General features: G+C 42.9%; 1 protein-coding gene, 1 long non-coding RNA gene and 7 pseudogenes across 3 annotated transcripts in view; all 9 read left to right on the forward strand.

Annotated features, from left to right (window-relative positions):
• The first annotated feature begins 4710 nt into the window (after nucleotides 1-4710).
• LOC101387410 (leukocyte immunoglobulin-like receptor subfamily A member 6) lies at nucleotides 4711-22362 on the forward strand (annotated as a pseudogene).
• Nucleotides 15010-21582, forward strand: LOC147912729 (leukocyte immunoglobulin-like receptor subfamily A member 5 pseudogene; annotated as a pseudogene).
• Nucleotides 22363-34018: 11656 nt separating the features above from the next.
• On the forward strand, nucleotides 34019-37324 carry LOC101387674 (leukocyte immunoglobulin-like receptor subfamily A member 6; annotated as a pseudogene).
• Nucleotides 37325-42090: 4766 nt separating this feature from the next.
• Nucleotides 42091-45179, forward strand: LOC147912730 (leukocyte immunoglobulin-like receptor subfamily A member 6; annotated as a pseudogene).
• A 28351-nt stretch (nucleotides 45180-73530) lies between these two features.
• Nucleotides 73531-76159, forward strand: LOC147912731 (leukocyte immunoglobulin-like receptor subfamily A member 6; annotated as a pseudogene).
• An 18785-nt stretch (nucleotides 76160-94944) lies between these two features.
• LOC147912732 (putative killer cell immunoglobulin-like receptor-like protein KIR3DX1) lies at nucleotides 94945-102309 on the forward strand (annotated as a pseudogene).
• Nucleotides 102310-110252: 7943 nt separating this feature from the next.
• On the forward strand, nucleotides 110253-121817 carry LOC147912733 (killer cell immunoglobulin-like receptor 3DL3). Its single transcript, XM_087421178.1, has 6 exons — nucleotides 110253-110286; nucleotides 110527-110562; nucleotides 117608-117892; nucleotides 119125-119424; nucleotides 120786-121085; nucleotides 121689-121817. Exons 1-6 carry the CDS (start codon nucleotides 110253-110255, stop codon nucleotides 121745-121747), a joined length of 1014 nt encoding a protein of 337 aa, XP_087277304.1. The 3' UTR covers nucleotides 121748-121817.
• Nucleotides 121818-135624: 13807 nt separating this feature from the next.
• Nucleotides 135625-139360, forward strand: LOC147912734 (uncharacterized). The gene is made up of 3 exons (XR_015549423.1): nucleotides 135625-135829; nucleotides 135972-136007; nucleotides 139289-139360. It is a non-coding gene; the product is annotated as an uncharacterized LOC147912734 (long non-coding RNA).
• Nucleotides 139361-139703: 343 nt separating this feature from the next.
• LOC101405363 (leukocyte immunoglobulin-like receptor subfamily B member 4) overlaps nucleotides 139704-144179 on the forward strand; it is a 6215-nt pseudogene continuing 1739 nt past the window's right edge. The window contains exons 1-7 of the transcript XR_015549634.1: nucleotides 139704-140036; nucleotides 140190-140530; nucleotides 142544-142613; nucleotides 142695-142732; nucleotides 142975-143027; nucleotides 143813-143977; nucleotides 144057-144179. The exon at nucleotides 144057-144179 is cut by the window's right edge and continues 1739 nt beyond it. The product of XR_015549634.1 is annotated as a leukocyte immunoglobulin-like receptor subfamily B member 4 (transcript). The remainder of the gene's footprint in view (nucleotides 140037-140189; nucleotides 140531-142543; nucleotides 142614-142694; nucleotides 142733-142974; nucleotides 143028-143812; nucleotides 143978-144056) is intronic.

Below are 144179 nucleotides of genomic sequence, written 5' to 3' on the forward strand. Positions count from 1 at the left end.
CCCACCCACGGACACTGCAGCTGGTATGGAAGTTCCTCAGAAAACTGAAAATAGAACTACCATATGATCCAGCAATGCCACACTGGGAATACATCCAAGGGAAATGAAATCAGGATCTCAAAGAGATGTCTGCACCCCATGTTCATTGCAGCTTTATTCATAGTAGCCAAGATAAGGGAATAACATGAATGTCCATCAACAGATGAATGGATAAAAAAATGTGTTGTATACATTTATATATGCAATGAGATATTATTCAGCCTTAAAAAAGAAGAAAATCCTGCCATTTGTGACAACATGGGTGAACCTGGGGGACATTACGTTAAGTGAAATAAGCCAGACACAGAAAGACAAATACTGATGATTTCACTTACATAAAGGAAAAGAGAAGGCTGAGCTAGTAGTAACAAAGAGTAGAATGGTGGCTACCAGAGGCTGGGGGATGGGGAAAAAGAAGAGATACTGACCAAACATTACAAACTGTCAGTCACAGGATGAATAAGTTCTGGAGTCCTAATGTACAGTGTGGTGACTATAGTTAATAATAATGTGTTATCTACTTAAAATATACTAAGAGGTCTCAAGTGTTCTTACCACACACACCCAAATTTTAAATATTTGGAGGGATGGATGTGTGAATTAGCTTGAGCATGGTGATATTTTCAAAATGCACACACACATCAAAGCATCAACATGCACACCTAAAATATATACAATTCCTGTTGGTCAATTATACACCAATAAAGCTAGGAGAAAAGAAAGAAAGCTTCCAGTTAACTGCTTTCTTCTTTTTACAGAAGCAAAGAATTTGCTGCTAGTATGAGGCTCAAAAAATAATAGTCACAGGTATATTGGATATTCCTCCTGCAAAGAGCTTTGTAATATTAAAATTTATATATTAGCTGGAGAAGGGAATATTGCATGTCGTAAATAGAATAACTATGACTTACAAGATGCAGCACGATCTTCAAAATTTTTACAGGATTGTAGAGTTTAGGAAAACTAAATGTGATACTTTAGACATAAGGTGTGTTCAGTGATGTGGCTCAATTCAGACCCTCAGCACTCACCACCCTTAGGCTGAGAAGAAGCTGATCATCTTCAGGTGTGACAGGCACCTTGTAGACTGTACAAACTGTGGTGTGGGGACCCAGTCCACCACATCCTATGAATTTGTCAGCTTTGCTCAGCATCTGCCTCCTGTCAAACAGAAACAGCACCATGTCTCCCAAATTCTTTATCCTCCTGGGCCTTGGTGAGTCCTATAAGGGAAGAGAGAAGAGCATCATGGTGGAAATCTGGGCTTCTCATGGCACATGCCCAAGTTCTATGGATGGGGGGCATCAAATCCTGGAATCCATTGGGGATGAATCATCTCTAATGTGGTTTCCTTCCAGGATTCTATCCAAGCCAGAGGATCTGGGCACAAGTGGTTGAGTCCCCCCCATTCCCTCATTACTGTGTGGACCCAAAACAGTATGTTTTACCCAGGGAGGGGGAGCAGAGGAGTTGAAGCTGATGCAAGTGATGCTGGAGGACCTATAATGAGACTCCTGGAAATACAAGGCGAGCGGCATGCCCTGTGGATCCTAGGGTCTTGTTTTGTCATGGAGACTCTGTCTACACACTCCCCGGAGGCTAACTCAGCTCTGTATTCACCTGACGGAGGCTGTGAATTTCGGAAACTTGGGTTGGGGCAGATAAGTGTCATCTCTATAATGAGAGGGGGACAAAATACTGGACCCACAGAGCCCTCCTGGGACCAGGACCCCACACGCCTTCTCCACGTGTCCTTGAAGTTAGGATCTGCAGGGCCTCCCGCTAGGCTTACCTCAGGGGAAGGGACTGGTCATTAGTCAAGGCTACCTGCACCTCAGGACACACTCTGATGTAGGAGAGCTTAACAAAAGATCAGGGTTCATATTTCACCTAATTTTCGTCAACTAGAACTTGCTCCTCTCTTCCGTGTATAATTGCTGCTGTTATTTAAAATTGCGTTTTAAGAGAAACTCTTCTTCAAGATTTTATCAACACTCTTGCACAAGTAACAAAATCAAGAATAAACAAGTGGATATACACTAGAATATTATTCAGCCATAAAAAATAAGGAAATCCTGCCATTCATGATAACATGGATGGACCCTGTGGGCATTATGCTAAGTGACATGTCAGACAGAAAGACAAATACTGTATGATTTTGCTTATATGTGGAATCTAAAAGAAAAAAAATGAACTCATAGAGAAAGAGATTAGATTTGTGTTAACCAGAGGCAGAGTTTGTGGGGAGGGAAAATTGAATGAAGGGGACCAAAAGGCACAAACCTCAAGTTCTAAGATAAGTGAGTACTGGGGATGGAATGTACAATGTGATGGCTATAGTTTGCACTGCTGTTTGTGTCTCTGAAAGTTGTTAAGTGAGCAGAATCTAAGAGTTCTCAGGACAGGGAAAAATGTTCTCTTTTTTTTGGTATCTATACAGGATGATGGACGTTAATTAAACTTACTGTGGTGATCATTTCACAAGATATGTAAGTCAAGTCATTATGCTGTACACCATAAACTTATACAGTGCTGTATGTCAATTATATCTCTACAAAACTTGATGTATAGGTCGGAAGATTGATTAATTTATTGATTGATTAATGAGTAAGTCAGTAAATACATATGTACATACACACATACATAAAACTTGTAGCACTACCGCTTCCTGAATGGGTTGATGATCTTTAGCAGGCTACTTTCCCTCTTGTTCATGTATATATATATATCACTGTCTTCAAACAGGAGCTCTGATGAGGACCATTCTTGTGAGTTCTGAACAGTCTCCACAGTTTGAAGTGGAGAGCGACACCCAGCATCAAAGTGTTCTCTGAAGAGACAGAGATGACTCAAATGGTTCACCCCAAGGTGACAGAGAGAGAGGTCCTGCTTCTCACAGAAACTAGCATGTCAGTCAGGGGGCTATTTGTGAGAAGTGAAACCCACAATCCACGTCCAAGAGAAAGAGCTGTGCTTTCCTGGGGGAGCAGAAGCGTGTTGTACCAAACTCCCCAAACCCCTCAGTACCCACGACCACTTGGTTCACCATGTCTCTGAGGGCACCACTGAAGTCTCCAATCAACCAAGGCAGGGAGGGAAGGTCGCCCTCACTTCCTCGTATCTGAGACCTACTAGCCAATCACCCAGTAAAAACCATTCAGCCTCCAGAATCCCCCTGACCCCTGCTGTCCAGCCCACAGCCCACACCTGGACACTTGTGGCCTGTGTAATCACATCCACCGCTTTCCTGGTTTCTGAGCTCCAGGCCCACACTCCCGTCTCCAGTTCACCCTCCACATGTCAGTCTTTCTAGCATCCATTTCATAGTCTGTCCCTTCCCTGCCCCAAATCCTTCCATGGTCCTCACTGTCTTCAGGGTAAATCCAAACTCTTCTCTCTGAACTCAAGGCTGTTCATGATCTGTCCAGATGTGACCCTCCACCCTCACCTCTCAGTTCTCCTTCCCCACAAACCAGACAGTGCAGTCACACCAGAAATACACACACACACAGTGAGACAATGGGCCATTTAACACTTCTCTGCTTTCCTGTATCAGCTCTCCTGTAGAGCTTGGACCCAACAAATTTCCTCCCAACTCCCAGTCAAAAATAGACACAAAGGTAAACCATGTATCATTTCTATCCTCTGTTAATCTGTTTATGTCTCATTAAGGGGTGTGTGAGTTTCATATGAGAAATCCACATAAATCATTTACAATACTGGTTGACATATCAGTATTGGAGTAATTGGATTTCAACTATCGTTCTTTCTTTCTTTTTGTTCATTTACTATGTAGGAGGAAATATGACCTTCATAAAAATTTCTTATCATCAGTCCTTTGCTCTATATTCCATTTTTCTTTAAAATAGAATCTAATGTCCTCACATGGTGGACAGCACCCTGCATTACCAACCACCACCTTCCCCCCTCTTCTTCCCTTTCAGACATTCTCATGTCTCTAGGGTTCTCAAGAATGTCATTTCATCTCTGGAGAGTTCTCACAGGTGTCCCAACCCATAGGTCTCGCCCTCCTCAAACAGCTGTTCCCTCAACCATTGACCAGCCATGGTCTCCAGTTGTTCTCATATTTCTCCATATTTCTCCTTCGTAAATAAATTAAGTGCAATATTAGCCTTTGAATGTCCATATTCTGTTAATCTGTACTCTCACAATATGCAAATGCATTTACTTGGATCACTAATGTATTTCTGGTATCTGGCACCAATACTTTGTACATAGAATGTGCTCAATAATATTTGTTTATGGACTGACCAAAGGCAGAAAGCAAATTCCACTCGTGGAGGCGCTGGGGAAATAAGTAGTGTGTCCCCTTTAGAGCCAGCCTGTCAGAGGCTGGCTCAGGACAGGAACCTGGGCCCCTACCCTCCCTGAGCGGGATTCAGCCCAGGCAGAAAGAGTGCTGGGAACGAGATCGGACCTCAGCTCCGGGCTGAGATGTCTCCAGTGGACGTGGAGCCCTCCTGAGCCCCTGCCCTGGAGAAAAGCAGAGCCAGGCCCAGAGAAGGGCGGTCCCCTGCCTGTGAGTCCACAACTGTGGGAACCTGAATGGGTGGCAGCAGCCCATGACTTACCACATCCTGTGCTTCGCTCTGTCCCTCGGGCCCCGTGGTCTCCTCCATCTGCCCAGCGTGAGCGCTCAGAGCAGGCACCATGGTTTCCGTCCTCTCTGCTCTTCTCTGCCTTGGTCAGTTGTGGAGAGTGGGAAGGGGACAGCAGCAGGGGATGGGGAGGCTCCACACCCCCTTGTTCATGGGGAACCTCAGGGCTCAGGCAGCTTGAGTGGACGGGGACCCTGACGTGATGACAATCGGCTCAGACATCCAGGTGCAGCTCTCTCACAGGGACTCTCTTCCAGGGCTGAATCTGGGCCCGAGGACCCAAGTGCAGATGGGTGAGTCCTCCCCAGGCTGCCATGACCCCACCTCTTACTTCAGCCCCTGAGCCCTCAGGAGTGAGCTCAGTGATTCTGGGATGATGGGGATAAAACCAAGAGGGGCTGTGGGCTGAGCTGCAGAATGAGGTGGGGGTAAGGTATTGGGAGCCAGCCTCTGATTTCCTTCCAGGGACCCTCCCCAAACCCACCATCTGGGCCGAGCCAGGCTCTGTGGTCCCCTGGGGGAGGCCTGTGACCAGCTCGTGTCAGGGGACCCTGGAGGCCCAAGAAGACTGTCTGGATAAAGAGGGAAGCCCAGAGTACTAGGGCAGAGACAACCCACTGGGGCCTGAGGACAAGGCCAGGTTCTCCATCCCACATACGAGAGACATCCACGCAGGGAGATACCGCTGTTACTATCGAAGATCCACCTATTGGTCAGAGCGCAGTGACCCCCTGAATCTGGTGGTGACCGATGAGAGGACACTCAGGGGTCCCAGCATCAGGTCTGCCCTCAAGAAGGGGCTCTGCTCTCAGGGGTGTGTCTCGTCTCACAGCCCAGCCCTGGGGGATATGAGGGAGGTGTAAGCCCCATTTAACACGCTGCCCCCTCCTCTCCTAGGATTCTACAACAAAACCACACTCTCAGCCCTGCTGAGCCCTGTGGTGACCTCAGGAGGGAATGTGACCCTCCCTTGTGGCTCATGGCTGGGATTCGGCAGGTTCATTCTGACTAAGGAAGGAGAACACAAGCTCTCCTGGACCCTGGAGTCACAGCGACACCTCAACGGACATTTTCAGGCCCTGTTCTCTGTGGGCTCCTGACCCCCAGCCAAAGATGGACATTCAGATGCTACGGCTGTTACGGGAACAAACCCCAGGAGTGGTCAGACCCCAGTGACTCCCTCAAGATCTTCGTCTCTGGTGAGGAAGTCCCATCCTTGCTTCATATATATTTTGAGGAACCAGACAGGTTATTGGGGAGTTTGCTCTCAGGGAAGGCCCAGGGAGAGGATGGGGTGAGGGGAGCAGGGGCTTCCTGGGCCAGAGACACAGAGGGTGAGAGACAGTGAGACCTGGGGTCCAGGATGGAGAAGGAGGATTATGGGAGGAATCAGCCCATGCAATCCACTGGTGATTTTTCTCCCAGGTGTGTCTGGGAAGCCCTCCCTCCTGACCCAGCACAGCCACATTGTGGCCTATGGACAGAACCTGACCCTCCAGTGTCGCTCTGATGTCGGCTATGACAAATTCGCTCTCTCCAAAGAGGGGGGACGTGACCTCCCCGAGGGCCTTCCCCAGCAGCCCCAGCCTCAGGTCTCTCAGGTCAACTTCCCCCTGGGCCCTGTAAGACCCTCCCATGGGGGTCGGTACAGATGCTATGGTGGACACAACCTCTCCTCCAAGTGGTCAGCACCCAGTGACCCCCTGGACATCCTGGTGGCAGATGAGGAGCTGGGGGTCAGTCAGTGACCTAAACACCACATAGGCCCAGCAGGGGGATCCCCAGGTGGTGATGCTGGGACAAGGGGTTGGGGTCCCCAGGGAGGGAGAGAGAAAGCGGATGGGTGGGGAGAGACTCAGAGAAAACAAGACAGACAGAGAGGAGGGTCCTCAGTGTGAGGCCTGGGGACTCTCAGTTCAGAACAAGGTGGGCAGCAGCCCCTCACCCACCCCTCCTCTCTCTAGGACAGCTCCCTGACACAGCCTCCCTCTCGGTGCAGCCAGGCCCCGCGGTGGCATCAGGAGAGAATGTGACCTGCTGTGCCAGTCATGGAGCATGAAGGACACTTTCCTTCTTTCCAAGGAGGGGGCAGCTGATCCTCCCCTGCGTCTTAAATCAAAGTACGGAGCTCAGGAGAACCAGGTCCAATTCTCCATGAGTCCTGTGACCTCAGCCCACAGGGGGACCTACAGGTGCGACAGCTCACACAGCACCTCCCCCTACCTGTTGTCACACCCTAGTGACCCCCTGGAGCTCGTGGTCTCAGGTGAGGGCCCCTGACCCTGTCCTTTCTGAGTCAGTCAGCTCAGGGCTCTGTCCTCAGGAAATCTGAGACAGGAATAAACTAGAGTGAGGCTCCAGAGTGGAAGATTTGCCCCTCAGAGCCCCTCCCACCCCTGCCCACACCTTCTGTCACACTGGAGTCTGGAAGATGCAGTTGAGGGTCTTGCGGGGCCACAGGGCAGATGTAGGAGAAGGTTTGAGTGAGGTGGGGACTTCAGGGTCAGCCAAGCCCCTCACCCACAGGTCTCGTCTCAACACCTGGTGAGTCACTGAAGCCCATTTTCTCACAGGGAGCACAGACCACCCAGGGCAGGTCTGAGAGTCTCTCAGAGGATCTAATGCCCCTCAGATACCCAGGGACAGGCTCGTCTCCCGTGGGAGCTGGGAGTTGGGCAGAGATGCCAGGGAGACCTCGGGGCTCCGGGTCTCTGAGGCTGGGTGGACTTAGGGTGAGGTGGTCATGGCAGAGGGAGATGTTGGGGCCCTGCCTTGGGGAGGGGCAGCCGAGTGGAAGTGGGGAGAAGCAGCCCCCCTCACCTCCAGTCCTGATCCCCCGGGAGCCTCTGAGGATCGACTCCCCCCTACAGAGTCAGGTGTGTGGAGGGGTAATTGAGGGTCTCTGTTGGGGCGTGGTGGATGAGTTCTTGGAGGGCGGGGACTGAGTTATGTCATTGGGAGACCCTGACTTGGACTCACCTTCCCCATCTGGGCCTCAGTTTCTCCAAGTGTAAAGCAGAGAATCATGGCACAGAGCTTAGATTTCCTTTCAGTTCTGACTATGGCTCTGACCTCCTGGGAGAGGAGGCCTCACAGGGAAGGCCCCCAGGATGTGATTTTATGGGATCCTGTCCCCTCTGCAGCAGCGATGGTGACATTGTACCGGGGAGGGAGGGGCAGGACAAGGGTCAATGGGGTTCAGACCCTTTCCCTGCAGCTCAGGGCACTCAGCTAGAATGTTAAGATCAAAAAGGCAGTCAGACCCCCGGGTTCAGTTCCCAGTTTGGATGCTTCCAGGCTGGGCATCCTGGGGCGCACGATTTACCTCTCTGAGCCTCATTTTCCTTGTCTGTGCAATGGGTAGGTGGGCGGTGGTTATCTCACATTGCAGGATTGTTGTGAGGGTTACAGGAGACGAGTGCATAGGCCCCAACACATGCCTGGCACACAGTAGGTGCTCAATTAAATAGCATCATTGGATCATTCATGACGTCTCTTGTGCCAAAGGTCTCAAATGGTACCTGAGCGCTGTGATCAGGGTCTCCGTGGCCTTCATCCTGCTTCTCTCCCTCCTTTTCCTCCGACAGCTGCACCAGAGCAAATGCAGGACTTCAGGTGAGTAGGGAACGGCGTGATGGGGGTGATATTACGTGCAGGGAACTAGCAAGTTGTGCTAAGAGCACCACAAACGTGAGGAGGGTCCAGGTTTGACGAAATGTCCAGAATTTAGCAATCTGAATATCTAGCCAGAGCTTCCTGTTGATATTCACAGAGCTATCTCCTTCTTGTTTTCAGGTTTCAGCTCCTCTGTCACCTCCCCAAAACTTTCCATTGTTGCCTCAAGGTAAACCTGTCCTTTCCTCCACTGACTCTCTCTTGTGTCACTGTTGCATTTCCTTCCTTATACTTAATTATGTTGTTTCTTAACTTCAAGTCTGTCCCCTCTGTCTTCTGGTGACTGTGAGCTCCATGGGGCAGGAACATTCTTTTTTCCTTTGCCATGTCTGGCCCTTACTAAGCTTTACAATGAGTGTTTGTTCACTAAGCAAATGAATCAGTGCCCTGTGATCCCCAGCTCTGCATTCATTTACTTCATCACTCAGCCCTACAGTTGACACCTGCTCATCCAGGGGCTGCTATGTGCCTGGATCTATTTTGGTGTTAGAGGTATTACAATCTCTGTTCTCAGTGACCCCACTTTCCCGCCTGGGAGACAAGGATGACATAGACACAGACACATGTACACAGAATCAGACACTGCCAAGTGCTGTGAATGAATAATAAAGTAAGTAAGGGATGGAGTGTGTTGGTGAGAGCAGGATGGTTCAACAGAACAGTCAAGACAGGATTCTCTGAGAAGGTAACACTTGACCAGAGACTTAACTGTAGTGTGGAGAAAATGGTATATAAATATTGAACAGAACAGCATTCTTGATGGAGGGAACAGTGGGTGTAAAGGCTCAGAGGTGAGAACATGCTTCCTTTGTTCCAGAAAGAGCATGATGTCCAGTGTGGATGGAGATGGAAGGACAGGAGGAAAAGTGTTGGCCATGAGAGTGGAGAGCTTGGTGGGGACTTGATCATGCAGGTCCCTAAGGCTGTGACAGAGCTGGTGAGAGCCCCTGGAAGGCTCTATTCAGAAAGTGATATGATCAGATTGAGAGTTTACAGTGGACACTCTGGTTTTGATGTGGGAAATGTAATGATGTATGCAAGAGTGGAATCAACCTGCCCTCACTGTGTCTCTCCAGCAGACCCCTGACGATGACAATCCCCAGGGTGTGACATATCCCCAAAGGAACCACTCAAGACTCAGACAGGGCGTATCTACCCCTCCTTCCCCCCTGTCAGTGGTATTGCTGGACGTGAAGAACAGAGAAGCGGAAGAGGAGAGACAGATGGACAGTCAGGTGGGTGCCGTCCTCTCCTGGCCCCAGGCTTCCCCCACCCCAACCACATACCTTCTCCCACTCTCTCCCTGCTCCAGGCTGCTGCATCTGAAGCCCCCCAGGATGTGACCTACGCCCACCTGAACCGATTGAAGCTCAGACAGAAGACCACACCTCCTCCCTCCAAATCAGGGGACCCCCCAGCTGAGCCCAGTGTGCATGCTGCTCTGGCCATCCACCATCTCAGGAAGGACCCAAATCTCACACTCCAGGGACTGGAACTTCAGGGACCTCACAAGGGACAGGAGCTGCCCCCACGGACACTCAACTAATGACCCCCAGCCAGCCTGGCGACCTGACACGGACCGCCAGGGGCTTCTGGCACATTTGGAAAAGACCTGATTCTGCAAAGATAATTAATACTAGCATATTTGGCATATTTATCAGATTATTTCTAAACAAGCGATAGATTAAAGAAGATCACAAAGTGAGAAGATGTTTTGAGCTGTAAGAAAACATAAAAATTACACCTCAAATTGATGAAGTACAAGAAAAACTATACTCATAGAAGAACTGAGAGCCTTAAATACAAGTATTAAATCAGAAAAGAGTCTGAAAAATCAATAATATTAACTTCTGTCACTAAAAGTGATACAAAGAAGAGCAAATTAATTCATGAGAAAGGCAGAAAGAAAGGAACAGCAATTTAAGAACCAATAGGAAATTGGAGAAAAATTGTAAAAAAAAAAAAATAAATCCACAAGATGTGTCCTTAAAAAGTCTAATTAAATTTATGAAACCCTAGAAACAGTGATCAAGAAAACGACAACATCCATGAAAAATAGAAAAGGGAACATTTTCCAACTTACTTGCTGAGTACAAAATAATGACATTTAGACCCAGACATTACCACATATTATATGATAGAAAATTGACAGGATAAGATATCATGAGAATTTAGAAAGAGAAAATCTGGACTAAAGAGGAGGATGTAAAACCCACTGACATATAAAAGGGATAATACACCATGAAAAATTTCAGCTTATTTCAGGAATTGAATGTTGGTTTAATAATTTTTAAAAATCAATCAATGCATTTAACAGAATAGAAGGGGAAATATGTTCATCTGAATACATGCAGAAAAAAATATTTGGAAAGGGCCAATGGGTGTTCATACTTTTTAAACGGAATTATTTTCCATTTGTCTTTTAAAGGAATTTATAAAGAACCTAAAAAAACATCATACTCACAATGGAAAAATTGACCTACTGGTCGTTGCAATTACGAAGGAAATGAAGACATTTACCGTCACCAGTTCTATTAACCATTGTGCTTGAGGGCCTAACAAGTGCCTCCAATCTAAATAAAGATGATGATGATTGATTATAATAATAAAAATAAAAGTTATAAGCATTGAGAAGAATTTTATAAATGAAACATTATTCTCAGATGGCTAAATCGTGTACATAGAAAAAACACAGTAAACTATTAGATTAAAAACAGTAAATTTATCAATGTCACTGGATGGAAAAGCAAAACATACAATCCAAGTCATTTCTTTGTACCAGCAAAAGCAAGTAGAAATGAAACAACAAACAAACCAACAGATAAACTACTTTTTAGGTTGTCTAACCCAAAAAATCTTGAGATGGGGATTCAAGGAAAAGCAGTTTATTTAGGGAATGATTCTGGGATGAGGAGAGAGGGCTTGTGCAAAAGTAGGGAGATGGGAGAAGAGAGAGAAGGAAGCCAAAAGAGGTGTGATATCAGCAAATTGCAAAGGAGGTGATTCCAGCAAAATCTCTCAGGTGAACTCTGAAAACAGGTCACTCCTCAGAGCCACCCCCAAGGGTGAAAGGGAGTTAGATTATACGTCTTCACCCATCAGCCTGGAGTTGTAAACTGACCCCAGTGGGACATGGATCCCCAGGTATTTCTGGTTCTCCATATGTGTAGAAACAGTGGGTCCTGGCGGCCTGGGGGCAGCGCTCCATCAGGAGATGCAGGCACTGGCTGTGGGGAGTGAAGGAACACTAGGAGGTGCTGTTCACTAAATGGGAAAGGGTTTCCATCAAACACGGGCAGAGCAGTTTCAACATCTGCTACAACCTCCCCCCTTGTACCACTTAGAACATTTCGTGACTCTCATTCAGTTTACTGTGCGCATTTTTGAGGATGGTGGCTGTTCACAATTTGTACGGAAAAAGGCACACAAGATAAGAGTTACAAGAAAAGGCTACACAACTCTCCTGCTGCAACTGGTTTCATGGCCCTCATTATATTTATCATATCCCCCCCTGTATTAGTTACTCACTGCTGCTAGAACACACCCACAAACTTGCTGGCTTAAAACAACTCACATTTCTACTTACAGTTCTACAGGCAGAAGTCTGAAATCAAGTTGCCAGCAGGACCACACTCCCTCAGGGGACTCAGGATGAGAATCTGTTCCCTTGTCTTTTCCAGCACCTAGAGTTGCATTGCTTGCATTCATTGGCTCATGGCACCTTCCTCAATCTCCAATGTCTGCAGGGTAGCATCTTCAAATGTCTCTGTGTGTCCCTTGCCTCATCACTCTCTCTTCTTATGTGTAGCCAAATTTCCCTCTACCCCTTTCTTATAAGGACACTTGTGATGACACATTGGGAAAACTTGAAAATCCTGAATAATCTCTCCTTCTCAAGATCCTTAACTTCATCACTTCTGCAAAGTCCCCTTTGCAATAAAAGGTAATATTCACAGGTCCCAGGGATTAGAATCTGGATATCTATGGGGCCACTATCAGCCCAGCACATCACTCTCACAGCTTTTACGGATTTCCCTCATCCTCAGCAACACTTGCCTTGGCCTGATTGATTGGCCTGGTTGACCAACCCATGCTTTCATTACTAAGGGGTATTACCCCCTATTTTGCTGTTATTGTTTATTTGTTTAACCATGTTTATGTCAGGCTGCATTTGTTTTAATTCACCATTTATGATTAATCTTGACATTTGAGCACCAAGAGACACGCTCTCTGTGATTTCCAGTTACCTCCTCCCTGACACATTAGGTAATGACAGGATCACCTGATGAAGATGAGGGCCACTTACCATCTCCTTTCTATGGCTGCCATCTAACCAGCACAAGGAGCTGGAAATGATCAGGAGGCATCTATAGGTTCAAGCTCATTGTAATCCTTATTGTTTCCCATGGTTGAAGTGTCCCTTCTGAGAAACAGAACAACTAGACCAAGGAAACCTACAGTTGTGAGATAGGAAGCACGTAATTCCCAAGTGTGTCGCTGCAAGCAATGGTGAAAGGAGTCACTCTTAACTAAACCCTGGCTTCTCAGAACTATAGATGTTACCTATTGTGGACACAACAGCATATAATTGCCACAATTGGATGTAGAAATACCCAAAGCACTTCCCCACAAAGAATAGTGCTCCACCCCCTGCAGGGTATCATCTCCATTCTGGCATCTTGCCTGCACCACTAAGAGGCCATTGCAAATTGTATCACGTTGGCATGTCTTAGGTAATCACGTATATAGTAAGACTGGCAAATTCCTTGGCAGTATAAACTTTTGCCCATCTTCTTTGCTATAAATTGCCTACTCCAGTATGAGGCAATGGACCCAGAGATTGTGATTTTGGATGAGGCCATGCCAACAATAAAGACAAACATATACCTAGATCATGTGTCAATCTTGATCAACATAAACCACTGCCCAACCATGGAATGGGTCTTATGTCATCAACTTTCAATCAGTGGCTAGCTTGTCTCCTTCAGGGTTGTCACAATACAAAGGACTTTGAATCACTCTGCTGTTGCTAGTTTGGATCTTCAATAGCAGCAGATGGTAAGACATCCTTGGTGAGAAGACATTCATGCTGTTAGGCTCCACGCATAGACTGTATCTACCACCACGACTACTCAATAATGAGCCTCTTGTACAACTATTAGGTTGTACCCAAAAACATAATCTGACTGATATAAACAGATAAATGTAATAGATCAACAATTTTTTGTACATCATTTGCTATTTCTAAGCCCCAAATAAGCATTGTATCCATCCACTTTGAGCTTATGTGTGCCTTTAAAGCTGAAGTGAGTCTCTTCTAAGAAGAATATAGTTGTTTTCCTTTTTTAATCTATGCAGACATTCCATGCCTTTTGATTAGAGAATTCAGTCTGTTTACTTTTAGAGTAATTATTGATATATAATGATTTACTATTGCAATCTCATGAATTGATTTCTGGCATTGTTGTATTTTCATGCAAGTGGAAAATAACAGAAAGCAGGGGTAGCCATACTTATATCAGACATAATAGAATTTAAGTCAAAATAGGAATGAGAGACAAGGTCATTATATAATGATAAAGAGGTCAACTCGTCAAAAGATGCAACAGTTGTAAATATATATGCATGCAACTTCATAGCACCTAAATATATTTAGCAAATACTAACACAACTGAAGGGAGAAATAGACAACAATTCAATAACTGCCAGGAACTTCAATACCCTGCTTCCAGAAATGGACAGATCATCCATACAGAAAATCAACATGGGAACATTGGATTTGAACCACACTTTAGAACACGTGGACCTAATACACATGTACAGAATACTCCTTTCAACAGCAGCAGGCTACACATTTTTCTCAAGCACACAAGGAACATTCTCCAGGATAGATCATAAGATGGGACACAAAACAAGTCTTAGCAAATTTAAGAAGACTGGTATCATACCAAGTATCTTTTCCAATCACAACGGTATGAAACTAGAACTCAGCAATAAGGGGAAAATTTACAATCAGGTGGAAACTAAGCAACACCCTCCTGAAAAACCAGTGGGACAAAGAAGAAATCAAAAGGGAAATACAAAAGCATGTCTAAACAAATGAAAATGGACACACAACACTCCAAAACTTATGGGGTGCTGCAAAAGCAATACTGAGGGGGAAGTTTATAGCAATAAACGCATATATTAAGAAAATAGAAGTATCTCATATGAACAACCTAAATTCACGCCTCAAGAAACTGGGAAAAAAGGAAGAAATTATGTCCAAGGTTAGAGAAAGGATGGAAATAACAAAGATCAGAGCATAAATAAATGAAATAGACACCAGAAAAACAATAGAAAAGATCAACAACACTATAGGTTGATTTTTGGAAAAGATAAAGAAAATCGTCAAACCTACAGAGAGACTAACTAACACAAAAGAGAGAACACACCAATAAACAAAATCAGAAATAAAAGAGGAGATCTTACCACTGATACTCCAGAAATACATAGGATCATAAGAGGTTACTATGAACAATTATATGCCAAAAAATTGGGTGACTTAGAAGAAATGGATAAATTCCTAGAAACATACAATCTACCAAGATTGAATCAGGAAGAAATAGAAAATCTGAACAGACCAAAACAAAAAAGAATATTGAATCAGTCATCAAAAATCTCCCAACACAGACCGATGTCGGAGAGCGTACTGCCTATGTTTTCTTCTAGAAGTTTCATAGTTTCAGGTCTTACATTCAAGTCTTTAACCCATTTTGAGTTAATTTTTGTGTATGGTGTAAGGTAAGGGTCTACTTTCATTTTTTTGCACGTGGCTATCCAGTTTTCCCAACACCATTTGTTGAAGAGACTTTCTTTTCTCCGCTGTATGTTCTTGGCTCCTTTGTCAAAGATTAGCTGTCCATAGATGTGTGGGTTTATTTCTGGGCTTTCGATTCTATTCCATTGATCTGTGTATCTGTTTTTGTGCCAGTACCATGCTGTAAAGATACATGCACCCCTGTGTTCATTGCAGTGTTATTCACGATAGCCAAGACTTGGAAGCAACCTAAGTGCCCATCAAGGGACAAATGGATAAAGAAGCTGTGGTATATATACACAATGGAATACTCCTCAGCCACAAGAAACGATGAAATCCAGCCATTTGTGACAACATGGATGGACACTGAGGGTATTATGCAAAGTGAAATAAGTCAGAGGGAGAAGGTCAAATACTGTATGATTTCCTTCATTAAGTAGTAGATAATAACAACAATAAACAAACACATAGAGACAGAGATTGGATTGGTGGTTACCAGAGGGGAAGGGGGGTGGGAGGAGGGAGAAAGGGATAATTTGGCACATGTGTGTGGTGATGGGTTGTAATTGGTATTTGAGTGGTGAACATGATGTAATCTATGCCAAAATAGAAGTATAACGATGTACACCTGAAATTTATACAATGTTCTAAACCAGTGTTACTGCAATAAACAAAAATTAAAAAAAAAAATTCCCAACACAGAAAAGCTCAGGACCAGATGGCTTCACTGGTGAATTCTACCAAACATTTAAAGAAGAATTCATGCTAATCCTTCTAACACTCTTCCAAAATATTGAAGAGGATGAAACATTCCCAAATTCATTTCATGTGTACTCTGATACCAAAGCCAGATAAGGACACTACAAGAAAAGAAAATTACAGACCAATATCCCTGATGAATATAGGTGAAAAAAATTCTCAACAAGTATTAGCGAAATGAATTCAAGAACACATTAAAAGGATTATATATCATGATCAAGTGAGGTTGGAATACAAGGATGATTCAACATATGCAAATCAATAATTGTGATACACCTCATTAATAAAAATAAAGATATAAATTACGATCATCTTAATAGATGCAGAAAAAAGTATTTGACAAAATGCAACATGCTTTCATGCTAAAAACTCTCAACAAATTGGGTATAGAATGAACATGTGTCAACGAAATAAAGGCCATATAGGACAATCTCACAGCAAACATTGCATTCAACAGTGAAAAGCTGAACTTTTTTCTTCTAACATCAGGAACAAGCCATGGATGCTCACTCTCACAACTTCGACTCAACATAGTACTGGAGATCCTAGTCAGAGCAATCAGGCAAGAGAAAGAAATAAAAGTCATCCAAATAAGAAAAGAAGAAGTAAAATTGTCTCTGTTTGCAGATGATATAGTCCTATATATCGAAAATACTAAAGACTCCACCAAAAAATTGTTAGAACTAATAAACAAATTCAGTCAAGTTTCAGGATACCTAATCATCATACAGAAATCACTTCCATTTCTATATACTAACATGAAATATCTGAAAAAGAAATAAAACAATCCCATTTATAATAGCATCAAAAACAGTAAAATTGTTAGGAATTAATTTAAGCAAGGAGGTGAAAGGTCTGAAAACTATAAGATTTAGATGAAAGAAATTGAAGAAGCACAAATAAATGGAAAAGTATCCCATATTCATGGATTGGAAGAATTAATCTTGTTAAAATGTCCAAACTGTGCAATGCGAACAGATTTAATGCAATTCCTATCAAAATTCCAACAACATTTATCACCAAACTTAAAAAGCAATTCTAAAATTCATACGAAACCAAAAAACGCCCTGAATAGCCAAAGCAATCTTGAAAAGAAACAGAGCTGGAGGCATCACGCTGCCTGGTTTCAAAACATACTCCAGAGCTACAGTAGTTAAAACAGGATGGTAGTGGCCAAAAAAACAAAAACAAAAACAAACACAAAAAAGCAGACATATAGACCAATGGTACATAAATGAACGCCGAGAATTAAGCCCACAATTACACGGTCAACAAATATTTGACAAGGGAGCCAAGACTACACAATAGGGAAATGACAGTCTCTTTAACGAATGATGTTGAAAAAAGTGGCTATCCACATGCAACAGGATAAAATTGGACCCCTATTTTACCTCCATCACATCGTATAATGACCATTACTTTTTTGCTGTGACAATATTTAAGATTTACTCTCTTAACGACTTTCAAGTGTATTATACATTATTGTCAATTACAATCACAATGCTGTGCATTAGATCCCCAGAAATTATTCATCTGCTAACTGGAAGTTTGAGGCAACTGTAGTTTGTTCATTTTTCTGGCTGTACTATATTTTACAAATATACCAAAATTTACTTTAACCAACACGTTTTCAAAAAACCTTCAGTAGGTTTTCAATGTGTTGCTATTATAAATATTGCTACTACAAACATCTTTGTAATGTTTTCTTGTCTGTGTATGTAAGTTTTTCTAGGTTTATACATGAGAAGGAACTGCTGGGCAGCATAAACACATTTGAAAATGAACAGATAATGACACATTTCTCACTTCATTTACTGTCTTCATTTATATAAAGAAAAACACTGTGGAGTAATCCTGTTTCTCCCAGACTCTCACTAACACTTGTTATTGTCGGAATTTCAAAAGTATTTTGCCAACCTCACATCCAAGAAATTAAATTCATAATTTAAATTTTTCCCCCAAAGAAATCTCCAGGCCTAAATGGTTTTACTTGCCAATGATAGAAAATATGTAAAACCAATAACAATACCAGTTCTACAAAATCTGTTCTAGAAACTAGATGAGAAGTAAATGTTTTGTATTTATAACTCCAGAAAAACTCTAACACTAAGGCTAAATGAAGACAGAACAAAAAGACAAACAAAATAAATAACTGCAGGCCAGTATCCCTCATGAACAGAGACACAAACTTCTTCAACAAAATTTCAGCAAATCAGGGGCCAACAAGGCGGCGTAGCAGTTAAGTTCACTCGCTCCACTTTGGCGGCCCAGGGTTCTCAGGTTCAGATCCCGGGCACGGACCAATGCACCGCTTGTCAAGCCATGCTGTGGCAGCATCCCATATAAAGTAGAGGAAGATGGGAACAGATGTTAGCTCAGGGCCAGTCTTCCTCAGCAAAAAGAGGAGGATTGGCAATGAGTGTTACCTGAGGGCTAATCTTCCTCACATACACACACACACACACACACACACACACACACACACACACACACAAAATCAGCAAATCAAATTCAACAATGTATTTTTAAAATACAACACCACACCCAGTGGAGCTTATCCCACAAATGCGAGGCTGGTTTGATCTTCAAAAAATCAAACAAACATATTGATAGTGTAAAGAAGAAAAATCACATCATATCAATAGATATAGAAATTTTGCATTTGGTAAAATTCAACATTCATTCATGATTAAAAACACAACACAAAACTCTAGGCACATTAGAAAATGAAGGGAATGTCCTCAGTCTGATAAAGGACATCTACAAAAGCCTACAGTTAACATCATATTTAATGGTGAGAGGCTGCATGTAAGTGGAAAATATGGAGAAGGTAACTGGAGACAATGACCTGAAGCTCGGGAAAGGAGCCTTGTCTGGGGAATGCACTCGCCCTTGAAAGGCACTTTTCTTCCAGCATAGAGCCGTGTTCCCTGTGGTCAGGAGAGGGCACATAAGAGACAGAGTAGAATCTGTCCTTGGACTAAGACCCTGTTCAGAATGAGACTCATTCTAGGGCTTCTTCTTGAACAGGGGTATAGCTCACACAAATGAGTGCCCTGCCCTCAGGAAAAGCCACATAAGTCCAGGAGAGACTGTGCAGCCCATTGGGCCAGCAGAGGTTTTTAAAGACCCTTCATTAGGGCAGAGTCCTCACATCCTGTTTTCCCCCGAGATTCTTTGCTGGTTAAATGTATCTCCCACATAAACCGTTAGCTCCCATGGCTCTGCTGTCTCATAGCACGTGAGAATTCAAGGTGATACATTTGGGGGGAAAAAGCACTGGACTGGAGTTTGAACCATCTAGTTCTATCTAAGAGTATCCCATGTTGGCATGTTGAATGTGGACAAATCACATTTCCTTTCTTAGGCACAGTTTCTGCCTCTGTTAAAGAAAAAAAAAAGTAAATATTATCCCACAAAGTAGTTGTGAGGCTCACATGAGATGAGACATGGGTTACAGAACACGAAAGATAATTACTATTATTGAGTATTTGCATCTCTTGGGACAGTAGGCACAGAAGGCAAAGCTCAGCGGGATCAAGGAGCCTCAATGTACATCTATGCCTTAAATGTGGGTCCTCAAAGGGTTACACTTTCCCTGGAAGGTCAATTAGAAATAAATATGCCCCAACTGAGAGTGGAGGGAGGACACTGGGGCCCTGAAACTGACAGTTTGGAAATTCATCAGGAAAATCCTGCTGGGGATATGTGGAGGACGAAGACCAAAAATTTATAGCCAGAAGAAATCAAGGATGAAAAAATCTCTCTGGAGAAGGAAAAGCCAGAGAGGGTAAAAAAAACATTAGAGGACCCTTTAATCTAGGATTGAAACTTGTTTTTCACTGGAGAATCCACAGGGAGGAGAACGAGGAGCCAGTTTCAGAAGTCAAAACACAAGCCAGAGTCAGGCAGCCAGTGTTCCAGCGGCCCCAGGATGAGGGCAGTGCAGAGAGGCAGAGGGAAGCCAGGCAGGACCAGAGCAAGGAGAAGGAAGAGTTTCCACACGTGTTGCCTTCAGAGGCAGAAGTGTCCTTGAGGAGGAAAGAGGGCAGAAAACTACCTGAGAGAGAGACCCTTTACCCATAAGGACTGCGGAAGAGCCTTTGGAGAGAGCTCCCATCTTATTCTCCACCAGGTAACTCATGCCTGGAAGAAACCTCGGCTAGCTCCTTGGGGTAGTGGTCAATGTTTCAATGTTAATGGAGCAGAGTTTAACACTCATGTTCATGTATGGGCCTTCACCCAGGCCAGCATCTCATAGATACTAGAAGGTGGGTGAGAGTTCATGGACTATTCACTGCTGGAAATCCAGATCCACACAATCACTTTTGCTTGTATTGTTCCTTCATTCTCTTGTGTTCATTTTGTAGGGGTCTCCAATCAGATTTTGAGTTCAAATAGAGATGCAAATTCCAATCTTGAAATTTCACAGGAATCTCAGGAACTCTTCATTTCTACAACGCCGATTAAATTTTAATTCATTAGGAAATACTGTGTGTCAAGAATTCTTAACCTGCCAATCTTTCAAGATCCCACATGCCTTGAAGATTTGTGATTTGTCAAATGTAGAGCTTTAGTGAGCTACGAGGTGGGGAGCTTAGAAGGTCGCTCTGAGCAGTACTGAATTTAGAATGTCCTATCATCTTTCAGATCCTAGTGACCTTTGGAAATGACTCAAGCAGAGGAGGATGCATAAGATGGCAGAATCTTGAATCAAAGGGATTTTGACAGATCAGAACTGTGGACTGAAGTTCACAAGATGAAATATAAAATCATGTCCATTAGGTTAAGGAGTCTGAGTCTCTCAGATTCCATATCCTTGAACATCAGTCATGTCTAAAGCATCAGCCTTCTCTATTGTCTCCAGTCGCCAACAAGCTAAGGGCTGAGGTCATGGCTTAGAGCCCATACTCCACCATCTGGGCTGAGCCAGCCTCTGTGATCCCCTAGGGGAGGCCCATGACCTTCTGGTGCCAGGGGATACTGGAGGCCCAGGAGTACTGTCTGTATAGAGAGGGGAGCCCAGAGCTCTTGGGCCAACAGAACTCACTGGAGTGCATAAAAAAGGCCAAGTTCTCCATCCCTGAGAGAGCAATATGCAGGGAGATATCACTGTTACTATCTCATCCACACTGGCTGCTCAGAGCACAGTGATCTCCTGGAGCTGGTGGTGACAGATGAGAGGACACTCAGGGGTCCCAGCCTCAGACTCTGCCTTCAGGAAGAGGGTCTGCTTTCAGGGGTGTTTCCCCTCTCACAGCTAAGCCCTTAGGGATACGAGGGAGATGTGAGCCCCATTCAACACGCTGCCTCCTCCTCTCCTAGGAGTCTACAGCAAACCCCTCCCTTAGCCCTGCTGAGCCTGTGGTGACCTCATGAGGGAACATGACCCTCCAGTGTGGCTCATGGCTGGGATTTGGCAGGTTTATTCTGACCAAGGAAGAACACAAGCCCTCCTGGACCCTGGAATCACAGCGACTCCCCAGTGGGAAGTTCCAGGCCCTGTTTCCTGTGGGCCCCATGATCCCCAGCCACAGGTGGACGTTTGGATGCCATGGCTATGACTAGAATAACCTTCAGGTGTGGTCACACCGCAGCCACTCCCTGGGGCTCATAGTCTCAGGTGAGGGACCCCCTGACCCTGTCCTTTCTGAGTCAGTTGGCTCAGGGCTCTGTCCTTGGGAAATCTGAGACAGGAATAAATGAAGGGGTACAGGGGGACGCTCCACAGCAGAGGAATTAGGAGCCCCTGACTCCGACCCCCCTTCCGTGGACCCTGGATCCTCCACTGTTGAGTAATTGGGACTTGCAGTTGTAGAGGAATAAGATTATGGATTCTTGCATCTGAGACTGAGCAGAGGATGCACAGCACTCATTGTGTTGGGAAACCTAATTCTTAGTTCCCGAGGCTCAGCCAGACTGTTCCAGAGTGACTCAGAAGCAGGTTCTGAGTTCAAAGCACAGAGGGAGACTGAGTAAATCCAATGAGGAGACAAGAGGGAACCTGATGATAAGAGAGAAAGGGTCCATTAAGGGACCGTGTAGAACTTCTGATGTGGGAAAGTGGAGCCTACGAGAGCACAGAACCCAAAGAAAGGCTCCTGTTTCCCCCAAATCCTCACTCACCCCCTCATTTTATGATCCTCAGAAGCAGCTGATGCCATCAGCCCGTCACAAAACAAGTCAGACTCCAGAAGTGGTGAGCAGGAGAAATTCTCAGTTATGGGGCTGGCGCAGAGGGTAATGTCCGGTCAAGGGGAGGCAGGTGTCCCAGGTGTCCAGGGATCGTGGGGTGATTTTGCTCTTCCCTTACCTTTATGTCCACAATCCTTAGCCTCTCATCCCGAAGATTACACCGTGGAGAATCTCATCTGGATGGGCGTGGCTGCCTTCATCCTGGTGCTCCTTGGCATTGTGCTATTTCAGGTTTGGCACAGCCAGAGAAGGACCCAAGATCCAGCCAGGAGGTAAACGCAAGCGAGTACAATGCATTTTCAGAGCAGTAGAACCCCCTTGGAAATGCTTCTTATGTGCCAAGGAAATTCTAGAAGAAAATCTGCAGCATATGCTGGTTGAATTGTCTGCTGAGAATCTCAAGGGAGTAAACACGGTTTGGATGCAGGAAAATATCTGGGGTGACCCTGTGGGCAATTCTGCCTCTATTAAACTGTGGTGCTTTCTCTCTCTACCATTGTTGGATCTCCTTGACTGTCCCCCATATTTTCTCACTCCTGTGACATGGGGTACATCCCATACCTTTATACACCTTCATGTCCTGGTCCACTGTCTTCTAACACATTTTTCTTTTTTTTTTCTTTTTGAGGAAGATTGGCCCTGAGCTAACATCTGTTGCTAGTCTTCCTCCTTTTTTCCCTTTTTCTCTCCAAAGACCCAGTAGATAGTTGTATATCATAGGTGCACATCCTTCTGGTTGCTCTATGTGGGACACAGCCTCAGCGTGACCTGATGAGCGGTGAGTAGGTCCACGCCCAGGATCCGAACCAGTGAACCCTGGGCCACCAAAGCAGAGGATGCAAACTTAACTGCTACGCCAGCAGGCTGGCCCCAACACATTTTTCTTTATTTTTAATTTCCAAATTCACTGATGTGTGCTATTACCTCCATCCTTTCAGCCCAGAAACAAACTATGCTTTAAATAACTGAATAAATGAGTGAAAATCAAGTCCACTTTGGAAAAGAGACATCCAAAATCATTCTCAAAAGCTTTCTCTGGACCTTTCAAGCCCTTCTCTCCTCATCAGATGTTATCTGGTATAGTTTCTCCAGAAACACCAACAGTTTGAATGAATACACTGGTGTTTGAAGTGACAGCCTGATGATGTGCTAGTAAAACAGCTCTATGTAAAAATCGTTTTTCCAAAATCCCTGATTTGTGACATTGCCTATTCTTTAGTGTAAATACTCCCTTCATGGCCAACTTAAGATGTCAGTGTGAATGCACCGAATGCAGAGTTGGGAAGTAATGAACAGAATAGTCTTTTGCAGGTGGGTAGGAGCCAGAGGCAGCTCACCTCACCAATAGCCCCATGTGGACGTATGTTTCCTTCTATTTTAAACATCATGATAAGATCATCTTCTCTAGGGCCGGCTCTGTGGCTTGGCGGTTAAGTGCGCGCGCTCTGATGCTGGCGACCCGGGTTCGGATCCCGGGAGCGCCCCGAGGCACCACTTCTCCCTCCAACACGAGGCCGGGTCCCACGTACAGCAACTAGAAGGATGTGAACCTATGACATACAACTGTCTACTGGGGCTTTGGGGGGAAAAAACTGAATAAATAAAATCTTTAAAAAAAAAAAAAAAAAAAAAAAAAAAGATCATCTTCTCTTCAATTTTATGCCACAGTTTTAACGAAATTACGATTCCACAACCCTAGTACATCCGTTTAGAGACAAAAGAGAAAACCATGGCAACATCAATTGTGGGAGAAAACATTGAGTTTTAGTATCCCAATACATTACGGTAGGAGTACAGACTGCCTCAATCAGTTTGGGGAGTAGATAAAAATTATCAGTTAAAAGGAGGAGACACTCAGCTCTGGTCCATAACTATATTCCCTAGGGGAAAATGTGTACATATGCACAATGATACTTTTACAAGAACATTGACTCAGGTGTCATTCATTTTAGGAAGAAAACATAGAAATCAATCTGACAATGAATTAACATTTGAGGTGTATATATGCAATAGAATATTGTATAACAGTAAAAATACACAAACTGAAACTACATTCAGAATACAGATAAATTTTCAAACATGATGAGTGTAGGATTATTCCATTACATACATAACGTCCAAGTGGAGACATAACTAATTTTAACCCTGTAATAAAGGAAGGAAAAATTCCTATGTAATCCATTATCTGGTAACCTAGAAGATGATGTTGGAAGGTTCTGTAAAAGATGGAATTCACAGGGTCCTCTGCAACACTGACAAAGTTCTTCTTGACTTTCATCTGTTGACTCATAAGCCCACTTGTCGTTATTAATAAATAACACATTTCTGTTTACAACCTATGTTTATTTTATGTACAATTTATTGAGGTGGGATGGAAGTAGGGTGGAGAAAGTCATAGTTTGCACTAGGCACTGAATAAAGTGGCTCTTCGTTCAGGCAAACTACATTGCTCTTAATCTGTTGTATCAAATATGTCACATTTTGGCATTGTGTTTCTGTCAAAACATGATCGTCACCTGCCTGTCAGCCTCTCCTGAATCCAATCAGACAGTAAGCCTCTTCCTCTGTTTCTTGGTGAGAAACTGGGTCACCAGGCAAACACTTCCCCAATATCACAGAGCATGCAAATAAGAATTTGAAATGGGTTCATGTGAGTTTCTGAACACATCATGTCCCAGGAATCAAACATCTCGTCCTCGTAATTGATCATCCATGATGCCCAGACTAGTTATATTTTCTATAGTTATCTAATCTCCAATCTCCGAGGATTTATTCCACATAACACGTGTCATAGTGTATAATTCCGTATAGTTTAATTATTTGATGTCCACCGTGTCCCAAGACTAGTAGGGATTAAAGAACAAGATCCATGTGAGTTACACACGTATTTTAGTTTTCATGCTTGGTACATTGTGTGAAATATAGTCAATGTTTTTATATGAAGATTGAAAGAATGGATGAGTGAATGGATTCATTGTAAATGGAAAGACAGGAAGAAAAAGATTTATTTTTTCTCACACACACACACACGCACACACAATGCAATCTTCAGTAAATCAAGCCTCCCTCGTTACCTTCCCCTTTCATTTCTGTCAGTTTGGTCCCCCTCGCAGTTTTCTAGCCCAAGGATTCCCTGTTTTCCTCTCCATACAGCTGAGACATAACAATGAGGTAACAAATTAAAATGAGACAATCGAATACAACAGCCTAATCATAGAGGTGGGATTGGCTACGTAATTTGTGGGGCACGGTGCAAAAAGAAATGCAGGGCCCCATGTTCAAATGTCAACATAGTGACAGCAGGACATTAGCCCAGCTTAGAGCCCCATCTGATCACACAGCTCACCACCCATGGAGAAGGCTCTGCATAGAGCAATGGGCGACTTGGTTACTGCACACTGTGGAACAGACCAGCATTTTCTGAGAACATCCTGGGTGCCAGAACCTGGGATCGGTGCTACACGCACCCCATCACTGAGTCTTCACCGCATAACTACTAGGTGTGGCTCATCTCCTCTTTTGTAAAGATGATCTCAGGCTCATAAGTAATTTGCCTAAAACACACTGGATTAAGACAACCTTCTAAACTCCTTTAGGTTTGTCTCCAAGAATCTGTCCATTCCAGCTCACAGCATCCCAACTCAGGCCTACCCAAGCATCGTCCTGAGTAGCTGGCAGGACCCTCACTCCCAGCTTCACGGTCCTGGTCTACGTCTCAACCCCAGTCTCTGCTATTTCCAGGCAGGCAGTTGTGTGTAGGGGGTGCCAGGCTCTGGGGTCAGGGTGATCTTTATTCCATTCCCACATGGAAACTTACTGGAGAATTGACCTTGAAGAACAAACACAGTGACCCTAAGCCTTAGTGTCGTCTTGAAAGTAGAGATGATACTTGGGTCGTGGAGAGGTTCCAATAGAAGAAAAGCTCTAATGACAGGCCCTGAAATAATGATGACACACAAATAGTAGTTCCTTCCCTTATATCCCTTCCCTCAGGACAAGAGAAAAAAGTGGAGACCCTTGAAGAGAGGCATTTCTTCCATGGATCTCCATGCACCAAGAACTCAGACTTTCCAGCTTCCTTTCCAAAGCAATGAGCATGTGGCCATCGATGCCTGGAGAAGAGGGATGCTCTGAGCTCCAGGATAACCAGGCACATTGAGATTCCAGAACAACACAGCAGTCTCCAATCACTGCATGTGCACCATGACTGCAAGCTTTGCAAATGCCCCCAACAGAAAGTGCCCCTGAAGATGGTGATGAAAGGTCAGGAGCCTCCATATCCCACTCCCCTACTCCCTGCTTCTGTCCTCAGGATGGACACGGACCTGTGTCCCCACTTATAGCCCATCTATACTCCATCCCCATGTGGTGCTAGACCTGGGTCACAGTTCTACTGAGTCTCACAGTATCCCTATAGAAATACCTCTATAACAGTTCTTGATATCTTTCACATAATAAGGCAACATGCAGTTTTGCGAAGTTTTCAAGGTAATAAATAAGTTGATCCTCACATAAACCTCATAAAGATGTTAGTAATATCATCAACATTTAAGTATGTCATTTACTCTTATAAAATATTATTTTCATCCAATTAATCTATTTTATAAATGTTTATTTGAATCTCCAATTATGTATGTACTTAGGTTTTGTGTATTTCATGGACAGTTTTTAGAATAATGTTGTTTATGTGTGCTATACCTTCGAAGTGAATATATTGTTTTAAAAAGATTAAATAGTTTTTCCTTATAGAAATATTTTTGTCTTAATTTTAATTTTGTTGAATATTTATATAGCTATCACCTAATTTTATTAAAACAATAGCACTTCTTTTACTGATTTAAAATACTCAAAAGATTTTGTTTTAGATGAGATTCTATTGTTACATATATACCTGGTTTTTTTCTGGGAGGAATGATTTGATCCAATCCTTGAGTCAGCCAATTAATCTTTCAACGTTTTGTAAGAAATAAATAATTTCAAATTATTAGCACCATTTTATTTAAGTGTGGGTTCATTATGGGTTAAGATATCCTGCATTCACTTTCATTTTGAATTTCCAGACCACTTGGGGTTTGATCAAGATTAATTTTATTTCTTTTTGTAGTCTGTCACTCTATTTTAACTGTAATTACTTCCATGCATTCTGAGCTCTTTGAGCTTTTTTTCTTTCCCAGTAACTTTATTGAGATCATAATGGTTTATAACATTGTGTATCTTTGGGTGTACATTATCGTTTATCAATTTCTGAGTAGACTTCATCATGGTCACCACAAGTAGTCTAATTATTGTCCATCACTGCACATATACATCCCTTTACCCCTTTCACCTACCCCATCCCCCTTCCCCTCTGGTAACCCCTGATCTGTTCTCTTTATCAATGTATTTCTTGTATTCCACATATGAGTGAAATCATGTGGTTTTTGTCTTTCTCTGTATGGCTTATTTCACTTAACATCATACCCTCTAGGTCCATCCATGTTATTGCGTATGGGATGATTTTGTCTTTTTTATGGCTGAGTAGTATTCTGTTGTATATAAATATACCACATCTTCTTTATCCAATCATCAGTTGATGGGGCTTCAGTTGCTTCCACGTCTTGGCTGTTGTGAGTAATGCTGCAATGAACATAGGGTGCATAAATCTCTTTGGATTGTTAATTTCAAGTTCTTTGGATAAATGCTCAGTAGTGGGATAGCTGGATTGTATGGTATTTCTGTTTTTAACTTTTTGAGAAATCTCCATACGGTTTTCCATAGTGGCTTCACAAGTTTGCGTTCCCACCAGCAATGCATGCGTGTTCCCTTTTCTCCACATCCTCTCCAACATTTGTTGATTTTGTCCTGGTAATTATAGCCATTCTGACTGCTGTAAGGTGATATCTCATTGTTGTTTTGATTTGCATTTCCCTAATAATTAGTGATGTTGAACACCTTTTCGTGTGCCTGTTAGCCATCTGTGTATCTTCTTTGGAAAAAGGCCTGTTCATATCCTGTGCTCACTTTTTGATTGGCTTGTTTGTTTTTTTGTTGTTGAATTGTATGAGTTCTTTATATATTTTGAATATCAACTCTTTGTTGGATAAGTAATTTTCAAATATTTTCTCCCACTTGGTGGGTAGTCTTTTCATTTTTTTCATGGTTTTCTTTGCTTTGCAGAAGGTTTTTAGTCTGAAGTAGTCTCATTTGTTAACTTTTCTTTTGTATCCCTTGGTGTTTGAAAAGTGGCTGCTAAGATCAATTTCAAATAGTGTGCTGCCTATATTTTCTTCTGGGTGTTTTATAGTTCCATCTGATTAAGTGATTGTTTTAAATCTACTATTTTCTTGTTCACTTTTTGTCTGGATGATCTGCCCCTAGATGTAAGTGGGTTGGTAAGATCCCCTAATATTATTATGTTGCTGTTAATTTCTCCTTTTAGGTCTCTTAATAGATGCTTTATTTACTTTGGTGCCCCTATTGTAGGTGCATATGTATTAATAAGTGTTGTGTCCTCTTCTTGGAATGTCCTTCTTACCATTATATGCTGCCCCTCTTTGTCTCTCATTGTCTTTTTTACCTTGAAGTCTGCTTTGTCTGATATAAGTATGGCAACACCTGCTTTCTTTTATTTGCCACTAGCTTGGAGTATCGTCTTCCATCCTTTCATTCTGAGACTATGATTGCCCTTAGAGCTGAGATGTGTTTCCTGGAGGTAGCCTATTGTTGCATCTTGTTTTTTAATCCATCCAACTACTCTGTGTCTTTTGATTGGAAAATTCAATCCATTTACATTGAGTGATTATTGATATATAAGGGCTTAATACTGCCATTTTATCTCTTGTTTTCTGGTTGATCTATGTTTCCATTGTTTCTCTTCCTTTGTATTTCTGACTGCCATTTAGTTTTGGTGGTTTTCTGAGGACGTTTTCTCAGTTTTCTCTTTTTTTGTGAATTGTGGCTCTGCTCTGATTTTTTATTTAGTGGTTACCGTGAGGTTTGTATAAAAGATCTCATAGATGAAATAGTCCATTTTCTTATAGCCTTTTATCTCCAATAACCTAAGCAGGTTCCATCCTTTTCCTCTTCCTTTTCTGAGTGACTGTTGTTACAAATTATTCTGCCTTTAATGCTGTGAGTTTCTGACTAAGTTGAAGTGTTTATAGTTACTTTTGATGCTTTTCTTCCCTTTATCTTTAGGTTATAACTGAGTATTTGTTTATCTGTTCTGATACAGAGCTGCAGTTTTCTGATTTTGTCTGTCTAATTATCTCCTTGATCAAAGCTTTGTAGGCCTTTGTCTTTTTGTTTGTGGTATGAGTGTGTCTTTAATCATTTCTGGTAGGGGAGGTCTAGTGGCAATGAACTCCCTCAGCTTTTGTTTATCTTGGAAAGCTTTTGTTTCTCTATCACATGTGAGGGAAAATTTCACTGGATAGAGTATTCTTGGCTGAAAGTTTTTGTCTTTCAGCATTTTGAATATATCATTCCACTCTCTCCTGGCCTGTAGAATTTTTGCCAAGAGATCTGCTGAAAGCCTGATAGGGGTTCCTTTGTATGTTATTTTCTTTTGTCTATCTGTCCTTAACATTTTTTCTTTGTCATTGACTTTTGCCAGTTTTACTATTGTATGCCTTGGGGAAGATCTTTTAGCATTGACATAATTAGGCGTTCTATTAGCTTCATGTATTTGTAAAGCTGGTTCCCTCCCCAGGTTTGGGAAGTTATCAGCTATTATTTCTTTGAACAAGCTCTCTGCTCCTTTCTCTCTCTTCCTCTGGAATACCTATAATCCTTATGTTGCTTTTCCTAATTGAGTCAGATATTTCTCAAAGAATTCCTTCATTTTTTTAAAATCTTATGTCTCCTCCTCCACCTGTAGCATTTCTATATTTTTATCCTCTAAATCACTAATTCTTTCCTCCATAACTTCACCTCTATTCTTTAAGGATTCTAGATTATTTTTTATTTCATTGATTATATTTTTCATATACATCATTTCTGCTTGATTTTTTTTATAGTTTCAACCTCTTGGGTGAAGAGGTTCATTTTATTCCTGAGCTCACTGAACTGTTTTTTGTGTTCTCTTGTATCTCATTGAGTTTCTTTATGACAGCCATTTTGAATTCCCTGTCATTTAGACTGTAAATTTCTGGGCCTTCAGGGTTGGTTTCTGGAGAATTGTCGTGTTCCTTCTGGTCTGAACTGTTGCTATGGTTTCTCACGGTGTTTGATGGACTAATCTTTTGCTGGGGCATTTGTGGCAGTGTTAGCTCACAGATTCCACCTGCTACCGCTAGGGGGAGCAGGAGCAGAGTTTCTGGCCCCACCCCGTCTGCTGGAAGTCGTGTGGGTACTGCGGGAGCTTGCACCAGCCTGTGGAGCGTTCACGTACTCGGGGCTTCTCATGGGAACCCAGCCAGGGGCACTCCTTTTGGCCACAGGGGCATGATGGGCTCCCCAACCTGCCAGGAAAGCAATCAGGAGTGGGTTAAGGGCGGCCGCCACCGCTTCCAACAGTCGCCCCAGGGCCCACTTCCTCTTTCAAGGCTCAGCTGTGCTATGGGTGCTCGTGGGGACTGGCGTGTACTTGCCTCAGTGCACTTAGTTGTGCTGCAGACTCTGCCTGTAGTCCCGCCGCTGTGCTTGGTGGGCGGGGCTTCTCGTTTGGACTGGTCAGGGCTGGACTGCAGGAGCATGGTGGCTCCCCACCCCCGCCGCCGGGAAAGTGATCACCAGTGGGCGAAGGGCTGCCACTGCCTCTTCCTGCGGTGGCCCCGGGGCACGTTCCCACTTTCGGGTTGCTGGCAGCAGGCTGGACAGCGATCCTGCGTGCGCACAGGGCTGTGGGGAAGGGTAGGGAGTGCTCACCCATCTCCACCACTTCCCGGAGGGTCAGTCCATCCATCCTCAGACAACAGCTGTGTGTGTCTCTCAGGCGGGCTGTGGTGCTGTGTAGGCTTCGTCTCTGGTCAATGAATGTCCACTTAGTTGTAGTTCAAAAGGGGGAGAGACAAAGGGAACAGCTCACACCCCATGTTGCTGATGTCACCAAGATTTTTTTGTGTATAATTACATCAACCAGTTTGGAGATAATATATTGTATTTCTAACTTTAGGTAGTTATTCCCATTGTTCCTATTGGTATTTACATTTATAATTTTGGACAATTTTTTTATTTGTCCTCTCCTTCAGGAATGAAAAGGACATTTCACATTAGCCGAACTGTTAGTACTTATTTTCTTGCAAATCGCTCTCTCTCTTACACACACACACCCCCCAAATATTTTCTTTCAGCTTCCTTAAATATAAACTTATATGTGCCTGTATATAAAAACATAGTTTCCCAAATGTTTATTTGTTTTGCCATCTTTTTCTCACTTTTGCATCTCAGTTTCTCTATTTTGTGTAAATAGTCCTTTTGGTTTAATTACATACATTAGTTTTGTTTTAGTGAGCATGTAAATAGTAAAATGTCTAAAATTTTGTGTATGTTGAAATGCCTTATCTTCACTCTTTCTTTAATTAAGATACTTGAAAACATTATCTTAAGTAAAGGATAAGATCCAACTGCAAGAGGGGAAAATACATCTGATGGTCAAAGACCTGCCCCAAACACCCTCCTCATCCCTCATGAAGATGAAGCCTGACGTGGTGGGTTTAACATGTGAGACATGAGTCCAAACGCGTCAGATGTGCCCCAGGTCTCCTTGTACTTACATATTTCTCCCCTGCTGACCCTTTCACCTTTGCCCCTTAATAGTAATTTGAGTGAGTATAGAATTCTTCACTCATAATTAATTCGTTGAATTTACTTTTCCCATATCTTTTGCCATTGTTTGAAATGTCTTTTCTCCAACAATTTCCTTCACTTTGCCGTGAAATATCAAGACTCAGATCTCACTGATATATCCATGCTCCCAGCACTTATACGTTCCTTCTACATCTCTGTAAAATGCCCACCATTTGCCTCTAGGACTGCTGCAGACATCATTCTCACTGCTTCCTCCTGAAACTCACAGCATAGATGGTCCTTCTCTTTCTGTTCCCCATGCATCTTAATTTCCTCATTCCAATCTCTCTGTGCTGCAACCTAAAAATTTCATCACTATTACATTCTAGCTTCATGACTGGATCTTCAGCTGTACCATCTTCTTGATGAAAAGAATATTTTGAGTGTGTTAAATGAAATTTTTATGTTTTATCTCTAAGTATTTTCCTGTTTCATTTCTAAAGGTCTATATTCTTCTACAATACAACTTATGTTGGTTTTCAGGAATTCAATTTCCTCCTTTATTTTTTCAGGTATTTAAAGACACATTAAAATGAGTTTCATATACTCCAGTATTCTATTCCTTTGGATATGACAGCCCCCATTACCTGTACTGTAGACTGTCTTTCATAGCACTATTTATCACCGTTAGGGTTTCTCTTTGATGTCCATTCCTGATGGATGCTCACCTCCCACACACCTGATTTTCCATAGAAAGTTTCTCCCAGGGCTTTCCTAACCTTCAGGGCTGAAAGGGGTGGATTGTTGCAGCTGCCCCATGGCATCCTCTCTCCCAAACTTAGCATCTGTCTAGGGATGTGCCCACCAGGGACGGCTCCATCATGAGCCCCACATTCACACATGGTCAGATGCCCGGGTAATGCTACACAAATACTGGACATAGCTCAGAGCTGACCATAGTCCTGAGTCAGTGGACAGAGATATTCCAGTGCACATCTAAAATGTGGGGGAGGAGCACACAGCTTGCAAGTTTCAGCTTGAGCTCTGCTTCCCTCCCTGCATGTGAAGACATGGGAGTCCGTCTCCTGTCCACACAGAGGTGGAAACCTCCACTCTAAATGAACACTTGATGGTCCCAGGCACCTGTGGCCACTCTGTCTTGTCCTCTGTTATCTTTTAAGGTTCCGTCTCAATTTTGAAAACTTTTGTTTCTCTTTTTCCGCAGTCAACTCTGGCTACAGATTTCAGAAATATCATAAACAGCACTTCTCAGTGTTAGGAGCAGATGGGGGCTCCTGAGCGGGCACATCAATCATCCACCCTGACTATCGAGTCTGACACTTTGATTCTCTCATGTCTCAAACCCCACACATTTTTATCAGGTCTGGAAATTAACAATGGTTGATCCCTCCCACGTCCTGGGACCACTGATCCCACAACCACTCTGAGGAGTGGGGTTCCTGGCAGCATGCTGCAGATGAGGAAACCGAGGCTCAGAGATTGGATGTTAATGCTCAAGGTCACGTGGGCAGCAGATGATGGAGGAATATTTACATAAGAACCACCTCTGTCCCCCAAATCAGAGCACTAACCCATTGATTGTCCCCTATACCTAAGACATGACCCCAGCATGAGGAGGAGATCTCTTGCCGAGGAACAAGGGCACTGAGGAGGCAGGGACGACTTAGAAGGTTGTTCCCAGAGAGGTGGGAGTGGACGCTGTTGCAAGAAAAAGGAGAAGTTCATGTGGGGGGATATGATAGAAAGAAAACCCACACTCGGGGGCCAGGAGAAAAGGGGTGTCTCCTTCCCTTATTTCCCTGTATTTCTCCTTTGTGCTTATTGTCACAATGACCTCGACCTGAACTGTACAGTTAGATGTTGAGCGAATGTCTCTGCTAATCTGAGCTCTGCAGTGCAGCAGGAGCCTGCGTCTTCCCTGAAGCGTCTCCAGGGCCTGGATGACCACAGTCCATGGTGAGGACCCCACAGGGATATGCTGATGGATGGGCTGAGGATGGAGGAGACCCCATGGGGGAGGCTCTGAGGGCGAAGAACATGCCCTGGGTCACCCTCCCTTGGAAGTGGTGTCTCTGTGTATATTTGCTGCTTAGTTCTGGAAACAAGAGCCAGGACCTTGAGAAGAGGAAGTTCCCCTTTCTGTGCGTCTGCTGACGAGACAACCTCGTGATGAGGAGGACCAGTATCTAAGTGTGTACACCCTGCATGTCGGCCTATCCTGCCCGGCACCTTTGTCTACTCCACTCGCACAGCCAGGGCCAGAGGGAGAAGAGGCCATGACTCCCAACCTCATGGCCCTACTCTGCCTTAGTGAGATCTGGGGAGGGGAAGGGAAAGCCCTGTTCTAGAAGGGACCCTGCCCCAGGGCCAGGCCTTGGTCTGTCAGGAGACACCGGGAATCAGGAGTCTCATGGGGAGGAGGGTTCTAATCAGGCTTCAGAGGCAAATCTCTCACAGGGAACTTTCTTCCAGGGCTGAGTGTGGGCCCGAAGACCCCAGTGCAGGCAGGTGAGTCTGTCCCCAGGTTTCCAGGTCTCCTGACCTCACTGGGGACAAGGGGACCCACTCTGGCAGCTGGCGATAGAGAATAGCAGTTTTGGATTGAGGGATGGGGACCATCTGGGAGGGTCCTGGGCCTGAGAGCTGGGGAACTGGGTATGGGGAGTGTCTTGTGACCCAGTGTCTGATTTCCTTCCAGGGACCCTCCCCAAACCCACCATCTGGGCTGAGCCAGGCTCTGTGATCCCCAGGGGGAGGCCCGTGACCATCTGGTGTCAAGGGTCCCTGGAGGCCCTGGAGTACCATCTGGAAAAAGACCGAAGCTTAGGGTCCTGGGGTGTAGGGAATTTACTGAAGCTCGGGAGCAAGGCCAACTTCTCCATCCCACACATGGCAGAGAAAGATGCAGGGAGATATCACTGTTACTATTACAGCCCCACTGGCTGGTCAGAGCCCAGTGACCCCCTGGAGCTGGTGGTGACAGGTGAGGGGACACTCATGGGTCCCGGCCTCAGGCTCTGCCCCCAGGAAGTGGGTCTGCTCTCGGGGGTGTGTCCCCTCTCACAGCCCAGCCCTGGGGAATATGAGGGAGGTGTGAACCTTATTTAACATGCTGCCTCCTCCTCTCCTAGGAATCTACAGCAAACCCACCCTCTCAGCCCTCCCAAGCCCTGTGGTGACATCAGGAGGGAACGTGACCATCCAGTGTGACTCATGGCTGGGATTTGACAGGTTCATTCTGACTAAGGAAGGAGAACAGAAGTCCTCCTGGACCCGGTACTCACAGCAACACCTCAATGGGCAGCTCCCCGCTTTGTTCCCAGTGGGACCCGTGACTCCCAGCCACAGGTGGACATTCAGATGCTATGGCTGTTACAGAAACAAATCCCAGGAGTGGTCACACCCTAGTGACTCCCTGGAGCTCCTGGTCTCAGGTGAGGAAGTCTCATCCTAGCCCCATCCATGTTTTGAGGCACCAGCAAGTTATTTTGGTCTTTACTCCCAGGGTAGTCCCAGATGAGAGCATGGAGTGAGGGGAGCATGGGGCTCCTGGGCCAGAGACACAGACGGAGAGAGACAGTGGGACCTGGGGTCCAGGATGGAGAAGGGGGTTTGTGGAAAGACTCAGCCCCTGAAATCCACTGGTGGTCTTTCTCCCAGATGTGTCTGGGAAGCCCTCCCTCCTGACCCAGCAGGGCCCTGTCATGGCCTCTGAACAGAGTCTGACCCTCTAGTGTCTCTCTGTCGGTGACTATGACAGAAATACTCTGTCCAAGGAGGGGGAACATGACCTCCCACAGCACCTTTCCCAGCAGCCCCAGGCTGGGCTCTCTCAGGCTGACTTACCCCTGGATCCTTTGAGACCCTCCCACAGGGGCTGGTACAGATGCTACAGTGGACACAATCTGTCCTCTGAGTGGTCGGCCCCCAGTGAACGCTGGACATCATGGTGGCAGGTGAGGAGCCAGTGGGTCAGTCATGGACCCACACTCTGCACAAGCCCTGCTTGGGGATCCCCAGGTGGTGATGCCAGGAAGAGGGATGTGGGGTCCCGAGCGAGGGAGACAGACAGAGAGACAGGGGATGGGGGGTAGAGAATCAGAGAAAACAAGACAGACATGAGGGTCCTCAGAGAGAGGCCTAGGGACTCTCAGTTCACAACAAGGGGGGTGGGCAGCCCCTCACCCACCCTTCCTCTCTCTAGGACACCTCCCTGACACACCCTCCCTCTCGGTGCAGCCGGGCCCCACGGTGGCCTTGGGAGAGAATGTGACCCTGCTGTGTCAGTAATAGAGCCTGAGGGACACTTTCCTTCTGTCCAAGGAAGGGGCAGCTGATCCGCGTCCCCCCCACCCACCCCCGGCATCTTAGATCAAAGTACCAATCTCAGCATTACCAGGCCCAATTCTCCATGAGACCTGTCACCTCAGCCCAAGGGGGTACCTACAGGTGCTACAGCTCACTCAATACCAGCCCCTACCTGTTGTCACACCCCAGTGACCTCCTGGAGCTCATGGTCTCAGGTGAGGGGCCCTGACCCTGTCCTTTCTGAGTCAGTCAGCTCAGGGCTCTGTCCTCAGGAAATCTGAGACAGGAACAAATGAGGGCACAGGGGGAAGCTCCACAGAGGGGCATTAGGAGATCATGACTCCACCCCCTCACCCGTGGACCCTGAGTCCTTAGCTGAGTAATAAGGGGAACTCTCAGCTTTAGGGGATAAGATTATGGATTCTCGCATCTACAACTGAACACAGAACACACAGCACTCAATTACTTCTGTGTTGAGAGACCTAATCCTTAGCTCCTGGGGCACAGCTACACTGTTCCAAAGTGACTCAGGTTCTGAGAGCAAAGAACACAGAAAGGCTGAGCAAATCCAATAAGGAAACGAGAGGGAACCTGGTGAGAGTAGAGAAACTGCTCATTAAGGGACTGTGGACAAGTCATGATATGAGAACTGGGGGCGTATGAGAGCACAGAACCCCAGAGAAAGGCTCATGTCTCCCCCACTCCTCACTCACCCTCTCATTGTATGACTCTCAGAATCAGCTGAGACCATCAGCCCATCATAAGTGAAGTCAGACCCCAAGAGTGCAGAGCAGGAGAAGTTCTCAGTTGTGGGGCTGGTGCAGAGGGTCATGTCCTGTCCAGGAGAGGCGGGTGCCTTGGGTGGACACCCAGGGATCCTGGGGTGATTTGCTTCTTCCCTGACCTCTGTGAACTCTTTGACCACAATTCCTGTCCTCACATCCCCAGACTACACAGTGGAGAATCTCATCCGAATAGGCATGGCTGGTTTGATCCTGGTGGCCCTCGGGGTGCTGCTGATACAGGCTCGACACAACCAGAGAAGGACCCAAGGTGCAGCCAGAAGGTCAACCCGAGAGCAGATAATGCACCATTCAGAGTGGCAGAGCCTTGCAACAAATATAATGTGCCCAGGAGGTTCTGGAGGAAAATCTGCAGCACATGTTGGTTGAACTGCCTGCTGAGAGCCTCGAGGGAGTAAACATGGTTTGGGTGCAAGAGAATGTGTAGGTGTTCCCAGTCCGGGATTCTTCCTTTATTAAACTGTGATACTTTCTCTGCCTACCATTGTTGAGTCTCCTTGGCTGCCCCCCATATTTTCTCACTTCTATCTCATGAGGGTATATCCCACAACTTTACACAACTTCATGGTCTATTCCATTTTCTTGTGACACATTTTTCTTTATTTTTAATTTCCACATTTGCTGATGTGTGCTGTCGACCTCCATCTCTTCAACTCAGAACACTGAATATGCTTTAAATAGCTGAATAAGTGAGTTAAAATCAGGTCCAATCTGGAACAGATAAATCCAAAACCATTTACTAAAACTCTCTCTGGACCTTTCAAGCCCTTCTTTCCCTATCAAATGATACCTGGTACAGTTTCTCCAGAGGTGCCATCAGTTAGGATGAGCAAACTGGGGTTTGAAGTGACTGCCAGGTGGTGTGTCAGTAAATCAGCTCTAAGCAAACTTCATTTTTATAAAAACCCTTATTTGTGGCATTTGTCTATTTATTTGGTGTAATACTCCCTTTGTGGCCAATTTCAAGATGTCAGTGTGAAAACACTGAATGCAGAGTTGGGAAGTAATGAATAGAATTGTCTTTTGCAGGTGAGGAGGAGCCAGAGGCAGCTCACCTCACCAATAGCCCCATGTGACAAATGCTTCCTTCTATTTTAAACATCATGATAAGGACTCTCCCCACACCAAGATCCCAGATTTTCCAGGCTCCTTTCCACAGCAGTGAGTATGTGGCCATCCATGCCTGGAGAAGAGGGATGCTCTGAGCTCCAGGATAACCAGGCACATTGAGATCCCAGAACAAGAGAGCAGTCCCCCATCACTACATTTACACCATGACTGCAGGTGTTGCAAATGACCCCAACAGAAAGTGCCCCTGGAGGTTGTGGTGACAGGTCAGTGGCCACTGCATCCCACTCCCCCACTCTCTGCTTCTGTCCTCAGGCTGGACATGGGCTTGTGTCCCCACACAGAGTGCAGCTGTACCCAGTCCCCGTACGGTGCTGTAGGGACCAGACCTGGGTCATGGTGCTGATGAGTGTCACAGTATCTCCATAGAAAACTCCATGATTATGTTCATTAGTCTTTGGATAACAAGGAGACCTATAATTTTGTGAAATTTTCAATGTAATAAATAATTTGGTCCTCATATAAACCTGAAGAGGATATTAGTAACATTATCAACATTTTCATAATGAGGAAGTAGAAGTTCAGATATCACGCAGCATGCTCAGAGTCACAGAGCCAAAGAGTGGAAGATCCAGAAATGAGCTCAGGCTGCCAGATACCAGAGCCCAGTCTTGCAAACACTACATACTTCCACCTTGTATTAGTGTCCTGGGTTTTTTGTAAAACATTACTGCCAATTTGGTGGAGTAAAAAAACAGAAAATTATTCTCTTACAATTCTGGAGACTAAAAGTCCACAATCAAGGTGTCAGCAAGCCCATGCTCGCCATGCAGCCTCTAAGGAAAAATCCTTCTTGCCTCATCTTAGCTCTCCTTGTCCCCAGGCACCCTTAGGCTTGTGGCAGCGTAACCACAGTCTCTGCCTCCATCTTCACACAGCTGACATCTCCTCAAGTGTCCCCATCTTCAATGACTTTCTCCTTATGTGCCTATTTTCTGTTTCTGATAATGACAACTGAAATAGTGGATGAGGACTCACCCTAAATCAGTATGATATTATTTTAATTGATTTAATCTGAAAAGGACCTATTTCCAAAAAAAGTCCCATTCACGGGTCCTGGTGCTGAGGACTTCAATATATTATTTTAGGGGACATAATTCAACTCATAACAGCATCCGAAAGAAAATATGCACAGGAAAAAATTTATCAAAAGAAGTGCAACACTTATACATTGTGGCATTTTGTGCTTTTTAAAAATCTTTTGAAGGAAATTTGAAAAGACTTAAATCAATGGTAAGACATTTCAGGATCACGGCTTGGAATATTTAAAGTTGTAAAGATAACAATACTCCCCACGGCAATCAACAGAATCAATAAAATCCCCGTAAAAATCCCAAATGCCATTTCTGCAGAAATGAAAAAGCCATTCCTCTAATTCAAGGTAATTGCAAAAGACCCACCATATCCAAAAATTTTGAGAAAGAACACAGTTGGAGAACTCACACTTCCTGATTTCAGCCTTAATAGAAAGCCCATGTAATCACAACAATGAGGTGTTGGCATGAGGACAGACGTATAGCTGCATGGGAGAAAAGTAAAGGACGAGATATAAACCCATACATATGAGCAGTTGATTTCAATGAAGCTGCCAAGACCACTCAATGGGGAAAGAATAGTCTCTTCAACAAATTGCATAGGGAAAACTGAATATCCACATGCAAGAGAGGGAATCTTGACCCTTACACAGCCCATATGCAAAAATTAGCTCAACAGGGATCAATAGAAGAGCAAAAACTATAAAACTCTTAGAGAAAAACATTGAGTAAATCTTCATAACTTTGGACTTGACAATTGTTTCTTGGATATGACATTAAAGGACAAGAAAACAAGAAAAAAAGTAGATTAATTGAATGTTATCAAAATTTAAAATACATGTGCACCAGTAAATGCAATCAAGAGTTTAAAGGCAACCTAAAAATTAGAGAAAAATATTTGTAAATCATATATCTAACAAGGGACTAACAACAAAAAGTAATCCAATTAAATATTAGTCCAATGGCTTGGATAGATGTTTCTACAACGAAGAAATACAAAGGCACAGCAAGAATCTGAAATATTTTCCACTTTCAATTACTAATTAAGGAAACGCAAAAAAAACACAACTAGATACCCCTTCACACCACTACATTGGCCATAATTTGAAAAAACATAATACGTGTTGATGAGAACGTGAAGAAATCTGAACCCACGTACACTGCTGGTGGGAATATAAAATGATTCAGTCACTGTGGAAAGCAGTTTGGCAGTTCCTTAAAAAGCTAAACCCAGAATTACCATATGAACTAGAAATTCCCCTTCTAGGTCTGAGTTTCAGTTATGCAAAATTAATGAATTCTAGAGATCTGCTGTACAACTGTATGGCTATACTTAACAACACCATATTGTGAACCAACATTTGTAAAGAGGGTAGATCACATGTTAAGCCCTCTTACTGCAATAAAGAAAATAAAAATAATTGCAAACAAGTAGTTGAACAAACATTTATGCAAGCATGGTCATAGAAGAACTCTTCACAATAGACAAAAAGTGATAACAGCCCAGATGTCCATCAACTGTTGAATGGAAAACAACAAACCTGTGAATTTTCTCCAACTAGCTCATTTGCCAAAAGCATGGAGACAGAACCCACAGACTCAGATGAAGAGTTATTGTCTGGGGGACAAGAGATGGTGAGGAGGCAACAATGACTCAGGGGTTTGATGGAGAGTGGTGAAGAGAAGGTGCTGCTGCTTATATAAATGAGGGACAGAGAGGAAGTGCTTCAGAGAAACAAAACCACAGCTCCAGGCCAGGAGGGAGGTGGTGGTTCCCTATGTGAGTCAGTGGACAGTGTTATAAAGATCTTCCCAAGCATCCTTCTCCTCTTGGGGTCATCCCTCCTGTGATAGCCCCATTGGCTCCACTAGTCAAGGAAAGTAGAGAGTGAAGGAGCCCTCAATTCTTCACTATCTTCCACCTCAATACAACAAGAACAAAAAACAAGTACCTCTGTCCCTGAGCCCTTCATCCACGACTCTTGTCCATCACTGCAGTCAAGCTCTGTTCAAGACTCAAGACCTCTTGTTGGTGCCACCTGATCAGCCTCCTTCCTGCCCCCAACCCCAGGCTCTCACTCCCTGATGAAGTGTTTTATTCTCTTGGCCCCAAACTTACCTGTGACTGACCCCACCCTGCACAAAACTCTTCCACAGGTCTCCTCCTTCCTTCAAGTAAATTCCAGCCACCTGCATTTGACAATCCATGAGGTTGATGATCAGGCTGAGCTAAACTCCAGCTGAAGCAAAGCCAGCTCCTCCATACAAACCAAACCTATCCCAGTTGACCAGCAGCCCTCCTCAACACGCATAGAACCTGAGTAGTTATCACATTTGTGTCTTCTCTTGGGCGGCTCTGTGAGCCAATTTGAACACAGCAGACTCATCTCCAACCCTCCTGGACCATGATAATGATAAAGAACTCTTCCTGCTTCATCTCATTCAACTGTGAATGTATTTTTGTTGTGGGATTTTCGTAAGGGTGAAAAATCCTCAAAAACTACTTAGAACACTGATCAAATGTCATGTAGAGTTTGGATTAATATTGGATATTTTCACTGTTCATATCAATACAGTCTTCCTACAGAAGTGTCCTCCTACAGAGTGGTGCTCTTCTCAAAACAGTAATCTGTTCATCCATTCCTTTACTGAAAATTTTCCTGTTGCATGAAAGATAAAATCCAAGGATACTTGCAGGTTGCACAAGACCCTGTATGATGAGGGTGCAGTGTTACCTGGTTACTCACAGTTCTTAGTCTAGTTCAACCTCTTCCTGGTCAAGGACATTGGCCCCACACCACATTTGTGATAACCCTACCTTGTCTTCGTCTCTCCTTCTCCAGAATGTCCCCACACTCACATCACTAAGGTTGCTAGACGTCCACCTGTTATTGAGTCTCTCTATTTTCTGTTTTCCTCCTTTTCTGTGACTTACCAAAACTTCAGCCAAATGATCCATTGTCTAAATGTCTGTATTGTCTGTTGTCGCTACTCAGAGATTCATGACTCCAGTGAAGGAATTGGTCAGCTTCACCCACAAATCTCATGCCTGGTCATGGTAACTGCTCAGTTAACACTGGTTGATGCCCAGATGGTGGAAGGAAGGAAGAAAATTTGCATTTATAGAGTCTCAGGAAAGGGAGGTGATTTATCTCAGGTCACAGAGGTTCTATAAAAGGCAGAGTCAGAATTGGAACTGAAATGGGCTGGCTCCTAGGCCCCGCCTTGCATCATCTACCCTCATGTTCTGAGACAAGTATCACTCTCTGGATTTGGGTTTGTCATGAAGTGGAGGCAGAGTATGCAAGGTCTGGTGAAACTCAGATGGTCTGGAAGATCCACAGAGCCTGCTGTCTCTTCATCCCAAACCTTCAGAGAGACCAGAGCGAGTCCCTGGGAGAGGCTGTTCCTCTTCCTGTGAAGGCGTTGATGAGAAATCCAAGACGTGTCACACTCAGTCTGGACCTTGTCCACCCATTTGTCTGTCTGCCTGCCTAGCTCTGTGGTCTTTATAAGTGGTCTGCACTGCTATGGAGCATGGGAGGCAGTACCAGGACCCCAACCCTCATTGCTCTCCTCTGCATCCATGAGTTTTTGGAAAAGCAGAGGATGGGGTCCCTTCCTCTCACAAGTCCTGATCCCTGAGACCCCAGAACTCAGAAGGATCATTGGAGGGCAGAATTTCACGGGGGATGGGAGATATTCTCAGCCTGAGATCTGACCCCAGCATGAAGGGGTTCAGACCAGGCCTAGAGCTTCTGTTTGTGTATGTTGGGGGGACACACTCTCACAGGGAACTCTTTTCCAGGGCTGTGTCAGATTTCATGGAACTTGGGAAGAGTCTTCCTGCTTTAGACCAATGAACCCTCCTGGGCATCTGGGTGGAGCAGAGAGGGTCTGAGCTGATGGTGACCTGTCTGGGAGGAGCCTTGGAGTGACAGCTGGGACAACTGAGGTTGAGAAGGGCTCCCTTGACACTTTGGGTCTGATTCTTTTCCAGGAGCCCTCCACCCCCTGCAAACCCTCCATCTGGGCCACCCAGTCTCCATGGTCACCATGGGGAGCTCTGCCATCATCAGCTGTCAGAGGTCTCTGCAGGCTGATGTCTACCATCTATATAAAGACAGAGAATCCAAACTCTGGACACCACAGGTTTCTAGCAACAAGATCACTTTCTCCATTGATCTATGAGCCAACACACTGCAGTGCTGTATCAGTGTGCATATCACACCAGCAGGAATGGATGGTCAGAGCACAGTGACTCCCTGCCCCTGGTGGTGACAAGTAGGGGGAGGAACCAGGTCGCATCCCACTCTGGGCTCATCCTTACAGGCAGAAGGGAATTGAGTGTGGGCTCAGGGGACCTCAGCCCTCACAGTCCACACCTGGGGTATGTGGACTGATGGTCCCCCCTTTAACACTGCTCCCTCCTTCTCCCTCAGGAGTGTACAGTGCACCATCTCTCTCATCCCATCCAGGATCTGTGGTGGCATCAGGAGGGAACATGTCCCTCTCCTGTAGCTCAGAGTCCACATTGGACACTTTCCATCTGATGAAGGAGGGAGGAGCTGACCATCCCAGACACATGGAATCAAGGGCCTATCGTGGAAGAGGATAGGCTCTCTTCCCTGTGGGCCCATGAACACCTCCCATTGGGGGACCTACAGATGCTATGGTTCCTCCAGAGCCTACCCGTATGTGTGGTCACACCCCAGCGACCCTCTGCCTCTTGAGGTCACAGGTGAGGGACAACCTGACCATCTCTTTCCTGGGACCCCAAAATGACTTACCTGAGCTGTGTGCCCAGTAAAGCCCTGTGGGTGATGGGAGATGGTGACATGGCCTCCTGGGGCCTGAACCACAGAGCAGGATGTTTGGGGAGGGACCAGTGAGAACTGTCACTGCAGGCCCCAGAGGGCAATGTGGAGTGTACCTCCCCTTCGATGCCACTATCCCTTCTCTCCAGGCGTGTACAGGGAGCCCTCCTCCTCAGCCCAACCTGGCTCGCTGGTGCTTTCTGGAGACAACCTGACCCTCCAGTGTCACTCAGAGGCCGGCTTTGACAGATTCGCTCTGACCATGGACGAGGGGATCACACCCACCAGTGTCTTCAAGAGCAACACAGCCCTGACCTCCCCTTGGGCCATGTGAACCACACCCATGGGGGCCAGTACAGATGCTATGGTAGACACAACCTCTGCTATGCATGGTTGGCCCCAGGCGCCCCCCTGGATATCCTGATAGTGTATGAGGAGCCTCATGTCCTGATTGTCTGCTCAGGGCACTGGGCCCATGGTCACCCCTGGTGATGATTTGGTCCAAGGAGAGGGTCCTGGAGCAGAGGCTGAGATGGGGCAGTGGTTGAGAGAGAGGGAAAGAGGAAGGGGGAGTGAGAGGCAAGGAGATTAAAGATGTTCACTGAGAGGGACTTAGAGGAGCCAAGAGGGGGTCACAGACAGAGTACCTGGACAGAGGACAGTGGTCCCTCAGATCAGGGTCAAGGGCCTGTGGGGAGGTCGCTGCTGTCTACAAATCACAACCTTTCTCTCCCCCAGGAATGTGTGAGAAACACTCCCTCTCTGCGCAGCTGGGGGCCTCAGTGTCTGAAGGAGAGAAGGTGACCCTGCAGTGTCGCTCTGAAATCTGGTTGGATACCTTCCCTCTGTCCAAGGAGCAGACACTTGCTCCTCCCAACACTTTCATCTGCAGGATGCAGCTTCACCTTTTCAGGCCAACTTCATCATCAGTCCTGTGACCTCAGACTACGAGGGGACCTACAGGTGCTACAGTTCAGAAAGCACCTCCCCCTACATCTTGTCACTCCCCATTGACCCCCTGGAGCTCCTGGTCTCAGGTAAGGGGCCCCAGGCATGTCTCCTGCCCCTATGATCTATTTGGGGCCCTTCCTCAAGAGATATCTGGGCTGGGATGGGAGTGAAGGAGGGTCATCTAGAAGGGGATCTGCCCCATCGGAGGACCTCCAACCCCTTCCCACCCTCTTCCCCCTCACCTGGATCTAGATGGTGCCGGGTGTGCAGAAAGACGATCTTGTGGCAGCCACAGTGCAGATGTAGGAGAAGAGATTGAGTGAGGTGGAGACTCCAGGGTCAGCCCCAGCCCCTCACCCCCTTCCTGTCCTAAGACCCAGGACACTCTGAGGACTCCAGCCTCCCCCCAACAGGGCCCATCTCAACAACTAGTGAGTCACTGAAGCCCCTTTGCTCAGAGGGAGCACAGACCACCCAGGGAAGTTCTGAGAGTCTCCCAGAGGATGTGATGCCCCCTCAGATACTCAAGGACAGGCTTGTCACCCAGGGGACCCAGAAGTTGGGCAGAAGGGCCAGGACCACAGGGCTACAGGGGCTCTGAGTCTGGCAGATGATGGGTGGGGCAGTCATGGCAGAGGGAGATGTTGGGGCCCAAGCTGGAGGAGGGTCAGTCAGGCTGAATTGGGGAGCAACAGCCCCACGCCCTCACCTCCCCCAAACTTAGTTTATGATATATGTGATGTAATCCACAGTGGTGGTCTCATTGTTCCTAGATATGGTGATTTTCAAAAGGTCCCTGGTCCCAGAGCTCCTGGTCTCAGGTGGGAACACCTGACCACGTCTTCTCTGAGCTCAAAAGGTCTTCTCTGGGCCCCGTCCACAGGAAAGTCTGAGACATGGTGGAAATAATGGGAGCACAGGGGATGTTCTATAGACAAGAGTCAGCCCATCAGAGGGTGGAAATAGGTGGGAACCTCCCACCCCTGGGTCACCCCATCCTTGCAGTCTCTGACAGGGACAAGGAAGAGAGAGGGATAGAATGAGACTCAGTGAAATGAGGAGGATTTGAGATTTCTAGTTTCTCATTTATTGGAGGAAATGAGATTAGACTGAAGTTCAAGACAGAGGCCTCCACCCACTGACTTCCTGGTGTCAGAATCACAGCTTCTCTAAACACCAGGAGCCAGGAGCAGGTGGAGAACCCCCAGAGGCAACCGGGAGGTGGAGCTGAGTCTGTGTGAGATCAGCGGTCCCAGGAGGTTGAACTTCTGAGAATGCCTTTCCCTCTCTGAATAAGTGGGAGCTGCCTGGTCGTTACCTCCAGAGACCTTTTCATTTCCGACCTTCTGGAGGATCTGGGAAGTGGCCCATCATATCCCTGCTCCTGGTCCAGCCCTCTCTGGGCCTGTCCTGCTGCTCCAAGTAAGACTGACCTTGTCGGGATTAAAAAGCTGAGGGAGACAGGGGACAGGTGCATGTGATTTTTGTCCATCAGGCCTGGAGTCTCAGCTTAGCAAGAGGAAGCCACAATATTGTGGAGACTGCAAAGATTTGGAATCCGCATTGACTTAGCGTCTCAACCCTCCTTGTCCCACAGAAAATTTGTGAGAATTTCTACTGAAAGCCACTCCCCCTTGTCGGATCACCTTGCTCGCAGGACCCTGACCAGTTTTGGAGGACGTATGGAGTAGAAGAAGAGGGGCGGGTTTGCAGCCTTTGGTGTCCAGGCCTGACTTGGAATCCAGGGAAGATGCTGGACTGATGGAGGAGGACAGGCTGGGAAAGCTGGAGAGAGGACAGACAGACACTCCCTTGGCAGGTCGTGTTTCTCATTTCTAAGAGACCTTTAGATGGGGTCCCTCACTCACACATGTGCGGGGGTCCCTGAACCCTCTCAGACCAGGACAGAAGGCTGCTCGGGCCAAGGTGGGATCCGCTGTGGGTGCAGGTGGAGCCCACACCAGACACTCTCCTATAAAGTGAAGCACCTCGCCCATGGGTACCGCTCTGCATGGCCCTCCCGTGCTCACCTGGAGGCCTCCAGCCACTCAGTGCACACCTGAGACTAAGGAGGGACCATGCGCGCCTCACTGAAATTGTTTAGTGGGTTACTGCACAACGTGTCTGTGTGAAGTTCACGTCTACTCTGCATTTCCTGTGCACACGTCTCTATGATTGCTCTCTTTCTGAGAAATTTTATAGCAATACTTGCATATGTAAATTTACAAATTTAAATTATAAAGAATAATGGATGAAAAATTGGAACTCTATTTCTATTTCCATTGGGATTAGATTAAATTTATACAATCATTATGGAGAATAATTTCTTATTAATATGAAGTTTTGTTATAAAATATGCTTTAAAAGGAGGTTTACTAATGACCAGAGGCATATTGAAGTTTTATTCATAAAATGTCTATACTCACAGCGTAAGAATTATTCAACTACTTTATTAAATTATAAGGAAAATCTTTGATTTCTTTATAATTTCTAAATATTGGTTAATATAGATAGCAATGACACTGGTTTGGTTATATTAAGTTTATATCCTATTAACATACTACAGATTATCCACCTTTCAATTGTTTTTCAATTGACCTCTGATTTACTGATAATCTTTATATCAACCTCAAGGAAATTAAAATTTCACTTCTTTATTTCCACATTCTGTATTGATTTTATTTGCATCAAATACTATATGATAATGATGACAAAGTAAAATATTAAGATGGACCTGGGTGTCACTTCAAAAACATCTTCATTTTTAGCCCAAATTATTTTAAGGCAAGCACATCAAAATCTATATTTTTTTAATGTATAATCCTATTGGCCTACTCATGTCAGTCCATTTTTCTGTTACATTCAAGTTTTGTTAGGAAAAAAATATTATTTTCTTAATAGAAATTAGGAATTTTTTTCTGGATTTTTGTACAACTCCTGAATTTTTCCTCTTTAATTTTCACCATGGTGAGATACATTTAAAAGACTTCTTAGTATCAAACACTTGGACATTAACCCCACTGTATGATGTTTATTATTCATTCATACTTTCTGACTTGTATAAACATATTTAGAATTTTTACCTGGAGCTGTATACTTAGAATTGATCTACAATTTGTTTTTTTTAATCTTTTTTTATGTTAAAACTGGTTAAAATAGATTCCCAAGATTACGTATTTTTTGTGCTTACCCGATTTTATAATACCACTGATTTTCTCTATTCCCTAAGGCTTTAAAGACCAGAATGGTGGACTTCTTTGGTTCTAGATATAGGATATGGAAAGGATAGAGGTTATCTTTGTTCTCATCTATTTATCTAGTGTCTATTGAGAGCCATTAACCATTACACGATTTTAATTTCAAACAAGCTGGGAAGTTCACAAATTCCTTCAATCCACTTTCTCACCCAGCATTTTAGCATGAAATATTTCAAATATAAAATTAACTGACTTGTCTTCTCTCCTTGGAATCTTATAGTGATTTCCAAAGTTCTTCCAAAGAGAGAGAAAGAGAGACAGAAAGAGAGAGAGAGACAGGATGATGATGATGATGATGGTTGTGATGATGATGATGATGATGATGATGATGGTGGTGGTGGTGGTGGTGGTGATGGAGCCTCCCTTCTCTGTCCTGTCTTTCTAGCCTGTCTTGAATGCACCAAGCCCCTGAATCTCAGCTCTTCCTTCTCCTTTGGACTCTCCCTACATCCCACAGACATGACTTTATTCCTTATTGAAGAACAGACTGAGATCTTTCTAGGGACCTGCTCTTCCTGCAGCCTGTGATGCGCCTGGTCTGGGTCTTCAGGTGGCTCCTCTCAGGCTCATTACTTATTCAGGAGTCAGCTTAAATGTCAACTTCAAGTGTGACATTCACTGTGACACTGTTCAAAACAGACTTGCTTCCTTCTTACCTATTTTATTACATATAGTTAACCCAACTTACACTGTATGGATTAAATTTCCTCTCTTTCTATCATATATATATAACCAACCCCTCATCCATATATCCTTCATCTTCAGTTGTTTAATAAATAGAAGCTCTCATATCTCTAAGAGTTAACTTAGATAGTTCTTGTCCCAGAATGAACAGAGAGCCTACCAGAACTCAATTATTTCTGAATTAGACCATTTTTCTCATCAATCCTGAGCTCTTGGGTCACGTACAAACTATGTTTCAAAGTGACTCAGAAGCAAAGTACAAATTCAGAAAACGAGTGGAGACTGAAAGAATCCAAGGAGAATAGAGGGAATCCTTCTACAGCAGAGGAAGTGTTCGTTAAGGGACTGCATAACAGTCATGTTATGAGAAACAAGGGGGATATGAAGCCACAGGCTTGAGTCTCATCAATTCCTCGTGCATATCTAATTTTTGGTTCTCACGTGGAGCTGAATCCATCAGCCCATCACAAAACAAGCCAGACTCCAAGAGTGGTGAGCATGAGAAATTTTCAGTTATGGGGTTGGCTGCAGAGGATCATGTCCTGTCAAGAGGACCCAGGTGCCTGGTGGACATACAGGGATCCTGGGGTGATTTTGCTCTGCCCTAATTTCTGTGCCCTCTTTGTCCACACCCCCAAAATTACACAGTGGATAGTTTCATCCTGATGTACATGGCTGGTTTCATCCTGATTGTCCTTGGGATTCTGCGATTTCAGGCTCGACACAGCCCAAGAAGACCCTGATGCAGCCAGGAGAAAAACACAAGAGAGAACAATGCCACACTCAGAGAGGTAGAGCCTTGGAAATAAATCCTGTGTGACCAGGAGGTTCTGGAAGAGCATTTGGGGAATACAGTGTGTGAACTGTCTGCTGGTCACTGCGAGGTGGAGGAATCATTGTTCACATGCAGCACCAATGCCTGAACTCTTCTGCCATTAAACTGTGGAAATTTCCTTTTTGACCACTGTTGAGTATCTTGACTGGCTCCTATATTTCCCCATTTCTGTGAAGTCAGCATATATCCCACATGGCAGATTTGGGACCACACCTCCTTACACTTTCATGCTCTGGTACACTTTCATATAAAACAATTTTCTCTTTTTTCTAACATCCACAGGCCTTGATGTATATTAAGGAGTCTCTATTTTCCCTTTCAGACCATGCAATCTGTTTTAACAACCAATAAATCGTAATAACAAAGATCCAGCCTGAAAGAGGTAAATCCAAAATGATGTGCTAAAACTCTCTCTGTACTCCACAAGCCCTTCACTTTTCAATAGATGCGCTTTCTTCAGAAATATCGTCAGTTGGAATCAAGACATTCCTGTTTGAAATCATAGAACAGTTCATAGTGCCCATGAAAAACTCATATTTAAAACACTGATTCAAGGCATTTTCCAGTTTCTCTGGTGTGTATACTCCCTTCACGGAGAACTTCAGGGTGCCACTGTGAGGAAAATGTAGAGTAAATCTTCATAAACTTAGACTTGACAATAGTTTTTAGAAATGACACTAAAAGGACAAGATGAAAATGAAAAAAAAATACATGAATAGAACTTCATCAAAGTTTCATACATACATGCATTAAAAAACATGATCAAACATGTAAAAGAAAACTTAAAAAGTAGGAAAAAATATTTGCAAATCATATATCTAATAAGGGTCTAGTGTCCACAATACATAAAGAATTCATTGAACTCAACAATAAAAAATAACTCGATAGGAAAATAGTCCAATGGCTTGAATAGACACTTTTACAATAAAGACATACAAGTGGACAGCAAACTTATGAAAGGTGGTACCCCATTAGTCATTAGGGAAATGCAAACAAAACCACAATGAGATACTACTTCACATCCACTGGGCTGGCCATAATTTGAGAAGAAATAACAAGTGTTGAGGGGGAAGTGGGGAATCTGAACCCACATGCACAGCTGGTGGGTATGTGAAATGGTTCAACAACTGTGGAAAGCAGTTTGGCAGTTCCTCACAAAGTAACCCAAAATTACCATATGATCTATAAATTCTCCCTCCAGGTGTAAGTTTCAGTTATGCAAGACTAATAAATTATAGAGATCTGCCATACAACTATGTGCCTATATTTAAGAATACCGTACTGTGCATGAAAATTTGTAAAGAAGGTAGATCTCATGTTAAGTGCTCTTACCACAATAAAAAAAAGAAAAGAAAAATAATTGCAAACAGATATTCGAACAAACACTTATGCAAGTGTGTTCATAGAAGAATTGTTTACAATAGACAAAAAGTGACAACAGCCCTAAGGTCCATCAACTGATTATGGAAAAACAACAAATAAAACCTGTGAATTGTCTCCAGCTAGTGCATTTCCCAAAGCGTGGAGGCAGAATCCACAGAATCAGATGAAGAGCTGTTGTCTGGAGGACAATAGCTGGTAAGGAGACAGAAATGACTCAGAGGTTTTGATGGGGAGTGATGAAAAGAAGGTGCTGCTGCTTATAGAAACAAGAAAGTCTGAGAGAGGAAATGCTTGGGAGAAACAAAACCACAGACCCAGGCCAGGAGGGAGGTGGTGGTTCCCACTGTGAGTCAGTTGACAGTATTATAAACATCTCCCCAAGCCTCCTTCTCCTCTTGGGGTCATCCATCCTGTGATAGCCCCATTGGTTCCTCTAGCCAACCAAGACAGAGAGTGGAATAGTCCTCAATTCTTCACTGTCTTCTACCTCACATAAAATAAACAAATTCAACAGTTCTGCCACTGAGTCCTTCTTTCCATGACCTTGGTCTATCACCATAGTCAAGCTAAGTTGAAAATTCAAGATGTCTTTTTGGTGCCACCCCATCAGCCTCCTTCCTGCCCCCAACCCCAGGCCCTCACTCCCTGATGAAGTATTTTATTCTCAAGGCCCCAAACTTACCTGTGACTGACCTAACCTACACAAAACTCTTCCACAGGCCTACTCCTTCCTTCAAGTATATTCCAGCCATCTGCACATGACAATCCATGAGGTTGATGGTCAGCCTGAACTAAACTCTCCAGCTCCAGTAAAGCAGGCTCCTCCCTACAAACTAAACTCATCCCAGTTGGCCACCTCCCCTCCCCAGACACACACACAGCTTGAATATTTACCACATTTGTGGCTTCTCATGGGCAGCTCCCTGAGCCAATTTGAACGTAGCACATTCCTTTTCAAATCTCGCAGATCTTAATAATGATAAGAATTCTTCCTACCTCATCCTACTTAACTGTGAATGTATTTCTGTTGCAGAGTTTGTGTGAGAATTACATAAGAAATCCTTGTAAAACACTTAGAATACTGATTGACTCATCACTAGATTAATTATACACTTTTATCACTGGGTATGATCTATACAGTCCTCCTGCAGAACAGCCCTTACAGAATAGTGCTTTTCTCAAAACAGCAATCTGTTCACATGTTCCTTTACTGATAATTTTCCTGTTACCTGAAAGATAAAATCCAAGAAACTTGCAGGGTACAAAAGACCCTGTGTGACCAAGGTGCAGGGTTACGTGATTCCTCACAGTTCTCAGACTAGTTCATCCTCTTCCTGGTTGAGGATGCCGACCCCTCACCACACTTGTGCTGACCCTACTGTGTCTTGGTATCTCCCTCTCCAGAAGGTCCCCACACCCCAATCACTAAGGTTTCTAGACATCTACCTGTTATTGTGTCTGTCCGTTTTCAGTTTTTCTTTTTCTCTACAACCTACTAAAACTAAGCCAAATGATCCATTGTCTAAATATCTATATTGTCTGTTGTCACTACTCAGAGCTCCATGAATCCAGGAAAGGAATTGGTCAGCTTCACCACTGAATCTCATTCCTGGGCATGGTAACTGCTCAGTAAACACTGGTTAGTGCCTGGTGTGGTGGAAGGAAGGTGAAAATTTGCATTTATGGAGTCTCAGGAAAGGGAGGTGATTTACCTCAGATCACAGAGGTTCTGTAAGTAAAAGGCAGAGTCAGAATTGGAAATGAAATGGGCTGGCTCCTAGGCCCTGCCCTACATCCTCTACCCTCAATTTCTAGGACAAGTGTGACTCTCTGGGATTGAGTTTGGCATGAAGTGTAGGCAGACAGTGTGGGGTCTGGTGAGACTCTGATTGTCTGGAATGTCCACGGACCCTGCTTTCTCTTTGTCACCATCCTTCAGGGAGACCAGAGAAGGCCCTCAGAGGGACTGTTCCTCTTCCCATGAAGCCTCTGATAAAGAAACTGTGACTTGTCACACGTGGTCTGGACCTTGTCACATCCTGCGTGTCTGTCTGCCTGCCTGGCTCTGTGGCCTATATAAGCCATATGAACCACTGGGGACCATGGGAGGCAGTACGAGGACTCCAACCCTCATTGCCCTTCTCTGTTTCAGCAATTTTTTTGGAAAAGCAGGGGATGGGGCCCCTCCCCTCCCAGGTCCTGGTCGCTGAGACCCCAGGACTCAGAGGGATCAGTGGTGGGCATAAATTCTAGGGGGAGAAGAGATATGTTCACCCTGAGATCTGATCCCAGAAGTAAGGGGTCCAGACCAGGCATGCAGCTTCTATGTGTGGATGCGCTCTCACAGGAAACTCACTTCCAGGGCTGTGTTGGGGCCCATGGGACCAAAAATAGGTGGGTAACTCCTCCCGCTCACGTCCTGCTTTAGACTAATGAAGCCTTGGTCATCTGGGAGGAGCTCAGAGGGCCTGGGTTGATGGTGACCAGTCTTGGAGGGGCCATGGAGTGACAGCTGGGGAACTGAGGTTGAGAAGGTCTCCCCTGACACTTCACATCTGATTCCCTGCCAGGGGTCCCCCCAAACCCTCAATCTGGGCTTACACAAGACCCATGGTCACCCCAGAGTACCCTGTGATGATCTGGAGTTGGAGGGCTCTGCAGACTGATGTCTACCATCTGTATAAAGAGAAGCTTTCTAAACACTGGGAAACAGAGGCCCAGCACCACTCCAGCAAGAGAACTGGTTTCTTCATTAAATCTATGGACTCCCACACTGCAGGGTTATATCAGTGTGCATATCACATCAACAAGAATGGCTCATGAAAGTAGAGTGACCTCCTGCCCCTTGCGATTACAGGTAAGATGGAGGAGCCTTGCCCTCTCTCCACTGTGGTCTCCTCCTCACAGGTAGAAGGAATGCAATGTGGCCTCAGGGGCCCTCAACTCTCACAGTCCACACCTGGGGAATGCGGGCTGATGGTCCCCCCTTTAACAAGCTCCCTCCTTCTTTCTCATGAGTGTAGAGCGCACCCTCCCACTCAGCCCATCCAAGTCCTGTGGTGGCATCAGGACAAAACGTGTGTGGTCAGTATGAGAGGAAATGCATGAAGGGGAAAACCTTCAGCTGAGTAGGGGAGTAAAGACCAGATTTCATCTCTGTCCATGGTGCTGATTTTTAGGGGTAGCTAAGACTCATCACGGCACCTTTGGAAGAGTAAAGATAGTCTCTCAATTTCAGGACAAGCAGGTTTAGGGAATCACTGGAAGTCATAAACTGAAGTTGAGTTGGCTCAGCCACTCTTGGTTGAGACATTGACAAAATTCTAACCATACCTGAAACTTTATTCTCTTGCCACTCAAAAGTAGAATCCTATCCAAGATTTCAAAAGGCTGAATTAGTTCTGAAGTTATCTGCCAGGGAATTTCTGTGTAAGAATGTCCAGAAATCCTTCTCTGAGTACATCCATCCACTATGAACATGTCCTGTCTCCACCAGGACCTATTGTTATTATGTGGGGGGAAAGAAGAAAGGCAGGATTTCTGCACAGTTTCCACGAGCACCAGGTTATCAGCCAGATCAGGTCATCCTCCAAAACACATCCCATAAGAACTCATGCTTAGTATTCCCTTCCTCCCTCCCAGCATCTCCTGTAATTCCTTGGCATTGTTTTTATCAAATTATCAGAGCCTATCTTATATCTATAGATATCTGTATTTTTGTCCATGTATTCATCTAAATATTTTCTATCATTTATCTCTTCTGCTTGTTTCTTATCAATCTCCCTAACTAGACTAAAAACTGAGATAAGTAGAAGTTATGTTAACTGTGGTTAATCTTGAGTCAAGAAAAATTTCCTGATGTGTAGTAAATATTGCATCATTTATTTTCTAAAAGCATAGGTTGATAGAGAGGAGAAAGGAAAATGACTTGAAATGTATAATCCTGAGCCAGAGACAAAAAGAGCTGGCTGAGGTGGAGGAAACGAAAATATTTCTGACTCTCGGGACAAAACGAAGCCCCAAATGTTCATCTTTCTTTCCCAATTAGACACAGGATGACACAATGGAGACGCTCACCACAAGGAATTGAGATTGGCATTAGCTGGTTTTTGAGATTCACTGGCGATCAGAAAAGAGGTTACCTAAACATTTGTAAGTCTCCTTGCCCACATTGTCTATTTTTGGCTCTCAGGAATAGCTGATACCCTCAGAACATCACAAGACAAGTCAGACTTCAAGAAGGATGAGTAAGGAGAGATTCTCAGTGTGGGGCTCGGTACAGAGGGTCAAATCCTGTCAACAGAAGGCAGGGGCCCTGGAAGGACTTGCAGGGATCCTGGGGTGGGTTCAGTCTGTTCTGATGACTGGGATCTCTTTGTCCTCAATCTCTAGCCTCAAAAAACCAAGATTACACAGTGGAGAATCTCATCCAGATTGGCATGTCTGCCTTCATCACGGTTGTTCCAAGAGTGTTGCTGTTTCAAGCTCAGCACAGTCAGAGAACAGCCCAAAGTTGCAGCCAGGAGATAAACACAAGAGATAACAAACCAACCATTTAGTGAGGTAGAATCTTAAATATAAATCTGATGATACCAACAGGTTTTGCAATAAAATCTGGAGCATAAATTGGAGGAACTCTCTGCTGAGAATATTGAGAAATTAAACATGTTTCAAGTGCAGGAAAATGCCTGGGTTGTTATTGTGAAGGATTCTCTGTAATGAAACTATGGTAATTACCCTCCATACCACTATTGATTGCCCTTCTTTTCTCACCCCTGTGACATGATGCTACCTCCATATGGCAGTTTTAGGTCCACACCTATACTCAACTTCGTGTTCTGGTCCACTTTCATGTAGTACATTTTCTCTATTTTTGTTTACCACATTCCCTGAGTTTGCATCTCTTCAGATCAGAACACAGAACCTGTCTTAAATAACTGAATAAATGGGTGAAAATTCGTTCCAGATTAGAATAGGCAAATCCAAAATAATTCCCACAAAGCCTCTCTGGAACAATTAAGCCCTTCTCTTCTAATCAGATGATACCTCGTATAGTTTCTCCAGAAATATCATCAGTTTGAATGAGCACACTGGTGTTTGAAGTGAAAGTCAGGTGGTGTACAGGTAAATTTCAGCTCTCTGAAAAAATCATTATTAAAAATGTTGGCATATTATAAAGAGATGTTGGATCATTTTTTTGAAGATGGACACCACAGGATCTTCTGGAACACTGACAATATTCTTCTTGACTTTCATTCATTGACTCATAAGTTTCTTTGTTGCTTTTGGTAAATAACACATTTCTACTTGTAACTTATGTTTATGTTCCATAATATTTAGTGAGGTAAGATTGAAGTACAATGGAGAAAGCCATAGCCTTCACGATACACTGAATAACAACCAAAGTTGCTCTTGATCTGTTATAGAAAATACCTCACGTATCGGCTTTGAGGTTCCCTCAAAACATGATCACCATCTACCTTTCAAACTCATCTGACTCTACTCAAACAATGATCCCATTCACAGGTGAAAAACTGGGTCTCCAAACAAATGGATTGTGCAGTATCACAAGGTATGTGATGAGGAATCAAAAATCAGTTCTTGTGCGTTTCTGAACCCTAATGCCCCATGAATCTGAATTGAGACAGAGGTCACCCCTAAGGAATAGGAGTTATTTCAGAGATGGGATTCACCTATCTTCAATTTTGGTTGTCAAAATCACTGACATTCTTCACAGCAATAAAACAAATAATCCTAAAATTTGTATGGAGAAAGAAAAGACCCTGAATAATCAAAGCGATCTTGTGAAAACGAACAAAGCTGAATGCATCACAATCCCTGATTTCAAAATATCCTACAGTATCCTACAGTAATCAAAACAGCGTGTTACTGGCACAAAAACAGACAAACAGTTCAATGGAATAGAATTGCAAGCTCAGGAATAAAACCACACATCTATGCACAGCTAATCTTTGATGAAGGAGACAAGAACATACAATGGAGAAAGGAAAGTTACTTCAATAAATGGAGTTGGGGAACCTGGACAGCCACGTGCAAAAGAATGAAAGTAGACCATTATCTTACACCATACACAAAAATTAACTCAAAGTGGATTAAAACTTGAATGTAAGACCTGAAACCATAAAATTCTTGGAAGAAAATATAGACAGTACACTCTTTGACATCAGTCTTAGCAGCATCTTTAACACCATGTCTACTCAGGCAAAGGAAACAAAAGAAAAAATGAACTAATGTGACTGCACCAGATTATATAGCTTCTGCAAGGCAAAGGAAACCATCAACAAAAAGAAAAGACAACCCATCAACTGGGAGAAAATATTTGAAAATCATATCTCTAGCCAGGGGTTAATTTCCAAAATATATAAAGAACTCCTATAGCTCAACAACAACAAAAAGCAAACAATCTGATCAAAAAAATGGGCAGGAGAGAGAGTGACGTCAGCATCATGGCGGAGTGAGATTTCCAGTAAACTCTTTCCCTGACAAGATACAACAAAAGGGTCAATCATAGACCAACAGGAGACACTCACACTGCACGAAGGGATATCAGACAGACTCACACTGCCACACATCTGAGAGTGGACGTGCAGGGGCCCCCAGAGGAAGTGGGGAGAGGTAAGGAGAAATCCTTTCCCTCCCCATCAGATTGGTGACTCGATTGTGCAGCTCCCAAAGAGAGGGGAAGGGTGGCCCTCTGCGGGGAAACTGTAGCTCTTCAGGATCTCTCAGCCAGTGGGAAACTCCCACACAGAGGACTCAGGACTACTGCAAGGGTGCCATCAACATTTGAGCACCCCAGGAGAGTGGATAACGAGGGGCAAGTGAGAAGACCCCCTACCCAGAGACCCAGCGGGCAAAAGAGAGAGCCCTTCTACCCACCACATTCCCAAGACTGCAGCTCAGCCAACCAGTCCGAGCAGCCCCTGCAGAGTGCTGGAAGCTCGCAGTAACGGAGTGGCTGAGGGGGAGCGCAGGCGGCCCATGGCAGCAGCAGAGCAGCTGCAGCGGAGAATAGGGGGCTCAGATTACACAGCCCTTAAGACCCACATGGTGACAGCAGGTGGAAACTGCAACCAGATATTTCCAGGATGAGGAAAAACAAAGCCAATACAGCAACCACTATGCAAAAGTACATTAAATCGCCAGACCAGAAGAAAAATGACAAGCACCCAGAAATCAAGCCTGAAGTCACACAAATCCATAACCTAAACAACAGAGAATTTAAAATAGCTATCATAAAAAAGCTCAATGAAATACAAGAAAACACAGACAAACAATTCAATGAGATAAGGAGTTTCTTCACAAAAGAGATTGAAATCATAAAGAAAAACCAATCAGTATTGATGGAAATGAAGAACACAATGGAGGAGATAAAGGAGAATACGGAATCTTTAAAGAACAGAGCTGACAATATGGAGGAAAGAATTAGCATTATAAAGGATAGGAATACAGATATGATCCAGACGGAGGAGGAGAGAGAACTAAGACTAAAAAGAAATGAAGAAAGCCTCTGAAAAATATTCGACTCAACTAGGAAATGTAACATAAGAATTACAGGTATTCCTGAGGGAGAAGAGAGGGAAAGAGGAACAGAGAGCCTATTCAAGGAAATAATAGCTGAGAACTTCCCAAACCTGGGAAAGGAGCAGGAAATACCAGTAAGTGAAGCCAATAGGTCGCCTGAATATGTCAACAGGCAAAGGCCCACTCTAAGGCATATAGTAATAAAACTGGCAAAGGTCAATGATGAAGAAACAATATTAAGGGCAGCTAGACAAAAACAAAGAATAACATACAAAGGAACTCCCATCAGTCTCTCAGCGGATTTCTCAACAGAAACTTTACAGGCTAGAAGAGACTGGAATGATATATTCAAAATACTGAAAGACAAAAACCTTCAGCCGAGAATACTCTATCCAGCGAAAATATCCTTCAAATATGGTGGACAAATAATAATTTTCATAGATAAACAAAAGCTCAGGGAGTTCATGGCCACGAGACCCCCACTACAAGAAATGCTCAAGAAGGCCCTCAGGCCTGAAAAAAAAGGAGAGAAAGGGAATACAAAGCTTGGAGCAAGGAGACAAGTAGGTAGACAAAATCAGAAAAATAGTAGATCTTCACAGAAATAGGTTAACAATCACTTAAGTAGCAAATCAAAGATCAAAGGAAGGAAATCACCAAAAACAAATATAACCTCATTGCTTTAAATACACACCCAGAACACAAGTTGGAGTAAGTTGTGATAAGAATAACTTAGAAGGGGAAGAAGAAAGAGATCGAATTGACTTATTATAAGAAAATAAGAGGCCATCAGATAATGGACTATCTCACAGAAGATTTTTCATAGAAACCTCAAGGTAACCACTAAACAAATAATCAGAATAAAATCATATATGATAAATAATGAGAAAACTAAAAGAGTCATAAGACAGAACAACCAAACTGAACTGGCAGTCTGAAATATATGGGACAAGAAAAAAAGGAAATGCAAAAGAACTGGAAAATAAGTGATAAAACAGCAACATTAAGCCCTCATATATCAATAATTACTCTAAATGTAAATAGATTGAACGCTGCAATCAAAAGACACAGAGTGGCAGGATGCATTAAAAAGCAAGACCCAACAATATTCTGCCTCCAGGAAGCACACCTCAGCTCTAAAGACAAACACAGACTCAGAGTGAAAGGATGGAATACAATACTCCAAGCTAATGGCAAACAAAAGAAAGCAGGTGTTGCCATACTCATATCAGATAAAGTAGACTTCAAGATAAAAGAGGTTAAGAGAGACAAAGAAGGGCAATATATAATGATAAAAGGGACAATCCACCAAGAAGACATATCACTTATAAATATATATGCACCCAACATAGGAGCACCAAAGTACGTAAAGCATCTATTAACAAACCTAAAAGGAGATATTAACAACAGCGCAATAATAGTAGGGGATCTTAATACCCCACTTACGTCAACGGATAGATCATCCAGACAAAAAGTCAATAAAGAAACAATGGACTTAAATGAAAAACTGGACAAGATGGACCTAGCAGACATATACACAGCACTCCATCCAAAAACAGCTGACTACACATTCTTCTCAAGCACACACAGAATATTCTCAAGGTTAGACCATATGTTGGGAAACAAAGCAAGCCTCAATTAATTTAAGAAGATTGAAATCATAACAAACATTTTTTCATAATGCTATGAAACTGGAAATCAACCACAAGAAAAAAACTGGGAAAGTGACAAAGATGTGGAGATTAAACAACATGCTACTGAAGAACCAATGGATCATTGAGGAAATTAAAGGAGAAATCAAAAAATATCTGGAAACAAGCGAAAATGAAAACACACTATACCAACTCATATGGGGTGCAGCAAAAGCAGTCCGAGAGGGAAATTCATAGCAATCAGGCCCACCTCAACAATCAAGGAAAAGCCCAAATAAGCAAACTCAAATTATACGTAACAGAACTAGAAAAAGAAGAACAAACAAAGCCCAAAGTCAGCAGAAGGAGAGAAAAATAAAAATTAGAGAAGAAATAAGTGAAATTGATACCAAAAAAAAGTAGAAATGATTAATGAAACAAAGAGTTGGTTCTTTGAGAAGATAAACAAAATAGAGAAATCCTTAGCCAGACTTACTAAGAAAAAAAGATAAAAGGCACAAATAAATAAAATTAGAAATGAAAGAGGAGAAATTACAACGGATACCACGGAAATACAAAGGATTATAAAAGAAAACTATGAGAATCTACATGCCAATAAATTGGAAATCCAGAAGAAATGGAAAAATTATTGGATTCATACAACCTCCCAAAACGGAACCAAGAAGAAGTTGAGAATCTGAATAGACCAATCACAAGTAAAGAAATTGAAATAGTAATCAAAACCCTCGCAAAAAATAAAGTACAAGGCCAGATGGCTTCTCCAGTGAATTTTAGCAAACATTCAAAGAAGATCTAACACCCATCCTTCTCAAACTATTCCCAAAAATAGAGGAAGAAAGAACACTTCCTAAATCATTCTACGAGGTCAACATCACCCTGATACCAAAGCCAGACAAAGACAATACAAAAAAGGAAAATTACAGGCCAATATCACTGATGAACATAGATGCAAAAATCCTCAACAAAATATCTGCAAACCAAATACAGCAATACATTAAAAAAAATCACATACTGTGATCAAGTGGGATTTATACCAGGGACAGAGGGATGGTTCAACATCTGCATATCAATCAATGTGATACACCACATCAACAAAACAAAGAATAAAAACCACATCGTCATCTCAATAGATGCAGATAATGCATTTGACAAGATACAACATCCATTTATGATAAAAACTCTCAACAAAATGGGTGTAGAAGGAAAGTACCTCAACATAATAAAGGCTAGTTATGACAAACCCACAGCCAACATCATACTCAATGGGGAAGTCTGAAAGCCATTCCTCTGAGAACAGGAATGAGACAAGTCTGCCCACTCTCACCACTCCTGTTCAACATAGTACTGGAGGTTTTGGCCAGAGCAATTAGGCAAGAAGAAGGAATAAAAGGAATCCAAATAGGCAATGAAGAAGTGAAACTCTCACTATTTGCAGATGGCATGATTTTTATATATAGAAAACCCTAGAGAATCCATTGGAAAACTATTAGAAATAATCAAAAACTACAGCAAAGTTGCAGGGTACAAAATCAATCTACAAAAATCAGTTGCGTTTCTGTATGCTAATAACGAACTAACAGAAAGAGAGCTCAAAATGATAATACCGTTTACAATTGCATCAAAAAGAATAAAATATCTAGGAATAAATCTTACCAAGGAGGTTAAAGACCTATACAATGAAAACTACAAGACATTTTTGTAAGAAATTGATAATGACACAAAGAAATGGAAAGATATCTCATGAACATGGATTGGAAGAATAAACATAGTTAAAATGTCTATATTACCTAAAGCAATCTACAGATTCAATGCAATCCCAATCAGAATCCCAATGACATTCTTCATGGAAATAGAAAAAAGAATACTAACATTCATGTGGGGCAACAAAAGACCCCAAATAGCCAAAGCAATCCTAAGGAAAAAGAACAAAGCTGGAGGCATCACAATCCCTAACTTCAAAACACACTACAGAGCAATAGTAATCAAAACAGCATGGTACTGGTACAAAAACAGACACATAGATCAGTGGAACAGAATTGAAAGCCCAGAAATAAAACCACACATATACAGACAGCTAATTTTCAACAAAGGAGCTGAGAACAAACAATGGAGAAAGGAAAGTCTCTTCAATAAATGGTGTTGGGAAAACTGGACAGCCACATGCAAAAGAATGAAAGTGGAGCATCTGCTATTGCCATTCACAAAAATTAACTCAAAATGGATCAAAGACCTGAAGGTGAGACCTGAAACTATAAAACTCATAGAAGAAAATACAGGCAACACACTATTTGACATTGGTCATAAAGGAATCTTCTTGGATGCCCTGCCTACTCAGACTAGGGAAACCAAAGAAAAAATAAACAAGTGGGACTTCATCAGATGAAAGATCTTCTACAAGACAAACGAAACCAGGATCAAAATGAATAGACAACACATCAGCTGGGAGAAAATATTTGCAAAACATATATCTGACAAGGGGTTAATCTCCATAATATATAAAGAACTCACACAACTGAATAACAAAAAAACAAACAACTCGATCAAAAAATGGGCAGAGGAAATGAACAGGCATTTCTCCAAAGAAGATACGCAGATGGCCAATAGGCACATGAAAAGATTTTCAACATCACTAATCATCAGGGAAATGCAAATCCAAACAACACTAAGATATCACCTCACACCTGTTAGAATGGCTATACTCACCAAGACAAAAAACAACAAATGTTGGAGAGGATGTGGAGAAACAGGAACCCTCATACACAGCTGGTGAGAATGCAAACTGGTGCAGCCTCTATGGAAAACGGTATCGAGATTCCTCAAATTTAAAAATAGAAATATCCTATGATCCGGCTATCTCACTGCTGGGAATCTATCCAATGAACCCGAAATCAACAATCCAAAGAGGCTTATGCACCCCTATGTTCATTGCAGCATTATTCACTATAGCTAAGAAGTGGAAGCAACCCAAGTGTCCCTCGAATGATGACTGGATCAAGAAAATGTGGTATATATATATACACAATGGAATACTACTCAGACATAAAAAAGACAATATTGTCCCATTTGCAACAACATGAATGTACCTGGAGGGTATTATGTTAAGTGAAATAAGCCAGAGAGAGAAAGACAAACACTGCATGATTTCACTCATATAAACACACAGTCAGAGAGAACTGTATTGTGGTTACCAGGGGCAAAGGGGGTGGCGGGTGGGCACAAGGGGTGAAGGGAGACATGAATATGTTGATTCACAAACAAAAATGTACAACCAAAATTTCACAATGTTATAAACTATTAAGACATCAATAAAAAAAATGGGCAGGAGATATGAACAAACATTTTTTCAAAGAAGATATACAGACGGCCAACAGGCCCATGAAAAGATGTTCAACATCACTAATCATTAGGGAAATACAAATCAAAACTGCAATGAGATATCACCTTACACCTGTGTGAATGGCTTTAATTAACAAGACAAAAAAATAGTAATGTTGGAGAGGCTGTGGAGAAAAGGGAACTCTCATACACAGCTGGTGGGAATGCAAACTGGTGTAGCCACTATGGAAAACAGTATGGAGATTTCTCAAAAAATTAAAAATAGATATACCATAGGATCCATCTATCCCACTACTGGGTATTATTCAAAGAACATGAAGTCAACAATACAAAGAAATTTATGCACCCTTTGTTCATTGCAGCATTCTTCACAATAGTGAAGATGTCGAAGCAACCCAAGTGCCCATCAACTGATGAATGGATAAAGAAGATGTGGTATATATCTACAATGGGATACTACTCAGCCATAAAAAAGACAAATTGTCCCTTTTGCAACAACACGGATGGACCTTGAGGGTATTGTGTCAAGCAAAATAAGTGAGACGGAGAAAGACAAACACCGTATGATTTCACTCATATGGGGAAGGCAAACAAACACTGGGATAGAAAGAACAGATTCGTGGTTACCAGAGGGGAAGAGGGATGGGGTATGGCCGAAAGGGGTAAAGGGGAACATATATATGGTGACGGATAAAACCTAGACTATTGGTGGTGAGCACGATGCAGTCTATACAGAAATGGATATATAATAATGTACACCTGAAATTACACAATGTTATAAACCAATATTACCTCAATAAAATAATAGAAAAAGTCATTGTTCTGTGGGGGCATGATGGTAGGAACTCATTCTGCCATCCTGCTGACAGCTCTCTCTCTGTCTGCTTTTTTTATTCTGATGTAATCCATTATACATTAGCTGAACTCTTAGTAGTTAACTTTCTTTCAAAATCTTTCTGTCTCTCAAACACACAGGCACACACACACACACACACACACACACAGAAACACTCCAAATATTTTGTTTCAGCTTCCTTAAATATAAATGTACATGTGCATGTATATAAAGAAATAGTTTTCCAATGTTTATTTGCCTTGTCCTCTTTTTCCCACTTTTGCATCTCACTTTCTCTATTTTGTGTCTATTGTTATTTTGGCATAACTACTTACTTTAGTTTTGTTATAAACAGCATGTAAACAGTAAAATCTCTAAAACCTTGTATATTTTGAAATGCTTTCTTTTCTTTTTCTTTAATTTTTTGTTTATTGCAGTAACATTGGTTTATAATATTGTATAAATTTCAGGTGTACATCATTATACTTATTTCTGCATAGATTACATCACTTTCTCATGTTCACCACCCAAATACTAAGTACCATCCATCACCACACACATGTGCCTAATTAGCCTTTTCATCTTCCTCCCCCCTCCTTCCCCTCTGGTAACCACCAATCCAATCTCTGTCTCTATGTGTTTGTTTGTTGTTGTTATTATCTACTACTTAATGAATGAGATCATACGGTATTTGACTGTCTCCCTCTGACTTATTTGACTTTGCATAATACCCTCAATGTCCATCCGTGTTGTCACGAATGGCTGGATTTCATCATTTCTTATGGCTGAGTAGTATTCCATTGTGTATATATACCACAGCTTCTTTATCCATTCGTCCCTTGATGGCCACTTAGGTTGCTTCCAAGTCTTGGCTATTGTGAATAACGCTGCAATGAACACAGAAGTGCATGTATCTTTACACATTGGTGTTTTCAGGTTATTTGGATAAATACCCAGCAGTGGAATAGCTGGATCATATGGTAGTTCTATCCTTGATTTTTTGAGGAATCTCCATACTTTTTTCCATAGTGGCTGCACCAGTTTGCACTCCCACCAGCAGTGTATGAGAGGTCCTTTCTCTCCACATCCTCTCCAACACATGTTGTTTCCTGTCTTGTTAATTATAGCCGTTCTGATGGGTGTGAGGTGATATCTCATGGTAGTTTTGATTTGCATTTCACTGATAGTTAATGATGTTGAACATCTTTTCCTGTACCTGTTGGCCATCTGCATATCTTCTTAGGAGAAATGTCTGTTCAGGACTTTTGCCCATTTTTTAATCAGCTTGTTAGTTTTTTTGTTCTTGAGATGCGTGAGTTCTTTATGTATTTTGGAGATTAAACCCTTATCGGATGTATGGTTTGCAAATATTCTCCATTATATGTTCTTGACTCCTTTGCCAAACATTAGCTGTCCATAGACGTCTGGGTTAATTTCTGGGCTTTCGATTCTATTGCATTGATCTGTGTGTCTGTTTTTGTGCCAGTACCATGCTGTTTTGGTTACTATAGCTTTGTAGTATATTTTGAAAACAGGAAGTGTGATACCTCTAGCTTTGTGCTTTTTTCTCTGGATTCCTTTAGCTATTCGGGGTCTTTTGTTGTTCCATATAAATTTTAGGATTCTTTGTTCTATTTCTGTGAAAAATGTTGTTAGAACTTTGATAGGGATTGCATTGAATCTATAGGTTGCTTTAGGAAGTATGGACATCTTAACTATGTTAATTCTTCCAATCCAAGAGCATGGAATATCTTTTCAAGTCTTTGTGTCTTCTTCAATTTCTTTCAGCAATGTTTCATAGTTTTCAGTGTACAGAACTTTCACCTCTTTGGCTACGTTTATTCCTAGGTATTTTGTTCTTTTTGTTGCTATTGTAAATGGGATTGTATTCTTAATTTCTCTTTCTGCTACTTCGTTTTTAGTGTATAGAAATGCAATTGATTTTTGTATGTTGATTTTGTATCCTGCAACTTTATCGTATTCATTTATTACTTTTAAAAGTTTTCTGGTGGATTCTTTAGGGTTTTCTATATATAAAATCATGTCATCTGCAAATAGTGACAGTTTCACTTCTTCCTTTCCAATTTGGATCCCTTTTATTAATTTTTCTTGCCTGATTGCTCTGGCTAGGACTTCCAATACTATGTTAAGTAGGAGTGGTGAGAGTGGGCATACTTTTCTGATTCCTGTTCTTAAAGGGATAGCTTTCAGTTTTTCACCATTGAGGATGATATTATCTGTGGGTTTGTCATTTTATTCAGAGTTTTTATCATAAATGGATGCTGTATCCAGTCAAATGCTTTCTCTGCATCTATTGAGATGATCATGTGAATTTTATTCTTCGTGTTATTAATGTGGTGTATCACGTTGATTGACTTGGGAATGTTGAACCACCCCTGAATACCTGGAATAAATCCCACTTGATCATGGTGTATAATCTTTTTAATGTGTTGTTGTATGCGATTTGCTAGTATTTTGTTGAGGATTTTTGCATCAATATTCATCTGTGATATTGGCCTGTAATTTTCATTTTTTGTGTTGTCCTTTTCTGGTTTTGGTATCAGGGTAGTGTTGGCTTCATAGAATGAGTTAGGGAGCTTCTCCCCCTCCTCAATTTTTTGGAAGATTTTGAGAAGGATAGGTATTAAGTCTTCTTTGAATGTTTGGTAGAATTCACCAGAGAAGCCATCTGGCCCTGGACTTTTATTTTGGGGAAGTTTTTGATTAATGTTTCGATCTCCTTACTGGTGATTGGTCTATTCAAATTCTCTATTTCTTGTTGATCTAGTTTTGGAAGGTTCTATGATTCTAAGAATTTATCCATTTCTTTCAGGTTGTCCAATTTGTTGGCATATAGCTTTTCGTAGTATTCTCTTATAATCTTTTTTATTTCTGAGGTTTTCATTGTAATTTCTCCTCTTTCATTTCTGATTTTACTTATTTGTGCCTTCTTTCTTTTTTTCTTGGTGAGTCTAGCTAAAGGTTTGTCAATTTTCTTGATCTTTTCAAAGAACCAGCTCTTGGTTTTATTAATTTTTTCTATTGTTTTTTTAGTCTCCACTTCATTATTTCTGCTCTGATTTTTTATTATTTCCATTCTTCTACTGATTTTGGGCTTTGTCTGTTATTCTTTTTCCAATTACTTTAGGTGCATTGTTAGATTGTTTATTTGAGATTTTTCTTGTTTGTTGAGATAGGCCTGTATCGCTATAAACTTCCTTCTTATAATTGCTTTTGCTGTATCCCATGAATTCTGGCATGTCGTATTTTCATTTTCATTTGTCTCCAGGTATTTTTTGATTTCTTCTTTGATTTCTTCGTTGACCCAGTTGTTGTTCAGTAGCGTTTTGTTTAATCTCCATGTATTTGTGGCTTTTCTGGTTTTCTTCCTATAGTTGATTTCCAGTCTCATACCGTTGTCATCAGAAAAGATGCTTGGTATTATTTCAATCTTCTTAAATTTATGGAGACTTGTTTTGTGGCCTAATATGTGATCAGTCCTGGAGAATGGTCCGTGTGCATTTGAAAAGAACGTGTATTCTTTGGTTTTTGGATGGAATGCTCTGTATGTATCTACTAGGTCCATCTGTTCTAGTGTGTCGTTTAAGGCCAATGTTTCCTTATTGATCTTCTGTTTGGATGATCTATCCATTGGTGTAAGTGGAGTCTTAAAGTCCCCTACTATTAGGGTGACTCTCTATTTCTCTTTTCATATCTGTTAATAATTGCTTTATATATTTAGGTGCTCCTGAGTTGGGTGCATTGATATTTACAAGTATTATATCCTCTTGTTGGATTGTTCCCTTGATCATTATGTAATACCCTTCTTTGTGTCTTTTCACATTTTTTGTTTTAAAGTCTAATTTGTCTGATATGAGTATTGCTACCTCAGTTTTCTTTTCATTGCCATTTGCACGGAGTACCTTTTTCCATCCCTTCACTTTCAGCTTGTGAGTATATTTAGATCTGAAGTGTGTCTCTTGTATGTAGCATATACATGGGTATTGTTTTTTTATCCAATCAGCCACCCTATGCCTTTTAATTGGAGGATTTAGTCCATTGACATTTAAAGTAGTTATTGATAAGCATGCACTTACTGCCATTTTTTAACATTTTTTTCTTAGTGGTTTAGTAGTCCTTATCTGTTCCTTTCTTCTTCTCTTGCTCTCTTCCCTTGTGGTTTGATGGCTTTCTTTAGTTTTATGTTTGGGTTCCTTTCTCTTAGTTTTTTGTGTATTTATTATAGGGGTTCATATACAGTAACCTACGTATATAGGAATCTATATTAAGTTGATGGTCTCTTTAATTTGACCTCTCTCTGAAAGCTCTACTCTTTAACTCCCCTCCTCCCACATTTTCTTTTTTTGATATCTTATCTAACCTCTTTTTTGTGCATTTGTATCCAGTACCCTCTTATCATGGAAATAGATCTATTTGTGGTCTTTTCTTTTCCCCTTAAATAAGTCCATTCAGCATTTCTTGGAGTACTGGTTTCTTGGTGACTAACTCTTTTAATTTTGCTTGTCTGGAAACTTTTTATCTCTCCTTCCAATTTGAATGATAACCTTGCCAGATAGAGTATTCTTGGCTGTAGGTTTTTTCCTTTTAGCACTTTAAATATATCATGTCACTCTTTTCTAGCCTGTAATGTATCTGCTGAGAAGTCAGCTTATAGCCTTATGGGGTTTCCTTTGTATGTAACTTGTCTTTCTCTTGCAGCTTTTAGGATTCTCTCTTTATCTTTAATTCTGGACATTTGAATTATGATGTGTCTTGGTGTGTGCCTCTTTGGGTTTATCTTGTTTGGTGCTCTTTGTGATTCCTGTACATGGATGTCTGTTTCCTTCCTTAGGTTAGGGAACTTTTCAGCTATTATTTCTTCAAATAGATACTCTGCCCCTTTGTCTCACTCTTCTCCTTTTGGGACACTTATAACATGGATGTTAGTGCACTTGACGTCGTCCCAGAAGTCCCTTAGAGTGTCCTCACTCTTTTTAATTCTTTTTTCTTTTACCTGTTCAGCTTGGGTGATTTCTTCTAGTCTTTCATCAAGCTAGCATATCCGTTATTCTGTATCCTCTACTCTGCTTTTGAGTCCCTCTAGTGAGTTTTTCATTTCCAGTATTGTATTCTTCATTTCTGATTGGTTCTTTTTTATATCTTCCATTTCTTTGTTGATGTTCTCACTGAGTTCATCCGTTCTTCTCCCCAGGTCAGTGAGAATCCTTAACACTCTTTGTTTGAACTCTCTGTCGGGTAAGTTGCTCATTTCTGTTTCACTTAGTTCCTTTTCTGGGGTTTTGTCCTGTTACCTTACTTGGAATGTATTCCTTTGCCTCCTCATTTTGCCACTTTCCCTGTGCTTGTGTCTATGTATTAGGTAGGTCAGCTACGTCTCCTGCTGTTGGACAGGTGACTTTAAGTAACTGATGCCTTATGGGGTCCGGAAGTGTGTTTCCCTCAGTTCTCAATGGTCCATGAGTGACCCCTATGAGGGTTACATGTGTCCTTCTGTTGTGGCGTGGTTGCTCTCCTGGTAGATTCTCAGGGAGGCTGAGCTGTGCTCTTGGACAGCTGTTGTAATGCTCAGCTGGTTGTAGTTGTTGTGGGCCCTTCAATCTCTTTATTGGGTGTGGGGAGCCCCAGCACTGCTAGCTGTAAGTTCTAATACCACATTTGTGTTGCAGTATTTCTTTTAAGTGAGTGTGCCCCCAGCGTGGCAGGTTGTTAGGCTCAGGGGCTTACAATTGCTATAAGCCTCCAGCCTTCAGGTCTCTTGTCAGCGGTCTGAGGATTGCAGCTGGCTGGAGCTGGCCTCAGGCATGGGAGCACCTGATTGTTTCAGGCTTTGGAAGGTGGGGCAAACTCGCTCTGTGGGTCTTTGAGAAGCACAAGTCTTTTGCATCTGACAAGCCCTACTGCCCACAGGTCCACACACACAGTCAACAGAGTCCTGCCCCATGTGCGCACCCTGACCTCCTGAAATGGACCCAGTCTCTCCAAGGCGGGAGCACCACACACTCCACCACTGCCCCACACTCTCCACCCACTCCTTACACAGACCCTGCCCCACTGAATTGGGCCCAGTCACCAGGCTTTAGAGAATCCAGTCACCAATCTATGCAAGCCTACAAGTTGTCCAAGGGCTTGTTGTTGGGTGGGGCCAGTCCCTAGGGTTGGCTGCCTGCCCTGGCTGAGCTGGATTAAATCAGTGCTCTAGTGGGTGGGGCAGACCCTGGGATAGCAGGCACCAGGGAGAACTCCAATGGCATCTGCCAGTGTCTGTCAGCACATCCACACCAGGGTACAACAATGGCCTCCGCCAATGTCCCCGTCCCTGGAGAGGTCTCACCTCTCATTGAGATGCCCTCGGAGCCTATCAGGTGAGTCTCTTTTCATCAAAGCGCTGTGCACCTTTCTTTCTGGTGATTTTAGGTTGCTTTCTGAAATGGGTGAATTTGTGTGTGGGTCCTTTAAGAGTCGGTTTTAATTTCTTTGTGAACCAGCTTTTCTGGGAGTACTCCCCAATGTTTTAGTAGCAGGCAAAGTCAGATATTATGCCACTCATCTCGATTGTGCTGTGTCCACAAAATGCCTATAGCAGGAGCGCTCCCCAGCTCAGGGCCCCACTCCTCAAGGAAGGCTGCGTACCTTTGGGCTGCTGCCGGGCAGCCCTGAGGCGCTGCGACTTGTGAAGGTGGCATTTTTCCTCTCCAGAAAGGAGTTTCTGCCTCTTCCACCTCAATTAGGGTTGTCCTTTGTTGCAGAAGTTCCTCTTGTCCAGTTTTCAGTTGTCTCTCCGGGGTAATTTTTCCATGAGTAGTTGTAAATTGGCTGTGTCCATGGCAGGAGGTGAGTTCAGAGTCTGTCTATGCCACCATCTTGACTTCTTGCACTGAAATGCTTTATTTTCAATGTTCATTTTTATAAAGACATTTGAAAAAATTTTCTTATTTTAAGTAAAGCATAAGATCCAACTGAGAGGAGAGGAAAATACATCTGATGGTTAAGGATCTGCCCCAAAAGTCCTCCTCATCCCTCATGGAGATGAAGCCTGACGTGGTGGGTTTAACAGGTGAGACGTGAGTCCAAACACGTCATATGTGCCTCAAGTCTCCTTGTACTTACAAATTTCTCCCCTGCTGACCCTTTTACCTTTGCCCCTTAACAGTAATTTGAGTGAGTATATAATTCCTCACTCACAATTAATACCTTGAGTGTACTTTTCCCATATCATTTGCCATTGTTTGAAATGTCTTTTCTCCAACAATTTCCTTCACTTTGCCTTGAAATATAAAGACGCAGATGTCACTGATATATCCATGCTCCCAGCACTCACACGTTCCTTCTACATCTCTGTGAAATGCCCACCATTTCCATCCAGGACTGCTGCAGACATCATTCTCACTGCTTTCCCCTGAAAATCACAACATACACTGTCCTTCTCTTTCTATTCATCATGCATCTTAATTTTCTCATTCCAGTCTTTCTGTGTTGCAACCTACAAACTTCCCTTAATATTGTATTCCAGTTTCATAATTGAATCTTCGGCTGTACATCTCCTTGGTGAAAAGAATATCTTGAATGTGTTAAATGACAGTATTATTTTTACCTCTAAGTATTTGTCAAATTAATTTCTAAAATCTGTATTCTTCTATAATATAACCTCTATTGTTGTTTCAAGAATTACTTTTCCTTCTTTATTTTTTCAGATAATTAAACACACATATTAAAACACTTTTGGTTATTCCCGTATTCTATTTCTTTGGATATGATAACTCCCACTAATGATTCGGTGCTGACCATGGTCCTGGGTCAGTGGGCAGAGATAACCCAGTGCTGTCTTCAAACATGGGGGAAGGGCACATAGCTTCCAATTTTCACCTTGAGCCCTGCTCCCCTCCCTCCATGTGATGACCTGGGGATCCTCTTCTGTCCACATAGAGGTGAGAACCTCCACTCAATGACCCCTTGATTGTCCCAAGCATCTGTAGCCGCCCGCTCAGCTTTCATAATTTTGTGTGTATGTGGTTCCTTCACTATTTTGGAACTTTCATTTCTCTTTTTCTGCAATAGACTCTGGCTACATATTTCAGAAACGTTATAAACTGCATTTATCAGTGTTAGGAGCAGATGGGGGCCCTTGAGCGAGCACATCAATCATCTACCCTGAGTGTGGAGTCCAACGCCTTGATCTTCTCATGTCTCAAAGCCCACACATCTTTATCAAACTTTAAAATTAACAAGATTAACTCTCCCATGTCCCTGGCTCCACTGATCCCACAACCACTCTGAGTGCGATTCCTGAGAACATGCTGCAGACGAGGAAACTGAGGCTCAGATTGGACATTAATGCTCAAGGTCACATGGGCAGTGGATGATGCAGGAATATTTAAATAAGAACAAGTTTTGTCCCCCAAACCACAATACTAACCCACTCATTGACCCCTAAAGCTGAAGACAGGACATTAAGATGAGGAGAGCTCTGTCCAAGGGATCAAGGAATCTGAGGAGGCAGAAATGACTCAGAGGATTTTTCCCAGAGAGATAAGGGTGGACACTGTTGCAAGAAAAAAGAGAGGTCCATCAACGGGGTTATGATAGAAAGAAAGCCCACACTCCAGGGCCAGGAGAGGAGTGACGTTTCCTTCCTTTATTTCACCGTATTGCTCCTGTGGGCTCACTGTGACTATGACCTCGACCTGAACTGAACAGTTAGGTGTTGAACGTGTGTCTCTGCTGATCTGAGCTCTGCAATGCAGCAAGATCCTGCGTCTTCCCTGAAGCATCTCCAAGGCCTGGATGACCACAGTCCATGGTGAGGACCCCACAAGGATGTGCTGATGGATGGGCTGAGGATCAAGGAGACCCCATGGGTGATGCTCTGAGGGGGAAGGACATGCCCTGGGCCACCCTCACCTGGAAGCGGCATCTCTGCATCTCTTTGCTGCTCCAAACTGTAAGTGAGAGCCAGGTTCCTGGAGGGGGGTAGCTCCCCTTCAAGTTCACCTTCAAGTCCTACTGACTTGGCAATACCATGACTGGGAGTACCAGCCTCTCAGTGGCTACATCCTATGTGTCTGTCTGACATGCAGGGCAACATAGTCTCCTCCATCTGCGCAACCATAGTCACAGGAAGAAGATGCCACGACCCCCACCCTCATGACCGTGCTCTGTCTTGATGATATTTGAGGAGGGGGAGGGGAAGCTCTAGTCTGGGAGGGACCCTGCCCCACAGGCAGGCCCTGGTCTGTCAGGAGACCCCAGGACTCAGGCGGATCATGGGGAGGAGGGTTCTGCTCAGGCTTCAGGGACAAATCTCTCACAGTGCACCCTCTTCCAGGGCTGAGTGTGGGCCCAAGGATCCTAGTGAATGCAGGTGCATCTGTCTCCTCGTGTCCTTGATCCCACCTCCTCACTGCAGACAAGAGGCCACCGCTGGGCAGCTGGGGATAGAGAACAGCAGTTCTGGGCTGATGGATGGGGGACATCTGGGAGGATCCTGAGGCTGAGAGCTGGGAAACTGGGGGTGGGGAATGACTTGTGACCCAGTGTCTGATTTCCTTCCAGGGACCCTCTCAAAACCCATTGTCTGGGCTGAACCAAGCTCTCTGATCCCCTGGGAAGCCCTGTGACCCTCTGGTGTCCGGGCACCCTGGAAGCCCAAGAGTACTATCTCATTAAAGAGGAAAATTAATTCACCTGGAGCGTACAGAACCCACTGGACCCCAGGGACAAGGCCAAGTTCTCCATTCCACATGTGACAGAGGAAGATGCAGGGAAATATCACTGTTACTATCTCAGCCCCACTGGCTTGTCAGAGCACACTGACCCCTTGGTGCTGGTGGTGACAGATGAGAGGACACTCAGGGGTCCCAGCATCAGGTCTGCCCTCACGAAAGGGGTCTGCTCTCAAGGGCGTGTCGCCTCTCACAGCCCAGCCCTAGGGGATATGAGGGAGGTGTGAGCCCCATTTAACATGCTGCCTCCTCCTCTCCTAGAATTCTACAACAAACTCACCCTCTCAGCCCTGCCAGGCCTGGTGGTGACCTCAGGAGGGAATGTGACTCTCCAGGGTGGCTCACGGCTGGGATTTAACAGGTGCATTCTGACTGAGCAAGGAGAACACAAGCCATCCTGGACCCTGGACTCACAGCAACATCCTAGTGGACATTTCCAGGCCCTGTTCTCTGTGGGCCTTGTCACCCCCGTCACAGGTGGATGTTCAGATGCTATGGCTATTACAGGAACAAACCCCAGGAGCGGTCGCATCCCAGTAATGCAGTGGAGCTGCTGGTCCCAAGTAAGAAATCCCCATCCTGCTCCATCCATATTTTGATGCTCTGAACAAGTTATTAGGGTCTTTCCTTCCAGGGGAGCCCCAGATGATAATGTGAGGTGAGGGGAGCATGGGCTCCTGGGCAAGAGACACAGAGGGTGAGAGACAGTGAGACTTGGGGTCCAGGACTGGAGAAGAGGGATTTGTGGAGGAATCAGGCCCTGCAATCCACAGGTGGTCTTTCTCCCAGGTGTGTCTAGGAAACCCTCCCTCCTGACCCAGCAGGGCCCTGTCATGGCCTCTGGACAGAACCTGACCCTCCAGTGTCTCTCTGATATCAGCTATGACAGATTCGCTCTGTCCAAGGAGGGGCGACATAACCTCCCCCAGAGTCTTGGCCTACAGCCTCAGGCTGGACTCTCTCAGGCCAACTTCCCCCCGGTCCCTGCAAACGGGTCCCACTGGAGCCAGTACAGATGCTATGGTGGATACAACCACTCCACCTAATGGTCAGCCCCCAGTGACTCCCTGGACATCCTAGTGGCAGCTGAGGAGCCAGTGGATTATGTCAGGGACTCACACTCTGAACAGGCTCTGCTAGGAGATACTCAGGTGGTGATGCCAGGAAGAGAGGTGTGGGGTCTCTGGGGAGGGAGAGAGATAAGGAGAGACAGAAGATAGGCAGAAAAATCAAGAGACTCAGAGAAAACAAGACAGACAGAGATGAGGGTCCTCAGAGTGAGGCCTGGGGACTCAGTTCAGAACAAGGTGGGAGGGCAGCCCCTCACCCCGCCTTCCTCTCTCTAGGACAGCTCCCTGACACACCCTCCCCCTCAGTGCAGCCAGGCCCCACAGTGGCCTCAGGAGAGATCGTGACCCTGCTGTGTCAGTCATGAGGACCGATGGACACTTTCCTTCTTTCCAAGGATGAGGCAGCTGATCCCAACCCCCATGTCTTAGATTAAAGTACCAAGCTCAGCAGAACCAGGCCCAATTCTCCATGAGTCCTGTGACCTCAGCCCACAGGGGGACCTACAGGTGCTACAGCTCACACAATACCTCCCCCTACCTGTTGTCACACTTCAGTGACCCCTGGAGCTCCTGGTCTCAGGTGAGGGGCCCCTGATCATGTCCTTTCCGAGCTCAGTCAACTCAGGGCTCTGTCCTCAAAAAATCTGTGACTGTAATAAATGAGGGGCACAGGGGGAGACTCCACAGAGAAGGGTCCAGCTCATGAGAGGGTGGAAAGAGACAGGGTCTTCTCATCCCTTGAGCACCCCATCCCTGAAATATCAGCAGAGATAAAGAGTTGGGAGGGCTGAGTGAGCCCTGGGTGAACCCCAGAGGAACTTGACTAGACAGAGGGTAGAAGACAGGCCCCCATCACTCACCTCCTGACATCTCCATCTCAGAATATGAGTCTCTGGTGCCCCAGGTCCGACTGGACACTCTCTTATACAGAGAAGCATGCCCACCTGCGGGTACCACTCTGCATAGCCCTCCTGTGCTCACCTGGAGGCCTCCAGCCACTCACTTGAAATTTAAAAAAACAAAGGGGTACAGGTTTATTTTAATCAAATGATTAGCCATTTCTACTTGCTACTTTATCAGACTTTGTAGAGTTTGTCCAAAAAGAGAAAGATGATGATGGGGTCTCCCTCTTCTGAGTACCCCTCCCTGATCTGTCTCCAATTTACCAAGCCCCTAAGTCTCAGCTCCTCCTTCTCCTCTGCCCCCTCCCTATGTCCCACACATAAGACTTTATTCTTTATTAAAGAACAGATTATGACCTTACTTCTCTCTGTTTCTTCTTTTCTCTGTCTCTCTCTATACATATACGTATATGTAATTATGTATATATGTAGTTTAAGATATATTGGCTATCATATGAACATATATGGTTATATATATATTTATACATACACATCCATGAATATATACCATATATTCATATATATCTGCAAATATTTGTCCATATGCTCATGGTTTTCATCTGGTGTGGTTTCACACGTTTGTTATTAGTCTTTCCACTTTGATTCACATCCAAGCAAGGAATAATATTGTTTTTATAACCCAATGACTAAACCTCACCTTTAGAAAATACGTCTGCATGCTTTTGCATACATGTCTATCTGTCTACCATTGTAGGTATTGCTAACTATATGAAGACCGAATTAATGAAAGAAAAAAGGGATGAAAACGTCCAGGTGATGATTAAAATGCAAATCTCAGAGAAGAGGGAACTGTGTGAGGTGGAATGAAGGGGAACCAGCCCGAGAATCTCACTCCTTTCTGCTCCTGACACTAGGAGCCCATGACACCCACCCTCATCCATGGAACCTGGGGCCTCAGCTGTTGAATAAGTAGAAACTATCAGTTGTAGGGAATAAGCTTGTGGGGTCTTGTGTCCCAGACTGAACAGAGAACATACAAAGGCTCAACTATTTCTGTACTAGGATGCCATTTTTCTCTCCCATCCTGAGCTCTTGGAACACATACAAACTCTGTTCCACTGTGACTCATAAGAAGACCCTGAATTAAAAGAAAACAAGGAGGCTGAGAGAATCCAGTGAGGAGACCAGAGGGAATCCTACTATGGCAGAGAAAGTGTCAAATAAAGAACCATTTATAAATTATGTCATGAGAAATGGGGCCTAAGAAGAAAACATCTTTCCCGGTATGGCTTGACATGCAATTGAAAAATGTAAATGGTCATTGGACTTTCTGATTTCATTTTGTTCAGACAATCTGAATTTGGATGGAGGCCACCAATATGGACTTGGGGATTATTTCAGAGATGGTGACAACCCCATCAAGTCATAGTTTAGGGATCACACAGGGATTGGTTCCAGATTGAACAATACTCAGGTAGCCTGGTATCCTCTTGGACCCAAATAAAGGGGAATCAGGGAAAGGCAGCTGTGTGCAGAAGGTGCCAGATGTTGGGGTCAGGCTTGTTTTGATTCCATTCCCAGGTGGAAACTCAATGGATGCTTGGCCCTGAAAAACAGACACAATATCACTAAGACTTGGTGTCTTTGACAAATGGTGTTGGATAACTGAATGCAAAAGAATGAAGTTGTACCCTCACCACACAACCATACACCAAAATGATGTCAAATTGGATCAATATAACAGCTAATATTATAAAACTCAGAAGAAAACATAGATGTAAATCTTCATGACCTTGGGCTTCCAGTGTTTTCTTAGAAAGAATATCAAAAGTACAATAAACCAAAAAGAGTGGATACATTGGACTTCATCAAAATTAAAAATGGGGGCTGGCCTGGTGGAATAGTGGTTGGGTTCCCATGTTCTGCTTGGACGGCCTGGAGTTCACAAGTTTGGAACCTGGTCATGGACCTACACATCCCTCATCAAGTCTGGCTGTGGAGGCATCCCACATACAAAATGGAGAAAGACTGACACTGATATTATCTCAGGGACAAGCTTCCTCAAGCAAAAACAGGAAAATTGGCAATAGATGTTAGCTAAGGACCAATCTTCCTCAAAAAAATAAAATAAAATTATATGTGAACCAAAGGACACTATAAAGAAAGTCAAAATAAAACATGCAGAATTGGACAAAATGTTTGCAAGCTATATATCTGATAATTGTGTGGTCCAGAACATGTATTGACTTCATATAACTCAACAACCAAAAAAAATGCAATTTTCAAAAATAGTCAGAGGACTTGAGTAGACATTTCTACAGAAAAAATATTCTGCAAAGATGACATATTTCTACAGAATGATAATGAGCACGGGGAAAGATGCTTGCCACCATTAGTCATTAGGGAAATGCAAAATTAAATGATAATGATGGACATCAGCAAGAAGGTGGGATAGGAAGGTCCAGCACTCGTTGTCCATGGAAACCATGATTTAACCACCATCCACAGATGAAAAGACCTGTATGAACAGCCTGGAGTCAGGGTGTGAGGTATCAGCATGGCGGTGGAGCCCACAATCTGAGAACAACCTCATTGTGAAGGGTAAAGAGAACAGCTTCACTTCCCCTTGCATCACCTTCTCACAAGCTGGCTCAGCTCAGCACAGAGAGAGACCCCTCCACCTGCAATTTCTCCCAGGAGGGAAGAGAGTAATGTGAGCATCTTTTCTGCAGTCTCTCCAGGTGCTGCCTGAGAGCCCCCTTCAGTCCTGTTGAGGGAATCAGCACAGCTGGGTCTTCTGGGGGCAGCTAAGAACAAAGAAATGGAGAGGAGCTCACAGCAGATAAGGTGGGATCTCAACAACCAGCCTACAGACACTGCCAGCAGCCCACTTGCAGACCATACAGCTGGTATGAGTTTCCTCAGAAAACTGAAAATAGAACTACCCTACTATCCAGCAATGCTACTCTTGAGATATATCTAAAGGAAATGAAATCAGGATCTGGGTGGGATATCTGCACTCCATGTTCACTGCATCATTATTTACAAGAGCCAAGATATGGAAACAATGTAAGTGTCCATCAATGGATATATGGATATAGAAAATATGTATATATAAACAATGAGATATTATTCTGCCTTAAAAAAAAAGAAGAAAATCCTGCCATTTGTGACAACATGGATGAACCTGGAGGACGTTATGCTAAGTGAAATAAACCAGGAATAGAAAGACAAATACTGATGATTTCACTTACATGTAAGAAAGAAAAAAAGTTGAATTCATAATAACACAGATTAGAATGGTGGATATCAGATGCTGGGGGCTGGGTAAAAGGAAGAAATATTGATCAAATGAAACAAACTGTCAGTTATAGGATGAATAAGTTCTGGAGACCTAATGTACAGTGTGGTGGCTATAGTTAACAATAATGTGTTATATACTTGTAATGCACTAAGAGATCTCAAGCGTTCTCACCACACACATACACAAATGGTAACTATGTGAGGGGATAGATACGTTAATTAGCTTAAGCATGGTGATCTATTCAACATGTATGTATATATCAAAACATCGAGAAAGTGATATCATGGCAGAGTGAGTTGTTCCATTTGTCTCTCTCCTCTAAATTACAAAACCCTGGACATACGTGGACCACCAGAGAATTCCCTAACAGCACAACAGGATACATAAGAGATCCATGCATCTATACATCTAAAGGTGGGTGGCCTGGAGACCTGGGAGCAAGAGGAATTAGGGGAGCAGGCCTCCCTCCCCCAGCAGCAGTGATCCAGGGCAGCTAGCACCAGATATGAGAGCCTTCACAGCAAGCAGGAACAACAACATCTCCCTGCTTAGCCCCTGCTCCCCCCTAGCGGTGAAAGGTGGAACCTGTGACCAGAGGCTTCAGAAACCACAGTACAATGAGGATACAGCCCCTTGGAGAACCCCTGACACCAGCGCCACCCGCAATGGGGGCGTCATACAAGTCCCTGGGTCCTTGGGCCCCCAGAAGTGACAGTACCACTCGTGAACTCAGCATCCCTGACAGTGGTGCAAGCAGCACTCCCTGACAACTCAGGAGCAGTAGTATAGGTGGTGACCAGGGCAGCAGCGTCTGAGCCTGTGGAGAGTCAGTGGAGGAACACAAGACCCAGGTGACCCTGGAAGCAACAGAAGTGCTCATAGCCTGGTGACCTGCTGACACCTGAGATTGCAGCGACATCATAAGCATCAATGCACCAGCAACCTCAGAGGAACAAGGAAGGCACTGATGACAACTCTACCAGAGGCAGTGGAGGATGGAAAGTGCAGGTTCTCAGATACAAACAGAAGCAGCCCAGAACCAAAGTATCAAAAGTCGTACCCAAATAAGAACAGTGGTTACTATCATTAATGCACCAGCAGAGGATTAACTCATCACACGCGATGAAGAACTACAGTGACACAGCAGAACAGAAAGAGAATGACAAATCTCCAGAAACCAAACTTCAAGTCACAGAAGATTACATTCTAACTGACAGAGAATTCAAAATAGCTATCATAAAGAAATTCAATGAGCTACAACAAAACTCAGAAAGACAGTTCATTGAGCTCAGGAATAAAATTAATGACCAGAAGGAGTACTTCACCAATGAGACTGCAACTCAAAAAGAAAACAAACAGAAATTCCAGGGATGAAGAACACAATAGATGAGATGAAAAATAATGTAGAAAGGATGAAAAATAGAGCAGACCATATGGAAGAGAAAATTATTGAGCTTGAAGATAGAAACCAAGAAATTATTCAGGTAGAGGAGGAGAGAGAACTAAGATTTTGTAAAAAGGAAGAAATTCTATGACATATATCTGACTTAACTAGGAAAAGTAACAAAAGGATCATAGATATCCTAGAAGGAGAGGAGAGGGAGAAAGGAGCAGAGCTTCTTCAAAGAAATAATAGTTGAGAAATTCTCAAGCCTGGAGAAGGTACTAGACACACAAGTATATGAAGCTAAAAGAATTCCCAGTTACATCAATGCAAAAAGACCTTCTCCAAGGTATATAATATTAAAACTATCGAGAAGGACCTGCAGTTTTTAAAGGTAGTTGTAAATGTATCCCTCAGGTTTAAAGTGGAAAGGGAAATGGGAAAAAGTCTCTATCATCTCATGTCCGTGAGATTAAAAGCAACAGTCTCAGAGAAGCAAAAGTTTTCTTTCCAGGAGGAGAAGTCAAGATGGCGGCGTAAGCAGACTCTGAACTCACCTCCTCCAGCAGACACAGCCAATTTACAGCTACTCGTGGAAAAATTACAACTGAGACAGAACTGAAAACTGGATAAGAGGAACTCCGGCAACAAAGGACAATCCTAATTGAGATGGAAGAGGGAGAAATTGCCTTCTGGAGAGGAAAAATGCTGCCTTCACAAGCTGCCAGCTTCACAGCTGCCCGGGAGCAGCCCACAGGTACACAGCCTCCCTGGAGAAGCAGGGCCCTGAGTCAGGGAGTGCCCCTGCTGTGGGCATTTTGCGGACCCAGCAGAATTGAGACGAGCAGCACAATATCTGACTTTGCCTGCTACTAAAACATTGGGGAGTACCCCCAGAAAACCTGGTTCACAAAGAAATTAAAACCGGCTCTTAAAGAGCCCGCACACAAACTCACCCATTTCAGAAAGCATCCTAAAATCACCAGAAAGAAAGGTGCACAGTGCTTTGGTGAAAAGAGACTCACCTAATAGGCCCTGAGTGCATCTCGGTGAGAGGCTAGACCTCTCCAGGGGCTGGGACATTGGCGGCGGCAATTGTTGTGGCCTGGTGTGGGCATGCTGACACAAACGCCATTGGAGTTCTCCCTGGGGCCTGCTAGCCCAGGTCTGCCCCACCCACTAGAGCACCGATCTAATCCAGCTCAGCCAGGGAGGGCAGCCCAACCTAGAGACAGGCCACACCCAACAACAAGCCCTCAGGCAACTTGTGGGCCTGAATAGATTGGTGACTGGATTCTCTGCAGCCTGGCAACTGAGCCGATTTCAGTGGGGCAGTGCATGCACAAGGAGCAGGTGGAGAGTGTAGGGCGGTGGTGGAGTGTGTGGGGATCCCACCATGGAGAGACTGGCTCCACTTCAGGAGGTCGGGGCATGCACACAGGCCAGGACTGTGTTGACTGTGTGTGTGGACCTATGGGCAGCAGGGCTTGTCAGCTGCATAAGACTTGTGCTTCTCAAAGACCAACATAGGGGGTTTGCCCCACCTTCCAAAGTCTGAAACAATTGGGTGCTCCCATGCCTGAGGCCAGCCTCACCCAGCTGCAATCCTCAGAGAGCTGAAAGAGAACTAATAGGCTAGAGGCTTACAGCAATTGTAAGCCCCTGAGCCTAACAACCTGCCATGCTAGGGGCCTACTCACTTGAAAGAAATACTGCAACACAAATGTGGTATTAGAACTTGCAGTCAACTGTGCTGGGGCTCCCCACAGCTGATAAAGAGACTGAAGGGCCCAGAACAACTACAAGCAGCTAAGCATTACAACAGCTGACCAGGAGCATAACTCGGCCTACCTGGGCGCATACAGGGAGAGCAAACAGGCCACAACAGAAGAACACACATAGCCCACATAGGGGTCACCCCTGCAACATTAAGAACTGAGGAAAACACACTGCAGGCCTCCTAAGGCATCACTTATATAAGGTCATCTATCCAAGAGCAGGAGACGTAGGTGACCTACCTAATACGTAGACACAAGCACAGGGAAAGAGGCAAAATGAGAAGGCAAAGGAATACATTCCAAGTAAGGGAACAGGACAAAACCCCAGAAAAGGAACTAAGTGAAACAGAAATGAGCAACCTACCTGACAGAGAGTTCAAACAAACAGTGTTAAGGATGCTCACTGATCTGGGGAGAAGAATAGATGAGAATGTCAACAAAGAAATGGAAGATATAAAAAATAACCAATCAGAAATGCAGAATATGATACTGGAAATGAAAAATTCGCTAGAGGGACTCAAAAGCAGAGTAGAGGATGCAGAAGAATGGATCTGTGAGCTGAACGAAAGACTAGAAGAAATTACCCAAGCAAAACAGGTAAAAGAGAAAAGAATTAAAAAGAGTGAGGACAGTCTATGGGACCTCTGGGACATCAAGCGCACTAACATTCGTGTTATAGGTGTCCCGGAAGGAGAAGAGTGAGACAAAGAGGCAGGTAATCTATTTCAAGAAATAATAGCTGAAAACTTTCCTAACCTTACTAAAGAAACAGACATCCAGGTACAGGAAGAACAGAGAGCCCCAAACAAGATAAACCAAAAGAGGCCCACACCAAGACACATCATAATCAAAATGTCTAGAATTAAAGATAAAAAGAGAATCCTAAAAGCCACAACAGAAAGACAAGTTACATACAAAGGAAACCCCTTGATACTATCAGCTGACTTCTCAGCAGAAACCTTACAGGCTAGAAGAGAGTAGCACGATATATTTAAAGTGCTGAAAGGAAAAAACCTACAGCCAAGAATACTCTCCCCAGCAAGGTTATGATTCAAAATGGAAGGAGAGATCAAAAATTTCCCAGACAAGCAAAAATTAAAGGAGTTTGTCACCAAGAAACCAGTGCTACAATAAATATTAATGGGACTGATTTAAGGGGAAAAGAGAAGACCACAAATATGAAAAATTATCTATTTCCATGATAAGAAGGTAATGGATACAAACGCACAAAAAAAACTAGGTTAGGTATGATATCAAAAACATAAAATGAGGGAGGAGGAGAGTTAAGGAGTAGAGCTTTCAGACAGAGGTCAATCTAAAGAGACCATCAATTCTGTATAGAAGGAGAAAGGAACAGAGGAGGACTACTAAAACACCCAGAAAGAAAAAAGTTTAAAAATGGCAGTAAGTACATACTTTAAACATCAATGGACTAAATGCTCCAAGTAAAAGGCATAGCGTGGCTGATTGGATAAAAAAACAAGACCCATATATATGCTGCATACAAGAGACACACTTCAGACCTAAAGACACTCACAAACTGAAAGTGAAGGGATGGAAAAAGATACTCCATGCAAATGGAAATGAAAAGAAAGCTCGGGTAGCAGAACTCATATCAGACAAAATAGACTTTAAAACAAAAACTGTAAAAAGAGACAAAGAAGGGCATTACATAATGATCAAGGGCACAATCCAACAAGAGGATATAACACTTGTAAATATCTACGCACCCAACGTAGGTGTACCTAAATATATAAAGCAATTATTAACAGACATAAAAACAGAAATAGACAGTAACACAATAATAGTAGGGGACTTTAACACTCCACTTGCACCAACGGATAGATCATCCAAACAGAAGATCAATAAGGAAACATTGGCCTTAAATGACACACTAGAACAGATGGACCTAGCAGATACATACAGAGCATTCCATCCAAAAACCAAAGAATACACGATCTTTTCAAATGCACATGGAATATTTTCCAGGACTGATCACATATTAGACCACAAAACGAGTCTCCATAAATTTAAGAAGATTGAAATAATATCAAGCATCTTTTCTGACGACAACAGAATGAAACTGGAAATCAACTACAGGAAGAAAATCAGAAAAGCCACAAATACATGGAGATTAAACAAAACGCTACTGAACAACAACTGGGTCAACGAAGAAATCAAAGAAGAAATCAAAAAATACCTGGAGACAAATGAAAATGAAAATACAACATGCCAGAATTTATGGGATACAACAAAAGCGGTTCTGAGAGAGAAGTTTATAGCAATACAGGCCTATCTCAACAAACAAGAAAAATATCAAATAAACAATCTAACAATACACCTAAAGGAACTGGAAAAAGAAGAACAAACAAAGCCCAAAATCAGTAGAGGAGAGAAATAATAAAAATCAGAGCAGAAATAAATGAAATAGAGACTAAAAAATAACAACAGAAAAGATTAATAAAACCAAGAGCTGGTTCTTTGAAAAGATCAACAAAATTGACAAACCTTTAGCTAGACTCACCAAGAAAAGAGAGAGAAGGCACAAATAAGAAATGAAATAGGAGAAATTACAACAGACACCTCAGAAATACAAAAGATTATAAGAGAATACTATGAAAAGCTATATGCCAACAAATTCGACAATCTGGAAGAAATGGGTAAATTCTTAGAATCATACAGCCTTCCAAAACTGGATCAAGAAGAAGTAAGAATTTGAATAGAGCAATCAGCAGTAAGGAGATCGAAACAGTAACCAAAAACCTCCCCAAAAATAAAAGTCCAGGACCAGACGGCTTCCCTGGTGAATTCTACCAAACATTCAAAGAAGACTTAATACCTATCCTTCTCAAACTCTTCCAAAAAATTGAGGAGGGGGGGAAGCTCCCTAACACATTCTACGAAGCCGACATTACCCTGATACCAAAACCAGACAAGGACAACACAAAAAAGAAAATTACAGGCCAATATCACTGATGAACATCGATGCAAAAATCCTCAACAAAATACTAGCAAATCGCATACAACAATACGTTAAAAAGATTATACACCATGATCAAGTGGGATTTATTCCAGGTATGCAGGGATGGTTCAACATTCACAAATCAATCAACATAATACACCGCATTAATAAAATGAAGAATAAAAATCACATGATCATCTCAATAGATTCAGAGAAAGCATTTGACAAGATACAGCATCCATTTATGACAAAAACTCTGAATAAAATGGGTATAGAAGGAAAGTACCTCAACATAATAAAGACCATATATGAGAAACCCACAGCTAATATCATCCAAAATGGTGAAAAACTGAAAGCTATCCCTCTAAGAACAAGAACCAGACAAGGATGTCCACTCTCATCACTCCTACTTAACACAGTACTGGAAGTCCTAGCCAGAGCAATCAGGCAAGAAAAAGAAATAAAAGGGATCCAAATTGGAAAGGAAGAAGTGAAACTGTCACTATTTGCAGATGACATGATTTTATATATAGAAAACCCTAAAGAATCCACCAGAAAACTTTTAGAAGTAATAAACGAATATGGTAAAGTTGCAGGATACAAAATCAACATACAAAAATCAGTTGCATTTCTGTACACTAACAACGAAGTAGCAGAAAGAGAAATTAAGAATACCATCCCATTTACAATTGCAACAAAAAGAATAAAATACCTAGGAATAAACTTAACCAAAGAGGTGAAAGATCTGTACACCGAAAACTATAAAACATTTCTGAAAGAAATTGAAGAAGACACAAAGAAATGGAAAGATATTCCATGCTCTTGGATTGGAAGAATTAACATAGTTAAGATGTCCATACTTCCTAAAGCCATCTATAGATTCAATGCAATCCCTATCAAAGTTCCAACAACATTTTTCACAGAAATAGAACAAAGAATCCTAAAATTCATATGGAACAACAAAAGACCCCGAATAGCTAAAGGAATCCTGAGAAAAAAGAACAAAGCTGGAGGTATCACACTCCCTGATTTCAAAATATACTACAAAGCTATAGTAACCAAAACAGCATGGTACTGGCACAAAAACAGACAAACAGATGAATGGAATAGAATCGAAAGCCCAGAAATAAACCCACACATCTATGGACAGCTAATCTTTGACAAAGGAGCCAAGAACATACAATGGGGAAAAGAAAGTCTCTTCAACAAATGGTGTTGGGAAAACTGGATAGCCATATGCAAAAAAATGAAAGTAGATCCTTACCTTACACCATACACAAAAATTAACTCCAAATGGATTAAAGACTTGAATGTAAGACCTGAAACTGTGAAAGTTCTAGAAGAAAACATAGCCAGTACGCTCTTCGACATCGGTCTTAGCAACATCTTTTCAAACACCACATCTGACCGGGCAAGAGAAACAATAGAAAAAATAAACAAATGGGACTACATCAAACTAAAAAGCTTCTGCACAGCAAAGGAAACCATCAACAAAACGAAAAGACAACCTAACAATTGGGAGAAGATATTTGCAAACCATACATCTGATAAGGGCTTAATCTCCAAAATATATAAAGAACTCATGCATCTCAACAACAAAAAAACTACCAACCCAATTAAAAAATGGGCAAAAGACCTGAACAGACATTTCTCCAAAGAAGATATACAGATGGCCAACAGACACATGAAAAGATGTTCAAAATCACTAACTATCAGGGAAATGCAAATCAAAACTACAATGAGATATCACCTCACGCCTGTCAGAATGGCTATAATTAACAAGACAGGAAACAACATGTGTTGGAGAGGATGTGGAGAGAAGGAAACTCTCATACACTGCTGGTGGGAGTGCAAACTGGTGCAGCCACTATGGAAAACAGTATGGAGATTCCTCAAAAAATCAAGGATAGAACTACCATATGATCCAGCTATTCCACTGTTGGGTATTTATCCAAAGAACTTGAAAACACCAATTTGCAAAGGTACATGCACCCCTGTGTTCATTGCAGCCTTATTCACAATAGCCAAGACTTGGAAGCAACCTAAGTGCCCATCAAGGGACGAATGGATAAAGAAGCTGTGGTATATATACACAATGGAATACTACTCAGCCATAAGAAACGACGAAATCCAGCCATTTGTGACAACATGGATGGACATTGAGGGTATAATGCAAAGTGAAATAAGTCAGAGGGAGAAGGCCAAATACCGTATGATTTCCTTCATTAAGTAGTAGATAATAACAACAATAAACAAACACATAGGGACAGAGATTGGATTGGTGGTTACCAGAGGGGAAGGGGGGAGTGTGGAGGGTGAAAGGGATAATTCGGTACATGTGTGTGGTGATGGGTTGTAATTAGTATTTTGGTGGTGAACATGATGTAGTCCATGCAGACATAGAAGTACAATGATGTACACCTGAAATTTTTGCAATGTTATAAACCAATGTTACTGCAATAAAAAAAAAAAATCACATGATCATCTCAATAGATTCAGAGAAAGCATTTGACAAGATACAGCATCCATTTATGACAAAAACTCTGAATAAAATGGGTATAGAAGGAAAGTACCTCAACATAATAAAGACCATATATGAGAAACCCACAGCTAATATCATCCAAAATGGTGAAAAACTGAAAGCTATCCCTCTAAGAACAAGAACCAGACAAGGATGTCCACTCTCATCACTCCTATTTAACACAGTACTGGAATACCTAGCCAGAACAATCAGTCAAGAAAAAGAAATAAAAGGGATCCAAGTTGGAAAGGAAGAAGTGAAACTGTCACTATTTGCAGATGACATGATTTTATATATAGAAAACCCTAAAGATTCCACCAGAAAACTTTTAGAAGAAATAAACGAATACGGTAAAGTTGCAGGATACAAAATCAACATACAAAAATCAGTTGCATGTCTATACACCAACAACGAAGTAGCAGAAAAAGAAATGAAGACTACAATCCCATTTACAATTGCAACAAAAAGAACAAAATACCTAGGAAAAATCTTAACAAAAGAGGTGAAAGATCTGTACACCGAAAACTATAAAACATTGCTGAAAGAAATTGAAGAAGACACAAAGAAATTGAAAGATATTCTGTGCTCTTGGATTGGAAGAATTAACATAGTTAAGATGTCCATACTTCCTAAGCAATCTATAGATTCAAGGCAATCCCTATCAAAGTTCCAACAACATTTTTCACAGAAATAGAACAAAGAATCCTAAAATTTATATGGAACAACAAAAGACCCCGAATAGCTAAAGGAATCCTGAGAAAAAAGAACAAGGCTGGAGGGATCACACTCCCTGATTTCAAAATATACTACAAAGCTATAGTAACCAAAACAGCATGGTACTGGCACAAAAACAGACACATAGATCCATGTAATAGAATCAAAAGCCCAGAAATAAACCCACACATCTATAGACAGTTAATTTTTGACAAAGGAGCCAAGAACAAACAATCGAGAAAGGAACGTCCCTTCAACAAATGACGTTGGGAAAACTGTATAGCCACATGCAAAAGAATGAAAGTAGACCATTATCTTACACCATACACAAAAATTAACTCCAAATGGATTAAAGACTTGAATGTAAGACCTGAAACTATGAAACTTCTAGAAGAAAACATAGGCAGTACGCTCTTCAACATCAGTCTTAGCAACATATTTTCAAGCACCATGTCTGACAGGGCAACAGAAACAATAGAAAAAATAAACAAATTGGACTACATCAAACTACAAATCTTCTGCACAGCAAAGGAAACCATCAACAAAACGAAAAGACAACCTAACAATTGAGACAAGATATTTGCAAACCATACATCTGATAAGGGCTTAATCTCCAAAATATATAAAGAACTCATTCATCTCAACAACAAAAAAACTAACAACCCAATTGAAAAATGGGCAAAAGACCTGAACAGACATTTCTCCAAAGAAGATATACAGATGGCCAACAGACACATGAAAACATGTTCAACATCATTAACTATCAAGGAAGTGCAAATCAAAACTACAATGAGATATCACCTCACTCCCATCAGAATGGCTATAATTAACAAGACAGGAAACAACATGTGTTGGAGAGCCTGTGGAGAGAAAGGAACACTCCTACACTGCTGGTGGGAGTGCAAACTGGTGCAGCCACTATGGAAAACAGTATGGAGATTCCTCAAAAAATCAAGGATAGAACTACCATATGATACAGCTATTCCACTGCTGGGTATTCATCCAAATAACCTGAAAACACCAATGGGTAAAGATACATGCACCTCTGTGTTCATTGCAGTGTTATTCACAATAGCGAAGACTTGGAAGCAACCTAAGTGCCCATCAAGGGATGAACGGATAAAGAAGATGTGGTATATGTACACAATGGAATACTTCTCAGCCATAAGAAACAATGAAATCCAGCCATTTGCGACAACACGGATGGACATTGAGGGTATTATGCAAAGTCAAATAAGTCAGAGCGAGACAGTCAAATACCATATGTTCTCATTCATTAAGTAGTAGATAATAACAACAACAAACAAACACATACAGACAGAGATTGGATTGGTGGTTACCAGAGGGGAAGGAGGGGGGAGGAGGATGAAAAGGCTAATTAGGCACATGTGTGTGGTGATGGGTTGTAATTAGCATTTGGGTGGTGAACATGATGTAATCTATGCATAAATAGAAGTATAATGATGTATGCCTAATATTTATACAATGTTATAAACCAATGTTACTGCAATAAACAAAAAATTTAAAAAATAAATAAATAACACTATCAAAAGAAAAAAATTTAAGGGCAGCAAAACAGAAGAAAATAACGTACAAAGGAACTCCCATCTGGCTTTCTGCAGATTTCTCAGCAGAAAACCCTCAGAAAAGGATAGAGTGGAATGATATACTAAAAATACTGAAACACAAAAACTGTCAGCCAAGAATACTCTATCCAGCAAAATTATCCTTGAGATATGACAGAAAAATAAGAATAAAAGCATTCCCAGGGAAAAAAAAAGGTTGAGGGATATCATCACCACTAGATGGGCCTCAGAAAAAATCTGGAAAGGAGCCCTCATACCTGGAAAAAAATGTAAAGTTTTACCTTTCAGCAAATGAATAAATAGACAGAATCAGAAAACTGAAGCTCTATAGCAGAATAGGTTAGTAAACACTTAATTATAAAATAAAGAATAAAGGGAAAGAATGCATCAACAATACCTATATCAATTTGCTCAAAACTCATCACATAAAAAAGAATAATTTGTGACAACAAAAAAGTAGAAGGAGAAGAGGAAAAATAACGAAACTACATAGGCTAATGGAGATAAGAGTCTAGCAGACTCTATCCTTGTCTGTGGGTTTTCTGCTGAGAAATCTGCTGAAAGCCAGATGGAAGTTCCTTTGTACGTTATTTTCTTCTGTCTTGCTGCCCTTAAAATTTTTTCTTTTGATATCTCATCTATGAGATATTTTATACAAACTTTATAACCACAGTACAAAAAATCAGAGCAGAATTAAAAATCATAAATAAAGAGAAAATAGAGAAAACCACCACAGAAAAATACCAAACTTAAATGGCAGTCAGAAATACAGGGAAAAAGAAACAATGGAAATATAGAACAACCAGAAAAAAACATAAAATGGCAATATTAAGCCCTCATATATCAATAGTCACTCTAAATGGAAATGTATTGAATTCTCCAATCAAAAGACACAGAGTGGTGGGATGGATTAAAAAACAAGACCTAACAATATTCTGCCTCCAGGAAATACATCTCAGCTCTAAGACAAATATAGGCTCAGAGTTTAGGGATGGAAAGTGATACTCCAAGCAAATGGCAAACTAAAGAAACTGGGTGTAGCCATACTTATATCAGGTAAAGCAGACATCAAGGTGAAAAAGATAATGAGAGACAAAGATGGGCATTATATAATGAAGAAAAGGACATTCCACCAGGAAGATATAATACTTATTATATATGCCCCTAACACAACAGCACCAAAGTATATAAAGCAACTATAAACAGAACTAAAGAGAGAAATTAACAGCAACACGATATCAGTAGGGGACCTCAACACCCCACTTATGTCAATGGGTAGATCATCCAGGCAGAAAGTCAACAAAGAAACAGTGGCCTTAAATTAAACAGTAGACCAGATGGACTTGATAGATACAGAACATTCCATCCAAACAGAGCAAAATACACATTCTTCTCAAGTGCACAGGGAACATTCTCAAAGATAGACCATATATTAGGAAACAAAGCAGGCCTCAATAAATTTAAGAGGATTGAAATCGTATCAAGCATCTTTTCCAACCACAATGATATGAAATGAGAAATCAACCTCAAGAAAAAGGCTGGGAGGGCCACGTATATGTGGATACTAAACAACATGCTACTGAACAACAATTGGATCAATGACGAAATCAAAGGAGAAATTTAAAAAGTGCCTGGAGACACATTAAAATGAAAACACAACATACCAAAAATTATGAGATGTGGCAAAAGCAGTACTAGAAAGGAAGTTTATAGCAATTCAGGCTTACCTCAAGAAACAAGAAAAATGTCAAATAAACCAACTTACACTATATTTAAAAGAACTAGAAAAAGAAGAACAAACTAAGCCCAAAGTGTATAGGTGGAAGAAAATAATAAAAATCAGAGCATAAATAAACAAACAAAATGGAGACTAAAAAAACAATAGAAAGGATCACTGAAACTAAGAACTGGTTCTTTGTGAAGATAAACAAAATTGACAAAAGCTTAGCCAGTCTTGTTAAGAAAAAAAGATAGAAAACTCAAATAAATAAAATCAGAAATGAAAGAGGAGAAATTACAATGGACACCACAGAAATACAAAGGATTATAGGAAAATACTATGAAAAGTTATACACCAGCGAATTAGAAACATATTAGATAACCTAGAAAAATGGATATATTCCTTGGAATCATACAGTCTCCCAAAACTGAATCAAGAAGAAATAGAGAATCTGAATGGACCAATCACATGTAAAGAGATTGAAACAGTAATCAAAAACCTTCCCAAAAAACAAAAGTCCAAGACCAGACAGCTTCTCTGGTGAACTCTACCAAAACTTTGAAGAAAATTTAATATCTATCCTTCTAAAAGTCTTCTGAAAAATTGAAGAGGAGGAGATGCTTCCTGACTCATTTTACAAAGCCAACATTGACCCAATACCAAAACCAGACAAGGACAACAGAAAAAAGGGAAATTACAGGCCAATATCATTGATGAACATAGACTCAAAAATCCTCAACAAAATACTAGCAATTTGAAAACAATACGTTAAAAGGATCATGTGTCATAATCAAGTGGGATTTATTGCAGGGGTGCAAAGCTGGTTCAAAATCTGCAAATCAGTCAATCAACGTTTGTTGATGACATGATTCTATATTTAGAAAACCCTAAGGAATCCACTGAAAAACTATTGGAAACAAACAACAAATAGAGTAAACGTGCAGGGTACAAAATAAACATAAAAAATCAGTTGCATTTCCATACATAATGAACTAGCAGGAAGAGAAATCAAGAATACAATCCCATTTACAATCATAACCAAAAGAATGAAATACCTAGGAATAAATTTAACCAAGGAAGTAAAAACCAATACACTGAAAACTATAAGACATTATTGAAAGAAATGGAAGAAGACATAAAGAAATGGAACGATAGTCCATGTTCATGGATTGGAAGAATAAACATAGTTTAAATGTTTATATTACCCAAAGGACTCTAGAGGTTCAGTGCAATCCCAATCAGAGTACCACTGACATTCTTCACAGAAATAGAACAAAGAATCCTAAAATTTATATGAAACAACAAAAGACCTTGAATAGCCAGGGCAATCCTAAGAAAACAGAAAAAAGCTGAATGCATTACAATGTCTATTAAAAATAGAAATATCATACAACCCAGCTATCCCACTACTGGGTATTTATCCAAAGAACTGGAAAAAAACAATCTAAAGAGATTTATGCACCACTATGCTCATTGCAGCATTATTTACAATAGCCAAGACATGGAAGCAACACAAGTGCCCTTCTGTGGAGGAATGGATAAAGAAAATGTGGTAAATATGTATACAATGGAATACTACTCAGCCATAAAAAAGACAAAATTGTCCCATTTGCAACAACATAGATAGTCCTTGAGGGTATGACGTTAAGTGAAATAAGCCAGACAGAGAAAGGCAAATACTGCATGATTTCACTCACATGTGGAAGATAAACACATGAATAAAAAGAACAGATTAGTGGTTACAAGAAGGGAAGGGGGCTGGGGGCGGGCAAAAGGAGTAAAGGGGCACATATGTACAGTGATGGACAAAAGTTAGACTACTGGTGGTAAGCACAATGAATTCTATTCAGAAATTTATAAATTATAATGTGCACCCGAAATTACACATTGTTATAAACCATTACGATCTCAATAAAATTACTGAAAACCAAAAAAATAAAGAAATAAATGGAGCTGGGAAAACTGGAAAGCCACAAGCAAAAGAATGAAAGTAGACCATTGTCGTACAGAATACACAAAAATTAATTCAAAATGGATTAAAGACTTGAATGTAAGACCTGAAACTATAAAACTCCTAGAAGAAATTACAGGCAGTACATTATTTGACATTGATCTTAGCAGCATCGTTTTGAATACCATGTCTACTCAGGCAAGAGAAACAAAAGGAAAAATAAACAAATGGGATTACATTAGACTGAAAAGCTTCTGCACAGCAAAGAAAACCATCAACTAAATGAAAAGACAACCCACCAACTGGGAGGAAATATTTGCAAATCATGTACCTGACAAGGGGTTAATTTCCAAAATATATAAAGAACTCATAATGTTACCAGACCAAACGGGGATCCCTTCTTGGGAATTAAATCAAACTGCACCAAAAATAGTTGATTCACAAAGTAGAATTTTTATTTGCATCATGCATCAAAGAAAAATGGAGACCATAGGGAATAATTTCACAAAACTGTGGCCCCCCCGAGCATGGGGAGGTGGGTACCTTTATTTGGGGTATAAAATGAATATTCGAAGGGGAAGTTTCATCATCACATGTAGAGGTGGGCATAAACTTGCATATGTTGGTTTTAAACCATACTTCTACATACCTCACATGCTTTGCCCCTCCCAGAGGAGGGTAATTTATGATGTTAATGAGGGCAGGTTACTTTAGAACATCTCTTTGCCTATCTGTGCAGGTGTCAGTCTTGCGGTTGCAGTCTGGGCCAGTCTGGTCCAGTTGGGAGCAGCTGAGTCCAGGACGGTTGTCGCTTACAGCTTCTTCCTTGAACATGACTGAGAACCACATAAGCTCAAAGCCCCAAGGTGTTAGATAAAGGAACACTTGCACCTTTCAAGAAGACAAGAGACTTAGGTTAAACACAAAGGTCAGAGTTTAGGCAGGACAAGAGATGTGGGTTAGGGTCCATGTCTGGTGACAAATTACAACAAAAAAACCAAACAACCTGCTCAAAAATGGGCAAAGGATCTCCACAGACAATTTTCCAAAGAAGATATGCAGATGGCCAACAGGCACATGAAAAGATGTTCAACATCACTAATTGTTAGGGAAATGCAAATCAAAGCTACAATGAGATATCACCTCACACCTGTCAGAGTGGCTATAATTAACAAGACAAGAATTAACATGTATTGGAGTGGATGCGGAGAAAAGGGAACACTCATACACTGGCTGGTGGGAATGCAAACTGGTGCAGCCACTATGGAAAACAGTATGGAGATTTCTCAAAAAATTAAAAATAGAAATACCATGTGATCTAGTTATCCCACTACTGGGCATTTATCCAAAGAACGTGAAACCAACAATTCAAAAAGATTTATACACCCCTATGTTCACTGCAACATTATTAACAATAGCCAAGATGTGGAAGCAACCTAAGTGCCCATCAACAGATGAATGGATAAAGAAGATGTGGCATACATATACAATGGAATACTAGTCAGCCATAAAAAAGACAAAATCCTCCCATTTACAAAAAGATGGATGGGCAGTGAGGGTATTATGCTAAGCAGAATATGTCAAACACAGAAAGACAAATACCACATGATTTAACTCATATGTGGAAGATAAACAAACAAACACGTAGATAGGGAGAACAGATTAGTAGTTACCAGAGGGGACGGGAGTGGGGGTAGGGAGAAGGGGTAAAGGGGCACATATGTATGGTGACAGATAAACACTAGGCTATTGGTGATTAACACAATGCTGTCTATGCAGAAAATGAAGTATAACGATGTACACCTGAAATGAACGCAATGTTAAGTCAATATGACCTCAATAAAATAATTTTTTAAAAAACATCCCAATTACATCTTAAATATATATAATTCCTATTTGTCAATTATACACCAATAAAGCTGGGGGCAAATGAAACAAAATTTCTAGTTTACTGTCTTTTTTTATTTACAGAGGAGAGAATTTGTAACTGTTAAGAGCCCTAAAAATTGTTAGTGGGAAACACATTGGATATTCCATCTACAAAGAGTTTTATAATGTTAATATTTATATATTAGTTTGGGAAGGGAATATTTCTTATTAAAATTGAATAATAACTATGACTTACAAAATGCATGAAGTGAAGTGTAGAGGAGGCAAAACCCCCTGAGGGCAGTGAGGGGAGGTGGTGGCTCCCATTTTCCTCTCTAAAGCTGTGCCTCCTTCTCTCCCAGGTGGGCACAACAAGCGCTCCCTGTCAGCCTGGCCAAGCTGTATGGTTCCCCTAGGAGGGAATGTGACTCTGCAGTGTTATTCTCATTTTTCGTTTGTCATGTCGAAAATATTCAAAATAGATGTGACCCATGTCACTGAGCTCCAGAGAGGTCTTTTCAAGAACAACTTCACCATAAGCCTTGTGACCTCAGCACGTGCTGGGTCCTACAGATGTCCTGGATCTTACAGCCACAGCCCTATGTGGTCAGCACACAGTGACCCCTTGAGGATCGTGGTCACAGGTAAAAGTCCAGCCCAGCCCACTGTGCAGACGGCCCTACTCAGAGTCCAGATCCCAGTGGAGCCCAAGAGTTATCATAGGATCCCTAGTCAGGACATCATCATGGAATAAGAATCTGCTCTGAGAACGCAATGACAGGGTGTTTACTATAGGGAATGGGGTGCCCAGGTGAAGGAGGAAGAGCCAATAAGCAGGAGAGCCAACCTAGGGATTAGGAAGCAGGATGCTGCTACCACCTGCCAGCAGGAAGGACCCAGGGAGGAGCAATGTAACCTGATCCCAGCATCAGCATCCTGCTAGGGAAATTATAACCCTGTCTTGAAGGAGCAGGATCCTCGGGTAAGACATGGTCCGCTCAGTAGACATCTCCAGAGGCGTGGGGTGGGCATGGATTGAGAAATATCCCCTCCCATTTTCTCCTCCTTCCCCAATCTGAAAATAGTCATCCCCTTCATTCTAGGAGTGGTGCAGACTCTGAAAGGGGCCTGACAATGCATCCTGTAGGATCACCCCCACCCACCACTACATAGATTGGAGAGGGTATAGACTTAGAGTGGATCTAAGAGTGGTTACAGAGCAGAAAACCAACACAGAGGACGTTGGGGGCCTTTACCCAAGGAAGACAGAAAAGCAGATGGAGATGAGGCAGTGAGACCCAGGCTATAAAAGTCATGAGCCAGATGATGGAGAATGAGGCTCAGAGAAAATGCAGTAAGAAAGGCATGGGAAGGAATTGAGACAGCTTTGGGCTTGAGGGAGGTTGAAATCACTCTGAAACTGTCAGGAGAAGGGCACGGAGGATGCACATGGAAACTCACACTCTCTTTCTTCCTAGGTGTGTTCACAAAGCTCTTCGGTCTCAGCCCACCCAGGGTCCCTTGTTCACGCAGGAGGGACTGTGACCCTGCGCTGTCACTCAGAACTGGCGTTTGACACGTTTATCCTTCTCAAGGAGGGGACACACGGCATTCTCAGCACTTTGTAGAGGACCTTCCTGATGGGCACATCCAAGCTCATTTCTCCATGGGCCCTATGACATCTGCCCATGCTGGACCTACAGATGCTATGGCTCTCTTAGGTACTCTCCTGATGAGTGGTCAGCTCCCAGTGACCCCCTGGACATAGTGATCACAAGTGAGTGTGCCTGGCACAGCCCCTGTTCTCTTTGTGCCCTGGAGCCTCAAGGGTGATGTGGTGTTAAGTACAATGTGAGTACAGGGAGAGACAGACAGACACATAGAGGTACTAAAAACCTCAGGAGAGAGAATATAGAAGAGTAAAGAGAAGAAAGACAGTACTTACTATAAGCTAAAGAGAAAACATAGCCAGTGACAGAACAGAAGAGAAAGAATAAAAAACAAGGATGGAGAAGGATGCCCTGGCACAAAGATGAGGGGCATCCCCATCTTAGGCACCAAGTGACAGTTGGGAGCTGGTTCCTACTTTAACTCCCCAGCCCCTTCCCTTGCCATGAGAATGACACACTAGATATTGCTGCAGCCAGACCTGTGAAATATGTGAACAGAGATAAGTACACTGACGAGTTGATCAGCAATGTGGTTTAACACGTACATTTGCACAAAGAGGGAGGAGTGATCACTTCTAACAGTCACCAACCTGTGGTCCCTTCCAACACCTTGGGGTGCAGGGACACACTAGCCAGTCCCTGCAGTATCAGCCTGTGAGGTTCTTGCAGATCCTATGGAGATTTTGGCACATTCTGCTACAAGGGATTGGGAAATAGAGAGACCCACAGTCTCATAATTCCTGCAAAGTGTCATGTTTTCTGAGCATTTCCAACGTGACTACTTATTTCCATGTTTCAGGAGGACCCTACATCTCCCATGGCTTTGAGGAACAGTGCCCCATGAAGGCACAGGCAGAAAGTAAGAGGATCAAGGCAGTGCAGAGGCAGGAAGGACACACATGTACACACCCACTCACTTGGTCAGAGGTACAAAAACAAAATAGAGAAGCAGAGAGCCATAGGAAGAGGGGCCGGAGTGACTCACTACAATGAAAAAAAAAATCCTCTAGGGGCCAGCCCTGTGGTGTAGCTATTAAGTGCGCATGCTCCACCACTGGTGGCCCAGGTTCAGATCCCGGGTGCGCAGTGATGCACCGCCTGTCAGGCCATGCTGTGGCAGCATCCCACATAAAGTGGAGGAATATTGGCACTGATGTTAGCTCAGGGCCAGTCTTCCTCAGCAAAAAGAGGAGTATTGGCATGGATGTTAGCTCAGGACTGATATTCCTCACACACACAAAAAAAATCCCCCGTTCGTGCTCAAAGATAATTGAGTAAGGTGTACACTCTAAAATTAAAGTCACTTTTTCTACCAGGTCTGTACAAGAAAATTTTTCTCCAACTCTTCCTTCCACTCATAGATGCTGTTATTACAGGCACAGACTAAATCCTAAAGCCATATCTAAAAGTAATGGAGGATGGTTATGGGCGAGGCCAGGGCTTCTGGAGAGAGAGACAAACACTCAGAAATGGTTTCATAAAAAATGAACACATGTAACACTCTAGGATGTCCCAGCTTCTCTCATGGATGGAGGCAAACAGGATCCCTACAAAACCCTTCTCCATGTCTTGTTTGAGGTCCTCCTTGGGGTCTTATGTATCCAGGCAGATGGAGAAAGGGGTCAGGGCAGAACCAGGAGAGGGTGAGGCCAAACCTCGTTTGGGCAGATCAGAAGTTACATCAGACCCTCACTGTTATCTATTTCCCATAATCTGCTGATAACCTCACCTGGGTGATTTCCAGGAGTTGAACGGGCACCTCTTGTCTGCAGGGGAGATAGTGTTTCTTGAATATAGAACTCTTTGCTCACCAGACATCTCCTACTCCCCTCTACACTTCACATTTCAGGGAGGGAGTTGTCCCCAGAGGGATTCTAGGGGAGGGGTCCCAGGACCACCATCAGTCCTTAGGAGGATGGCATAGCGAGGGGTAGGCAGGGGACCAATCTTCTAGAGGAATGGTCCTACTTCAGTGGGCGAGGAAGGACACTGGCTCACCCTTGTCTGTCATTTTCCCTAGGATCTCCTGAAAGTACCCGCCCATCACTCACAAGACCAAGCACCACAGAAGGTGAACAAGGAAGCCTCAATTTAATCGATGAATCCCTGAGGAGACAGAGGGCTTCTGTGTGAATGTTAGTTCTGCCACCTCCCAACTCCGACCTTGGGCTAGTCACCCTCCCTCTCTGATCTCCAGATTCTCCATCAGCATTTGAGACTCATCAGCATGGGAATCAGACGGGGCATTTAGCCTCTCATGTTCTGAGATCGAGGCCCCTTCCAAAAGGGAGGAAAGGGTCCTAGTGATCCTGACCTGCTGCCCAGGAGTGATGCTTATCCTCCCTCCATCAGGGTCTGTGGGGATGGTGGTGATGGGGGATGGGAGGGACAGAAGGCAGCACCGGGACTATTTGTTGTCCACTAGTAAAGTTCTATGAGTTAAATACACAACAGCTAAGAAGGAGGAAGCCCTTGTCCTCATGATAATCACATTCCAATGTTGAGTAAAGGAATGGGAAAGGTAAAATAAATGCTTAACAAGTAATGAAAGTGTTCTGTATAAAACTACAGTAGTATCACTTGACAGAGAAGTAAAATAGGCTCACGTTATAGAGAAAGCTTAAGTGGATAACTTAGAGTGGATGAGTTCCCACAGAGGAGGTGACATTTAAGGAGCTACATTAATGACAGAGTCTGTCTTGACAAGATTGGTTGAGAGAGAGTATCAACAGATATATCCATGAGCACTATGCATCCAACCTGAGCAGTGTTGCTGATGTGTGGTAGGGGAGGCCGAGTTGAGAGAGGTAGACAGGATCTGAATTATGCAAATGTTCATTAGCAATTGGAAAGAGCTTGGATTTTGTTCTGACTGAGATGGAAAGCCACTCACAATTTTTGATCATAAATGTGTCATGATCTGCATTCTATTTTAGAAATAACACATTGGCATAATTGAAAAGAATTGATTTAGGGAGAATGAAAGGAAGCCATGGGCCTGGTACAAGGCTATGACAGTCCTTGTGGGGAAAAATCGTGGTGGCTTAGACATGATGGTGGTAGACAAGGAACCGAGTAGGTGTATTCAGGGTACACTCAGAGGTAGACTCATTAGCAGGGAGATTTAAGAACCTACTTGAAGTAATTTCCAGCTGTGTGATCTTGAACATACTCATTTCCCTCTGAGCCTCTGTTTCACTAGGCGGAAACTCATACTTCGGGTATTACAGGCATCTTCCATCCCTAGGTCTCCCTCACTCCCTCTCTACAACTTTAATCCTGGGGAGGGTGCTATCTTTCAGGGTATTGTCATAGAGGAAATTACAGTACAGTGTCTGGGTGTATATGTTGTTGGTTTGGGCCCTGAGTTACTGAAGTGATGACTAGGTGTCCTATCCAGGTGACAGTCAACAGAGTGACTGTTTTCTTGACTCCCAGGAGATAGAGGGATCCCACATCATCACCTGGTCATATGCTCATAGCTCCCTAGTAACTGGGGACCCTATCCCCAGGTGATACAGGTGAGCTGAGAGCAAGGAGCAATGGGAGAGTTCACAACATGATTCCTGAGTTTGCGGAACGATATACAGTCTCTCAGCCTGCCAGGTGGCAATGCAGACACACCCATGAGAAAATAAATTTCAATGACATCATCTTTTCAAGGCAGGCTCAAATTCTGATTATTTGGAACAAGGAAAATAAGCAAGAGGTTTTGTGGAGCGGAGCTCAGGAAGAAGAGCTGAGCTGTGACTACTATTTGATCCCAACTCCTCACCCTTTCCGTGTTTCTAGTTCCAGGGGCTCCTGGGAGCACCATCTCCTCAATTAGCAAGCCAGGATCCAAGACTGGTAAGACAGCAACACCCCCAGGTCATGGGGAGGAGGAACACCTGGTTTAGGAACTCACAAGGAGGGGTTTCTTCAGGTTTCCACGGGTAGGATTTGACTCTTCCTTCAGTCTGAGACTCGATCCTTCCATCGTTAGTGAGATAGTACAAATTTCACTCTTTTGAATGTCATGAGATAGGAAAAATTCCTGAGCTTTTGGGATATCCAAATACCTTAACTCTGGAGCATGGGTTTGCTTTCATCTCATTTCTTTGGAGTGGCAGAAAGAGGGGTCCTGAACAGTAACAAGGGAGATGGACTAAGATTGAGTATCATGGTCCCGATGCATCCCCCAACTGTAGAGAGGGACATGGACTGTTGCATTCCATGTCACAAATGAAAAAGTGACATTCGGTTCAGTGAGCAGGAAATACAAGTCAAAAGTCCCATCTCAGACATTCTGAATTTCCCCTCCTCATCTGCTTCTAAACCAAAAACAAGAGGGCTCACACTCCAGGGTGTCAGAAAGGAGTATACACCTGGCTGTGTGGGTAAAGTAGGTGTATGAGGAAGGATGAGGGTTCCTGAACATTTTGGCATATGCAGATATATTGAAGGATGCTTGTTAGCAAAATATCAGGAAAGTTCAAAGATAACTTCCTATGATGACAGAGCAGTAAATGACAGAGTCCCTCAACCATGGACCTGCTTAAGGTGTCCATGATGATGTAAGGACAATGAGATGCGATCTGGACAGAAAGAATTTGGGCAAGAAGGGAAGGGAAACGGGCTCCATTTCAGAGCTCCTGGGGAGGCATGGGCCTGGCTTACATGTAAAGATCTCTGATTCTCCCCAGCCCCTATTCTCCAGGATTGCACTGTGGGGAATTCCATCAGGATGAGTGTGGTGGGGCTGATCTTCCTGGCTCTGTTGGCAATGCTGGTCAAGGCCTGGTGAAGCCGTGATAGGCCACAGTTGGAAACTGAGAATTTGATTGAACCTGGCTGAGTGAATGGAGGGATCTGGCAGAATGGACCTCACTTCCTGCAAACCAAGAGATCTACTAGGAGGACATGAGGGAAAGAAGCAGTGACAACCTGGTTTCCACTGATGGATGACACACACAAGATTATTTTCAGTTCCTTGCTGGACCTTGGACTTTTTATCTCCTCCCTTCTTCTAATTACATGTTATGTTTCTCCAAATGTGTATGACTTCTTCTTCTTCTTCCCCTCCTCTTCCTGCTCCTCCTATTCCTTCTCCTTCTTCTTCTTCCCTTGGCCTTTCTCCTCACATTTTCCATATAGGGCTCTTTGGGGTCTACATTCTATATACACGGACTCAAGCCTCAAAAATTGTACAAATTTAAAATTTTGCTTTCTGTAACATCTACAGTTATCATCACAGAGAAAACCATAAAGTTGACTCATTAAAATGAGTGTAAAATCCTCCATTACTCAGTTTGATTAAATCTTTAGAAACATAGATCTTTTAACGTAAAAGTTCCACAATTGGAACAAATAATTTTGAAAAATCCAGGTATTAAATATCACTATTTTTATCAATGAACTGGTGGATAGATTGTTGAATTCTTATATATTTATCATCATATTTTCCTTCTTAGGCCATTATTAAAATAGTCTTATTTTTTCTTGTTTTTAGGCTCCAGCCTCCTTTCTATTTTTTGGTATGTTATCTCTTTGTATCTCCAGTCAAATCATGATTTTTGGACTTAAATTTAAGCTAGTTCAACATTGTCAAAAAATAGAAAGAGAAAACTCTCTTTTGATTCTTTAAGGGAATTCAGATAAAACTTCCACACCCAGAAACTTCATATGTTGGTCTTCCTAATCGTAGATAAATAGATAGATAGATAGATATAGATAGATAGATATAGATAGATTAGATATAGATAGATATAGATATAGATATAGAGATATAGATATAGATATAGATATAGATATAGATATAGATATAGATATAGATATCTCGTATGATATATTAAAATACTTATGTGTATATAATAAATTTAAAAGACTTTTGAAGCCTGTGTTCTCCTAATCAGTATTATTTACGAAGTCATTTATTCAGATACACTGAATAGTTACCTACACTATTAGACTTCCAGAAGATTAGGAAGACCAACATATGAAATTTCAGACTTTGGTAGTTTTAGCTGAAATTCCTTCGTGAATCAAAAGAAGGCTCTATGACAAGATTCAGCATTCACTTATGATAAAAACTCTCAATAAAATCAATATAGAAGGAAAGTACCTCAACATAATAAAGGCCATATATGACAAATCCACAGCCATCATCATACTCAATGGTGAAAAATTGAAAGCTATCCCTCTGAGGAAAAAAAACAAGACAAGGATGCCCACTCTCACCACTCTTATTCAACATAGTATTAGAAGTCCTAGCCAGAGTAATTAGTCAAGAAAAAAAATAAAAGTTATCCAAATTGGAAACAAAGAAGTAAAACTGTCACTATTTGCAGATGACATAATTTCATGTATAGAAAACTCTAAGGAATACACAAAAAAACTACTAGAAGTAATTAACAATTACAATAAAGTTTCTAAGTACGAAATCAACATACAAAACTCAGTTGCATTTCTACACTATCAATGAACTAGCAGAAAGAGAAATCAACAATACAATCCCATTTACAATCAAACAAAAAGAATAAAATACCGAGGAATAAATTTAACCAAGGAGGTGAAAGACTTATACACTGAAAACTACAGGAAATTATTGAAAGAAATTGAAGAAGACACAAGGAAATGCAAAGATATTCCAAGTTCGTGGATTGGAAGAATTAACATAGCTAAAATGTCCATACTACCTAAAGCAGTCTACAGATTCAATGCAATCCCAATGACATTCTTCATGGAAATAGAACAAAGAATCCTAAAATTTATATGGAACAATAAAAGACCCTGAATTGCCAAAGCAATCTGGAGAAAAAATAACAAAGCTAGAGGTATCACACTTCGTGATTTCAAAATATACTACAAAGCTATAGTAACCAAAACAGCATGGTACTGCCACAAAAACGGAAACACAAATCAATGGGAAAGAACTGAGAGCCCAGAAATAAACCTACACATTTATGAATAGCTAATTTTTGACAAAGGAGCCAAGAAAATTCAATGGAGAAAGGAAAGTCTCTTCAATAAATGGTGTTGGGAAAACTGGACAGCCACTTGCAAAGAATGACAGTAGATCATTATCTTACACCATATACAAAAATTAACTCAAAATGGATTAAAGACTTGAATTTAAGGCCTGAAACCATAAAACTCCTAGAAAAAACATGTTGCCCTGCAGGGTGTAATCTCCATGCTGGCATCTTACCTCTACTACTAAGAGGCCATTGCAAATTCTATCAGGCTGGCATCTCTTAGTTACTCCTGTATATGTAATAAGGCTGGTGAATTCCTTGACAATATAAACATTTATGCAGCTCCTTTGCTGTAAAGTGGGTACTCCAGTATGAGGCAATGAATTCACAGATAGTAGTTTTGGATGAGGTCATGCCAACAAGAAAGGCAAACACATACCTGGATCACGTGTCAATCTTGATCAAAATAAATCACTGTTCAACCATGGAATGGGGCTGATGTCATCAACATTCACCCAGTGGCTAGTTTGTCTCCTTGATGGCTGGCACTGTTTCAAGGGCTTTGAATCAGTCTACTGTTATTTAACTTGGATTTTCGACAGCAGCTGAAGTTAAGACAAGGAGACATTCATGCTCTTAGGTCCCATGCATAGACTGTATCTGCCATCTTGGGTATTCCATAATGAGCCCCATATACACCTATTATCTTGTAGGTAAAGACAAAATCTGGCTGACATTAACAGATAAATGTAGGAGATAAATATTTCTCTGTGCATCATTTGCTGTCTCCAAGCCCCAAATCCAAATAATACAGCATTCTACCTATTATTTTGTGGCACATGCAAGAACTAACATGTTTTCTGTTACCTAGTAGGGGATACTTCCGTGAATCAAGCAAGACCCCTATAAGTTTCACGGACATTCTAGGTTATAAAATATTTATAGTCATGTTAAAATTCTACAATCTGCTGCATGTATGTCTCATTGCAAGATTCAGAGAACTTGCTACTCCCTGCTCCTCAAGTCCAATTAAAATCATGTTATCAGGAGAATGGACCAGAGTAATGGTCTATAGAATACCAGGATGATCGTGGTCCCTTCAGACTGTACTGTAACAGAGGACTGGGGGTCAGGAAAGCTCTGGGCATGATGGTGCATGTGTATTGTTGTCTTTCTCAAGTGAATGTAGATATTTCTGATCACTCTTTCTGATGTATTTTGGGAATAATGTATTCACCAAATCAATGACCAAAATAAAATTGTGTTCTAATATGTAGACCCAATAAATACCTTTTTAAAGATATCCACACATAACAATAACCATATTTAGAAATCTAGTTAAGTTTGTGGTGGTTCAGCAGTACCTGCTACAATCCATCTTGATTTTTCAGATACCATACAACTGAATTGAATGGAGGTCTGATGGGGCCAACACGATAAGCTGTCACTATGTATGACCTGAAACTTCATTGCCTACCCAGATCCTTTTCTCACCTTCTAGCAAAAGCCCTAATCCACTGGAGAAGGGTCAGCAAACACTGTTGACCTCAGGTCCCAAATACTGATCCATTGTGGCTGGAAGAAGGGTAAATTTTTAAAATCTCTCTTCCTCTAGGGGGAGTGTAGGACACAGGATCCTACACAAATGCCATTAGAGATTTGTGACTTCTGACTGAGGAATAGGAATTTCTTGCCCCAAAACAACCAAATGCACAATGTTGAGTTCAGCTGCCATGGGGAAGAGGGACAGAAACACTGAGTGAGCCCTACCCTCAAGGCACAGGCAAGTAGGTACTGCCTAAAATTTATGTTGAATGAGGACCAGAGAAATCTTTACTTCCCACCCTGAGCCTGTCCCTGAAGCTCTGAGTTTTGTACATAGGACAACTGCCAGGACACAAGTATGAAACTCAGAGAATGAAGACAAATGAAGTGAGTACAGGTTACCTGGCTGGATGCAGTTCCAGTTTACAGTGTAGGAAGAGAATCTCAAACACGATATAGTGGTCTCCTGTGTAGAGGAGATGGAGCTCAGAGTTCAGGACAGCTTAAGAATATAGAATTTTATAACCAATAACACTGGAGGAGGAGCTTCTAGATATCTGCATAAGGTTCCAATTGAGTCTGTTTCCAAATACTAAGCCACACAAGCATGGAATGAAACTCCACATGTCTGGGAAAGAATATTTGGGACTCAGAAATCCAAAGACTTCCAATAACTGAGGCTGCTCTGCAGGGTATCTGACTGCATACCAGAAGTATGTGACACTCTTTAGAAGACATCAAAATCTAGTACTCAATAACACAAAATTCATAATGTTTCCATTCCAATAAAAAATTGCTGGAAGTTGAAGAAACTTGGAAATGTGTACATATGCAGGAGAAAGATTATACAATACGAGAAAATCCATAAATTAAAAAAAATCATGAAACTGGCAATTTCAATACAGAAATTTTATTGTAGATACTCTAAATATTTTTCAACATTAAGGAGAAAATACAACATAATGTTTCAAAAGAAATTTTTAAAACATAAAGAAACAATTAGGAAATTCTATGGAAATGATATTAAAAATGAAAAAACAAAATAATTCGGTGTATCACATTAATAGTAGGTTAGATATTGCATAATAAATGTTTAGTAAACTTGAAAATATAGCAATAGAAGCTCTCCAAAATGAAAGACAGATAGGAAAAAGTATTGGAACAAATGAACAGAGGCACAGTGACATATGGGCTGTCGGTATGTGGCGTTATATATGTGTAATTGAATTGATGTTGCATATGTGTAAAATGATAAGAGGAGAGGTCAGAAACATATCTGAAAATATAATGACCCAAATTTCTTTATATTTGATAACAAATATAAACTAACTTATGCAGTTTCTCGGTGACCCCTAAGAAGTAAAAACACAAAGAACACTACCAAAAATAAATCTCACTCAAAAGGCTCAAAAATAATGACAATGAGAAGATCTTAAAAGCAGCCAAAGATGAGGGGAAATCACTTTATATAAAAAGTAAGAAACTAAGAATTATAGCATACTTTCCATTGGAAACCGTGGAAGTTGGAAGTCAATGGATCAACATTTTTAAATTACTGAAAGAAAATATTTCAACTGAGAGTTCTGTAATCCCAGAAAGAGGTTTCAACAATAAAGATGAAGTTAAAAATTTTCGGTCAAGTAAAGATTAAGAAAATTGTCCCTAGAAGCTTTGTTCTACAATAAATATTAAATTAACTTATTGAGGCAGAAGATTGATGATACTAGTTGGAAACTTGAATTTCAAAAAAAATTCCAGAGGAGTAAATATGTGTGAAATTGTGAAATACCTTTTATCAACACCCAACCACGTGCTGTCTGCATGAAGTCTACTTTAATTAAGAAGAGGTTGATAAGTAAAGTGTAAACGAAGGACATTAGGTTGTGGTGATGATGCCCAACTCTAATACAATACTGACAGTCAGTGACCTGTATTTGCAAAACAGATTAAGCTTATGATATGTAATGTATACCTCAAAAAAACGTTTAAAACTAAAAGAATGGAAGATTTTATCCATACAAACTCTAAAACCAAGAAAAATGGAACTATGAAAAGTAGTGCTTCATAATGATGGAGGCAGATTCAAAAAAGAGGACACAACCATTTTAAATGCATATAGACCTGAATTTGGAACCTGAAAATACATTAAAACAAAGACATAATTGAAAGCCGAATTGATCACATCCAAATTACAGCTAGAGATATCAGCACTCCCCTCTAGCATGTTGAGAGACCAAGCAGGGAGAAAATCAGTAAGGATATAAAAGACGTGAAAAACAATTCAAGCATTTTTACCTAACTGACATTTAGAAAACCTTCCACCTCAAAATGTCCTAATCCACAGTCCTTTCTAGTTCCCTTGGAAGATCAATTTTAAAATATTGAATCATAGAGAATATGATTTACAGCAACAGATGAATTAAAGTAGAAATATATGACCAAGAGATAGCTGAAAAGTCATCAGATATTTGGAAATTAATGAACACACATCTAAATAACCAATGCATTAAAGAAAAACATTGCAAAAGAGAGTAGAAAATATTTCATACTTAATGAAAATGAACACTTGCCATATTAAATGATGTGTGATCCAGATAAAACAGTGCTTTACTGGACATTAAGCTTCAAATGTTTGTGTTGAGATGAAAAAGGTTTAAATAAAGATCTGAATCTCACTTTAAGACATTTTTAAAAAGAGTAAATGAATTCCAAATTAAGTTGAAGTAAATAAATAAATGACAATAAGCAAAAATACATACATACACATACACATGCATGCATACATACAGACATGACAGAGAAAGATGTATAAAATCAAAAGATTGTTTCTTGCAAAAAGCAATAAAATTGATAAACATTGTTCTCCTGGCGACTTTTGGTCGTGTTGGAAGTATTTTGCACTATCTATTAAAGCTGAACATCAACTTGCTCTAAAACCCAATAATTTCACTTCTAGCAACATATGTCAATTAATCCTGTATATACATACAAGGTATTAAATACAGAAATCATCAGAAAGATGTGGGTCATAACAAGGAAAACCTAGAAACAACAAAATTGCCCATAAAAAGAAGAATGGATGAGTCTATGTTGATGCAGTCATGCAAGGAATAGTATACTGAAATCCAAAAGGATGAAATGGGGCTACAAAAATCAATATATGTGTCAGCACTATGAATGTGGGAACAAAATAGTAAGATTCAAAGTTTATATTTTTTTCATTTGTAACAACTATGCACGTGGGTACATAGGTGTGTGCATATTATAAAAATTGCGAGTTTTACAAATATATATAAATGTTATAGAACTCTATTTACAACACTTAATGGAAAAGTTTATGCAAATTTCAGAAGCTGTAAGAGTCAAACAAGGAACAGAATGAAGGCAAAAATAGATTGGTAGATTTGATTGTTTGGTTATTGCAATGGTTTTCAAGTTGGCACATGTTATAAGGTTTTTCTTCTAGAAATGTTATGCAGTTATTTTTTTTCTACCATTCACAATTGGCTGTTGGAAAGTGATTTTCTATAGCATTATGTTAATGGATACTTATATATTCATATATAATGTAAAGTTAGAGTAAAAGAGAGAGAGAGAAAAATGACTTTGGATTCTTGGGTCATAAGATGAATTCCAGATAAAACTATAGTATCCAGAATTTATATGATTTGTTTATTATAAACAAGTGAAACTCTATGATTCCAAATAAGTGTATAAACCTTCTACTGGGAAATTCAATCATTTTTAACTGGTACTGCTTCAATACTAGAAATATCCATGTGGAAATACATTTTGATTTATATGTTACAATCAGTAGAATATTAATGATATCAATTAGATATGTTATAATAATAATATCTATTAGATATCTAACACACATGAAGAAGAGTATGAAGCTCACATAAAAACAACAAAAAATACATCAAAGGTCTTTAATTTGAGTACAGAATTTAATCATTCAGCCTAGGAGGGACTGGGTCCCAGATAGTATTTCAAGTCTGACCCTAGTAAATGCCCTGAAGTGACAGCTCTACTCTGAAAATTTTCCAGGAAGCCTGATTCCGCCCTCAGCCAGGCCCCCACATTCGCTATATGTAGGGTCAGAAGAGCCTATGTGCATCATCCTTCCACACTGTGGTCAACTTATAAACTACCTAGGCTGGGCTCTTCTCACAACATCCTGTGTACGCATCAACTTTGCTGAGTCTCTGCCTTCTGTTCAGCAGAAGTGGTACCATGTCACCCACGATCATCAGCCTGGTGTGTCTTGGTGAGTCCTGGAAGGGAATGAAGGGGCGGGAACACTACGGTGGAAATATTGGCCTGGAAGGCTGGGTGTCTACACAGTAGAGCACCCTGTGTACGTGGGGAGAGGTGGGCTTTGACGGCTGAGTTGATCTTCAGCTGAGCACAGGCCTCACTGGTGAGGCTTATAGGCCAGGCAGGGGCAGGAGTGGGAGGCCAGGTCTTGTCTGGAGATGGATCATCCATTATGAGTCTTTCTTTCCAGAGTTCTCCTTGGTCCAGAGGATCTGGGCACAAGTGGGTGAGTCCTTTCTCCAAATCTTGGGTTTCCATCCATCCCAAATAAGAGTATTTTCCTGTAACAGGAGAGCAGGTGGCACAGGAGCTTGGGTGATGGGTTGAAATCTGTAAGCCTGTGGGTGAATCTCTTGTGAGCCAGAAAATGGAGTCCCTGGGAAATCCAGCCCCCGGTTCTGGTCTGGAGACTCTCCCCAGACTCTTCCCCTTGGTTGAGCCAGGCTCTATGGGCACCTAGAGGAGACTGTGGTGCTCAGGGCTGGAGTGTGTGGGGAGGAAATGGTGTTGTCTGTAGCATAAGGGAAGGAAGCAGTGCCAGGAACAACAGACCCTCTGAGGACAAGATAACTCAAGTTACCCAGCATTTCCATGAGGGAAATGCACGGCTGTAGAGTGGTGCTGCCATCCTTCTATACGAAGGGGGGGGCAGAAAAGTATGCCGTGACCCCCTGAAATTCCAGAATTTTCTGATGCAGGCTCAATGGTTTAATGTGTTTCATGTGTTAGCTGATGTGACTTCATTCACATAGTTTCTTCTTTTTTTCTTTTCCAGTAACTTTACTGAGATCATAATGGTTTATAACACTGAATAGTTTCTGGTGTACATTATCGTTTATCAGTTTCTGAGTAGACTTCATCGTGGTCACCCCAAGTAGTCAAATTATTGTCCATCACTGCACATATGTGTCCCTTTACCCTTTTCACCCAACCCCCCAACCCCATTCCCAACTAGTAACCACTGATCTGTTCCCTTTATCGATGTTATTTGTTATATTCGACATATGAGTGAAATCATGCAGTATTTGTCTTTCTCTGTCTGGCTTATTTCACCTAACATCATACCCTCAAGGTCCATCCATGTTGTTGCAAATGGGATGATTTTGTCTTTTTATGGCTGAATAGTTTTCCACTGTATATATTTATACCACATCTTCTTTATCCAGTCATCAGTTGATGGGTATTTGGGTTGCTTCCATGTCTTGGCTATAGTGAATAATGTTGCAATGAACATAGGGGTGCATAGATCTCTTTGGATCATTGGTTTCAACTTCTTTGGATAAACACCCAGAAGTGGGATAGCTGGATCCTATGGTTTTCTATTTTTAATTTTTTGAGAAATCTCCATAGTGTTCTCCATAGTGGTTGCACCAGTTTGCATTCCCACCAGCAGTGCATGAGGGTTCTCTTTTCTCCACATCCTCGCCAGCGTTTGTTGTTTTTTGTCTTTGTAATAATAGCCATTCTGACTGGTGTAAGGTGATATCTCATTGTAGTTTTGATTTTCATTTCCCTAATAATTAGTGATGTTGAACATCATTTCATGTGTCTGCTGGCCATCTGTTTATCTTCTTTGGAAGAATGCCTGTTCATATCCTCTGCTGACTTTTTGATTGGGTTGTTTGTTCTTTGTTGTTGTTGTTGAGTTGTGTGAGTTCTTTTCTCCCAGTTGGTGGGTTGTCTTTTCGTTTTGTTCATAGTTTCCTTTGCTTTGCAGAAGCTTTTTAATCTGATGTATTCCCATTTGTTAACTTTTTCTTTTGTCTCCTTTGCCCTGTCAGACATGGTATTTGAAAAGATTCTGCTCAGATTAACGTCAAATAGTGTGCTGCCTATGCTTATTCTAGCAGTTTTATAGTTTCAGGTCTTACATTCAAGTCTTTAATCCAGTTTCAGTTAATTTTTGTGTATGGTGCAAGATAATGGTCTACCTTAATTTTTTTGTATGTGGCTGTCCAGTTTTCCCAACATCATTTATTGAAGAGACTTTCCTTTCTCCATTGTATGTTCTTGGCTCCTTTGTCAAGGATTAACTGTCCATAGGTGTGTGGTTTTATTTCTGGGCTTTGAATTCTGTTCCATTGATCTGTTTGTCTGCTTTTGTGCCAGTACCATGCTGTTTTGATTACTATAGCTTTGTAGTCTATTTTGAAGTCAGGGATTGTGATGCCTCTAGCCTTGTTCTTTTTTCTCAGGATTGCTTTGACTATTCTGGGTCTTTTGTTGTTCCATATAAATTTTAGGGTTCTTTGTTAAATTTCTGAAAAGAATGTCATCGGGATTCTAATCGCGATTGCATTGATTCTGTAGATTGCTTTAGGTAGTATGGACATTTTAGCTAAGTTGATTCTTCTGACCCAGGAGCATGGAATATTTTTCCATTTCTTTGTGTCTTCTTCAATTTCTTTCAATAATGTCTTATAGTTTTCAGCGTATAGGTCTGTCACCTCTTTGGTTAAGTTTATTCCTAAATACTTTATTTTGTTGTTGTTGTTGCGATTGTAAATGAGACTGTACTCTTGATTTCTCTTTCTGCTAGTTGATTGTTAGTGGATAGAAATGCAACTGATTTTTGTAAGTTGATTTTGTACCCTGCAACTTTGCTGTAGTTGTTGATTATTTCTAATAGTTTTCTGATGGATTCTTTAGGGTTTTCTATATAGAGGAGCATGTCATCTGCAAATGGCGAGAGTTTCACTTCTTCCTTTCCAATTTGGATTCCTTTTATTTCTTTATTTCTTTTTCTTGCCTTTTTTTTTGGGGGGGGGAGTTTTTGATTCCTGTTTCAATCTCTTTACTTGTGATTGGTCTCTTCAGATTCTCTATGTCTTCTTGATTCCGTTTTGGTAGGTTGTATGAGTCTAATAATTTATCCGTTTCTTCTAAGTTATCCAATTTGTTGGTGCATAATTTTTCATAGTATTCTCTTATAATCCTGTGTATTTATGCAGAACCTGTTGTAATCTCTCCTCTTTCATTTCTAATTTTATTTTTAATTTTATTTTAGCCTTCTCTCTTTCTTTCTTGGTGAGCCTGGCTAAGAGTTTGTCAATTTGTTTATCTTCTCAAAGAACCAACTCTTAGTTTCATTAATCTTTTCTACTGTCTTTTTAGTTTCTGTTTCATTTATTTCTGCTCTGGTTTTTATTATTTCCCTCCTTCTGCTGACTTGGGGCTTTGTTTGTTCTTCTTTTTCTAGTTCTGTTGGGTGCAGTTTAAGGTAACTTATTTGAGATTTTTCTTGTTTGTTGAGGTGGGCCTATATTGCTATGAATTTCCCTCTCATGATCTCTTTTGCTGTATCTCGTAGGATTTGGTATGTTGTATTTTCATTTTTGTTTGTCTCCAGGTATTTTTTAATTGCTCCTTTGATTTCTTCATTGATCCAATGGTTATTCAGTAGCATGTTTTTCAGTCTCCAGGTTTTTCTGACTTTCCCAGTTTTTTTCTTGCAGTTGATTTCTAGTTTCTTAGCACTGTGGTCAGAAAAGATCCTTGGGATGATTTCAAGCTTCTTAAATTTATGAAGATTTGCATTGTTTCCCAACATATGATCTATCCTTGAGAATGATCCATGTGCACTTGAGAAGAATGTGTATTCTGCTGTTTTTAGATAGACTGCTCTGTATATATCTACTAAGTCCATCTTATCAAGTGATTCTTTTAAATCTACTATTTCCTTGTTCACTTTTTGCCTGGATGATCTGTCAATTGATGTAAGTGGGATATCAAGGTGCCCTACTATTATTGTGTTGCTGTTAATTTCTCCCTTTTGGTCTGTTAATAATTGCTTTATGTACTTTGGTGTCCCTGTGTTAGGTGCACATATATTAATATGTTATGTCCTCTTGGTGGAATGTCCCTTTTATCGTTATATACTGCCTCTCTTGTCTCTCACTGTCTTTTTTAACTTGAAGTCTGCTTTGTCTGACATAAGTATGGCAACACCTGCTTTCTTTTGTTTGCCATTAGCTTGGAGTATCATCTTCCATCCCTTAACTCTGAGCCTATGTTTGTCTTTAGAGCAGAAATGTGTTTCCTGGAGGCAGCATATTGTTGGATCTTGTTTTTTCATCCATCCAGCTACTCTGTGTCTTTTGATTGGAGAATTCAACATTTACATTTAGAGTTATTATTAATATATGAGGGCTTAATACTGCCATTTTGTCTCTTGTTTTCTGGTTGATCTATGATTCCGTTGTTTATCTTCCTTTGTATTTCTGACTGCCATTTCATTTTGGTGGTTTTCTGAAGAGGTTTTCTCAGTTTTCTCTCCTTTTGTGAATTTTGGCTCTGCTCTGATGTTTTGTTTAGTGGTTACCATGTGGTTTGTACAAAAGATCTCACAGATGAAATAGTCCATTTTCTCACAGCCTCTTGTCTCCATTAACCTAAGCAGATTCCATCCCATTCCTCTTCCCCTTCTGAATTGTTTTGCCACAAATTATTTTGCTTTTAATACAGCGAGTTTGTGACTAAGTTGAAGTATTTATAGTTACTTTGGTGCTTTCCTTCCCTTCATCTCTAGGTTATAACTGAGTATTTGTTTCCCTGTTCTGATAGAGAGCTTCAGTTTTCTGATTTCCTCTAATTATCTCCTTGCTCAAAGCTTTGTAGGCCGTTGCATTTTTGTTTGCAATGTGAGCACATCTTAGTTACTGCTTGTAGGGGAGGTCTAGTGGCAATGAATTCCCTCAGCTTTCCTCTGGGAAAGTTTTTATTTCTCCGTCATATCTGAAGGAAAGTTTCACTGGATAGAGTATTCTTGGTTGAAAGTTTTTGTCTTTCAGTGTTTTGAATATATCATTCCACTCTCTCCTGGCCTATAGAGTTTCTGCCGAGAAATCCGCTGAAAGCCTCATAGGGGTTCCTTTGTATGTTATTTTCTTTTGTTTAGCTTCCCTTACTGTTTTTTCCTTGTCATTGACTTTTGCCAGTTTTACTATTATATGGGGGGAAGGTCTTTTAGCATTGATGTAATTAGGCATTCTATTAGCTTTGTGTATTTGTAAATCCAATTTCTTCCACAGGTTTGGGAAGTTCTCAGCTATTGTTTCTTTGAACAAGCTGTCTGCTCCTTTCTCCCTTTCTTCTCCCTCTGGAATACCTGTAGTCCTAATGTTGCTTTTCCTAAGTGAGCCAGGTATTTCTCAAAGAATTCCTTCATTTTTTAAAAATCTTATGTCTGTCTCCTCCTCCACTTGTAATATTTCTACATTTTTATCCTCTAAATCGCTAATCCTTTCCTCCATAACATCAGCTCTAGTCTTCAAGGATTCTAGATTATTTCTTATTTCATTGATTATGTTTTTCATATCCAGAATTTCTGCTTGGTTTTTTTATTTTATAGTTTTAATCTCTTGGGTGAAGAGGTTCATTTTATTCCTGAGCTCACTGAACTGTTTTTCTGTGTTCTTTTGTAACTCATTGAGTTTCTTTATGACAGCCATTTTGAATTCTCAGACATCTAGATGGCAAATTTCTGTGCCTTCAGAGTTGGTTCCTGGAGAATTTTCATTTTCCTTCTGGTTTGAACTGTTGCTGTTGTTTCTCATGCTGTTTGATGAACCAATCTTTTTTTTTTTATTGATGTTTTAATAGTTTATAACATTGTGAAATTTTGGGTTGTACATTTTTGTTTCTCCATCACCATATATATGTCTCCCTTCACCCCTTGTACCCACCCCTACTACCATTGCCCCTGGTAACCACAATACAGTTTTCTCTGCCACGTGTTGGTTTATATTCCACATATGAGTGAAATCATACAGTATTTGTCTTTCTCTTTCTGGCTTATTTCACTTAACATCATATCCTCCAGGCCCATCCATGTTGTTGCAAATGGGACGATTTTGTCTTTTTTATGGCTGAGTAGTATTCCATTGTATGAACTAATCTTTTGTCCAGGCATTTACAGTAGTTTTAGGTCGCAGATTCCACCTCCTACCACTAGGGAGAGCAGGAGCAGAGTTTCTGGCCCCACTCTGTAGGCTGGATGTTGTGTGGGTACTGCAGGCGCTTGCACCACCCTGGAGAGTGTTCAGGCACTTGTGTGGCCTGTGCTTGGTGGGAGGGGCTTCAGTGTGGACCCAACAAGGGGCACTCCTTGGGGCCATAAGAGCACGGTGACCCCCCCACAGGAAAGCAATCACCAGCAGGTTAAGGGCGGCCACTATCTCTTCTTGCAGTCACCCTGGGGCACACTCTCCCTTTCAATGTTCAGCTGTACTATGGGTGCCCACGCAGGCCTGGAGTTTGCTTGCCACCTTGCAAGTAGTTCTGCCACAGACTCTGCTTGCAGACCCACAGGCCACTGTGAGTTTTGAGTGGAGCTTCTCGTGTGGGCCCAGCCAAGGCCACTCCTTGGGGCCACAGGGGCATGGTGGTCTCCCCTGCACCGGGAAAGCAATCACGAGCAGGTTAAGGGCAGCCACCATCTCTTCCTGCAGTCGCCCTGGGGCACACTCCCCCTTTCAAGGCTCAGCTGCACTATGTGGACTAACATGGGCCTGGAGTTTGCTTGTCCCAGCACGCTTGGTTCTGCCAGAGACTCTGCCTGCAGTCCTGCACGCTGCTGTGCTTGGTGGGTGGGGCTTCACATGGCGACCCAGCCAGGGCCACTCGGAGACAGTGGGCTCCCCCGTACCGCCAGTAAAGCAATCACCAGCAGGCTAAGGGCTGCCACTGCCTCTTCCTACTGTCACCCTGGGGCACGTTCCCACTTTCAGGGTGTTCGTGCCAGGCTGGACAGCGATCCTGTGTGTGCGCAGGGCTGCCAGGGGAGGGGAGGGAGTGCTCATCCATCTCCAACACTTCCCGGAGGGTCAGTCCCTCCACCCTCAGATGCATAGCTGCATGTGTATCTCAGGCATCCTGTTGTGCTGTGTAGACTTCTTCTGTTGGTCAATGAATGTCCATTGAGTTGTAGTTCAAAAGGGGGAGACATGAAGGGAACAGCTCACTCCACCATGTTGCTGACATCACGCCATTATTCTCCTATTCAGTGTCTATTTTGTCTTGCTTATATTACCATTTTTTCATCATCAACATCTAGTAAGAGTCTGCCATTCAGTACTTGCTCAAAATTCTCAGTCAATACTTGTTGCAGGAAGATGCCATGTCTATGTGGTGCTGAGGAGTCTTCATGTAGCCCTGAGTACCCCCAGGTTTGGAAAGGAGCCTTAGAACCATGGGAAGGAGGAACCTCTGAGCACGTGGAGGGGATGGCATCCCCATTTTCTCCTCTAAGGCTGTGTTTCCTTCTCCCCTAGGTGGTCAGGACAAGCCCTCCTTATCTGCCTGGCCAAGCCCTGTGGTTCCTCAAGGACAGCATGTGAATCTTCGGTGTCACTCCCATCTTGGGTTTGACAGATTCAGACTGGACAAGGATGATGGAGCCCACGTCCCTGAGCTCCGGGACCTAATATTCAACAACAGCTTCCTCCTGGGCCCTGTGACCCCAGCACGTGCGGGGACCTACAAATGTCATGGTTCTTACAGGCGCTCCCCCTCTGTGTGGTCAGCACCCAGTGACCCCCTGGTCATTGTGGTCACAGGTCAGAGAGCTCTTATCCAGAGTGGCTATTCACTGTCACAATCTTCCTAATTCCAGAATTTTCTTATGGGAATGTCAGTCAGGCTCCAGTCAGAACTACAGGAACCACTCCAAGTATTTTAGATAAAATAAGATTTAATACAGGGAATAGGGTACTGTGATGGGCAGAATAACGTCCACTCGATGATCTACATCTTAATACTCCAAATTTACCAATATGTTATGTTGCAATCCAAGACCAATTAACATTGATGATGGAGTTAGGGTTGTTAATCACGTGACCTTGAGATGGGGAAATCATCCTGGATTATCTGGGTGGGCTCGAGGTCATTACATGTGTCCGTATAACAGAACAAAGGAAGCAGGAGAGTGAGCATCAGAGTCATGCAGCATGAGATGACTCCACCAGACATTGCTGGCTTTGAGGTTGGAGGAAGGCAACGAGGCATTCAGGTTGCCTCTGTAAGCCATAAAATGCACAGGAATAAATTCACCCCTTAATCTTCCATAGGGAACACAGCCCTATAGACACCTTGATTTTAGCCCAGTGAGACCTGTGTTGGGTTTCTGACATCCAGAACTATAAGTAACCAATACAGATACCCAGGTGAAGGATAAATTAGGGAGCCCAACAGGGGAAGGGAGGCTACCTAAGCGATAGGTAAGGATAGGATGCTGATGCCACCACTAGATTGCAGTGACACAGGGAGAGGTCAGTGTTCATACAGCCAGCCTCAGAGGCCACTCTATGGAAGCTGGGACCATGAAGAAGGCACAGACATGGCAGGAGATGTGCCCCTCCCCTCAAGGCACAGCTTGGCTGGACATTGGGAGGTACAGTGGTACCTACCTTACTGCTTAACTCTTACCTTCTACCAGGAATTTACAATTAATCAAAAACAGCATGGCTTGGCTGATAAGAGAGCCTGGACATGCATCCTGCAGTAGTCACTCTCCCACCCCCACCACAGAAAACAGGAAAGGGGTCTGTGGGAAATGGATACAACAGCCAAAGTGCCAAAGATAGCACAGTGGGAATGGAATCTGGTGATGCTAGAGACAGAGAGACAGAGAAAAGGAGAGAGAGAGACAGAAGGGGACATTCAGATAGAAAAGGACACAGAGAGGAAGGAGAAAGGCAGACGTGAGAAGAAATCCTCACTCATTTCAAGTCCCGTGGAATGGGGTGAGGAAGGGTGGCTCCTTCTAAACTCACAACATCTATGTTCTTAGGAGTCTACAAAAAACCTTCCATCTTGGCCCAGCCAGGTCCCCTGGTGCAATTGGGACAATATGTGACCCTGCAGTGTTGCTCAGAGATCGTGTTTGACAGCTTCATTCTGCACAGAGAGGGGGTAATGGAGAACCCCTTGCACCTTATTGGACAGCCCCATGATGGGGGCTTCCATGCCAACTTCCCCGTGGGTCCCATGACAACTGACCATGCAGGGACCTACAGATGCTTCGGTTCTATCAATTACTCCTCCCATGAGTGGTCGACCCCCAGTGACCCCCTGCACATCATGATCACAGGTGAGAGTGTCCAGACCTGCCCGCTGTCCTCTTTGGGATGTAGATGGGATGTTCTAGGACTTGGAAGCTCCAAGAAGTGATGAAGGAGATGAACATAGGGTTCTTACGAAAAGAGGCATACTTGGTGACAACTATACCAAGAGAGACGATGTAAGAGGAGAAACAATATAGACCATTTGTTACAGCATAAAGGAAAGATATAAGGGCAAAGACAAGAGAGTTAGAAATGGAGATAAAGAGTGAAGGGAGATATATGGACAGATATTCATGTATCAGAGGGAGGGTGACCTTCTGCTCTGAGTCTGTTCAGAGACCTGGGATGGTTTAGAAGCTTGGTTTCCATTTTAACTCCACAGTCTCTTCTCTAGTAGGAGAACCCAAAAGCACACCACATATCTGACCCACATTACAGGATCAGGCTGACCTGTCTCAGGCTGATTCCCCATGAGTCCTGTGTCCTCTTCCCATGTGGCACTCATAGATGCTGTGTTTACTCTGACATGATTTATTCCATGTGGTGGAGCCATATTGTGCCCCAAGATACCATGGTCCTGGGTGAAGGAGCCAAACACCAACCCCTACATGTTCTGTGTTTTATGGGCTCCCAAAGTTGTTTCTCAGGCACATGTTCCAAGGTCTTCCCAGATGTTGTAGGATTGCTGATGTCAAAATCCCACAGAGAGATGCAGTCAGAGAGAAAACAGAATCAATGGAGAGCGGAGACATAGAAACAAATGTGCATGTGCACACACACACACACACACACAGAATGGGCCAGGAGGATGGAAGAGAGAGAGACACAGGCACTGGCTCAGAGACACATAAAAAGAAAAAAAGAGGTGGAGAAAAAGAAAAAAGGATAGAGAAGTAGAGAGAAAGATGAAAGCGGGAAGATAAAAGCCCTAAAAAGCAGAGACCTGAGTGGGGGGCACAAACATGGAGAAAAATGGTGATGTGGAGGCGGATGATAAATTCCAAAAGAGAACAGAGAGACAGAGAAGCAGAGAAAATCATGGAGATGGGGAGATAGAGAGAGCAGGAGAGAGATGCACAAAGATAGGGTCAAGATGGAAACTGAGAGACTCAGAATGAAACAAAAAGATACATATCAAACCAACCAACCCAAGGAGAGGCAGAGAGAGTAAAAAATACAAAAAGGAAAAAAATAGGAGGGAGGCAAGGTCAGAGAGATAGAGAGAGAGCAAGAGACAGAGAAAGTAGAAGGATAGAGAGAGACATGAGGGGGAGAGAGAGAGAAGTCACGATAACAGGGATAGTGAATTCTCAGTTCAGGTCCTTCAGGTGTGGACACTGTGAGTAAGGAAGAGCCTCTCTAACTAAACTGTCTCTTTTTCTTCCAGGACTATACAAGAAACCTTCTCTCTTAGCCGGGCTGAGCCCCGTGGTGAGGTTAGGGGAGAATGTGACCCTGTTCTGCAGCTCTGAGAGCTCATTTGATGTGTACCATCTATGTAGGGAGGGGGAGGCCCGTGAACGCTGGCTTGCTGGAGGACAGAGCCATAATGGCACATTCCAGGCCATCTTCCCTCTGGGCCTTGTGACCCCAGCCCACAACGGGACCTATAGATGCTACAGCTCTTTCAATATCTCTCCCTGTGAGTGGTCAGACCCAAGTGACCCACTGCACCTTTCTGTCACAGGTGAGGAAGCTCCAGACTTGCCCCACGTCTTGTGACTCAGACTAAATTTTGAGGTCATATATGAGGAGTGTCCTGCTGATAATGAGGAGATGCTTATGAATTCTGGGGATAAAGAAGCACAGATAAATAAAAGGAAGGGGAAATAGAGAGTGAGAATGCACCTCCAAGATCCTCCTTCACATCTTGCATTGAGGTCCACACTGGGGGTGACTATGTATCCAGGTAGATGGAGAAAGGTGTCAGGGCAGAGCCAGGAAGAAGAGCAACCAGGCTCAGTTTGGGGAGATCAGAGGTTGCATCAGTCCCTTCCTACTGTCTGTTTCCCAGAAGCCTCTCCTGACCTTCCACCCACAGAGTGATTTCCCAGGTGGCACAGATGCCTTTAATGCAAGGTAAGAGACCTCCTCTTGAGTTTAGGCATCTTTCATCATCAACTTCTCCTGTTCCCTCTCTGCAACTTGAAGGGAGGGAGTCAAGTCCCCAGAGATATGGGAAGGTGATCCCAAGATACCCTAGAGCTCACCATTAGTTGACAAAGGAGCTTCAGTGGGGTAGAAGATGGGCAGCTTCATTTCCTCACCTCTTTCCTGTCTTGTCTTCTAGGAAACTCTTCAAGTAGTTGGCTTCTACCCACAGAACCAAGCTTTGACATTGGTGAGTAAAGGCACCATGGTACCCCAATGAGGGCGGGGGATCTGCACTGTCACTCACAGCTTGGTTTCAATATAGTTACACCATACAAGGAGAATGGAACCTACTAGTAACCTGTTGATAACTAGTTAGGCAGCCTCAAGGCAAATTTTCCATTAGCTCTGAGACCCCCGAAAATGCAGGAACCAATAGACACTTTGATTCTTTATCATCTGTCTCTATATAGATTCTTGGATCATTGTGATTCCTGGACCTCAGTGGCTTTTAATCCTTGGATCATAGAATGGATCTTATAAGCCCTGTCCTAAGGGGATTCCTGAGCAGTAGAGGTGGGAATTGGAAGGCTATATTCATCAAGGTTCACCAGAGAAACAGAACCAGTAGAATGCATATAAATGTATATATAGACGAATACATACAGAGAGAGAGATTATAAGGAACTGGCTCACACAATTATAATAGCTGAGAAGTCCCAAGATCTGCAGTCAGCAAGCTGGAGACCCAGGAGAACTTGATGTGTAGCTCCAGTCTGAGTCCAAAGACCTGAGAACCAGGAGCGTCAATGGTATAAGTTCCAGTCTGAAAGCTGGCAGGCTCAAACCCAAGGAGAGTTGATGTTTCAGTTCAAGTCTGAGGACCAGAGAAGACTGATGTCCCAGCTCAAAGCAGTCAGGCAAAAGGAGTTCCCTCTTACTCATGAAAGGATCAGGTCTTTTCCTTCCATTCATGCCAAACAGACTAGATGAGGCTTACCCACATTGGGGAGAGCAATCTGCTTTGCTCAGTCTACTGATTCAAATGTTGATCTCACCTGTAAACACCCTCACAGACACACCCGGAATAATGTTTAACCAAATATCTGGGCACCTCAAGGTCCAAGTCAAGTTGACACATAAAAATAACCATCACAGGGGCCATCCTGGTGACATAGTGGTTAAGTTCACACACACCACTTCAGCAGCCCAGGGTTTGCAGGTTCAGATCCCAGGGACAGACCTACCCACCGCTTATCAAGTCATGCTCTGACAGGCGTCACACGTATAAAGTAGAGGAAGATGGGCACAGATGTTATCCCAGGGCCAATATTCCTCAGCAAAAAGAGGAGGATTGGTAACAGTTGTTAGCTCAGGGCTGATCTTCCTCAGTAAGAAAAAAAATTTTTTTAAACCATCACAGAAGCATATTACCAGCAGAGGCAAAAATTCAAAATCAGCTAGACAAAGAGTGAGAGATAACGTGATGCTGAGAGAAAGATAAAGGAAGACATATGCAGAGGGAATAAAGCAGAGAGAAAAAGGGCAGTAATAGACAAAAAATATACAAAAAACATGGAAAGTAGAGAGTAGGAGCTCTGTTCAGATAGCAAAGGACAATATAAGGAATGAGTGGCACCATTAATGCCTGGGTTTCTCTTTCCTAAGATTGAACACAAAACTCTTATTCTCCACCCAGGCATGCAATATGGAAGCCCAAGGAGAAGACATTTCACTGGAATGTAACCCAGAAACGTAATTGTCATGTTCACCTGGTCCCAGGATAGAGTAACCCTAGCATCCTCCCTGGAGGGTCTTAGACATGCTCTGGAGATGGACATTTTTCAGATGTTTAGCAATTAGATTTTGCTTTGTTCCTTCTTAGATGCAGGACCTTAGGCAAAGCTATTTCTTTTAAAGAGTCATTTTCATTATTTTTAAAAACAGGTTGTGGCTGATGCTGGCAGAGGAGAGAAGTATGCTAAGTAAGAGTGTGGGTGGTGATCTTGGTCCTAAATTGGGGTTCCCCATCTGCTGGGATGCAGAGTGCTAAAATAGAAGGTCATAGTCATTGGAGTCACAGTTCCTGCCTCCTTTTAAGTCATGATATCTTGCTAAGTCCCAGTTGCAACCTCCTTAATTTGGTGCCATCATCACCTCCCTCACAGGGTGGCTTTGTCAGAATCTAATGGGATCATAAAAGTTAAAAATCCCCAGGAACAAAGCCTGGCACTTATTTGCTGCTCATTGAAATTGTAGACTTCACAATCCTTCTCCTTCCCGCTCCTAAAATATCTTTCCTCCATCTGCCTTCCCCAACGCACAGACATCCTAGGGTCTCATCAGATCTCTGGTAAGCAGATAAAGGGTTTAATGAATCAGGAGCTGATCTTGGCTGAAGGGGTGAGGCTAATATAAAGTCTTCCAAGCACAAATCCAGTCATTTCCCAAAGGTCTCTGTTTAAGTGATCCAAGAATCTATATAGAGATAGAATAAGAATCAAGGCATCTCAATTTAAATAAAAAGTAATTATTCCTCAAAGTATTCTGAGAGAAAAAACAAACCACCAACATTAGAAAAAAAAAAGGTAAAGTAGCATCAACAGTAATAGATGTAAACTAACATGGAAGCAATGTCAATAAAACATATGGGAGAAAATACCATTTCATATATTGGCAGTGGTAGTGATATGTTTAACCACGGATTCTTTCACTTGTTGACCTAGGAAGACATTTTAAGAGGTGTATAAATTTTTTAAGAGAGGAGGACACTTAGGAAAACTTCTTAAAATAATATGGTTCATATGTAAGGAAATTGCAAGGGAGAGCCACCTGCCCAAGATCACTTAGTCATTTTTTTCCCTTTGTTGTACTGAGAAATATTAGAACTCATAAAAGGGTCTCTGGTGGCATAAATATGGCCCTAAAAGTCAGTCTGCATGTGTACCTGATGCTTACAAAGACTGCAATCACTTCTTTTCATGAGGCTGTGGAGGGACCAGTGTTCATTCAAAGACCGCAGCAGAGAACAGGTGTTATTATTAGCAGTCTCTAACTTCCTAATACAAATAAGTCCAATAAGATGGGCTTTAGAGCATGGAGTCAGCAATCTACAGCCTAGAGGCCAAATCTGACCCCCTACCTATTTTTGGAAATAAGGTTTTATTGGAATATGGTCATGCTCATTCATGTACTTATTATCAATGTCCACTTGCACACTTCAATGACAAAGTTGATTAGTTGTGACAGAGACTGTATGGACTGCAAAGTCTAAGATATTTACTCTCTAGGCCTTTTCAGAAAAAAGCCTGCTGAATTTTGGGCTATAGCTTGGGGTCAAGCTTAGAAATCCATCCCTAAATCTGGGCCTATATTTAGTGTCCCATCTTTATTCACCTGGACTCAGGACAGAACAGAATCTAATTCAATTGAAATTAATGGAAAAATATAGGTTTGAAAGAGAGAGCAAAGCAAGATGTGAGAAAGATTCTAGAACACTACATTCCTCTTCCACAAGAGGAGGTAATGAAAGGAAAAACTCACCCCAAAGGTTGTGGTGAGTTAACAGACTGTGTCCCTGCTTATTATTTTTTTTTTAAAGATTTTATTTTATTTTATTTTTGCCCCCAAAGCCCCAGTAGATAGTTGTATGCCATAGCTGCACACCCTTCTAGTTGCTGTATGTGGGACTCGGCCTCAGGATGGACAGAGAAGTGGTGCCTCGATGCGCATCCGGGATCCGAACCCGGGCCGCCAGCATCGCAGCGCGCGCACTTAACCACCAAGCCACAGGGCCGGCCCTGTGTCCCTGCTTATTAATAAATGTCCCTGCTCAGGTCAGTTCCTGGAAGTCAAACAATTAATGTTTCCTTCCCCAGAAAGCCATTTAGTTTTTAAGCAATAATAATACTATTTTTGATCAGGTCATTCTGCCTCTAGAATCCATGAATTTTCCCATTACTCCTCTACTCATTTTAAATACCCAACTAAGAGCACAACCATTATTTTTCCTCCTCCCAATCCCCATTCAAATGAGAACAAAGAAAGAAAGAAGGCATAAACCACAAGAAAGAAAATTGGGATGTGGGCAATTTTATGCAATCTACATCACTGAATTGCAGGGTGACTGAAAGTATAGAAATTGATGAAAAAAGACACAATTTAAATTTGCACAAAATGAAATAGTTAATGCGGGAGCTGATTTGCCTTCCAAAAGGTAGGAGAGGTGCATGACTTCAAAATACTTGGTGTGTTGGAAGGCAAGCTTACCAGGGCCTGGGGGCCTAGGGAGGGGGGAAATGGGAAGATGTTGGTCAAAGGGCACAAACTTTCAATTATAATATGAGTAAGTTCCGGGGGTCTAATGTACAACGTGGTGAGTATAATTAACGGTACTGTGTTCTATACTTAGAAGTTGCTAAGAGAGTAGATCGTCCACGTTCTCATTACAAAAAAAGAAATGGTAATTATGTGAGGTGATGGAGGTGTTAGCTAAGGCTACGGTGGAAATCATTTTGCCATATATAAATGTATCAAATCAACACACTGTACACCTTAAACTTACACAATGTTATATGTCAATTGTATCTCAATAAGGCTGGAAAAAAAGAGTGATGTATTGCAATAAAAATGAGATAGTCAATACAAAGTTTGATTTAAAATATCTGACTTCCCATATGTGAAGAAATAGTAATAGCCAGGAGTCCATAACCAAATTATTTATCTAGCTAGCTAGCTAGCTATCTAATCTATACTCTCTGTCCATCCATCCATCATTTATTAATATAAATATAGATAGATGTATTTACAGATGATAGATACATATGTAGATATAGGAGGTTCTTTCTTTGGAGATGATGAATAGCTCCTGAGAAAATTCCTCTACATGCTGGCATTGAGATAATCTCCAGTATAAGCATATACTGCCTGTCTGATCAATCCAAGTGGATATACTCAGTCCGTGAATTCCAGAGAGGACATGTAGGTTCATAATAGGCAAGGCCACATAGATTTTGAATGATGGTCCAGTGAAGAAAAATCTCTGTTTGTATGGCACCCATCTTATATTCTGTCACAAGCCCTTCCATTTGGACATGGGATCTTGTCAATAGAAGGATTTGACCTCCATTAGACATTCGTTGAGGAAAACGCTCACCTATGATCTGAAACATAAACAGAAAAATTAGTCTTCTCTGGGACCCCACCCAAGAGCTACCCAGAACTAAGTTCTTGGGAATAAATCATTTCTTGTGGAGCAATAGATGTAGAAAGCCTCTGACTAGAGGCTCTGACCTCGTACTTCCTGTGGATCTTGCTGTCTTATTGGAAACTGTCATCCTGCTAATGTGCACCAACAAGAGGCTAACAGGGCTGAGACTGCATCAGAATCATGACCCCCAGAGACATCACCTTCCTCTGTCTCGGTGAGACATGAAATGCAAGTGGGTTAGAGGAGAAGGTGGGGGAATCCCAAAATAGTCAGGCCCCCTCTTAACACGAGGAGTTGGTGATTTTAGTGGCTGCCAAGCAGATTCCAACCTCCTTAATGGAGAGAAGCTTGTGGGGTTCAGTCATCAGATTGTCAAGTTGACTTTGAGGGGCTCATTCAACCCATGCCACGCTGTCTGGCGATGCATGATGGTTCCAGAGTTACTGTAGATGACAGCCTTAGGGGCTAGAATCTAGGAGATAAAACTAAAATATGAGCATCAAAGCTATATTGCTGTGGGAGAAAAAAATGACACCCGGTATGTCATTATGTAGGGTGATTTATAATGGAGGCTAGAAACTGGATGATTGCTTTTTCATGAATCTGTCTCTTCCAGTGCTCTGTCTGAGCCAGAAGATTCAGGAGAAGGAAGATAAATGTTGCCCTAAATCTCCCCAGTCCCCCTATACCATCGTGGCAGCTCTGGGATAGAAGGGATGAAGGGATGGTCTAAAGCCAAGATGAATTCCAATTTTATTCTCCATTCTGATTGTCTCTGTTATGTTCCCCTTGTATAATTTCTGTTTCACTTTGTATCTCCAGACCCTTCAAATTCATCATGCTCAGACCTGAATTCATCTTTGCCTCTGTTAGGCTGCCTGTCCATCAAAGACGTGTGTTTTACTGAATGTTCACAACTGCAGGGATGAGGAAGTTGGGAGCCATCTTTGATTGCCCAAATCCTTCCATGTGTTGCATCTACTTGCTTCCACAACATAATTTTCCCCATTCTATCCACTTTTCTCCATTTAAAGGGACTCTGCCTTAGTCCAATGCTTTTGTAGGATCTGTGTATCCTTCTGTACTAACTACAGTACAAAGCGGTAAGCAGTACTAAATTACTACTTTATATTCTGTCACTCCAACTATTGCTTGGCCTCCTAATGGGTGTAACCCCATATCCATCCATGTCTTCTCCCTTCCAGCTCCTTCTAAGGACTTTAGCCTGGATTATTTGTGACTTTAAAATACAAATATGTTTATCTCTCTCTTAAAACTCCTCAGTAGTCTGTCTTCAGACTAACCTAGTGACTTCCCCAGGTCTCCCAAGCCCTGCCCACGCTGGCTGTGTCTACTCCTCTAGTGCACTTCCAGTCTCCCTCTGAGTCTCTGATCTTCACATGCTTAAGATCACACTGATCTTAATTTAGTTTATCCTTCACTTGTTCCACTTTATTAACTCAGGGGCTTTTCTCACTGTCCTTTCTATCTGCAATGCCCCAAACATGCCTATCCACATCACCTAGGCAATTCCTACTCACCCTCATATATCAGCTGAACCCTCAAGTCTGTTATCAGATCTCCATGTTGTACATTTTTATACGACAGGCCATATATTATGATCTACACTTATACACTTACGTATTTTTTAAATTAACATCTGACATTTCCCACACCACCATTCCCTTAAAGGTATTAATCAGGTCTGCTCAGGTCAGATTTCTTGATCTCAGCACTATTGAAATTTGGGATCAGATAATCCTTTGTTTCAGGGGCTGTCCTGTGCATTGTGGGATGTTTAGCATCATCCCTGGCCTCTGCTCACTAGATGCCAATAGTACCTCCCACCCCAGTTGTGACAACCAACAATGTCTCCAGATGTTGCCAAATTGTCCCCTGGAAGGCAAAATTGCCCCCTGTTGAGAACCACTGGTTTAGGTCATGATAGTAGATAAACAATATGCCTGGGTTAATGGAGGCATCTTTTCATGTATTGTGGAACAACAAATGTGTGGATGTGTTGGTAACTGAAGGATACTGAATATAAGGAAATCCTGTAGGGTTTGTCTTACTTGACAACAATCCTAATGAGGATGGCAGACTCCTTTCTTCTCCCCCTTCACAGAGCTGCAGTTGAGAACATCACTATCAGGTCTAAAATAATGATACACCATGAAAAAGGGAACCAGCTGGTTTTGAATGTCCCTCCCCTCCCCATTTGCTAGTTTCTGTATCAGAGTTAAAGCTTAAAGCGAAGGTCTTCAGAATGCTAAATTACTTACTCAGAGCCACTCGGCGTGAATGAATTGGTGCCAAAAAGCTAACTAGCACCTACTTGTACCCCAAAACCTTACCAAATCCCTTTCTGTCCTAAATCCCACTCCTGGAGCTATTTAGTCTCCAAGTTCCCGCCTCTGGCTCTCTCTCACAGAACTAATCACCATGTTCACCAGTCACTTGTGTTAGTTAGCCCTCACATTGCATTCTCTAAGTGCTTCAGGATAGAGAGCTCTCCTCATCTGCAGAGCAGAAAGTGCAGAAGCTAAGCGAGATGTTCCTAGTTTCCAAACCCGGTCTGACCCCTCTTCAGTTTGTGGTCTTGAGCAATTAGCATGGTTTCTCCAAGATTCAGCACCCTCACTTTAGAGTGAAGAGCAGGACTGCATGTTGATAAGGATTACAATGGCAAGAAAACACCAAGCAAACTTCATGCCAGACTAGTGGTTGCCAGGGTCTGCGAGGAGGGTAGAATGAGGAGTGACTGCTTGATGCATATGGGGTCTCCCTTTGGGGATGAGGAAAATGGAACTAGATAGAAGTGATGGTTGCACAACATTGTGAATGTACTAAATGCCATTGAATCGTACACTTTAAAAATGGTTAATTTTATGTCATGTGAATTTCACCTCAATAAAAATAAATAAATATTTAAAACGGAAGGAATTCAGTTCCTCAAAGAGTCCTTGGTCCCTGACCTGTATCCAAGTTACCAAGCCCCCAAGTTTCAGCTCTTCTTCTCTTCTGCTCCCTCCCCACATCCCACAGACAAGACTTTATTGAAGAGCAGACTGAGACCTTACTTCTCTCCAGCTCTCTCTGTCTCTCTGTCTATAGATATTTATATATACATAATTAGCATATATGTAGTTATACATACATCTGATATCATATAAACGTATACAGTTATATATATATGTATATGTGTTTATACAACACATCTATGATTATATACCATATAGTCATATATATCTACAAATATTCATCCATATGCCCATACTTTTCACCAGGTATGTTTTCACACATTTGTTATTGGCCTTTCCACTTTGATTCACACTCCAAGCAAAGAAAAATAGTGTTTTTATAACCCAATGACTAAACATCACCTTTGGAAAATACATGTTTGCATGTTTGTGTGTATGTATCTATCTATGTACCATTGTCGGTATTACTAACAATACGAAGAATGAGTTAATTAAATAATAAATGGATGAAAAAGTCCAGGTGATGATTAAAATGCAGACCCCAGAGAGGAGGGAACTGTGAGAGGTGGAGTGAGGGGGACCCAGCCCCAGATTCTTGCTCCTCTGTGCTCCTGACATTCAAAACCTCTGACACCAACACTCAACTAACTGGACCCTGGGTTCTCAGTTGTCACTTGGCAACTCTCTGCTGTAAGGAATAAACTTATAGGGTCTTTTGTCCTAGACTGAACAGAGAACATACAAGGGCTCAATTATTTCTGTACTGGAAGACTATTTTTCTCTTCAATTCTGAGCTCTTGGGGCATAGGCAAACTCTGTTCCGCTGTAATTCAGAAGCACACTTGGAATTCAAAGAAAACAAGGAGTCTGTAAGAATCCAGTGAGGAGACAAGAGGGAACCCTGCTACAGCAGAGAAATGGTTAATTAGGGAACTATTTATAAATTATGTCATGAGAAGTGGGGGATAAAAACACAGAGCCCAAAGGAAAGCCTGGACTTCAATCTCTTCAATTCCTCACTCATCCGTACTTTTTTTTCCTCAGGAGTAGCTGATATCCTCAACACATCATAAAACAAGTTAGGAGAAATTCTCATATTGGGTCTGGGTTCAGAGGGTCACATCCTGTGAAGGAGAGGCAGGATTCCTGGGGGGATATCCAGGGGTACTGGGGTGATTTTGGCCTGCCCTGACTTCTCTGAACTATTTGACCACAATTCCTGGCTAATATCTTCAAGATTACACAGTGGAGAATCTCATCCGGATGGGCATGGCTGGCTTGATCCTGGTGGTCCTTGGGATTCTGCTATTTCAGGCTCTACACAGTCAGAGGAGGACCCAAGATGCAGCCAGGATGTAAACACAAGAGGGAACACTGCGCCATTCAGAGTGGTGGAGACTTGGAACAAATCTGATGATCCCAGGAGGCTGAAAGATAGTCTGGACCATAGGTTTGGGGATCTGTCTGCTGAGAATGTTGAGGGGACTAAACCCGGTTTAGATGCAGGAAAATGTCTGGGGTGCTCCCTGTACAGGACTCTCCAGCCATTAAATGTGTATGTTTCTCTCCCCACCATTGCTGGAATTCTTTGATTGGCTCCCCCTTTTTTCTCACCCCTATGACATGAGGGTACAGCCGACGTGGCTAGTTTGGATCCACACGTAAAACCTCATGTTCTCATCCACTTTTATGTAATACACTTTTCTTTATTTCTAATGAACACATTACCAGATGTACACTGTTAAGTCTCCATCTCTACAGTTCACAGGACTTAACTTGTCTTCTATAACTGAATAAATAGGCAAAAATGAGATTCTAGTATGGAAAAGATAAACCCAAAATGATGCCTACCACCCTCTCTGGAGCCCATAATCCTTTCTGTCTTCATCAGATGCCACCTGTGTCATTTCCTCTAAAATGGCATCACTTGGAATCAACACATCGGTGTTTGAAAGGACAGCCTAGCAGTGTGCTGCCTCCGAAAAGTATTTTCTAAAAAAACCTAACTTGTGGTATTTCCCAGTTTCTGTGCTGTAAATCCTTCCTAAAGGCCAACACCAAGGTGCCCATGTGACTTCACTGAATGCAGAGTTGGGAGGACATGAGCAGAATCATCCTCACAATGTGTAAGAGCCATCTGCAGCACGCCTCCCTATCAGCTCCGCGTAGACCCGCACTTCATTCTCTTTTAGAGAAAATTATAATTTCTACTGCCATGTTATGGCCCAGTTTCAGTGAAATTATGACACCATAACACTAGCACATCAACATGAGAGGTGAAAGAAAAAAAAATCCAATGTAGGACATAATAGCTCTCACTTAGAATTCCAATACATTAGTGGTGGGAGTAAAAATTACTTCAACAATTTGAGGACTATAAGAATGAATTATCTAGTTAAAAGGAAGAGACAGAGAGCCATGACCATAAATTATATACCCTAGAGGGAAATGTGTATGTAAGCACAAGGTTGCATTCACAAGAACACTGATAGGAGAGGCTCTTATTTAGAAAAAAGCCACAAAACACAAAAAATCCATAAATTAAAAAAAGAAAGATGGATGGTATATCTCCACCATGGAATATCACGCAGCACTGCAAATGCACAGATCAAACCTACAAAGAACAATGTATACCAACCTTCAAACATGGTGATGAGTAAATGAAAGATTATCCAAAGGAGGCATGCGGGCCATTTCATTATACAAAGTTCAGAAAGAGACGTCATTTGTCATTTAGGTAGGCATACCTCAGATAAACCCAATAAACAAAAGAAGGGAAAGAATCACATGTAATCCATTTAGTGATTAAATATAATGCGATTTTTTTGTGTGTGAGGAAGATTAGCCCTGAGCTCACATCTGTTGCCAATCCCCCTCTTTTTGGTGATGAAGATTGGCCCTGAGCTAACATCCGTGCCCATCTTCCTCTACTTTATATGTGGGACGCCTGTCATAGCATGGCTTGATGAGCGGTGCATAGGTCCGACCCTGGGATCCGAACCCGTGAAGCCCGGGCTGCTGAAGCGGAGTGTGCAAACCTAACCACTACACTACAGGGCCGGCCCCAATATAATACAATTTTGAAAGGTTTATTCAAAGTGGAAAACACAGGAGCTGCTGGAAAGCTGGTGACATTCTTCTTGACCTTCGTTTGCTGACTCTTAAGTCCTATTGTCATACTGGTGTACAGCACATTTCTATATTGTAACCTATCTTTATTTTCCATACAATTAAGTGAGCTAGGATTGAACTAGGGAAATTCACAGCCTGAACTAGGCATTGAACTTCCAACAAAGTGGCTGCTGATGTGTTAGAGAGCAAATATGCCACATCTTGGCAGTGAGGTTTCCTCTCAACACGATCACCACCTGACTAATTAGCCTCACAAAGTCAAGTCAAACAATGGGTCCCCGCCTGAGCCTTAGAGGAGAAACCACCTTTCCCAGTATTGCTTGACATGAAATTGAAAAATTGAAATGGCCATTGGAATTTCTGATTCCATTTTGTTCAAACAATCTGAATTGGGATGGAGACCACCAATACGGACTTGGGAGTTATTTTAGAGATGCGGACAACCTCATTAGGTCCTGGTTCAGAGATCACACAGGGATTGGTTCCAGACTGAACAATACTCAGGTGGCCTGGCCTCTACTTGGACCGCAGTGAGGGGGAATCAGGGAAAGGCCGCTGTGTGCGGAGGGTGTCAGATGTTGGGCTCAGGCTTGTTTTGACTCCATTCCCAGATGGAAATTCACTGGATGCTTGACCTTGAAAAACAGTCACAATGTCACTAAGACTTGGTGTCTTTGATAAATGGTGTTGGATAACAGAATACAAAAAGAAAACATGCAAAAGAATAAAGTTGGACCCTCACCACACGCCATACACAAAAATGACTTTAAAATGGATCATCGTAACAGCTAGTACTATAAAACTCAGAAGAAAACATACAGGTAAACCTTCATGAATGTGGGCTTCCAATGTTTTCTTAGAAAGAACACCAAAAGCACAATAAACCAGGAAAAGAAAAATACATACGTTGGACTTCCTCAAAATTGAAAACATATGTGAATCAAGGACCATGAGAAAAAGAGAAAAGACAACATACAGAACTGGAAAAAATATTTCCAAATTATATATCTGATAATGGTCTGGTCCAGAATATGTAAAGAATAAATACAACTCAACCACCAAAAAAAAATACAATGTAAAAAAAAATGGTCTAAGGACTTGAGTAGATATTTCTACGGAAAAGATATTTTGCAAAGAACACATACTTCTACAAATAGACAACAGGCACAGGAAAAGATGCTCACCATCGTCAATCACTAGAGAAATGCAAAATAAAATGACAATTATGCATGTCAGCAAGATGGTGGGATAAGAAGGCCCAGATCTCGTTGCCCAGAGAAGCCACAATTTCACCAACATCCATGGATGAAAACACCCTTATGAAAGCTCTGGAGTCCAGGTGCGAGGTCCCAACATGATGAGCACATAATCTGAGAACAAGCTCATTGAAAAGGGTAGAGAGAACAGCTTCACTTCTCCTGCATCACCCTTCCCACAAGCTGGCTCAACTCAGCACAGAGAGAGACCCCTCCACCTGCGATTTCTCCCAGGGGGGAAGAAAGTAATGTAAGCGTCTCTTCTGCAGCCTCTCCGGGTGCTGCCTGAAAGCCCCTTCTGTCCTGCTGAGGGAATCAGCATGGCTGGATGCTCAGGGGCAGCTAAGAACAAAGAAATGGGCGGGAGTTCACGGCAGATAATGCTGTATCCCAATAAACAGCCCACAGACCTTGCAGCTGGTATGGAGGTTCCTCAGAAAACTGAAAATAGAACTACTATGTGATCCAGCAATGCCACTCTGGGGATACATCCAAAGGAAATGAAATCAAGATCTGGAAGGGATGTCTGCACCCATGTGCATTGCGGTGTCATTCACAACAGCCAAGATATGGGAACAATATGAGTGTCCATCAACGGATGAATGGATAAAGAAAATGCAGTGTATACGTATATGAGTGTGTATATATATATGTGTGTGTGTGTATATATATGTATATTATATATATATGTATATACACAATGGGATATTATTCAGTCCTAAAAAAAGAAGAAAATCCTGTCATTTGTGACAACATGGGTGAACCTGGAGGATATTACACAAAGTGAAATAAGCCAGACACAGAAAGGCCATTATTGAATAATTTCACTTATATGTAGAATAAAAAGAAAGAAAAAAAGAAGTTGAACTCACAGAAACACAGAGTAGTAACACAGAGTAGAGTGGTGAGTAACAGAGGCTGGGGGGTGGGGAAAAAGAAGAGATATTGATCAAATGTTACAAACTGTCGGTCATTGGATGAATAACTTCTACAGTCCTAATGTGCAATGTGGCGATTGTAGTTGATAATAATGAAATGTGTTATACACTTGAAATGTACTAAGAGATGTTAAGTGCTCTCACCACACACACACACACACACACACACACACACAAATGGTAACTATGTGAGGAGATGGATGTGTTAATTCGCTTGAGTGTGGTGATCTTTTCCGAATGTGCATATATATCACAACATCAAGATGTATACCTTAAATGTATAAGATTCCTATTTGTCAATTATGCCCCAATAAAGCTGGGAAGAAAAGAATAAAAGTTTCTAATTTAGTGATTTTTTTTTACAGAAGTTAAGAATTTGCAGCTAATACGAGGCCTAAAAAATATTAGTGGGAGACACAGTGGATATCCATTCTGCAAAGAGTTTTATAATGTTAATAATTATATATTAGCTGGAGAAGGGAATATTGCATGTTACAAACTGAATAATAACTATGACTTACAAAATGCAGCAAGATCTGTTAAAATCCTTACAAGATGGTAGGGTTTAGGAGAACTAAATGTGAGACTTTAGACACAAGGTGTGTTCAGTGATGTGGCTCATGTCAGACCCTCAGCACCCACCACCCTTAAGGTGAGAAGTTGGTCATCTTCCGGTGTGACAGGCAGCTTGTGGACTGTACAAACTGTGGTGTGGGGACCCTGCCAACCACATCCTGTGAATTTGTCGGCTTTGCTCAACCCCTGCCTCCTGTCCAACAGAAGCAGCCCCATGTCACCCAAATTCTTCAGCCTCCAGGGCCTTGGTGAGTCCTGGAAGGGAAGGGAGGAGGGGGTCATGGTGGGAATCTGGGCCTTTTCATGGCACATGACCAGGTTCTGTGGATGGGGGCATCGAAACCTGGGATCCGTTGGGGACGAATCATCTGTGATGTGGTTTCCTTCCAGGATTCTGTCTGAGCCAGAGGATCTGGGCACACATGGGTGAGTGCTCCCCATTCCCTCATTACTGTGTGGACCAAACACAGTGTGTTTTATTCATGGCTGTGGGGGAGCAGGGGAGTTGGGGCTGATGGGATGACACTGGGGGACCCATGGTGAGACTTCTGGAAATACAAGGAGGGCAGCATGCCCTGTGGATCCTAGGTTCTTATTTTGTCCTGGAGACTCTGTCTACACACTCCCCAGAGGCTAACCAAGCTCTGAAGGAGGATGTGAATTTCTGAAACTGGGGTCAGGGAAGATGACTGTCATCTCTACAATGAGATGGCAACAAAATACTGGACCCACAGAGCCCTCCCAGGAGCAGGACCACACACTGTCCTTGAAATTAGGATCTGTGGGGCCTCCCGCTGACCTTCCTCAAGGGAAGGGACTGGTCAGCAGTCATGGCCACCTGGACCTTGGGGCACACTCTGATGTAGGAGAACTTAACAAAAGATCAGGGTTCGTATTTCACCTCATTTTCATCAAGTAGAGCCTGGTCCTCTCTCCCTTGTATAATTGTTGTCATTTAAAATTGTGTTTCAAGAAAAACTGTTCAAGATTTTATCGACACTCTTGCACAAGCAACAAAATCAAGAGGAAACAAGTGGATATACACTGGAATATTATTCAGCCATAAAAAAATAAGGAAATCCTGCCATTTGTGACAACAGGGATGGACCTTGAGGGCATTACTCTAAGTAAAATAAGTCAGACAGAGAAAGACAAATACTGTATGATCTCACTTATATGTGGAATTAAAAAAACAAACTCATAGAAAAAGAGATTAGATCTGTGTGAACCAGAGGCAGGGAGAGCAGAGACAGAATTGGATGAAGGTGGCTAAAAGGTATAAACTTCCAGTTATATGATAAATAAGTGCTGGGGATGGAAGGTTCAAAATGATGACTATAGTTAGCACTGTTGTATGGTGTACCTGAAAGTTTTTAAGAGAATAGATCCTGAGAGTTCTCATTACAGGAAAAAAAATGTTGTTTTTTCATCTATATGAGATAATGGATGTTAACTAAACTTATTGTGGTGATCATTTCACAAGATATGTAAGTCAAGTCATTATGCTGTAAACCATAAACTTCTACAGTGCTGTATGTCAATTATATCTCTATAAAACTGGATGATAGATCGATGGATTGATTGACTAATGTGTGAGTCAGTAAACACATACGTACATACACACATACATATAAATTGTGGCACTGCCACTTCCTGAATGAGTTGATGATCTTTATCAGGCTACTTCCCCTCTTGTTCTCATACATATAACATGTATATCATATATATAGCATGTATATATCATATATGATATATACATATATCCCTATCCACAAGCAGGAGCTCTGATGAGGACCATTCTTGTCTAAAACCTGAAATCTGAAGAACGGTCCCCACAGTTTGAAGTGGAGAGCGACACCCAGCATCAAAAGATTCTCTGAAGGGATAGAGTGGACTCAAACTATTCACCCCAAGATAATAGAGAGAGAGGTCCTGCTTCTCACAGAAACCATCATGTCAGTCAGGGGGCTGTTTGTGAGAAGTGAAACCCACATTCTAGGCCCAAGAGAAAGAGCTGTGCTTTCCTGGGGGAGCAGAAGCATATTGTACCAAACTCCCCAGGCACCTCCATCCCCACCACCCCTCGGTTCACCATGTCTCTGAGGGCACCATTGACGTCTCCGGTCAACCAAGGCAGGAGGTGAAGGTCGCCCTCCCTTCCTTGTCTCTGACACCTATTAGTCAATCACCCAATAAAAACCATTCAGACTCCAGAATTCCCCTGACCCCTGCTGTCCACCCCACCCACAGAGTCCAGCCTACAGCCCACATCTAGACACATCTGGCCTGTGTGGTCACACCCACCACTTTCCTGGTTTCTGAGCTCCAGGCCCACCCTCCCTTCTCCAGTTCACCCTCCACATGTCAGTCTTTCTAACATCCATTTCAGAGTCTGTCCCTTCCCTGCCCCAAATCCTTCCATGGTCCTTGCTGTCTTCAGGGTGAACTCTAAACTCTTCTCTCTGAACTCGAGGCTATTCATGATCAGTCCAGATGTAACCCTCCACCCTCAGCTCTCAGTTCTCCTTTCCTCCAAACAGAGAGTGCAGTCACACCAGAAATACACACACACACTCACACACACTCACACACACACTCAGACAATGGGGCCATTTAACATTTCTGTGCTTTCCCACATCAGCTCTCCTGCAGAGCTTGGACCCAACAAATTTCTTCCCAACTCTCAGTCCAAAAGAGACACCAAAGGTAAACTCTGTATCATTTCTATCCTCTGTTAAAGTGTTATTGTCTCATTAAGGGGTGTGTGAATTAATTATGAGAAATCCAAAAAAATCATTTACAATACTGGTTGACACACCAGTATGGGAGTAATTGGAGTTCAACTACTGTTCTTTCTTTCTTTATTTGTTTTTAATATTTTCATTTCTATTTGATATATATAGCTAATATGACCTTCATAAAAATCACTTATCATAACATCCTTTGCTTATATATTCTATTACTCTTAAAAATAAAATCCAATGTCCTTGTATGGTGGACACCACTCTACATGACCAGTCACCACCTTCCCCTCTCTTCCTCCCTTTCAGACATTCTATGTGTCTCTAGGGTTCTCTAGAACGTCCTTTCATCTCTAGACAGTGCTCATAGTTGTCCCATCCCATAGGTCTCCCCCTCCTCAAACAGCTGTTCCCTCAACCATAGCCAAGTCATGGTCTCCAGTTATTCTTTGTAAATTAATAAATTGAAATATCAGCATTTTAATGGCCATATACTGTTAATCTGAGTTCTCAAAATATACCAAATGGGTTTCACTGGATCACAGATGTATTTCTGGTGTCTTCCACCTATGCCTCGTACATATTAGGTGCTCAATAAATATTTGTTTATGGACTGGCCGAAGACAGAAAGTAAATTCCAGTTGTTGAGGCGCTGAGGAAAAAAGTGGTGTGTCCTATGTAAAGCCAGCCTGTCAGAGGCCAGCTCAGGATGAGAACCTGGGTCCCCACCCCCCCGGATCGGGATTCAGGTCAGGCAGAAAGAGTCTTGGTGACCAGGCGTGACTTCAGCTCTGGGCTGAGATGTCTCCAGAGGGCCTGGAGTCCTCCTGAGCCCCTGCCCTGGAGAAAAGCAGAGCCAGGCCAAAATAGGGGCCATCAATTCCTGTGGGTCCACAGCTGTGGGAACCAGACTGGGTGGCAGCAGCCCCTGACTTACCACACCCTGTGCTTCTCTCTGTCTCTCAGGCCCCATGGTCTCCTCCATCTGCACAGCGTGAGAGCTCAGAGCAGGACCCATGACTTCCATCCTCTCTGCTCTTCTCTGCCTCGGTCAGTTGTGGAGAGTGGGAAGGGGACAGCAGCAGGGGATGGGGAGGCTCCACACCCCCTTGTTCATGGGGAACCTCAGGGCTCAGGTAGCTTGAGTGGACTGGGACCCTGACGTGATGAGAATCAGCTCAGACAGCCAGGTGCAGATTTCTCACAGGGACTCTCTTCCAGAGCTGAGTCTGGTTCCGAGGACCCGAGTGCAGGCAGGTGAGTCCTCCCCAGGCTGCCATGTCCCCACCTCTTACTTCAGCCCCTGAGCACTCAGGAGTGAGCCCAGCGATTCTGGGATGATGGTGATAAAACGAGGAGGGGCTGTGGGCTGAGCTGCAGAATGAGCGGTGGAGAAGGTATTGTGAGCCAGCGTCTGATTTCCTTCCAGGGACCCTCCCCAAACCCACCATCTAGGTCGAGCCAGGCTCTGTGGTCCCCTGGGGGAGGCCTGTGACCATCTTGTGTCAGGGGACCCTGGAGGCCCAGGAGTACCGTCTGGATAAAGTGGGAAACCCATCGTCCTGGCGCAGACAGAACCTATTGGGGCCTGAGGAAAAGGCCAGGTTCTCCATCCCACATATGAGAGACATCCACACAGGGAGATATTGCTGTTACTATTGAAGATCCACATATTGTTCAGAGCACAGTGACCCCCTGGAGCTGGTAGTGACAGGTGAGAAGACACTCAGGGTTCCCAGCCTCCGGCTCTGCCTTCAGGAAGGGGGTCTGCTCTCAGGGGTGTGTCTCCTCTCACAGCCCAGCCCAGCCCTGGGGGATATGAGGGAGGTGTGAGCCCCATTTAACACGCTGCCTCCTCCTCACCTAGGAATCTACAGCAAACCCACCCTCTCAGCCCTGCTGAGCCCTATGGTGCCCTCCTGTGGGGCTAACGGCTGGGATTCGGCAGGTTCATTCTGACTAAGGAAGGAGAACACAAGCCCTCCTGGACCCTGGACTCACAGCAACTTCCCAGGGGGCAGTTCCAAGCCCTGTTCCCTGTGGGCCCCATGTCCCCCAGCCTCAGGTGGACGTTCAGATGCTATGGCTGTTACAGGAACTACGCCCAGGTGTGGTCACACCCCAGTGACCCCCTGGAGCGCCTGATCCCAGGTGAGGAAGTCCCATCCTGCCCCATCCATGTTTTGAGGCAACAGACAGCTTATCGGGGTCTTTGCTTCTAGGGGAGGCCCAGATGAGCCACGGCGGGAAAGGAGCTCAGGGACCCTTGGACAATGGACACGGAGCTGTAAAGACAGTGAGACTAGAAATTCCAGCGAGGAAGATGGGAGGTTTGGGGAAGAATCAGCCCCAGGAATCCTCAGCTTGTCTTTCTCCCAGATGTATCTAGGGAGCCCTCCCTCCTGACCCAGGAGGGCCCTGTTGTGGCCTCTGGACAGAACCTGACCCTCCAGGGTCACTCTGATGTCGGCTATGACAGGGCCGTGCCCCTGTTCTTTCTGCGTCAGTCAGCTCAGGGCTCTGTCCCCCAGAGAGCTCTGGACTGGGATGGGAGTGAGGGGGCTCTGAGGGAGGGTCACCCAGAAAGGGATCTGCCCCTCAGAGTGCAGGAAAGAAGCAGGGCCCTCCCATGCCTGCCCCTTGCCAGGTCCCCATCTCCAGAATCCTCCAGGTGGGTGGAGGGAGAGCCTTGGGGACACAGGGCAGATGCAAGAGAAGAGAGTGAGCAGAGACGGGGTCTCTGCGGGAAGCTCCAGCCCCTCATCTCCTCTTGTCCTTTCTCCCATGATCCTCTGGGGACCCCACCTCCCCACCCACAAGACTCAACTTAACAGCTGGTGAGTCACAGGGGCCTCTGTCCAGAGAGGTCACACTTTCCCCAGGCCTGTCTCTTGAGACTCAGCTGATCTGACTCCCAGTTCCTCTCTCAGCACAGCTTGTCCCCCAGGGGGGCTGGGAGTCAGGCAGAAGTGAGGGTCCAGGGGGCTCCAGGGCTCTGAGGTTTGGGGGGATGTGGTTGGGGCAGTCGTGACAGAGGGACGTGTTGGGGCCCAGCCTGGAGGAGGGGCAGCCGGGATGAAGTGGGGAGAAGTAGCCCCCCCACCTCCATCCTGATCCCCAGGAGGTTCTGAAAGTCAACTCCCTCCTATGCGAGGGAGTCAGGTGTGCGGAGGGATAAAGGAGGGCCTCTGTGGAGAGGTGGTGGGTGGGTTCTTGGGAGTCGGGGGCTGAGTTATGTCATCAGGAGACCCTGACTTGGACATGCCTTCTCCTGTCTGGGCCTCAGTTTCTCCAAGTGTAAAGGAGAGAATCGTGGCCCAGGGCTTACATTTCCTTTCAGTTCTGACTATGGCTCTGACCTCCTGGGAGAGGAGGCCTCACGGGGAAGCCCCCCAGGATGTGATTTTATGGGGGCCTGTCCTCTATGCAGCAGTGATGGTGACATTGTACAGGGAAGGGAGGGGCAGGACAACAGTCAGGGGTGGTCAGGTCCTTTCCCTTCAGCTCAGGGTACACAGCTTGAGTGGAAAGTACAAGGTCTGGAATCAGCACCCCTGCAGTCTCAGCTCTGCCACTTGAGGCTGGGTGTTGTGGGGCACATGATTTACCTCTCTGTGCCTCAGTTTCCTCATCTGTGAAATGGGTGGGTGGGGGTGGCAGTCCCATGTTGCATGATGGTTGTGAGTGAAAGGAGATAATGCACAGACACTAGCACATGCCTGGCACACAGTAGGCGCTCAATTAAATAGCACCAGTGGATCATTCTTGACATAACTTGTGTCCAAGGACTCAAATGGTCCCTGAGTGCTCTGATCTCGGTCTTGTTGGCCTTCGTCCTGCTGTTCTCCCTCCTCCACTTCCACCTTTTCCTCCAACACCAGCTTCAGGGCAAACACAGGACCTCAGGTGAGTAGGGAACAGGGTGACCCGGGTGACAGGGGGAAGTGGGCTTAGGGCACCAGCAGAGGGAAACCCAATAGATGGAAAGGTGAGTTGAGAAAAACTTTTCCAGAATCTCAAATCAGAAAATCCTGAAGAAAACACTTAATACAGCACATGTGCACATTTAAGGTGTCTTTCAGCTTTTCAGTCTCATGAAATATTGAAACATACACACAAGTATAAATTAAGGTTCCCTCCTTTCCTCTTGAACCCCATGTGGAGGGCGGGTGGTCATGACCTCCCAGGGCTGAGACTCTGTCCATCGTGACCCAGTCCAGTGACAGGCTGATCTCCAACTTCCTGCAGGGGCTGCAGACCCAGAGCCCAAGGACAGAGGCCTGCAGATCAGGTAATTCCTGCCCCAAACACCCCAGACCCCCACCCTCCCTTGGCCCCTCTCTGCCCCTAACAATCCTATGTCCTCCCCCAGCTCCAGCCCAGCTGCTGACGCCCAGGAAGAGACCCTCTGTGAGAGGACAGGAGGGGCCACCCTAGGGGGTGGGCACAGAGATTTCAAGAGGCCATGGGGGATGGGCTGGGAGGGTCTGGCGATTTGGGGTGAGAAGGACTGAAATCCCACCCTGAGTGACCTTGGGCACATCTCGTCACCCCTGGATCTCAGTGGCCCATCTGGGAGCAGAGGGGGCCTGCAGCCCCGAGACATCTCAGGAATCCTGCCAAGAGACACAACCCCTGTTCTGCCCCAGCAGATGCTGCCGTGAAGGACACACAGCCTGAGGAGGGGGTGGATCTGGACCATCAGGTGAGACCCCTGCTCCTGTCCAGGCCACCAGGGACCTTTCTGTTGCCAAACTTAGTCCAATGGTCACTTCCTGTCCTCACATCCCCAGCTCTCAGCAGCATCCCACACTGACCTCTCCTCTCGGGCACCCTGGGTCATCCTGCTGTGACTTCACTCCTCCTGGCTTCTGTGACCTCATGGCTCCTCCCATGTGGCCCCCTTTCCTCGGTGCTCATCCTCTCTCTGACTTTCTAGTTGTTGGGGTTCACCCCCAGGTCTCCAGAGAATGCATGAATGAGTGAATCACCCAAATATCCCCTAGGCCCCCTTCATTCATTCCCCCAACAATGTGCAGAGGGAGCTCACTGTGTACCCGGCTCCATTCAGGTGCTGCAGGTACAGCAGTGAGAAAACTGTCTCCACACTCCTTGAGCTCACCTCCTGGGTGAGAGACAGCATGCAAATACGTGGGCTCCTAGAGTGCAAACTGCAGTTAAGGAAAATAAAGTAAGGAAAAGGGATAGAGTGCATGGGGGGGTGGCAGAGGAAACAGCAGATGCAAAGGTCCTGAGGCAGCAACATACTTTTTCAGGGAGATGGGACACATGGCTGGAGCCAAATGAGAGAGAGATAGCATGTTAGGATAAGAATCAGAACCGTAGAAAGCATCCAGATGTCCAAGGCTTAGGAAGTCCCTGAAGATTCCATCAGGACGTGACCTCACTCTGTAACAGGGTGGACAGTTGACTGGAGGAGGTCAGCACTGGGGTCAGGGAGACACTTTCTGTCCCTCTGTCTCCCTCCAGCAGGGCCCCCATGATGAAGACCCCCAGGGAGTGACAAACACCCAGGTGAACCACTCAAGATCAAGACTCAGGCAGGGAGTGGCCACTTCTCCTTCCCCCCTGTCAGAGGAATCACTGGACATGAAGGACAGACAAACAGAAGAGGACAGACAGATGGACAGACAGGTGGGTCGCATCCTCTCCAGACCCCCAGGCTGCCCCCACCCCAACCACATACCTATCCCCCACTCTCCCCCTGCTCCAGGCTACTGCATCTGAAGACCCCCAGGAAGTGACCTACGCCCAGCTGAACAGCTTGACCCTCAGGCGGGAGACAACACCCCCTTCCTCCCAGTCAGAGGAGCCCCCAGCAGAGCCCAGTGTGTAT

The sequence above is a fragment of the Ceratotherium simum genome, chromosome 33 (genome assembly GCF_057802395.1).
Source record: "Ceratotherium simum simum isolate JZ-2026a chromosome 33, ASM5780239v1, whole genome shotgun sequence".
NCBI lineage: Eukaryota > Metazoa > Chordata > Mammalia > Perissodactyla > Rhinocerotidae > Ceratotherium > Ceratotherium simum.

Excerpts from the sequence above, each read along its gene's own strand:
- LOC147912733 (XM_087421178.1), top strand. The coding sequence starts at position 110,253 with ATGTCACCCACGATCATCAGCCTGGTGTGTCTTG. Across the intron at positions 117,893-119,124 it reads CCTGGTCATTGTGGTCACAG|GAGTCTACAAAAAACCTTCC; the intron begins GTCAGAGAGCTC and ends CTATGTTCTTAG. Across the intron at positions 121,086-121,688 it reads ACTGCACCTTTCTGTCACAG|GAAACTCTTCAAGTAGTTGG; the intron begins GTGAGGAAGCTC and ends CTTGTCTTCTAG.